Genomic DNA, 144,179 nt, shown 5'->3' with positions numbered 1-144,179 from the left:
ATACATTCATACACATAATGATTGTAGCCTTAAGGTAATTGTAGATTAGAGTAACTAACTGAACATAGTTGACTATGTTAATGTCAATCAATGCAGCCTGAGCTTACTAGCATAACCCTGTAACCCTTACATTGTACCTCATAAACACCTACAATGTGACAAATCAACTGGCCATAGCTCTTTGATTTTTACCTGGGTATAAATCACAGATAAAGAGCAGTAACCCTCCCAGACTCCTGCTCCCCCTGCCTGCTGCACCACCAACTGCTGTCAAGAGATGCAAAACCTGTTACAAAACCAGCACGATAAAAATAGTTTAGGACACATGCTTTTACTCCTAAAGATGAAAGCAAATTTGCATTATAGTGAGATAGATTTGCTTGTTTATGTTTACCTAAAGTTGAGTGATGGTTGAATATTTGATACTATAGGACACAGAATATCTGTGGTATTTTTCAGAGTTGATATTTTGATTTTAAATTCACCAGTATTGAGAAAAGTTTCACATAAATATGTAGTTTTTTAAAAAACTACAGAAGTATATTTAGGGGCATTTCAGAAATTATTGGAAACTTTGCCATTATTCTAAGACAAAGTTCATTTAATAATTCCTTTATATTATATATTTCTTCATATCATCAACCCAGTGAACAGCTGTCTCTATCATGTATCTATCTATCTATCTATCTATCTATCTATCTTGAATCAGAGTATCACTATGTAGCCCTGGAGCTTGCTATGTAGACCAGCTGGCCTCAAACTAATAGAGAGTTGCCTGCCTCTGCCTCCTGAGTGCTGGGACTAAAGGCATATGCTATGAGGTCTAGCTTCGTTTTGTTTTTGAAAGATGGTCTCACTAAAGCTCAGACTGACTTAGCCCAAGCCTCTCTCAAAATAATAGAAATCCTCCTGCCTCTGTTTCTTGGTGCTGGAATGGCAGATATGAAACCACATGCCCAGCTGAAAGAGATTTTTTTTCCTTAGATTTATTTTATTTTTTTATTTTTAATCTCTCTCTGTCTCTGTCTCTCTCTCTCTGTCTCTCTCTGTCTCTCTGTCTCTCTCTTTCGTGTGTGTGTGTGTGTGTGTGTGTGTGTGTGTGTGTGTGTGTGTGTGTTTGACATATAACTTGCCTTTGGAGACCAGAGAATTCAGATGTCCCTTGAGCTGAAGGTACAGATGATTGTGAGCTGACATAGGTACTAGCAATTAGACTCCGGTCTTCTTCAATAGCAGCACATGCTCTTAACCACTAGACCATCCCTCTAGCCCCTCAGAGAGAATTTTAAGAAATTATTTATTGATTTTATATGTTGTACTGTTTTCCCTGCATGTATGGTTTGTATGCCACATGTGTGCCTGTTGCTTGCAGAGGTTGGAAGAAGGCATACAATCTGGAAATGTAGTTACAGATGGTTGTGAATTGCCATATGGGTGCTGAGAACCAAGCTCCAAGTCCCTTACAAGAGCAAGTGTTGTTAGACACTGAGTAGTCTTCTACCGATTTTTTATTCACATTACCAATACAGACTACACTACTAAATAAGACTACTCAAGGGTGGGCTGGGGGGAGGGGTGGGCGAGAGGGGGAGAACAGGGGATTCTGTGGCTATTATGTTGAACTGAATGGTGTTGTAAAATAATAATAATAATAATAATAATAATAATAATAATAATACCAAAAAAAAAATAAGACTACTCAAAAGAAGCCGTTATTAGACCTAATGTTGCAACATTAACTAATACAGCAGAGGTTGTTGTCCTAGCCTATTCACCAAGTGAGTTGACTGGGTGGCTTATATAAGAAGAGAAGGGATGTTTGCAACAAGTATAGCAACCTCTTATGAACTTGAAATTTGTTATTCCATTAATCATTTTTTTTTTAGTAGAACCAGTCACAAAAGTCTCTCTGATAGTTTGCCAGAAATGGTCCTCTCTGATCCAGGTAGGAATGGTTACAAGATTACCTAGACTCTAGATTCTCGAATTTATTGAGCTTCCTGATAGCAAAAACAAAAACAAAAAAAACAACAACAACAAACAAAGATGATTGGAGATGGCATTCAGGTTATAGAGTGCATGATCAGATTGGACATGGTCCTAGACTCTACCTCTAGCATGAAATAAATTAGTTCTGGTGGTGCCTACCTATAATTCTACCAATTACAACAGAGGTAGTAGGATCAGACATCCAAGGAAATTATCCCATAGGTTTCTTGAGGTATCCATGAAGTGTTTATAACCACTAGTTTGGTAAAAGACGGTATAGTCTGAAGTTTGATAGTCCTCTCCCCAAGGAGTCTAGGATGACAAGGGAGAATGTAACAGCTACCTGTATGGCATTCATACTGCCCCAGTATCTCTGCTTATTCATAAGCAGTTAGCATCAGTATGAGTGTTTAGAATTAAATTCTCAAAGAACTTCTGACTAACAGAACAGGTGACCTTAATGGTTAATGTCCTTTGTTAGTGAAGACTCAGATAGATTCCTTTCTGAGTTACTCTGTCAATAACATTTTTAAGTTAAAATGAAGCAAAGCAACAACAAAAACCTTACACTAATGCTCTCTCTAATATTTAGTAATGTAGAGATTGGAGGATCATGAGTTCTATTAGATCATGGGCCTGTAAATTTAAGACCAGCTCTACAGGCTAGAGAAATGAAGCTATGTTTCCTCAGCTGCTCTGGCCCTTATCCTACAGATGTAGTAAGAATGTGTAAACAAATGTGCTTCCTTATCTCTGCTGCTCTGATGGCCACCCAAGCTGTTTTGGGGTATAGTCAGGTTCAAAGGTTTTCTCTCTTGTATACTCTCAGGCTGACATGAGTGTGCCCCCTCAACATTCATGGAAAACACCCATACACATAAAATAAAGTAGTAACTCTCAGAAAAAGAAAAAGTCATCATCCAATCAACCAACTAACCAAACAAAAAGATCTAGGTATGGCTTTCAACTGTAATCTTAGCACTTAGGTTGAAGATGAAGACTGTCATGAATTTGAGGCCATCCTAGGCAATACAGCTAGTTCCTAACTGGATTACATAGTGAGTTCTATATCAGCTATTGGAGCTATATTGCAAAATCTTGCTTCAAAAATGAGGCAGAGAGAGGGAGGGAAAAAAATCAAAATCATAGTTAGAGACATGAAATACCTATTTCACTAATATGTAGATCAATAGCAGTATAAAAAGCATCATTGAACTGATTAAATCTAATCCTGTACTTCCATTAACAATAGTAAAGTACAAATTCTTCCCAAGATCATATGAAGTTTTCACCCATAAAACTACTTTCTGAATCAAAATTATACAAGAATAGTACACATATAAAAGTGTTCCCTACCAGCATACTGAATTGGGGCTGGAAAGATGGGTCAGTGGCTAAGAGCACTGGCTGTTCTTCCAGAGGACCCATGTTCAATTTCCAGCACCAACATGGCAACTCACAAATGTCTGCACCACCAGTTTCAGGGGATTTGACACCCTCTGACGTGAAGGTAAAGCACCAATGCACATAAAATAAAAAATATTTTTTTTTAGAAAGAGCATACTGAATTAAAATAGCAATAAAATACGGAAATGGTAGATACAGAAAAGCTATTACAGGTTTGGGGCAAAGGAAGTTGAAACACACTGTCCTTCAGATGAGAGCTTATTGTGAGCATTATGGCATCTTACTACTGGCAGCACAATAGGGTCCTGAAGAAGAGAAAATACTTCAGTTCTAAAGAGCAAAGAGCATTTCTGACTTACAGGTTTTTAAAAAGAATTGGTAAATTCCATATTATGTGATCTATGTGCCACTAGTAATGGAGGAAAGGGCCAATTTTTAATACAAAACTGTCTTGGGTCTAGGCATCAGGGGGAATTGGGCTTACCTGTAGCTGCAAGGTGGAAGGACAGAACTCAACTTTTTGTGAGAGCTACAAGGTCACAGCAGATGTCAGCTCTCTGTCTGAGGAAGGAGAGACTGCAATGAAGGATGGCCTGTTTTAGGGGAAAGAAAGCTGCAGCAAGGGAACCTGTCAACTACCAAGAAATGACCAGCTAGTGTCTTCAATGACAGGGTACTAATGACGAGGTTCCAGGGAATGAGAAAGATACAGAGATAGAAGTTAGAGAAGATAAATTTGGGGTTGGGAGGTCTTGTACAAGCTATATATTTTGTCAATCAAAGCTATTAAGAAGTACAGCATCTTATACACTATTTCCAGGGGTGAAATGGGACAGAGTAGGCAGAATCTATCATACAATGGAGCAAAGTTAACAGGAGGCTAATCAAGCAATGTTGCACAAAGGGAACACAGGGTAATTCAAGAACATTAGACTGAGGATAAAGTGGCTTGGATCTGATAAATCTACCCTTTTCATGAGAAAAAGCCAAATTCTCAGACACTGAAACCTTAACTTTTTCGATACCCAAGCATCAGCCATAGACTGGTCTTTCCAAGTCCACTTCTGAGCAAGGACACAGAACTAGAATCCTTTTTTTCCTTTCACTAGCATCTCTGAGAATGCCTTGGATCAATCTGTCTCTCAAGAAAGAAATACTTGAACAACTTTGAAATAATTGGAGATTAAATCGCAAAGTTTAAGAATGTATGAGTCAAAAAATGATCCTAAGAGAAATCAAAATGTTTTTTTTAATTAAATCCAAATCTTATGAAAATTGATGGCAAACAGCATAAGTGCTCCTAGGAAAATTAAACCACAAAAACATACACTGAAAATGTAGAGAGAGAAAAAAAATACATCATTTAACCTTCTACATTAGGAACTGGAGAAAGAACCTAAATCAAGCACAGGAAAGTAACAATACCAAGTCTTGTTTTTGTTTTCATTGTTGCTTTTCAACTGGCATCTCTCAATGTAGCCCTTGCTGTTGTAAAATTTCCTAGGTAAACTAGGGTGATGCTGAACTCAGAGATCCACCTGCCTCTCTACCTTGTGAGTGCTGGGATTAAAGATGCATGTTACCATCCCTGATTTAGCATTTACCACCAAGCCTTCTGTTGAAGGCTTGCATCTGTCAAAAGAAGGTAGGCACTATAATTCTTATTCTCCTTTCCCTGTGACACCTTTCTGTTTTCATGTCCTTGACTCAACATTCTCTCCTAAGCCTCAGCAAATACTAAAAAGTGAAAATTTTTGAAAAATATTTTCTAAGGCATGATGATGTATCATGTTCTAAAGTATAGAAGTATAAAATGCTAACTTAAGTTATTCAATAACCAGATTTCTTAGAAAATTTTCAAAGTTAGCAACATATATTCCAACTTTTTGGGAAACTTTGTTACTTAGGTATATGAGTACATTGCCTGCATGTATGTCTGTGTACATTGTATTGCCCTCAGCGGCCAGACGAGGACATCAGATCCCCTGGTATTAGAAGTACACATGGTTGTGAGCTACCATGTGGATGCTTGGAATAGGACCCAGGTCCTCTGGAAGAGTACACATCCATCTTCATACCCCAGGATTTTTTTGGGAAACACATTTATAGCACTACTGTGGAACTCATAGGAAAAGAGAATCCACATCATTTCTACATGAAAATTACATACTTCGTTTCATTTTACACATTTATTTATTTGTAAGCAAAATCTCTATATATCCTTGGCTAGCCTTGGTCTCATAAAAATTGTTCCTGTCTCCTGAGTGCTGGGGTCATGTGCCACCATTCCCTTTTGTGGAATATTAGTTTAAGATGTGTTGCATTCATTTATGTTGTGGAATATTAGTTTAATGATGAAAAGATACGTTGCATTCCTTTATGTTTTATATGTTACTTCATCTGCCTAACAAACCTGATTGGTCTAATAAAGAGCTAAGCAGCCAATAGCTAGGTAGGAGAAAGGATAAATGGGGCTAGTGGATAGAGAGAATAAATAGAAGGAGAAATCTGGGGAAGGAATGAGGAGCAAGAAAAGGAGGTGAGGAGGACACCAGGGGCCAGCCACATAGCCAGCCACAGACTAAGAAGGAAAGAATGATATACAGAATACAGAAAAGCAAAAAGCCCAAAGACAAAACATAGTTAAAGAAAAACAGGATAATTTATGTTAGAAAACCTGGCTAGAAACAAGCTAAGCAAAGGCCAGGAATTCATAAGTAAGAATAACATCCATGTATTTATTTGGGATGTGGGTAGCAGGCCCTCAAAGAGTTTAAAAAACTACAATTCCCAGACCTCTGTTTTATCTATTCTTTTTATTTTGTTGAACACATTAATTCTTCAGGTGGAAGAACCTCTATGTATTATTTAAGAATAAAGACTACCATTCCAGTGGTATGATGGCTCAGCCCTGTAATCTACTAGGCTCACTGAAGCAGGAGGATTGTTGAATTATGAGCCAATTCAGCATCAGGGATGAACTAGGAGCTAGACAGATCCTAAGATACAATCAAGACAATGGATCATGGAGATTTAATGAAGATGGCATTCTTACAGCTTTTTCCTCACCCTCCTGACCCAAGACAAAGGCCTGGAATGTTATCAGCTTCCTCTTTTTTTTTTCTAAGTTGACCCACCCAAAATTAGAGAAGGGGACCTTCTCTATACCACCAGAAACAAATCTGAAGCTGTGGGCCTATCAGCTTCTATTTGTTTAAGTTAACCAATTTGGAATTAGGGGAAGGGAAATGACGAGGGATAATCACCAGAGAAGACTGCTTAGACATTGGTTTAAACCAATAGAAAGTTTATTATCCAGCTAGCAACTACAATGGTTGTTTGGCATCACAGTATAGTCCCAACCCTTTATCAAGGTGAGCTTTTAAAGATAAAAAAAAAATGTTCTAAGTTGACATACTTCAGTTAACAAGAACAGCTAGCCAGAAGTAGAACTATAGAAGCAAAAAAGCAAGGTTTGTACATTTTGAGGCCTTCCCAGAACAATGTGGACTTTGATGGATTAGGCCTTTGTTTTAGTTTTGGCAGGTGCTATTGTCTATGTGCTCAGTTTTACAGCCTGAATGGTACTTACATCATGGACTTAGTTGTGCTAAGGTCTGGGGCACACTAAGTTCTGGGGCTCTGTTACATTCTCCACTGGTCTTAGTGAATGAGTCAAATCATGGACTCATCCTGTTTTAGTTTAAGATGCAGTGGTATACTGTTAATCCAGTAAGAATGAGAATTAAAGGTACAGTCAGTACTGATTGCAGAGTAGTTAGCCAGTGACTAAGAGAACACATACCGGTTACAATTATTTCCCCAACCATGGTAAGATTTTTTTCTAAGTATTTCTGATCAATTACTATTAGAGACCTGCTCAGGTAGGGTTCAGGTCCCAAAGAAGATGTCTAGAGTCTGCATGGGGAAGGAGAAAAGTGACATGTGAATCAGGATGGCTATCAGTGCATTCATTGAAAAAAGGCTATACCTTTTATACTCAATCATTTAGCCACAGGTAAGGTTGAAAGCAGGCTCAAAGATTCAGGGATGAAAATAGCCATTAACTTCATTACAGCATTTTTCCTAAGACAAAAGCAATAAGTTTAGCAAGTATCTAAATGTTTATTGTTCTCAAAGGTTCAATAACTCCACCAGGTACTTTCTTACATCAATGGAAGGGCCACAAGTTCCTCCTGCCAGAGGTAAGATGACTACTTTAATAAGCAGGAACTTTCTTCAAGCCCCTGAGAGAATGGAGGCCCTTATCCAAATGCCTGACGTGTGGAAATGTACTTCTTCTGGGGACCAGACACTCCACTACAATTTAAGAGCAATTTTCATTCCTCAAGGGGTATGAGCAGTGCTTGTGCCATGTCTTAGTCTCACAGTGTGGACCTGTTACCCTCATACACTCTCTGAAGGGAGTTATCCATATAAATTAATCCATGAGGCAGAATAGCAAGCATCAGAATAAGGGGAAGTGCCTAGGTTAAAAGTTTGGGATAATAGACAAGTTTTAGTGCTGTCTAAGATCTTTAACATTATTTTGGACTACTCCCAGTTATGAGTTTTCTCAGTCAATGGGATGACAGTTTGGTTAGTTCTTATCCCTATGTAGTAAGGAGACATGTGTCTAGCATAACCAGCAATCCTGGCCAATTTTTGTTTGGGAATGATTAACTCTACTCCCAGAGTGCCTTCCTGTGGCACGTTTTTGTTGTTGTTTCCCAAAGGCCAGAATCTTTTCTAAGGAAATTTTTTTGGAAGCCACAGTTTTATAAACCCAATTTTTGTAGTGGAAACTCACATGTTCCTGGCAACCAGAGAGCCTAGCTGCAGGGCATGAATAGAATTGTAAACTCTGTATCCCTATCTCAAAAGATAAATTACCATATCTTTTTTTCTCCATACAACCACACATTTAAAGTATTTAACAGCAAATAAAGGTCAAGATGGAATCTGGGTTGCTGGTCTGTATATGCCTTCCTTGGGTCCCAGATCCAGGCCTGAGGGCCAAGGGTTTTGGACCATAATGCTGTATTCATACCAAACACAAGTCTCAGGAGAAGGTAGAGGGGCAGGGAGTGGAAGTGCCTGAGGCCTAATGAAATCATAATTTCAATCGTTCCATAGTACAGAGGCTGTCCATTTGGCAGCAGTATGTATGGCTTCTGGTTTTTTTTTTGACCCGGGTGTAGTGGATCCATGATGTAATGCCAGCTACTTTCACTGCCTTAAGAGTGGAGAAAATCACCTTGTAGGAGACTTTTTAGGTTAGTTTCAGCATCCCTTTGGTTATCCACTTGACCCAGATTGCATCACTATACTTGAACAAAGGGGAACTGATGACAGACTTGGAAGCCGGCTGGGTCTCTGGGTTAGTCTAATAAATAGCATGGGGAACTGGAGAGCCTGCAGTGACTTGAGAAAAGAATAGAGAGTTCTGCCAACTGCTGGTTTGTGAGCCTGGGAAGCACTGGGGGAGGACTTCTAAATATAATTTCACTGGAGGGTAAACTCTATATAGTGTGCAGGAGGCAAAGCATAAGAAAGAGGCCTATCTATCTTTTGGTAGACTCTAATGAGACTTTTGTTAAACTTTGAGGTGTTGTTTATTCTTTTAATCTTGCCAGAACTCTGGTGGGGGGGTCTATATTGCATAATGATGTTTTAATATATGTCCAAAGTTTTAGTTATTAATTGAGAGGTTTTAGTTGTGAAAGCCAGACCATTGCCGGACTCCATTGCTAGGGGCAGGCCAAATCAGGGACCAGTTCCTGGAGGAGCTTTTTAAACTGCTATGTGAACATTTTCAGTCCAAGCAAGGAACACTTCTACTCACCTGGGAAAAGATATCTTTAAAAAATAGTTAATACTTTTATCCTTTTCAGCAGCCAGGATATTGGTGACATCAGTTTTCCCAGAATTTTGGTCTCTTATTTGGATCTCTTCCTGGGTAAGGTCTCTCGGTTTTGGATTCACTTGAGCACAAACCTGGCATCTAGGTGAGACATCCCTCACTAGGCTGTTAACAAACTTTGGTCTGAGCAACTCAGAAGGTTTTGTGGACCCCAGATGAGTATCCTGGTGAAAGTTAGTTACCAACACTCCCACCAATTGTTTCTGGTAGAATGGTCTTTCCTTTTGATGTCCCTATCAACTTGTGGATTTGAGCTATCAATTTTTTCTTTACCATAGAGTCTCAGGCAAAATATCAATAGACCCCACTGGTCGTAGGGTCATTTGTTGACAGTCAGTTCAGCAGCCCAGCAGTGGAAGACAGCAATTTGTGGGGGAAGCCAAATAGCCTCTAGAAGGGCCAAGATTTTTTTAATGATTTTCCCCCAGCATTGAGAAACCCTTCTTTTTCTATAGATCATACCATGACATGTCCAGTAGTAAAAGCCGACTGATTGACAGTCTGTGCATATGTTGCCGGACTTCCCTTTTTCCCATCTGACAACCTGGGTCAGATCAATCAATTCTGCTCTCTGGGATGAGGTACCAGGCTTGGGTGCAAATTGTTTCTGTTAAAGTAACTACTGCAGCTCCCGCATACTTGGTTTTATCTTTCATCTCCTGACATTCGTGGATAAGCACCTGCATCATCAGGCAAGAGGGCAGTAAAATTGATGGAGGTGGGTCTTGCAAACAGTACACAAGTGTGAACCAAGAGTAGGGCCGGGTAGTGGGCCACAGTCATTAGACAGCCAGTATTCTGGTGTTCCTCAGAGTAGGACCTCAACTGTATTGTGGGATGCTGTGAGTGTAAAATCTTGACTGGAAGTTAATGTATTTGTTTTTTCATTAAATTATTAGTAGGTCCTGTAGCTCTTAGGTAGGTGGGCTATCCTGTGGTTACAGTGTCCAATCATCATAGGATATCTTAAGTCAGAGATGTTTTTAAAACCTCAGATGCCTAGTCTCAGTTTAGATTAGGGGCTCAGTGCCCAACTTTGGGCTGGTATATAGAGGCTTTGCTATTTCCACAAACTCTGGTATCCAGAGTCAGTAATATTCAGCTGTACCTAGGAACTCTTGAACCTGTCTCTTAGTCTTTGAAGTTGGGATCTGAAGAATGGCAGCAGTCCTACTCTGAGACAGGCTCCTTTTGACTCCCCTCAGCTGGTGGTAGCTAAGATAGATAACCTCTGATATACCAAGTTGGGCTTTCTTAGGTGACTTTTTTTTTTTTAGTTTTTTGAGACAGGTTTCTCTGTGTAGCTTTGTTCCTTTCCTGGAACTCACTCTGTAGACCAGGCTGGCCTTGAACTCACAAAGATCTGCCTGCCTCTGCCTCCTGAGTGCTGGGATTAAAGGTGTGCACCAACACCACCCGCTTAGATGACATTTTATAGCCCAAGGTCTACAACTCTGGCAGCAGTCATCCAGTGGCCCTTTTATAATCTATTTGTCCAAGAAACCTCTGACAGAAGGGCAGACAGTCTGAATTTAAATTCTGGGGCAACCTGGTTGAGATATATTACAAACTATAACCTTCAATTGGGTAAGTCCATTTGAAAGCAAAGATAGGTTAACTCGCTTCTGCCAATGGAAGGGTGAACAATGTATGCTTCAGATCCACGACAGTATACACCTGTTTCTCTGGGAGTCAGACTCATGAGAATAAGAAGTCTTAGGATTTTTCACAGGCAGAAGAAGTATATTCCAGGGTGAGTGACAGGGCACCAGTATGCATTTCTCTTCAAACCAAGCAATATCGACTACAATTTACCCCTTTGTTCCTAAGATCATTGGGTATTGTTTAATCTGGATGGAGGTAGCCAAACTGGTTAGAACAATTATAGGATCAGTCCTAACCAGTTGGTTTCTGCCCCAGAATATTTGTTATCAAAAAGACAGATAGTTCAACTATATCATTTGAAACTGAATTTTCAGCTAGGAGATATTCTTCTGATAGAGGGAAAAATACCAAGATTTTGCTGGGTATCTATAGTCTAACTGCATTTCATCAGCAGCTAATGTAACAGTGGATTTCAGTTTATGCAAAAGGTCTTGTCCCAATCATTTCTCTGTTGTTAAACACACTTTGAGCTACCTTCAGCAACTGGGACCTGCTTTATTTTGTTTTAACTTTTATAATTTTTTAAAACGTATCTGGGGCTGACTGGGTGACTGAGGAAATCTTTTTACCAGTTGTCTTTTTCTTTTTTCTTTTCTTTTATTTGATTTTACAATACCATTCAGTTCTACATATTAGCCACGGGTTCCCCTATTCTCCCCCCTCCCACACCCTCCTCTTACCTCCAGCCTACCCCCCATTCCCACCTCCTCCAGGGCAAATCCTCCCCCTATGACTGCAATCAACCTGGTAGACTCAGTCCAGGCAGGTCCAGTCCCTTCCCCCCAGACTGAGCCAAATATCCCTGCATAAGCTCCAGTTTTCAAACAGCCAAATCATGCAATGATCACAGGAATTGGTCCCACTGCCTAGTTGCCTCCCAAACTATCTCACCTATTCAGAGGGCCTGATCCTGCTGGAGGCCCCTCAGCCTTTGGTTCATAGTTCATGTGTTTCCATTCATTTGGCTATTTTTTTCAATAATTGAGTAAAACCAAAATTTATTATAAGCCACAGTCGTCCTAGGGACCTCCATACTATATATATAGCCTCTATGGTTCTATAGGTTGTGGTCTGATTGTTCTTTATTTTATATCTAGAATCCACTTATGAGTGAGTACATACCATGACTGTCTTTCTGGGTTTGGGTTAGCTCACTCAGGGTGATTTTTTCTAGTTCCATCCATTTGCCTAGAAATTTCATGCTTTCGTTGTTTTTCTCTGCTGAGTAGTACTCCATTGTGTATATGTACCACATTTTTTCCATCCATTCTTCTGTTGATGGGCATCTAGGTTGTTTCCAAATTCTGGTTATTACAAATAGTGCTGCTATGAACATAGCTGAGCATGTATCTTTATGGTATGAATCAGCATTCCTTGGGTATGTGCCCAAGAGTGGGATGGCTGGGTCTTGAGGTAGTTCGATTCCTAATTTTCTGAGAAACCGCCATACTGATTTCCACAGTGGTTGTACAAATTTACAATCCCACCAACAGTGGAGGAATGTTCCCTTTGCTCCACATCCTCTCCAACATTGACTGTCATTGGTGTTTTTGATCGTGGCCATTCTGACAGGTGTAAGGTGGTATCTCAGAGTCGTTTTGATTTGCATTTCTCTGATGATTAAGGATGTTGAGCATTTCTTTAAATGTCTTTCAGCCATTTGTAGTTCTTGTTTTGTGAAATCTCTGTTTAGCTCTTTAGCCCATTTTTTAATTGGACTGTTCGGTATTTTGATGTCTAGTTTCTTGAGTTCTATATATACTGTGGAGATCAAACCTCTGTCAGATGTGGGGTTGGTGAAGATCTTTTCCCATTCTGTTGGCTGTCTTTTTGTCTTATTGACTGTGTCTTTTGCCCTGCAAAAGCTTCTCAATTTCGAGAGGTCCCATTTACTAATTGTTGTGCTCAGGGTCTGTGCTGTTGGTGTTTTATTTAGGAAATGGTCTCCAGTGCCAATGCATTCAAGAGTGCTTCCTACTTTCTTTTCTATGAAGTTTAGTGTAACTGGATTTATGTTCAGGTCTTTGATCCACTTGGACTTGAGTTTTGTGCATGGTGACAGATATGGATCTATTTGTAATCTTTTACATATTGACATCCAGTTATGCCAGCATCATTTGTTGAAGATACTTTCTTTGTTCCATTGTATAGTTTTGGCTCCTTTGTCAAAAACCAGGTGTTCATATGTGCATGGATTAATGTCAGGGTCTTCAATTCGATTCCATTGGTCCGTATGTCAGTTTTTATACCAGTACCAAGCTGTTTGTATTACTATAGCTCTATAGCAGAGTTTGAGGTCAGGGATGGTGATGCCTCCAAAGGTTGCTTTATCATATAGGATTCTTTTAGCTACCCTGGGTCTTTTGTTTTTCCATATGAAGTTGAGTATTTTTCTTTCCAAGTCTGTGAAGAATTGTGTTGGAATTTTGAGGGGATTGCATTGAATCTGTAGATTGCTTTTGGTAATATTGCCATTTTTACTATGTTAATCCTACCTATCCATGAGAATGGGAGATCCTTCCATTTTCTGATATCTTCTTCAATTTCTTTCTTTAGAGATTTAAAGTTCTTATCAAAAAGGTCCTTCCCTTGTTTAGTTAGTGTTATCCCAAGGTATTTTATATTATTTGTGGCTATTGTAAAGGGTAATGTTTCTCTGACTTCTTTCTCAGCCCTTTTATCATTTGTGTATAGGAGGGCTACTGATTTTTTTGAGTTGATCTTGTATCCTGCCACTTTACTGAAGGAGTTTATCAGCTGTAGGAGTTCCCTGGTAGAGTTTTTGGGGTCACTTATGTATACTATCATATCATCTGCAAAAGAGTGGAAGTTTGACTTCTTCCTTGCCAATTTGTATCCCTTTGATCTCCTTTTGTTGTCTTATTGCTCTAGCTAGAACTTCTAGTACTATATTGAATAAATATGGGGAGAGTGGACAGCCTTGTCTTGTTCCTGAATTTAGTGGTATCACTTTGAGTTTCTCTCCATTTAATTTGATGTTTGCTTTTGGCTTGCTATAAATTGTTTTTATTATGTTTAGAAATGTTCCTTGTATTCCTGATCTTTCTAAGACCTTTATCATGAAGGGGTGTTGGATTTTGTCAAAGGCCATTTCAGCATCTAAGGAGATGATCATGTGGTTTTTTTCTTGCAGTTTGTTTATATGGTGTATTACATTGACTGATTTTTGTATGTTGAACCATCCTTGCATCCCTGGGATGAATCCTACTTGGTCGTGATGGATGATTGTTTTGATGTATTCTTGGATTCGGTTTGCCAATATTTTGTTGAGTATTTTTGCATCAATGTTCATGAGGGAGATTGTTCTGTAGTTCTCTTTCTTTGTTGCATCTTTGTGTGGTTTGGGTATCAGGGTAATTGTAGCCTCATAAAAAGAGTTTGGTAGTGTTCCGTCTGTTTCTATTGTGTGGAACACTTTGAAGAGGATTGGTATTAGTTCTTCTTTGAAAGTCTGGTAGAATTCTGCACTGAAACCATCTGGTCCTGGGTTTTTTTTTTTTTTTTTTTTTTTTTGGTTGGTAGACTGTTTCTATTTCTTTAGGGGTTATTGGTCTATTTAAATGGTTTATCTGGTCTTGATTTAATTTTGGTATGTGGTATTTATCCAGAAAATTGTCCATTTCTTCCTGGTTTTCCATTTTTGTGGAGTACAGGTTTTTGAAGTATGATCTGATGATTCTCTGGATTTCCTCGTTGTCTATTGTTATGTCTCCCTTTTCATTTCTGATTTTGTGAATTTGGGTGCTCTCTCTTTGCCTTTTGGTTAATTTGGCTAGGGGTTTGTCTATCTTGTTGATTTTTTCAAAGAACCAACTCTTTGTTTCATTGATTTTTTTGTATTGTTCTCTTGTTTTCTATTTTGTTGATTTCAGCCCTCAATTTGATTATTTCCTGGTGTCTATTTCTCCTGGGTGAGTTTGTTTCTTTTTGTTCTAGAGCTTTCAGTTGTGCTGTTAATTCATTGGTATGGGATTGCTCCATCTTCTTTATGTGTGCATTTAGAGCTATGAATTTTCCTCTTAGCACTGCTTTCATAGTGTCCCATAAGTTTGGGTATGTTGTACTTTCATTTTCATTGAATTCTAGGAAATCTTTAGTTTCTTTCTTTATTTCTTCCTTGACCCATTAATGTTTCAGGTGGGCATTATTCAGTTTCCATGAGTTTGTGGGTTTTTTATAATTTTTGTTGTTGTTGAGGTCTAACTTTAAGGCATGGTGGTCTGATAAGATACAGGAGGTTATTCCAATTTTTTTGTATCTGTTGAGATTTGTTTTGTGTCCAAGCATGTGGTCAATTTTTGAGAAGGTTCCATGGGGTGCTGAGAAGAAGGTATATTCTTTTGTGTTAGGATGAAATGTTCTGTAGATATCTATTAGGTCCATTTGAGTCATAACATCTGTTAGGTCCTTTATTTCTTTGTTAAGTTTCAGTCTGGTAGATCTGTCTTTTGGTGAGAGTGGTGTGTTCAAATCTCCCACTACTAATGTGTGTGGTTTGATGTGTGTTTTAAACTTTAGTAGTGTTTCTTTTATGAATGTGGGTGCTTTTGTATTTGGAGCATAAATGTTTAGAATCCACACTTCATCTTGGTGGTTTTTTCCCCCGTGATAAATATGTAATGTCCATCCTGATCTCTTTTGATTGATTTTAGTTTAAAGTCTATTTTATTAGATATTAGGATAGCTACAACAGCTTGTTTGTTAGGTCCATTTGCTTGGAAAGCCTTTTCCCAGCCCTTTACTCGGAGGTAGTGTCTGTCTTTGAAGTTAAGGTGTGTTTCTTGTATGCAGCAGATGGATGGGTCCTGTTTTCTTATCCATTCTGTTAGCCTGTGTCTTTTTATAGGTGAGTTGAGACCGTTGATATTGATGGATATTAATGACCAGTGATTGTTAATTCCTGTTATTTTTTGTGGTTGTGTTGTGTTGTCCTTCTGTGGTGTATGTTGGTGTGGGATTATCCATTGCTTGATTTTTCATGGATGTGTTTAGCTTCTTTGCGTTGGATTTTCCCTTCTAGTGCTTTCTGTAGGGCTGGGTTTGTGGATAGGTATTGATTAAATCTGGTTTTATCCTGGAATATCCGCCTATGGTGATTGAGAGTTTTGCTGGGTATAATAGTCTGGGTTGGCATTCGTGGTCTCTTAGTGTCTGCATGAGATTTGTCCGTGATCTTCTAGCTTTCATAGTCTCTATTGAGTAGTCTGGTGTTATTCTGATGGGTTTGCCTTTATATGTTACTTCGTCTTTTTCCTTTGCGGCTCTTAATATTTTTTTTCTTTATTCTGTGTGTTTAGTGTTTTGATCAGTATGTGACGAGGGGACTTTTTTTTTTTTTTTTGGATCCAGCCTATTCGGTGTTCTGTAAGCTTCTTGTATCTTCATAGGTATTTCTTTCTTTAGGTTAGGAAAGTTTTCTTCTATGATTTTGTTGAATATATTTTCTGTGCCTTTGAGTTGGTATTCTCCTTCTTCTATCCCTATTATTCTTAGGTTTGGTCTTTTCATGGTGTCCCAAATTTCCTGGATGTTTTGTTTTACGACTTTTTTGTCTTTAGTGTTTTCTTTGACTGACCAATCTATTTTCTCTATTGTGTCTTCATTGTCAGAGATTCTCTGTTCCATCTCTTGCAATTGGTTGGTTATGCTTGTTTCTGTAGTTCCTGTTCGTTTAGTCAGGATTTCTATTTCCAGCATTCCCTCAGCATGTGTTTTCTTTATTGTCTCAAATTCATTTTTCAGATTTTGGAATGTTTCTTTCATCTGTTTAATTGCTTTTTCTTGGCTTTCTTTGATTTCTTCCCATTTTTTGTTCATTTTTTTCTTCCATTTCTTTAAGGGAGTTTTTTTTTATTTCCTCTTTAATGGAGTTTTTCATTTCCTCTTTAAGGAAAGTTTTTATTTCCTCTTTGAGGGAATGTTTTATTTCTTCTTTAAGGGCCTCTATCATCTTCTTAAAGTCATTTTTAGGGTTGATTTCCTCTGTTTCTTCTGTCTTGGTATGTTCAGGCCTTGCAGGTGTAGAATCACTAAGTTCTGATGTTGCCATATAGGTCTTTATATTGTTGCCTGTATTTTTGCACTGGCATCTACTTATCTCTTCCTCTGTGGGGTGCAGGTGGTATCTGTGTCTGAGAGTACCTCTCTTGTTCTAATTTTTAGTCTTGGTTTAGTAGGAGTTCTTGGTTAAATTGGTGCTATTGGGCTATTTCTTCAGGGGCAGCTGATCTCAGTCAGTGAAGTATATACTTATGATTCTGGTGATCTGGTTTGGCAACTGGGCAGTGCCTTCTTCTGTGTTCCCAGGTCACGTTTTGTTCATTCGTCAACTCCTCAGCTGATCTTGTTTCTTCAGTCTTCAAACTGTAGTCATCTGAATCCTCAGATGGGTTTCCGCTGAGTGGGGTAGTCTCACCAATACCTCCAAGTTGTTGGGTTTCACAGGATCAGCAGCTGGGCCCTGGGTTGTCCTCAGATGGAGTGTTCAGATTTGTTCTGGTTCCGTCCCACAGAGATAGCTTCTTCCCCAGGTGTTGGGGTTAGAGGCATCCCTGTTCCAAGCTGCGTCTGCTTGTCTCCGTAGCCGGGCCTGTCTACCTCTACGGTCCGCTGCTGGGCCTGTATGTCCCTGTCAGCTGCCACCAGGCCTGAATGTCCTGTCGGCCACTGCCACCAGGCCCGTCTACCTCTGCGGGCCGCCACCAGGCCTGTATGTCTCTGCTGGCTGCTGCCGGGCCTGTATGTCCCTGTTTGCCGCCTCTGGGCCTGTCTACCTCTGCAGGCTGCCGCTGCGGACGTACCTGCGTCTGCTTGTCTCTGTCGCGGGGCCTGTCTAGCTCTGTGGGCTGCTGCTGGGCCCGTCTACCTCTGTGGGCTGCTACCACAGGCCTACCTGCATCTGCTTGTCTCTGCTGCTGGGCCTGTCTACCTCTCCGGGGCGCTGCTGGGCCTGTATGTCTCTGATGGCTGCCACAGGGCCTGAATGTCCCTGTTGGCTGCCGCTGGGCCTCTCTACCTCTGCGGGCTGCCACTGGGCCCATCTACCTCTGTGGGCCGCCGCTGCAGGCCTACCTGCGTCTGCTTGTCTCCACCGCCGGGCCTGTCTACCCAGTTGTCTTTAATCTTTCTAAAAAGTATCCAGTGAACATTGTTTAAAGTCTCCTTGGTTAGTGTTGGATGGGTGTGAAAAATCTGTTCTGTCCAGGTTTTGTTCCCTGGCAGCAATCCTCCTACCCAGCCCAGGGCAGTTCTTTACTTTTTTCAGAGAACAATGGGTTTTATGGATCATTGGTTGAAAAGATTACACAAATCATAATAGAGAAAGGAATTGAACTTTATCTTTTCCTTTGGGCTCAGCCCAGAGGAACTTTCCCCCTTCTCCTGGACTGCTTAAAGCAACCATGGTGTAGAGCAGAGGGAATGATCACTTGGGGGAAATTATTTCCCACTCCCTGTGTGTATTCCACTTGGATGGCAGGAGGCCCTGAATGAGAAGCCTGATCTCTCCCCACCTCCATACAAGAACCAACCCTGACCATGAGCAGGAGTTAAGCAACAAAACAAATAAGTGTTCCTGCTCCTGGAACAAGTCAGGTGAAAGAGTTTTGGGTTTACCTGGGTAACTCAGCAGAGCCAAAAGGATTTGGGTTCCCAAAGAGATGGAGCACAGATCTTAAGCCAGGAGGATCTCACACCAGAGAAAGCCATTGGTTAATACAGGGAAGCAGAACTGTCAGAAACATATAGAAAGACATATAAGGATACACATACACACAGAGAGCCACAGTAAAGATAACCAGGAGTGTCCACCACATATTCATATTTCTGAACAGACAGAGGGATCCAGTGACAACTCATGTCGATCCTGGCAAACCATCATCAGCAACCATGTCTGACCTCTCCTATGTGTCTACAAGAAGGTGCTTTAACCAGACTTACCTCCATAGATGACAGAACAAGCAGCTTTATTACTTGTTTTCTTTTGTAGAGGAGGTATCAGACCCATTTGGAACATTAAGCAGCAATTGTTAAAGGAGGCCTCCTTGGGGTCCTGGAACATCTCAGGTTGTGTAACCCCAGAGGCTCTGAAACCCATGGTGTCTTAGGGTCTGGCCTCTGGGATCTTGCTGGGGCTTCAAAAATTTGGGATATTCATCAGAGAAGACTGCTTGGATAGAAAGTCTTTATTATCCAGCCAGCAACTACACTGGGACCAAATTAGCACTGAACTTTTCTTGGGATGAGCTTTTAAGTACAAAAGCCATGTTCTGGGTTGACATACTTCAGTTAACAAGAACAGCTAGCCAGATGCAGAACTATAGAAGCTAAAAATCAAGGTTATTACATTTTGAGACTTTCCCATAACTATATGGACTTTGATGAATTAGACCTTTGTTTAAGCATTTGGCAGGTGATGAGTTTTACAGCCTGAATGGTACTTATATGTAGATGTAACCAACTGTCTTATTAAATAAGAAACACAGAAACAATATAAAAGAGAAAGCCGAGAAGTCAGAGCTCAGAGCTAAAATCTCACCCTTCCTCCTGCTGTCCCAGCTTCACGAAAAGAGACCTACTTCCTGTCGGTTCGTTTTTTTTAAAGTATGTTGTTCTGCCTTCTCATTGGTTGTAAACCCAAACACATGACTGCCTCATCACTGTCTGAATGTACAGCCCCCTAGGTCTTAAAGGCATATGTCTCCAATGCTGGCTGTATCCCTGAACACACAGAGATCTTATGGGATTAAAGGCGTGTGCCACCACCGCCACACTCTTGCTATGGCTCTAATAGCTCTGACTCCCAGACAACTTTATTTATTAACATACAATCAAAATAATAATTCAGTACAATTAGATTATCACCACATTTCCCCTTTTCTATTTTAATAAAAAGAAAAAGAAAGCAAAAGGTTATAACTAAAAAAAGAAAAACTATATACAAAAGTACAATAACTATATACAATATATACAAGTAATAAATACCTAAACAGGTATTTGACAAATCAGAGAAAATAATTCCATTATCTATCCTATTTTGGTAATTCCAAGATGTATCTAATGTACTTTCTATCCTAATTAATGTTCAACTATAACTAACTAATCTTCAACCATAACTAACTAATCTTCAACTCCCTCAGAGACCCAAGAAGGGAATAATATTAGCTAACAAAAATAAAAACAGGAAGTGCATGCAAGCAACTTCCAAAAAATTTTGTGAGTTGACAGAAACAGCCAGCTGCCTGGGCAGTCACCTGAGGTTTCTCCGCAGTATTGGGGCATCATCTTCAGCCTATAGGCTTAGTGTATCTGACAGACTCATTTGTGAAGTAGGATGTACACAAGGTCAACAGTTCAATCTCACATTGGGTGAGAGCAGTCCACGTACCAGAAACACCTGAATTCCACTAGTGTCCTGTCATGATTCAGGATTTTAAATTCTGGAAATTGTTGGCAGTTTTTTAATTCAGCTGTCCATTCTTCTTGGCTGTGTATATATGGCTTCATCTCAGCATCCCCTTCTTCTCCACATCCCTCTATTAAATGCCAGTCTACTTTTGAGAGGCATGAGCTTTCAGCTGCTGTTCCATTGTACAACAGAATCCATCGGCCCTCTGCCTGTTAAGCTGCCTTCGAAGAAAAGGGCACCGTACCTTTTCCGGATGCGAAGGCCACTTCAGGGATGGGGCCATATTGTCCTGGCCTCAGAAGATGCCTTTTGATAAAGCCATAACCACACTTGTTTTGGCAAGAATCAGTAGTCCCTTGTTTCATGATCTGTCTGTCCATTTTGTCCTGTTGATTCGAGGATACTTTGTTGTCCAGTGGCTAACTTTTGCCAGAATGAAAGTTGACTCCATATGCAGTTTCTTCAATGCCCATATTTTCTCTAAAGTAGATTGGTACTGCTAGGAGCCGACATGTCTCAAAAAAGAAAAATTTTCAAAGTTATTAAAACATTTTAAATGCCATATTCTGTAGATCTCTGAAGGGTTTGAAGATGACCTGTCTAAAACATCTCTGCTCAATTTTTAAAACATATCTAATATGACTACAAGTTCTATGATAATGTCTAACTACTAGCTTTCATTTCTTTATATCCTAATAGTTGATAATAATAACATTCAAGGATCAGAAATTTGCATTACATTGTTAAATGGATGGAATAAATACAATTAGAAATATACATATAGCATTTTCTAACAATATCAGTTTCAAATTTGTGTACAATATAAAACAATTCAATCCAATGTAAAGTATTTAAAACTAGTAATTGTCTTTTTCTTTTCTTTCTTTCTCTCTCTTTTTTTTTTAAACAAGAACCTTAAATCTAATCTCCTTTGCTTAGCCTTTTTCCTAACCCTTGACAATAACTTGTAACTAACCCCCCTAAATACTGAAAATTATCCCAGACCCAAAACCCATTAAAAAGACCAAAAAACCACCCGCCCCACACCACCTCTTTGGGAATGTGGGCGTCGTATTCTTAAAATTGCTTCCTGCTGGGTATGGGCGAAGTTTTCTTTATCCTGAAAGAAAAATTTTAGGTTAATTGTCAAATTCTAGGAGAGGTAACTATATCCTTCATTATCCAGTCTGTGTATAATGCCAAAGTTTAGGGTTTATCTCAAGTCCTTATTCAAGTAGTCTTTGAGACTGGATCATCTCAGCTAGTCATCTCAAATTTGCTCTGAGCATCTTATAGTTCAAAGCTAATCTATGGATGATGTTTGTCAGCTTAATGATATTATTATTGTCCACGTGGAATTGTTGTTGTTGTGGGGCCCCATCTTCTTTCTGGAGACTTCAGTTGATGTTAGGCCTGGCCATGATTTCCTGCAGAAAACTGATAAGAGACTCGAACACAAAAACATATATATGCAGCTAGCCTTTTTTCTAGAATTAGTTAGTACTCTATGTGACCATTCATATCTTAACAAAGTTTAAAATGTATATATATATATTAATCTTGTAAATTTTGATATAAAATTTATACTTTGAGAAAAGTTTAAAGAATCAGAATAGAATCAAAGAGTTGAGATTAGTAATAGAATAGACACTTAATTAATTTTGCTTTTGTCCTGTACCATAGCAGAAGATGGCTCTTATTCTGGCATGATACAGGGAGTTTGCATTTTCCTTTTAACAACATGCTTGATTTTAAAGAAGGAGAGAGCCATTCTCCAACTCCAAAGTCAGCTTTAAATTTTAATTGAACTGGGACTATTAGAAAACCAAGAGTGTTAAATCTTTAGAGAAAAGCAGAAACAAACATTTAGGAAGACATAAAATTTTTTTAGATAATATATACCCATACACCGTTTCACTCTGTTTCTTGGGATAGATGATTTGTCCCTTTTCTTCAGTTGTCTCATTTGTCCAGTGTTCTTCAGATTCCTTAACCTTCATTCTCCTAAAAGACAAAAACAAAAACCTTTCCCCAAGACTAATTTTGGGGATGTTCCTTTTTGGCAAGTTATTATCTGATGAAATGAAAAGGCATGTTTTATTGATACAAGTTAGTTTAAATTGGATGTTCATGCTGGTTGATGAACTATCACCTCCTCTAATTAAGAGGTCTCTCTTGTTCAAATCGAACCTTTATCAATTTTGATGGTACCCACAGCTTATCTTCTCCTGTAGAAACAAAAGCAAAACCACGTCCCCAATGTAATACATACCCTGGTTTCCATTCTGAGGTCAGCACATCCTTAAAGTATATAGGCTGATTTAATTCTGTAGTTTTTTCTATTATCCAATGTCTCTCTGCAGCTGTTGTTCCTTTCTCATTGGCATTCAGAAAATTCAAAGTTAGAAGAGCATTATGCAGTCTATTTCTGGGGGGTTTTGTTACCCATTTCTGTTTATTTAGCATATCCTTTAGAGTTCTGTTTGATCTTTCTATAACTGCTTGACCTGTAGGATTATGTGGTATGCCTGTAATATGCTTTATATTGTAATAAGCAAAAAACTGTTTCATTTTAACAGAGACATATGATGGAGCATTGTCAGTTTTGATTTGTGCAGGTATACCCATGATGGCCATAACTTCTAGCAAATGAGTGATTACAGAATCAGCTTTTTCAGAACTCAAAGCAGTTGCCCATTGAAATCCTGAATAAGTATCGATAGTGTGGTGTACATATTTCAATTTTCCAAATTCTGCAAAGTGAAACACGTCCATCTGCCAGATTTCATTTCTCTGAGTACCCTTTGGGTTACATCCTGCTGGTAATGGCGTCTGATGGAGAAGGAACAAGTAGGACATTTCTTTACTATTTCTTTGGCTTGTTGCCAGGTTATGGAAAAATCCTTTTTTAAACCTTTACTATTAACGTGATGTTTTTTATGAAATTCTGAGGCCTCCAGCACATTTCCTATCAATAATTTATCAATTTCATCATTGCCTTGTGCTAGAGGGCCTGGCAGACCAGTATGGGATCGAATGTGAGTTATATATAAAGGATGATTCCTTTTCCTGATTGTATCTTGTAATTGAATAAATAGTGAAGTTAATTCTGAAGCATCAGGGATAAATTCTGCAGTCTCAATATGTAACACCACTCTTTCAGCATACTGAGAGTCAGTTACTATGTTGAGAGGTTCTGAAAAATCCATTAATACCAACAGAATAGCATACAATTCTGATTTTTGAACTGAATTATACGGACTTTGAACCACTTTACTTAAATTTTCTGATTTGTAACCTGCCTTTCCTTCTTTGTTGGCATCTGTATAAAATGTACGAACTCCAGATATGGGTTTTTGCCATACAATTCGAGGCAAGATCCAATCAGCTCTCTTTATAAGATCAATTCTATTGCTTTTGGGATATTTGCTGTTAATTTCTCCCAAAAAATTACTGCAAGCTCTTTGCCAAGGTTCACTTTCTGTCCATAATTTTTCAATGTCCTCCTTAGTTAATGGTACGACAATTTCTTCTGGGTCTATGCCTGCTAATTGACGAAGTCTCATTTTTCCTTTGTAAATCAAGTCAGAGATTTTTTCCACATAAGTTTTTAATTTTTATTTGGTTTATTTGGTAAAAATATCCATTCCAATATAATATCTTCCCTCTGCATTAATATTCCAGTAGGAGAACGCCTAGAAGGTAAGATAACCAAAATGCAATCCAGCTTTGGATCAATACGATTCACGTGTCCTTCATGCACTTTCTTTTCTACCAAGGCTAATTCTTTCTCAGCTTCAGGTGATAATTCTCTTGGACTATTTAAGTCCTTGTCACCTTCTAAGGTTTTGAACAAATTAGTCAGTTCATCATTTTTTACCCCAATAATAGTTCGTAGATGAGAAATATCTCCAAATAATCTTTGAAAGTCATTAAGAGTCTGTAGTCTATCTCTCCGAATTTGCACCTTTTGGGGTCTAATTTTTTGTAGCTCTATTTTATATCCTAAATAATTAATAGAATCTCCTCTTTGTATCTTTTCAGGAGCAATTTGTAATCCCCAGCGAGGCAAAATTTTCTTTACTTCTTCAAACATTATTTCTAAAGTATCTGCATTTGAGTCAGCTAGTAAAATATCGTCCATATAATGATAAATTATAGATTTAGGAAATTTTTTACGTATCACTTCCAATGGCTGTTGTACAAAATATTGGCACAGAGTTGGGCTATTCAACATTCCCTGTATGAGGACCCTCCATTGAAATCTTTTAACCGGTTGAGAATTATTATAAGTAGGCACTGTAAAAGCAAATCTTTCTTTGTCTTTTTCTTGTAAGGGTATTGAAAAGAAACAGTCTTTTAAATCAATAACTATGAGAGGCCATCCTTTTGGTAACAGAGTAGGCAAAGGCATCCCAGATTGTAGAGAGCCCATTGGCTGAATTACTTTGTTAATTGCTCTAAGGTCTGTTACCATTCTCCATTTACCAGATTTCTTTTTAATAACAAATACAGGAGAATTCCAAGGGCTGGTTGATTCTTCAATATGCTGAGCATTTAACTGTTCTTCTACCAGCTCTTCTAAAGCCTGGAGTTTCTCTGTTGTTAAAGGCCATTGCTGGACCCATACAGGCTTGTCTGTTAACCATTTTAAAGGTAGAGCTGTTGGTGTCTTTGGAAGATCATCAGTTATTGTGCCCTGTTCTTGTATAATATGGATGGCTGGTGACCACTCATTAGAACAATATCTTCTAATATTTCTCTCAGTAACATGTGCTAGTTTATGATTTGTTTCTGAGATTGGAGGGATGTTAATCTGAGTATTCCATTGTTGCAACAAGTCTCGACCCCACAGGTTCATAGTTATGTTAGCCACATATGGTTTTAATTTTCCTCTCTGTCCTTCTGGACCTATACATTCGAGCCATCTTGCACTCTGTTTCACCTGAGATTATGTCCCAATTCCTAACAGTTGAACGTTTACCTCCTGAAGAGGCCAAGTTGGATGCCAAAATTCTGGTGCTATTATGGTAACGTCCGCACCTGTGTCTACCAGACCAGACAACAAAACACCATTTATTTTTATCGTTAATTTTGGTCTTTGTTCATTAATAGAAGTTTGCCAAAAAATTTTCTTTATGTTTTCTCCTGAATTTTCTATTCTCTCTGTTTCATCATTCTGACCAGCATGATTTATTCCAATAGGCATTTGGTTATTTAATCGCTCTCCAGAGCAGGCATTTCCTCTATGGCTGCCGGAAAGGTTTGAACTGGATTTGCACTGGGGGCCTGCCTGAGGCCCCTCTGGGAGTTTCCCGAAGACTGAGGCAAAGGATTACCCTGTCTGTCCTTTGTTAATCTACATTCATTGGTCCAGTGTTTTCCCTTACCACACCTTCTGCATACTCCAGAAGGAAGGGGCATTCTGTTGCCATTGTTCCTTGAAGAAACATTGTTTCTGGAAATGACCTGTCTACAGTCCCTTTTCAAATGTCCTTGCTTTCCACATCCAAAACATCTAACACTCCTCAAACCTTTTGAAATTACTTCTCCTACCCATGTATCATCATGCTCATCAGCTTCAACATTAATTGTTTCTCTAATCCAATCTTCCATAGGTGCAGATCTTGCCCTTAATGGCCTGATTATTCTTTTGCATGCTGCATTCGCATTCTCAAAGGCCAAAGATTCAATTATTGCCTTACCAGCTTCTGAATCCGAGACCATTCTCTTTACTGCTGAAGCCAGTCTTTGTAAAAAATCTGTAAAAGACTCTTTTGGGACTTGCTTCACCTTTGTAAATGACTCAGATTTTTTTCCTGGTTCCTCAACTTTGTCCCATGCATTCAAGGCTGCCGTTCGACATAAAATTAGGGTTTGGACATCATATAAACATTGTGCTTGTGCTGAAGCATATTGGCCTTCGCCCATAAGCTGATCCTGGCAAACTTGTATTCCTTTATCCCTCCATTGTTTTTCTATGTTTTTAGCCTCCTCCTTAAACCAAGTCAGAAATTGAAGTCTCTGGCTGGGTTCCAGAACACCTTGTGCGAGGTCCCGCCAGTCCTGTGGTACTATCCTATTATATGTTGACCAAGTGTTTAACATTTGCTTTACATATGGGGAATGCATGTCATAAGATACTATTGCCTCCTTAAACCTTTTTAAATCCAACATTTCAATTGGAGCCCAAGTATTTTGTGTAGCCATTTGATCAGGCATCTGCTGTACAGTTACAGGATAAATTAAGTGTGACTGTGTGAAAACAGGCTTTCTTTCTGCAACCTTATGATCCCGACTTGAAACAACTTCACTGTTAATTTCTTCTGTCTGAATTTTTACAGGTTTAACAAGTTCTTCTAAAGCTGTTATCCTGGCACTTAAATTGACTATCTTTTTAAATATTAAAATGTGGATTAGCATAGTGATAAGGTGCATAATTCCACCAATACTAATATTATATAGTTGTTCCATTGCCAGACTGCCTAAAATTTCGAACAAAAACCAATTTTCTTCCAATGTACACATAAAACCCATTTGTTTTTTAATGTGGAAAAAATTGTCTTTTAGATAGTTTCCTTTAAAATATCTGATATATTATGACTTACCAAATCTGTGTAGAACAGTAGAAATCCGAGGGGATTTTCAAAGCAGCCACCTAGTGTCCCAGGTGTAAATCCAGAGAGAGAGAGAGAGAGAGAGAGAGAGAGAGAGAGAGAGAGAGAGAGAGGAAAGAGAGAACGCACAAGAAAGCGTAGCCGGCTAAAGCTTAAATGCAGCCACGTGTTCCCTCTTGTGCCGAGTCAAGGCTTGGGTCTGGCTTCCTTAAGCTCCGACCACGTGCGTTGGCTTTACAGGCAGGGACCTGTTCGGCAGGGCAGGTCTGAGTTGTTTGTAGCACCGGCTTTAGGCAAGCTGCTCACAGACCTAGGCCCGGGCTAGAAGTTGCTACCCGGACTAGGAAGCCGGCAGCTCAGACTAGGAAGCTGGCAGCTCGGACTAGGACGCCGGAAGCTCGGACTAAGACGCCGGCCGCTTCCTGCCGCTTCCTCCGCCGCCTGCCACCGCCTGCCGCCCTTGCGGGAAAGCGGACCTGCCGTCAAGCCAAGCGGTTTTTAATGGATTCTTGTCACGTTGGGCGCCAGATGTAGATGTAACCAACCGTCTTATTAAATAAGAAACACAGAAACAATGTAAAAGAGAAAGCCGAGAAGTCAGAGCTCAGAGCTAAAATCTCACCCTTCCTACTGCTGTCCCAGCTTCACGAAAAGAGACCTACTTCCTGTCGGTTCGTTTTTTTAAAGTATGTTGTTCTGCCTTCTCATTGGTTGTAAACCCAAACACATGACTGCCTCATCACTGTCTGAATGTACAGCCCCCTAGGTCTTAAAGGCATATGTCTCCAATGCTGGCTGTATCCCTGAACACACAGAGATCTTATGGGATTAAAGGCGTGTGCCACCACCGCCACACTCTTGCTATGGCTCTAATAGCTCTGACTCCCAGACAACTTTATTTATTAACATACAATCAAAATAATAATTCAGTACAATTAGATTATCACCACACTTATATCATGGAGTCAGTTGTGCTAACGTCTGGGGGCCTACCAAGTTCTGAGGCTACAGAATCTATCCTAGGGCAAACACACACACACACACACACACACACACACACACACACACACACACGCACACCAAAACAAAACAAAACAAAAAAAAAACACTTAAAACCCACAATGCTCCATGGGAAAAATGTGGATAAGGGTGGGATGGACTTAAGTTTCCAGTCCTCTCTCCCCTCTGTGGGAAGTCGTTCTGTGTGCTTCTCTCTCTGTGTCTCTATCTCTCTGTCTCTGTCTCTTCTCTCTTCTTCCCTCCCTCCGTTTGTGCCTCAGTTGTCATCAAGTTTTGCTACATGTTGCTTCCCATCCTGAGATTCTTCCTGTGTTTCAATTCTTTAACTGGCAGAGAGAATGAACAGAATCAAGACCCATAGAAAATCACAAAGGTACATTCACTCCTCAATGACTACTATATCCCCAGATGTTAGGCAAGCCCATCCCCCTGATGTCCAGATGAAAAATTTATGGATTATAACTTTACCTTTATTTAGTTTTTGTGTTGTGACTCCTGGGTGGTGGGCTAGATTATATGGAATACTACTTTTCTCCTTATCCTCCAGGCAAAACAAAACAAAAAAAATCCCTATGAGCCAGAAACACTTTTCTTCTTTGACTGAAGGCTCTTTATATTCAAGGTCCCAGTCTTCTAATCTATGCTGATGCATCAATTTTTAGAGCTGAAGGCTTTCTCTCCTACCTTTAGGGCCTTAAAGGGACTTGGGTACTGTGGGATGCTCCCTTCTGGACTCACAATTAGGCACAATCACAACCAAACACCAATTTCCAAACACAAAGAGATCCTTTATTAAGCAAGTCAAAGAGGCAAGGTGACTGAATCTGAATTTGACAGAAACATCAGCAAATAGCTTTTGCAAGTGTTAATTTTAAGAGGGAAAATGAGGTCTGTGTTAGAATGAGCTAGGATGTATTGACAAGTTCTGATTGGGTATTTTAATTAGGTTCTTCAAAATAATGTATTTTGATTGCTGGACCATGATGTTTTGATAGTTGGACCTTAATGTTTGTGGGCGCCATGGGCCCTGGCCCCCGACTGGGAGTGGCTGCGGCCTTGCTTGCTGACCTCGATCAGATGTCCTCCCTATTCAGATTCCCTGCCGGTATCCACCCTTCTGAATGCTTAAGGGAAGTTCCTTGTTTGTGTATCCTGCATTTTGGGCGTTAACAACTTAGATGCAAGAATGTAGAACATTGGGTCTGGAATGTAGACCATTGGTAGCGAACTTCTGCCCTCCGGGGGTTCCTCCATTTGTGCTGTAAGCCTGTATGTATTTAAGGTTTCTTCCCTCTTTCAATAAACGGCATTCGACATCCAATCGTACGAATGACCCGCTGTCTCTTGTCTCTATTTTTTAATCCGCAGCCCTTCGCTCAGACATGGTGAACGGGTATTGGTAATGCTGGTGTTACCGCTACAATGTTCTGATAGTGGGACCTTGATGATCAGTCTCAAGAATGAGTCAGCCATAAAGAAGTGACCAAATAAAGTAATAGACCTTGGTGGTTAGCTTTAGGAAAGTAATCTAATGTTTTATCATGGGAAAGGGCAAAACCTTCCAGCACCATGTTTGCCATGCTTGGGCCTGCTAGAGCCCTTCAGGCCTTATTGTGCAACACTATTAACTTTCTTATAAAGGTTTTTTATAGGGTAATTCATTTATGGTCCTTCTTACTAAAAAAAAAAAAAAAAGTCTTAGTTTCTTTTGAGACAGGGTTTTACTACCCTTAGAAGTTGATATATAGACCAGGCTGGCCTTGAACTCACAGAGATACTATGCCTCTACTTCTCTGGTGCTGGGAGTAAAGATTTACATCACCACTCCCCTTCCTATTAACTTGTTTTTTCTAGTTCTTTTGCTTGTGAGCCTGTATAAGTCAGAGTTCTCTAGATTCACAGAACTTGTGGAATGAATCACTCTCACTCTCTCTCGCCACTCTTTCCCTCCACCCCTCCCTTCATCCCTTACTCTCCATCTCCCCTTCTCTCTACACATACATACATACACACACACACTAATATATATATATATATGGGCTGCAGTACAACTAATCCAACAATGGTTAGCTGTGAATGGAAAGTTCAAGAATCTTGTAATTGCTCTGTCCCATGAGGCTGGGTGTCTCACCTGATCTTCTGTATATACTAGGATCCCAAAGAAGTAGGCTCCAATGCCAGTGAAGGAATGGATGTGCTAGTAAGGTGAGAACAATCAGGGGAAGAAAAAACAAAACCTTATTTTTTCCATGTCCTTATATAGGCTTCCAGCAGAAAAGGTGGCACAGATTAAAGGTGTGTCTTCCCACATCAAGATCTGGATTAAAGTCACGTGCCATCCCTGCCTCAGGATTAAGATGAAAAGCCTGTGTCTTCTATCCAGATCAAAGGCATATTGTCTTCCTTCCTCAATATCTGGATCACATGCAGGTGTGCCCTCCATTTCTGCATGTAGTTCATTCCAGATATAGTCAAGTTGACAACCAACAATAGCCATCACAAGTCCATCCCTTGTCAACTTGACACACAATCATATCTTCTTATGTCATGATTAATTTCCAAATAAAAACAATAACCAGGTCATAATAGTAACTAAACATAATATAACTCTCCCACTTACAATCACAAATGAATTATATATTTAACCAGGTCATAATTACACCCATGATGTAACTCTCCCTCATATGACTATAAACACATTATAAATTTAGAATAGGTAGCAGTGTCCTTAGGAGACTTCCTATTAGTATTCTCTTAACTGATGTCATAACATATGATAAAGTAATTAAAAGAAAACATAAATTTCAATACAAATGCATTCTTAACAAAATACAACAACACTCATGTCAATTTAATCCTTCTTTCTGCAACTGGTCACATGGTCTTGGATGGTATTTATAACTACCTCCCTCTGTATTTCTTCCACCCTCTGCAAGCATTTCAGCATGTCTTGGCTTTTTTTCCAGGGGGAATGACCCATACCTTCATTCCCAGTTGGTCTGTGCCCTTAGTCATTCTGCCTGGATTGGGCTGTTTATTATAGGATACGGTAACATTAAGAGTCTCCCTAAAGGATCTGCACTCCAGGAATAATCTTTCTTACCTCCATTGTGGAGAAGAAATCCATGATATTATGGATCAATTACACTTTCTAATACTGTTATTCCTTTCTTAGCCTGTTGGTTTAAGGGCATTAGAAGCCCAAAGTGCCCTTGGGGAAATCTGAGCTTCCAGTTGAATGTAGTATTTGTTGTGGCTCCTGGCAGGACCACTCTCTCATATAGAACCAAAATTTCTAGGCCACCAGAATTTAGGGTTATATGAACAGGAAGCAAAAATTTTCCCTAGAGGGTTACTAGAAGTGACATATTTGGACGTTGGGCTTGTATCTGTAGCAGATAGGCTTCCTCTAACAGCCCTGGATACTACCAAAGAAAAACTATTACTATTGTGCCCTCTTGTATACACAATGCTAAGTACAATCATGCTTAAGAAAATATTAGTCCTATATCAGGGTGTCCATAAGGGTTACCCTATGTTTTCCCTGAAAAAAGTCATTTGCCCTATTAAGGACACAAATGGTAAGATTTATGACTGATCAGTTTCCAGTCCAGGTATTGATTGTAGAAACTATTTTATTTCACATCCCTCTTTTTCTTGGTCTGATGACCTCATTCTAACACCAATTTCTGTTGATCACTGGTTTTCCCCAGGATGGGCCATTCCCATGTTTTTGTCCAAATCTTCAAGCCACTTCATTCTTAAAAAACATTTATATAAACTGTTTGCAGCTACTAACTATACTGTTTTTAAAAGATCTTTACACACTTCTCCCATTCATTTTGGCTTACTATCCTGTGTTACTGCACCTTTTGCGATCTTTGTTGAAGGTTTTCTTCCTTCATTTTCAATGTCAAAAAATGATACTACTTACCAAATATTTTGCCTTATCTGCTCCGTTACTAAATGTATCAACCTAACCATGTCTCCAGGTTCTTTTGTGGTTGTCTGTCAACCTCTCTATATTCTCCTCTTGTTAACCTTTCTTGAACTTGGCACAATGATCTAGGCAGCTATGCTATGGAAGCTATTGCTAATTTATTTTTTCATCCTAAATGCTTCATTGTGGCCCTGATTTTTTGGATATTACTGCTTTAATTTCTATCATTGGAACTATAGCTGCCTCTATCACACCCCTCATACAACAAGTGCATATGGCTGATCATAATATATTGTCTAAATATGTTTCTGTTACTCTTTTTACTCCAGAATCTATTCATAAGGGCTTTGTTGATAGGGTTAATGCTATATAGGAAGCTGTTTTATACATAGGCACACAAATTAAAAATATTAAAGTTAGATTCTACTGTAACATGTCTCATTCCCATTCCAATTTTGTTCCCAATAAATGTGTTATAGTTCTTCCACTGGCGGTCAAGGAAACTTCATACAAAAGCAGCATTTATTTGCAGTTACAACAGAGCCAAGTAATAAATATGCTCTTTGACAGTTTGGAGTATCTGTTTTCCAGCATTCATCTGGAGCTGTTATTGGAACCATTAAAATTATTTTTTCCAGTTTTTAAAGGCCCAAGAGACATCAGTTTGTCCTGATGGATGCTATAATGTGTTCATGTAAAAGAAAAACAAGTGTTACATAAAACACGACCAAACTGTCAACCACCTCCCCTCTGACTCTAACGTTTCATTTCTATTCTCCATTGAACATGGCAAACAGTAAAAGAAGAAGAAGGAGGAGGAGGAGGAGGAGGAGGAGGAGGAGAAGAAGAAATCTCCCATTTTAATTTATTCTTTAGTTTTCACAATCCTTATCACACTGAGCAATGCCATTTCTGATCTGAACTAAGAGTGAAACTTTCACTTTCACACAAAAGTAAACACAGACGGTCTGATAGGAGCAGAGAACTTTATAACCAAATGCCTCATTTAAGCAGGCCCATTCCATGCCGCGTTCCATGAAACATGGCCTGCCTTGAAGCAGACAGGCTCTCCCTTTGAGGAGCCTATCTTTCTCTTTATTTAAACTCAGAACATGTGGCTTGTCTGTCACTAGAAAAGACGTTGCCTTCTTTGTACAGAGGCAGCCATTAAAGCTGAAGAACAGGGTGGCCCCTCTTCAACCCAACCAGACCAATCCAACTGACAAACAGACTGCATTCTAAGGTTCTTTTGTCTGTCTATTGTAGGATCCGTAGAAGCGTTTTGCCATAGAAACAATGTTATACACAGTGGTTCTATTCTTAGGGAAAGGCATAAAAGCCTGCTTTGCCTATTACATAGTTGCACAAATAATTTAACAGGATCAAAATGCACTTGTGCTAAATAACACCTTAATCAAACAGTGTGTAATAATGCTTCTGTGAGAATTCATTAACAATTCTACCCTTTTTTTTATACTTGTAACTTCTTTCTGGTAAAATCTCCCTGAGCTCCTCTTTCAAACCTCCCTTGCCACTGGGTAATAGTGCATTGCAAAGCCAAATGCAAACCACTGGTGTTAGCCACTATTACATGGAGCCAGGACATTATAGTTTGGTCTGGAATGTCCCATAAAGACCTATGTATTAATGACTTGGTCACCAGCCCGTGGCACTACTGGAAGTGTAGAATTTTCAAGAGGTAGGCACAGTGGAAGAAACTAAGTCCTACTAGAATGCCAGGTAATTTTTCTTTTTCTGTGTCTCCCAGTTGCCACGAGGCAAACAAGCCTCCTCATTACACTCCAGCCATGATGTTCTGGGCTTCCATAGGCCCACCAACAGACTCAAGCAACTGTGGACTAAAGCCACGTGTTGATTTCCTCAGGGATTTTTGTCACAGTGATGGGAAACTGACTAATCCATGGTACTCCAGGACGCACTCAAAGGATAATGAACACAGGGCTGGGTTTGAGGAGAGAAGGTGTGAGACAGGATCTAAAGAGTTAGGACAAATTACACTGCTAGTGCACACCTCAAGCATTAGTTAAGCCTATGTGTCATCTTTCCCATCTCCCATCAGCCCCGGTGGGTCTGGTGCTCCTTTGCCTTCCACCACCTTCAGTTGCTTTTACAAAGGTTGTATTCTGCCTTCTGGCTGGCCACACTGCAGACAAACAGCCTCAGATTGCTCCTTTGTTCCTAGGTTTCCTAAACAGTGCTGCAGCTGCTAACAAAAGAAACCAAGAGATAAAAGAGCTCTTCTAAAAAAAAAATTAAGGTTAGACTTACTGCAGCTTGTTATATAAATTATAAATGGATTTGTGTTACACCATTGTCTTACAATAGTACTGATTACCTTTGGGAACAAATTCAGGTGCATATTAGAGTTATGTAAAGTAGTTCTGATATAGATATGACTATTCATTCTCTCCATGATCAAATTACACCTATTTTTCATGCCCATCTTCAGATGTCCTCTACTAAAGAAGTTGCATCTCATTTTAAAAATTCATGAACCTCTTTTGTGACCACAAAAACCTTTTGGACATTTATCATTGATTTTGCTATTGCTTTTGGCTTATTTTTATTTAATTATTCTCTTTCCAGTCCTCTATAAATAATTAAGACTTGCCCTTTGCATGGTTCTCTGTGACATTAACATGCTCCAATTAAAAAAAAAAAGCAGATGGCAGGTGCCATGTGACTTCTTTGGGGAACAGGGTCTGAGAATAGAACAAACAAGCTCATCTTTTGGCAAGGCCCTGGAGACCCTAACCCATTTGAAAAAGCCTGTGGACAGTTCACTACATAATTATGAGCAAGACCCTGGGAGTGTATGTGCTACATGTTATCCTTACTTTTGCTATACAAACATCATTGCTGACTGCTTTTAGTTTCACTTTCTTAGAGTCATGGATAAAATAGCTGTTACAAAAGGAAGACTTCTCCCTGATGACTCTCCTCTGAGTGATCCAGAGGGAATGTTGTTAATACAGTGGATCTGATTCAGCCCCTAAAGCCTTTGATATTTCAAGTGTGAACATGAATTCAGACTTCTTAAGAACAAGATGTTGCTTTTCCAACATACCCTGTTACTAACCTGAGAGAGTCACAGTAGTTGATGAAGTTTAATATTACAAATTTGCTGCTCTGGGAAGAATGATTTAACCACAACAGTCTAGGAGAAATAGATGCTAACAAATAGATGATATCAGGAATTAATGTGAACAGTCTAGAGACAGAGAATGAAGTAGAATCATAGAAACCCACAGTTTTCTAGAAGCTAAGGGAGATGGACATGAGAACAAAGGATAAATAGTGCCCACCATTAAGAGTAAGTTTCTAAGTCTTGTCACTTGTAGAATAAAAGGAAAAAACCTGGTATATCTCAGAGGGGATAGAGTAGTACAGAATGTAGAATGAATTGATCCAGATTCAGCTGGTGAATTGATTGTGAGAACTCAGACCCCACCAGATGTAAATATTAACCACTTGAAACAAAACTGTCCCTCTGTATGATGCTGTAACTGCAAATGCTTCCAACCTGGCACACTGTCCTACCTGTAGGTATGCCTAGTTAGAAAACTTCCTTTGTGGCTTGTAACACTGCTTATGCTTCTACCATTAGAGCTATGGATCAAATAGGTAATGGTTACCAGTGGGAAAGTTAAGGGAACAGAAGAGAAAAGAAGCAAAGGAACAAACTGGTAAATTATTGTAACCATTTTTCAAAACTTACGGAAACAAATTTGATTGTAAAACTGTTCAAGCAAACCAATGAAATTATATGAATAAAAATGACTCAGATTATCTGAGGCCACTTGTTTGAAACAGTTGGTAATAATTTCTTTATTGTACTGACTTCATACATCCATCCCAGGTCATGGAACCCATTTGGAGCAAGGCTCCCACCTTTCCAATCCCTTGATTCCTGGACCCATAGATCCAGGCTATAGAAGAAACCATACCATATATTGGAGCTGATTCAAACAAAGCATATACTGCCTTCTGGAGAACCCTGCCTGATGCCTCCAGGTTGCTGCAACTTAATTGGCACTGTAACTGTTTTCAAAAGGACATTCTGTCTTTTATCAGGCCAGCTGATTCAGGATGGTGGAGAACATGGTAAGATTAGTGGATTCCATGATTGTGGGCCCATTGTCACACTTCTCTTTCTGTGAAATGAGTTCCTTGATCAGAAGCAATACTGTGTGGAATACCATGACAGTAGAAAAGGCATTCTGTAGGTCCAGGGTTGGTGACTTTGGCAGGAGCATTATATGCAGGAAATGCAAATCCATAACCAGAATAAGTATCTGCTCCAGGAAGGACAAATCATTGACCTTTCCATAGATGAAGTGGTCCACTGTAGTCAACCTGGTACCAGGTTGCTGGCTGGTCACACTGAGTAATGTTACCATATCTACCACTCAGTATTGGTCCCTGTTGTTGGCAAATCTGGCACTCAGCAGCAGCTATAGTCTGGTTAATGGAAGGACATGTTGTTGAGCTCATGCATAACTCCCATCTCTGCAACCATGGCCACTTTGTTCATGGCCCCATTGGGTAACACCAGGAATGGCTGAGGAAAGAGGCTGACTGTCCACAGAAATAGAACATCACCCTATATATTTGACTATTATACTCCTCCTTACCTGAAGTCACCTTTTGATGAGTATTTTTGACAAATATCTTCACATCCTTTTCCCATGTGGAGAGATCTATAGACATACTTTTCCCCCAGATATCTTTATCACCAATTTTCCAATCATGCTCTTTCCAAGGCCCTGACCATTCAGCCAATCCATTGGCTTCAGCTCATGAATCAATGAACAATTTCACATCTGGCCATTTCTGCTTCCAAATAAAATCCAATACCATGTGTACTGCCTGAAGTTCTTCCCACTGTGAAGATTTCTCTTTGACAGTATCTTTCAGGGTTGTCCCAGAAAGGGGTTGTTATGCTACAGCTGTTCACTTCTGAGTGGTGCCTGTATAATGTGCAGAACCATCAGTCAACCAGGCCCTAGATTTCTCTTCCTCAGTCAACCAATCATGCATTCTTGGCAGCAAATGGCATTGTAACAGGAGTATAAACCATAGGCATTTGGGCAACTTCTTCATGTAACTTATTTGTGCCTTCAAAGCCTGTTCAGACTTGATAGGATATATACTATTTCCATTAAGAGAGAATAGATTGCTGCTGTGCATATCTACTTTATGATCTGGTGGGTCCAATAACACCCAGCTCATGATGGGCAGTTTAGGTCACATGGGAACTTGGTGACTCATTGTCAAATGTTCAGTTTCCATGAGGGTCCAATAGCAGGCCAAGAGCTATCTTTAAAAGGGAGAATAGTTGTGTGCAGTTGATGATAGAGCCTTGCTAGCCCATCAAAGGTCTCTTCCAAGATTCACCTATAGAGGTCTTCCAAAGGCTATAATCACCATCCCTATCTGCCACTGACACCTCAAGTTCCACTAGATTTGGTGGATCATATGGTCCAAATGGTAGAGTAGCCTGGACCTGTTAAAGAGCCTTCTTCTGTTCCAGGCCCCACACAAAGCTAGCAGCTTTCTAAGTCACTTAGTATATACACCTGAGTGGGGAATGTGCTATCTCTGGAATCCAGATAGGCCCACTAAACTTTGTGCTTCTTTCTTGGTGATTGGAGGGGCCAGGTGCAATAACTTACCCTTCACCTTAGAATGTCTCTTCATGCTCCACACCATTGGTCTCCTAAGGATTTCACTGCAGTAGAAGGTTCTTGAATTTTGGTTCAATTTATTTCCCATCTTTTGATTTGCATATGTATTACCAGTGAGTTACCTCCTGTTCACTTGGTAAAATCAGCATTAGTGCCATTAATATAGTGTACCCATGTGGTATTTTGTGTAAGAGACAGATGAGCAAGATCCCTCCTAAGTAAGTTGTGACACAGGGCAGGAAAATTAGTATATCCCTGAGGCAAAACTGTGAAGGTATACTACCAGCCTCCCAACTGAGAGCAAATTGTTTCTGGTAGTCTTAATGGACAGGTACCAAAAAAAGGAGGCGTTTGATAAATCAATGGCTGCATACCAGGAGATGTGTTACTTTGGTCAAGTAAGGACACTATATCAGGTACACCAGCTGCCATTTGAGTTCTACCTGATTGAGTTTTCAATAAACTATCATTCTCCATGATCCATCTGTCTTTTACACTGGCCAGATAAGAGAGTTAAAGGGAGATAGGGTGGGAACCACCATCCCTGTATCTTTCAAGCCCTTAATTATTATGAACCCCGAGTTTGCATTTGCATTGAATAAATGAAATTAACCCTGGATCAGGAGGCTGAATTAGCAATTAGTTGATAGAAAGTAATCAATGGACATCCAGGAGAGACAGAGAGACACAGGAAGTAATAGGGAGGGATTTGGAGTGGTGCAGTGTTTTCTGGTTTAATGGCATGGAAGCACAGGTCTTTTGGAGACACCAGCAAGGAAAGAGGGTTAACTAGTTGCTACTCAGCCTCTCAGAGCTTGCAGAATTTCACCCCAGCCTTTGAATTTTGAGTGTTATTTATAAATAAATTGATAGATTTAGTTAAAGCTACTTTAGCAGCAGCAACAGAGTTGGTGACTGCAGGAACAGAATTTCCACCAGGCTGTGGCCTCAGTGCCAGGTTGCTTTTAGAGAAGAAGACTTTTGACTGCAGAGTCGGTTACTGGCTGAAATAGCAGATTAAGGTACAACCACTGTGCCAAAGATGAAACAATGATGCTCTAACACATTGCATGACCTCATTGACAAAGAAGTCACCAGCCAGCTCTACCACAGTTGTTGTCTCTGAGCACTCACAGCAGTTGGCTGCTGCTTGTCAGGGCTCCAGAAAACAGGCTCATGCTTGGATATTGTGGGAGGGGATTGAGTTTGCTGCTGACACTATGCACAGGGAGAAGTCAGGAGATTTGGTGAGATACCTGGGAAGTCTTTTAAGGGAGAATTAAATAATATTAAAAAGAAAAAATAGTTATAGTTTATATATAAGTGCTCTGAATGTATACCTGCATGCCAGGAGAAGGTATCATGTCCTATTATAGGTGATTGTGAGCTACCATGTTGATGATGGTAATTGAACTCAGAACCTCTGAAACAGTAGCCACTGCTCTTAACCACTGAAGCATCTTTCCAATTCATATTAAGAATGGGGAACATCACAATGCAGTGTGCTAGGACCCTATATAGTGCTACTATGGATGGTTTGAAAATGGAAAATTTGGGACTGAAGAGATGGCTCAGTGGTCAAGAGCACTCATTGCTCTTTATGAGGACCCATGTTCAATTCCCAGCACCCACATGGCAGCTTATAATTGTCAATAATTCCAGTTCCAGAGGACCCAACACATATGGCAAAACAGCAATTCACAAAAACAAAACAAAACAAAACAAAAAATGGAAAATTTAAATGAAGGGATAAATGACTAAGGTGCAATTGACATAATGTCAATTGTAATTACTATCAGTTTGGTAACTAATATTTTATCCTTTAAAGGGGATCTGATGACTGTGATAAATATAATTTGATTGATAAGATACAAAATTTTGAGAAATTTCCTACTGATAAGATATAACCCTTACAAAGACTTACTAATGAAAATATAAAAATTTGGCTAATAAGATAAAAGTCTTAGAAGGACTTACTATTGATAAGACATAAGCTTTAAAAAGAACTACTAATGAAAATAAGCACAGAACCTAGTATACCATTGCATTATGAAACTGAAGAGGAATGGCCTAAGGATACCAGAACACCAATCTTAATTTATCTGGTTACCATACAAGAATGACCACCTGATTATAGGGACACCAAGGCTATGCAGAAGTTAATAATTGGAATCTTGTAAAAATGCCACATTTAAAAAAAAAATTAAGGAAGCAGTTGCTTCATATGGTATGCATTTATGCTTTTGTGAAGAAGATGTTAAATTTAAATACAATTGGGAAAAGACTTATTACACAAGACTGAAAAGTTTTAGTTACAGCAATATTGGAAGCTAGTCCTCAGTTACAATAGGGAACGTGGTGGAAAGAGGAAGCTAGGGCCCAAGAACAACAAGGTAGGACTAGGGGTCATGAAATTTCCCAAGCCCAGCTTCTTGATGAGGATCACTATACTGATGTGAAAACTTGGACAAGGTTGAAGAATCAGGAAAGAAGACTGAGTCATTTACTGAAGTTATACAAGGCCCCAAAGAAGACTTCACTTATTGTTTTACAAGGAAAAACATCAGCTCTAAACACAATGATATCTGATCCAGAAGTTAGATTAATTAATTAATTAATTAATGCAAATAAGTGATTAGACCTTTAAAGGCAAGCCATAGTTGAATGGATCCAAAATATAGCTGATATTGCATCTCAATGAAACTTGGACAGGAGAGGTGATTTATGAAAATTTTAAGAAAAAGCAAAAGGTCAGATGTTTTCATGGTCGTAAACTAGGTCGTTTAAAAAGGGTTTTATGGAAGGCATTCTTATAAACAATATTTTTTCTATAAATAATCCACACAAAAAGCTCTCATTTTCTGTAATATGTAGGCGTAACAAAGGTTAGCATTGGACTAATGGATGCATATAAACAAAGGACTGCCAAGGTAACCCTTTGACATCAAGAAACACCTTATTGGGCCTCTCCCAAGCCCCAAAGTCAAATTTGGTTCAACCATTCCCTGTCAGCATTAGGGAAACCCCTCCACAGAGGTGTAATGCCTATTGTTAAAACACATACTTCTCTGGATGATAGAATAGCTTCAGTAGATAAAACAAAATTTTCCAGAGTAAACAAAAGACAAGTATTTTAGCAAACTTCTATAAATGATCAAAGACCAAAGATAAAAATACAAATAAATGGCATTGAAATTTGAAGGTTTGATAGATACAGGTGCAGATGTAACAATAATTTAACCAAAATCTTTGCATCCAGATTGGCATCTTCAAAAGGTAAATGTTTAGCTTCTAGGGGTTGGAACTCTAAGGTATAACAAAGTGAAAGATGGGTTGAGTGTATAGGACCAGAACAACAGATAGGAAAAGTAAAGCAATATTTGGCTAACACAGCAATGAATTTATGGGGACATGATTTGTTGCAGCAATGAAAAACACAGATTACAAACAAACACAGAAACAAACCATAAATTAACTTATGCTTCTGAAAAAAAATTAGGAGTTATTATCAAGGACAGTCACTGACTATTCAGGACATGCCAGCTGCTGATATTTGTTACCAACTGCCCTTACCTTTAAAATGGTTAACTGACAAACCAGAAAAATTACAGGCATTAGATCAACTGGTACAGGAGCAGCTAAATGCTCAACATATTGAACAATTGACCAATTATTGGAATTCTGTTATATTTGTTTTTAAAAATAAATCTGGAAAATGGAAAATATTAACAGATTTAAGAGCCATAAGTAAGGTGATTCGGCCAATGGTCTCTTTGCAGCCTGGAATTTCCTTGCTTTTTTAATTATCTAAGGGATGATCTATTATAGTGATTGATTTAAAAATTGTTGTTTTTTACCTTTACAAGAAAAAGATAGAGAAAAATTTTACCTGCACCATTCCTACTTACATTAGTTCTCAGACTGTTAAAGGGTACCATTGGAAAGTTCTCCCAGGAAGAAAGCTAAACAGCCTTACCTTTGAACTAATTTGTAAACAATTTCCACGATATATAATTTATATAATGGTAAATTAGAGATTGTAGAAACTGTAGCTTATTCAGGCACAGATACTTCAGAAAAAAATGTTTGATGAAGTAATTGTTGGCAAATTGGTCCTGAAAAGGCACAAAGAGGAGATTCTATTAATTTTTTAGACTATAAGACAGGTTTACCGAAAAATTAACCACAGAAAGTATAAATTAAGAGAGATCAATTATGAACTATTAGTGATTTTCAAATATTGCTGGGAGAAAATTAACTGGTTGTAACAACCCAGAATTGGATTAACAACTCAAGAACTAAGTAATTTATTTCAAACGTTACAAGGTGATAAGAAAACTATCAACTGATGCTGAGAGAGGATTGACTCTGGTAGAAAAGAATTACAGAATGCACATGTATATCACTTTGATCCAGAGCTTCACTGTATTCTGGTTATTTTACCTTCTACTTATTCTCTTACAGGAATTATTATGCAGAGAGAAGACAATATCTTAGAATAGATATTTTTACAACACATAGTTAAAAATTCACTACCAATATAGAAAAAGCTTCTGAATTGATTCTGAAAGGAAAATTGAGACTTTGTCAATTAGCAGGAATAGACCCAGCAGAAATTGTGGTACCTTGTACCAGTGCTAAAATTGACTCATTATAGGCAGAAAATAATCATTGGCAAAGATCGTGCAGTAATTTCTTGGGAAAGAACTAATTGGATACTACCTCATATAATAAAGGTAACACCAATTTCTGGAGCCTCTACATTTTATCCTGATGCAAATAAATAAGGAAAGGCTATAAGCCAGGAAAATTAAGCTAAGCCCTTATGATTCAATTGAGAAATCAGAATTTTATGCTATTCTCATGGCATTATTAGATTTTCCAGAACCTTTTACTATATATACTGACTCTTAATCTGCATTTGTACATATTGAAACTGCTAAATTTATTCCCGATAATTTAGAATTAATGTTGTTATTTATTCAATTACAAGAACTTATCAGAAATAGCAACCATACTTTGTATATAACACATACGGGTTTACCAAGCCCTCTAGCACAAAGTAATGATGAAATTCATCAGTTATTGATAAGAAGCATCAGAATTTCATACGAAGTACCATATTAACAGCAAAGGATTGAAGATAGATTTTTCTATCACTTGGTAACAAGCCAAAGAAATGATAAGGATATGTCTTATTTGTTCTTTGTACAATCAGACTCTATTACCCTCAGGAAGTAACCCAAAAGGTACTCAAAGGAATGAAATTTCACAATTGGATGTGTTTCATTTTGAAGAGTTTGGAAGATAAAAATATGTGCACCATACCATAGACACAAATTCAGAGGTTCAATGAGCAACTGTTTGGAGTTCTAAAATAGGCTGATTCTGTAATTACACATTTATTAAAAGTCATGGCCATTATATGATACCTATACAAATTAAGACTGATGTGGGAGCCCGTTCTGGGGTTCCTCGTGGCTTTACCCAGCAGGTCCGAATAGAGGATGATCAGGACCACGGGCCTGAGTGCAGGTGTCTGAGATGGCCTGCACTTGGCTGTGCTGGGGGAGGAGGTCTTTTGCTCCACCCCTTGGCGTCTCTATAAAAACCCTGGACCAGAGACAGTCCGGGCCCGTTGGAATAGGTTCCAGGCCCTCTCGAGGCTATCCTTTATTTTCTATCTGTTTATCTCCGCAAGATTCTTCGCTATAAATCCTTCTATCTAATATTTCCTGCTGCTCGCACTCAAGAAAACTCTGGGAAGCTGTGGGGGTGGTGGGTAAACGCCCCACAGACTGACAATGTCCAGCTCTAGTAAAATGACATTTTTAAATATTACAACATAAAGCACATTATAGGTATACCACACAATCCTACAGGACAAGCAGTTATAGAAGATATAATTGTACTTTGAAAGATATGCTTAATAAAATGAAAGGGGAAATATAAAGATGCCCCCAGAGACAAACTATACAATGCTTTATTGATGTAAATTATTTTAAGGCTAAAAACAGCTTTGGACTGACATTCTATAATAATAGTTTAAAAAACTACTGAATTAAATCAGTCTATGTATATTGAATATGTGTTGACCTCAGAATGGAAACCAAGATATGTGTTATGTTGGGGAAGAGGTTTTGCTTTTGTTTCCATGGGAGAATAAAAGCTATGGATACCATCAAGATTGATAAAGATTAGATTCAAACAGCAGAGACATTCAAAGAGCTTGGTCACTCAATCTATACTAAGACTAAGACTAACAAATATTCATTTGATAACACATGAAAAATAAAATAAAGTAATTATTATTATTAAAAGGTAATTTTTCTGTTGCAAAAAAATGAATTCCTCTGAAGTAAGGGTTGGAGAAAGGTTTTGTTTTTGTCTTTAGAGGAGAATAAAATTATTCAACTAAGGAATCTGAAGACCACTGAACAAATAAGATATTTGAAGAAGGATGAATTATCCAGCACATTTCCAACAGGATAAAATTTCACAAATCTTCCCAAATATTTGTTTCTGCTGCTCTATGCAAACATAAAAGGCAAGTGATCTTTTTGTGGTCCTAATTCAATTAAAAATCAGAGACGTCTTTGGAGTTGGAGTGTGGCTCTCTCCCTTTCTAAACTCAAGCATGCTTGTTAAAGGAAAATCCAAAATCTCTACCTCGTATCAGAAGAGCTGATATGGGACAGAAGAAAACCAAAATTAAGGGACTATTGCATTGTCACTAACCTCATAATCCTTTTATTGTATTTTGACTCATTAGAACTTTTCTTAACACATTTTGTACTGCATAGAAATCTCTAAGACATACAGAAGAAACCACAAAATTTTGGGTAAACTGCATAATTACAGATCATAATGCATTTTAGGTGTTGTTTTTCAATAATCATAATATTTTTATTTATAAAACCAAACAATTAAACAACTAATTAAACAATTAAATTTCCTAGTACTATTTTACTATATGGTACTGTGTAAAACATTTTCCTCTCTGAAGAGGTACCAAATAAACTTTACATAAGTATTTATATTCATTCTTTTTTCCATGGTGGCATAAATTCTTCTAGAAAATGCTCCTTTCCCCTCCCTGGAAAACACATAGGTTCATGCTGCTTCTTATCACCTGACAACTTTATGAGTGAATCTTTATGAGGTATTCTTGCACCTCTAGGGGAAGGGCTGGACAGATTTATATCTGGTTCTTGAGAGCCTTCACTATTGTCATCTGTTATCCAGTTTCTTGTGACCAATAACAGAAACTATCTATAGTTCATTTTCACTTGTGGATTGGAGATGTTTTACACTCTAAATGAATTGAAAAGTCCACAGTTTATAAGGTACAGCACTTACCCCCACTCCCAATTCATTGTTTTCCTTACCCCCACCCCCATTTCATTGTTTTGCTTAGAATGGAGCAACATGAAAGGAATTGATCTGCATAGTCAATGCTTTTCATGTAGGCATTGTATTCCTTGATGTAGGTTGTACAATATTCTCTCCCATTTTTCTATTATTTTTTCCTGTTATTGAGATAGAAGTGTGTAACTTGTCTCTCCATACTAGGAGAAGAATATGACCTTTTCTGAAAAATATTATTTCACCTTTCTTCATTCTTAATGTTTTCATTTTCAAATTTTGAAGTAAACCTCTACTCTTTCCAATAGTCCCACAGACTATTCTATAATAGCAATTCAGCAGTAGATGTAGCATTGTATAATTATCCCGGAAACTATGCTATGGCAAATATGGTGGTATGCCAAGATAAGGTCTAAGGACTGAGAGAACAGTTCCTTGAAATTTCTTTTCTTCAGGAGTATTTGTATGTCTCCATATAGCTGATGTCATTCATGCACACCATCCAAACAAGTGAACCATATCTGTTATTTTCTCTGGGTTGTACATATGAAATTTTAAACATCCTCTCCATGGAATAATTCCCTCATCCAAAGACAACTGTTGTATATTGTTTGAAACTTATGCAGGAAATTTATGGTTTGAAATTTATGGAGGAAATAACTGAGCACAGGTTGGATCTTGAAAAGTCTGCCCAAGAGACCATCCATTTTGGTATTATCATTGAAATGCCAGAATATCCATATTTGCTCAAATGTATGGTAATTCATTATCTGTGGAAATATAGCAGTACATATAAAAATATGTCTTTCAAGCTATGTTTTCTTGTTTGACCCATCAGAATTTCTTGATGTCCTTCTGTGTAACTGGGACCATGTTAGTGTTCTAGATGGTGTTTTGAATTTCATTGCAGTTTCATTATGATAGTTGGACAACTCTTTGTAAAACATCTCAAACAATTCATCACCAAAAAAAAGAGTGTCACAAAGAGATGGAAATGTTGTGACCCCAGAGTGACCTTCAAACATTTGTAAGCATGGTGGTTTGTCAATTTCAGACCAGCAATTATCAGTAAGTTTCATCGGTGTTGGAATCACTTGAAATCATTCTTTTTGCTTCCTTACAAGTTTTCACTGTCAGCAGATTCAGTAGAATCCTTTCCAGAATCATCAAAACAATCATCCACATCTTTAGTCTCACTAGGAATATCTGATACATTATTATTAAATACTTCTGGAAGTGATGCAGTTTTCCTCCTTTTTCTGAGAGATGGGATTTCTAAACTTGAAGATTAAGACAAATTTGAATGACCAAAATACAATGTAACTGTTTTATGGCTTCATGCAATTATATAGTCTTTTATAGATTAACCTGCATAATGTGATCACTTCATTTGATATGGATAAGACAATGTTTTGACATCTAAGATCCATAACAGATGATATGCAATGAAACATGAGAAAACTCATGAGGAGTCCTTAACAGATGGCACATAAAACAAGATAAAACTCATTAGTGGTACAAAATATGTTAAGATATAAATATTATCTTTAAATGTATAAGATTAATATGCATATATACTAATATATATTTTTTCTGTTGTAATATTAATTGTCATGCAGAATACTAACTAATTCTAGAAATATGCTTCATCTAGCATCCTGTACATGATTTTGTGCTTGAGTCTAAATTATGTAACTAGGAATTAAGTTTGTGTAACCACTGTGAGATCTGTTGCATATGACATTTAAAATATTTAAGATTTCTGCAGTGAACCATGACTAACAGTCCTAACAGTGACCTTTGAAGTCTCCAGAAGGGTAATGGGGCCCCAAAATGACAATTCTACTTCCATTGTGGTAATGTAATTGAGCTGACAAACACCAACCAAAGATCAACTTTGAACTATAAATTACTCGGTGCAACTTCAAGGTGGTTAGCTGAGATGTTCCAGCCTTACAGACTATCCATCCAAGACTTCAGATAAGCTCTACATTTTCCCATCACACAGAGACTAAACAAAAAGAACACAGCTACCTTTCCCAGGACTTGATCATTCTCCCAGTATTATAAGGATCCCCTAAAGATGCCATTACCCCCAAACAACAGGAAATAACTTTAAGAATATGACACCCACATTCTCAAGTAGTGGGATGGCTGATTTTTAGTTATTCACTGGGTTATGAAAGTTTGTCATCATTTGGGGAGTTTGTTTCATGGTAAGTGAGGAAACTAAGTAAGGGAGGTTGGACTCAAGGATCTCTTTCTAAAAAGAAAAAGGGGATATTAAAAGGATAGGATAATAGGGTAGATTTTTTTATTCTACTTTAAACTAAAAAGTAACTATTAATCTCAAATATTTTACATTGGTATGGATTTTATATATTGATACAAATTTAAGGCTATTTTATTAGATTATTGAATCTACTTTCAAACTTAAAAAATAACTACTACTTTCAAATAGTTTATGTTGGTATGGATTTTTGTAGGTTGATGCAAATTTAAGGATATTTTTGTTATACTGTATATATGTTTCTGTTCTTGTTGTAAGGGATTGTACCTATGCAGTTCATTTAAAAATGTAATATTTACAGGTGGCACATGCCTTTTATCCCAGCACTCAGGAGGCAAAAGCAGGCAGATCTCTGTGAGTTTGAGACCAGCTGGACTGCATTTTCATTTTGAAAAAATATAAATGTTTAAAGGTAACATATGTATCTGCATCAATACAAATGTAAACTGTGTACTGTATACAAGCCAGTAAAAGATAATGTTTTGTTTTATGTTTGGCCAGGTAAAATATATGTTACATGTCTTGTAGTTACTTTAGGTTTATTTTCTCATGTCTGTAGTTAGGATTTCAGGGAGTCTTCTTGATCAAACCTGATTTTTCTTAACCCAGAATTAATCCATAATCTCTCATTTCCTTCAGAAACAGAAACATAATCTTTCCCCTCAAGTGACATACCTTTTGACTTAAATTTTGGAGTCAAGATTTTTTAAAATATATAGGTTGGTTTAGTCTAGCAGCTTTTACAATTGAATGTCTATACAGTTATCATTTGTTCATTAAAAGTCAAAAAATCCCAAGAGATCACAATAAAATACAAAATCTAAACTGTATTTACCATCTTTAAGTGGTTATTGTATTTTTTATTACTCTATTTTTTTATTAAGGATTTACTATTATTGCATTTACCCCTTTTTTTTTTGTTTCATAAGCCGATGCACATTTTTCAAATATACTATGACACATATAGAGGCCTTTTTGTCTGAATCTGTTTTTACTGCACATTTCTATATCTTTCTGCATCTTTCAACTGCTAAACAGATGTGGGTAGGACTAAAGCCATGGCTTTGGCAACGAGCTTTGCCCCATGCCTTTCTTCCCTAAGTGCCTAGCTTCATGACAATGGTACTAGAAGGAGCCACATTTATTGCCCCAATTCTGAGGAAATTTAGATTCCATGCTGCCAAGAAGTTGAGCATTGCCATTCAGTGCTCGTGAATATTTAAGTGTTTGTTAGCAGGGCCCCTTAAAAGAGCCGTATAGTTTTTGCCACTAACATGGAGTTATGAAGCCACCTCTTAATGGAGCCATGCCTCTGCTAGCCACAAGCAAACAGAGCCCACCCAAGAAAATGCTGCTACCAAGAAGGCATTCTTGACTCCATTCTTGTGTGTCTAGAATCCTTTTTAAGCTTTGTTGGATTTTATGTGGAAAATTTGCCCCCATGTTGAGTGCCATATGTAATTGGATGGTACTTTCCCACTAATCACTTCCCAAATAACCATTCAGAAGCTTAATATTAATTATAAATGATCAGCCAGTAGGTCAGGCTTATTACTAATAGCTCTTACACTTAAATTAACCCATAATTCTTAACTATGTTTAGCCATATTTCTTGGTATTTTTTCAGTATTACATTCTCATCTTTCTTCCTCTGTGCCTGGCTGGTGACTTCTGACTCCAACCTCCTTTTCATCAATTTTACTTTCTTGCCCAGCTACCAGCCAATCAGCATTTTATTAAAATAATTCGGGTAACAAATCTTTACAATGTACAAGATTATTCTACAGAAAGTGGGTATCTTGGGGAGATGGAGAGATACAGAGCCTGCAGGAATGGAATTTCTATTAGGCTGCAGGCTGAGTGGCTGGCTGGGGCAGCACTGCTATAGAAACAAGCTAGTAATTATAGAGTTGCAATTGTTGGATAAAATAGAAATAAATTAAGGCTGTGCTGAAGATAAAAAAATACTTGATGGTAGCACCAATTTCTGTAATGACTTCTGGGATGTGATACTGTTTTTAATTCACTATTTTTTTAACCAGGGGCAACTCAAAAGGATTGCATTTAGCCTTTCCAACCATAATAGCCATCACTATTCCACAGATCAGGAAACCAATGTGAGAATTCTGAAATTTCAAAGTATATTTATCCCAATTATGGATTCTGAAACTGGGGAAATAACCACAGGATGAGTTCATGGATGTACTGGACCTACTGTGAGTTAGACAGCACCCAAAACTCCACTAATCACCTGGCCTCCATAAAACCCTACTTTAACTGGAGGGGCATAATGTTTCCCGGGACCTCCTGGAATTAGTGTCACTTCATAACCACTATTCAATAGACCCAGAAATTCTGATTGTTACCTTTTCCTGAGTGCATAGTAACCTTTGTAAAAGGTTGTAAGTACCTCTGAGAAAGAACTGGAGAAATGCTAACAGTAAAACTTTTAGGTGTCTTATCAAGGTCCTTCCTCAGAGGAACCTGGCCACCCCTTCTTCATTCAAGGGCTTCTGGGTCTGCAAACTGGCTTAAGTATGGAAATTGATTCAATGGCCAAGATTGTCTTTTGCCACAATCTAGTCTAGCTTTTCTTTCATTTGAGAATTTTCATATTTATAGAGGTCAAACAAAAATGCAATAGGCTTCTTATCTTTTTCATGCCTGGAAACACCATGATGGATTAGCCAGTACCAAGGGTCCACACAATAATGCCACTATAAAATTCACCTTGCCTGTGCCATTATGAACATCATTTTGTCTATGCTGCCCATTATGATAACTATGATCATCTTGCCTTTGGTGATTCAATGCTGCCACCTGACCCCTGCTACCTTGGGGCTCATTTAAACTCTTTGCATTTAACAGCAACATCTGCAACCCTAAGGTTTGTCATAAGGAAAAGGATGACAACAAAATTCTACAACTGTTCTGGTGTCCCTCTCACCATTTTGTGTCACTGTTAGTTTAGCAGATACTGAAGGATTAATTTCCTCAGTGAAAGGTAAAACAGGCAATATTTCAATGGGTGGGGCTAAGGATACTACTTCTTTAGGTGAGTTAAACCCTTGAGAATCTGAGGGTGCAAAATTCTCAGCTTACTCCCACACATCCCTATCCCAAGTTATAGCATCTCATTCTTTACCAGTTAATGTCCTTATTTTATCTGCCAACACCCTCAAAGGCTGAGACTTGAGTTTCCACTGTAGTTCAGCCAGCCTTATTGATGAAGGCTTTGTTTTGATTTTTCTGTAATTCACGCTTGATTTCTGGGGATGTCTTTCTGTATGCTGTGAATGTGTTGCTCTGATTGATTGATAAATAAAATGCTAATTGACCAGTATCCAGGCAGGAAGTATAGTATAGGCAGAATAAGCAGAGAGTAGAATGCTGGGAGGTAGAAGGCTGAGTCAGGAGACACTGCCAGCCACCACCACCATGAGAAGCATGATGTAAAGATACCAATAAGCCACAAGCCATGTGGCAAAGTATAGATTAATAGAAATAGGTTAATTTAAGATACAAGAACTAGATAACAAGAAGCCTGCCATGGCCATACAGTTTATAAGTAATATAAGTCTCTGTGTATGTACATGGGTCTGAGCAGCTGCAGGAGCTGTGTGGACACAGGAGAACTTCAACTATACTCTATGGCTCTAGCAGAGAAGATTCTCTTCTAGGGCACACTTAGAAATCTTTAGACTGTTTATTCACATCTGGGGCTGGTCAATTTTATTACTAAGCTCATTGTTGTCCTTCAGTGTTTTCTGATGTTGATTAACTTTATCAGGAAGCACATTCCAATCCTTTATCAGTTTATTCAGAGGTGCTAAGAGCAACCAACCAGCAACATCATTTTCCTTAAACTTGACCAAAGTTTCATATAGAGGGCCAGTAAATCAACTGCCACACACTATGGGTGAATCAAGATAATCAAAGGCATTTATCTCTTTAAGTTTGAAATATGGTATACACCATGGGCTTCCAGAACTCTCCTAGCTCCCAGGAGAGGCTTCAGTAGCTGAAGGTTCTAGTGAATTGAAAAGCTTATTCCAGATACTTACAAGATTCTTTCTTAGACTTCTGTTTCTCAAGAACTTCTCTGGTGCCAAAATCTGTACTAGTCAGGATTCACTAGAGTCATAGAACTTATAGAATGAATCTCTCTCTCTGGAATTTATTGGAATGAATTAAAGGCTATAGTCCAACTAATCCAACAATGGCTAGCTGTGAATGTAAAGTCCAAGAATCTAATAGGTGCTCAGTTTGACAAAGGTAGGTGTCTCAGCTGGTCTTCTTTATATGCTGGAATCCCAAAGAAGTATGCTCCAATGATAGTGAAAGAATGGATGTGCTGGGCAAGCATGCAAAGAACAAACTAACCCTTTCTTCTTCCATTGTCCAGCAGAAGATGTGACTTTAATTCAAGGTGTACTATCTTGCCTCAAGATCTGGATCAAAGGCATAATGTCTTCCTGCCTCAAGATCCAGATCACATGTGTGTCCTTCATTTGTATATTGTAGTTCATTGCAGATATAGTCAAGTTGACAGCAATAGCCATCACAGAGCCTTTGCCTTTAACAGCTGCATTCTCTCTCTTGTCCTGTTTTTTTTTTAACACAGGATGTTTATTAAATGTTTTATAAACCTTATTTTTGTCTTTATAACAATAACCACACAAAAGGACAAGGGCAGTGTTTTTTCCTCATTTTGCAGTTGATAAGAGGCAGGTTTTACACCAACAACCAGTTTTTCTTTCTGTCAACTACTTTTCTTATCCAGGGTTTCTAATGGCTCACTGAAGTTGAAAAAGAAATCAACTAAGCCAAAGGTGGCACAAGCTATAATTGCAGTAATTGGGAGGTGGAGGGAATAATTTCAGGATTTCAGTCACCCAAGGTTCAAGTGCATACCCCTTGGCAGCAGGGATGGGGTATGAGGCTGGGCATGGCTCAAGGGTGAGATCTAGTGCTCCAGATGGTTCATCCCTCCCTCTGGCCCAAGAAGTCCTCTTCTGCTCAGATAGTGAACCTCATGGGAAATGTGAGTCCCACTACTCTGGCAAATGCCATTAAAACACACAATACCAGTAACCATCTCCACTCTCATTTCCAATACAGCACACTTGTAAATAGTAGCTAGATCTCTAATGTTTCTGTGGAGGTGGGGTTTGGGGAGGAATCCAATGGAGATTGGCTGGGTAGGGTGTCTCCCCATCTGCCTCTTCCTCACCCACATCCTAGAGGCACAGCCATTGACTATTGCTGTTCTGCCCTCTGGATCTGACTCATTCTGCAACCTTTTCCCTCCCAGTTTCTGATGATTCTATCCTTTTCCACGCCACTGCACTCCTCTTATATTCCCCTAATCCTAATATGCACTCCTGCCCCACCTTGGCTCCTCCATGTGCAATACTCTCCTCCAGTATTCTGGTGGTGGAGGTTCCAGGGAGTGAACCCTGATCTGGAGCCCTGAAGCCTCAGTGTAGACCACACAGACAGTGGCTGGAATCAAAGGCTTAGCACCAGGTCCTGGCTGTACCTCAAGGGTCCCTTTTTGTGGCCTCTGAGTTGGTTGGAGCAACAGTGTCCTTGGCCTGGAGACACTCACCTGCTTCTCTCTCTCTCTCTCTCTCTCTCTCTCTCTCTCTCTCTCTCTTTCTCAGTTATTCTATCTCTTCCTGTCCAGTTGGGTTCCTTGTCACCTTCTCTGTCAGTTTCAGGGCTCTGGAGCTATGAATAACCCTCCCAAAGACATACTGTCTTCCTCTGTCCCCAACCAGGTGATGGGGAGGTGGGGGAACTTTTCTCTCCTGAATGGAGTTTTCAAGTGAGCTGTCTGGTTGACCTCCTTTTCTGTTCTAAACCTGAGGAGAACTCTCTAGGTCAAGTGAACATAAGAATGCTGGTCTCAGCCCTGTGATAGCCTGACTAATTAGCAGAAATAGTGTATGATAAGGCCATGACCCACCAATCTTTAATTCAGTCAATATAACAATGTCTTGAGTGTTCTGCAGTGTACAAGAAAACAACCAGTTTTTTTCTTAACAGATTTCATTTAATGAGGACAGAGAATGATGGCAAAGGAAGCTCTTTACTGGTATTAATATCACTGCAAGTTCAGACTCAGAATTAGTAAGGTAAGACTTATTGATAGTAAACTATACAGTACCTAGCATGCCACAATCAGTAAGCTGTTGATCTAAGTAGAATGGAAGAGACAGTGGAAGTAGGTTGAAAAAATAAAGAGGTTTGAAACTGAAAAAGAGGAGTATTTTATTTTTTTGTTTTCTGAGTCAGGGTCTTGATATACAGTCTGTGGGAGCCCATTTTCAGGTTTCCTGGTGGCTTTACCTTGCAGGTCTGCATAGAAAGGATGATTGGACCACAGGCCTGAGTGCAGGTGTCCAAGATGGTCTGCACTTGGCTATGCTGGCGGTATGTCTTTTGCTCCAACCCCTGGCATTTCTATAAATACCCTAGGGCAGAGACTGTCAGGGCCTGATGGAATAGGTTCCAGTCCCTCTCGAGGCTATTCTGTATTTTTCTATCTGTTTCTCTACACACTCTAAATCCTTCTATCTATTATTTCCTACCCCTCCTCCTCAAGAGCATTCTGGGGAAATGTGGGTGTGGTGGGTAGCCCGCCCCCAGAATGGTGCCATGAACAGAGACTGAAGACAAAGGATAATAATAATAATAATAATAATAATAATAATAATAATAATAATATTTTAGAGTGCTTGGTGAAAGTTGCCCTACCAGGGGAAAAGTGTCTGGTCCAGTGTTGAAGTGAAGGGAAAAAAATTAAATAGGACAGGGGGTTTTATCCTCAAGAGAAAAGAAAAATGGACAAGAAGGATGTCTTGATCCTCTATCAAGATTTCTATCTTTCGGTCTCTCTCAATTTCTATCTGTGAAAAAAAAAATAAAGGGTATAGTGTAGCAATATAGTGCATCAAAAACTAAGAAGTGTAAAGTAGTGTAGAAAAAATTTACTTAAGATAAGTTAGGCAACTAGACAGAAAAACTAATTCTTCATCTAACTTTGGGGGCTATGAATGCAAACTGGGGAAAAATGTATCTTCTTTAAACTTTACAGGCAGACAAAAAGCTCTTTTTTGAGCTTATTGGGCAGAAAAAAAAAAGATTCCCATGGAAGCTTTTTGGCCTGGGGACAGCTAAAATGCTAAGTCCAAGCAGCAGGAGAAACAAATTCTCCCTGAAGCAAAATATGGGGGTAATAAGTTTAGAAGTTTGGGGAAAAGTTGGTCTTTCTCTCTTGGGAAATACTTAATCTTTCTCTCTCTTGAAGCTAAGATGCCTTTCAGAACTTTATCTCTGAGTTTCTCTTGAAGTAAGTACAAAAATTAGAATCACCTGGAGATATTAGTATGGGAAATCATCTGTGATTCACTATAAGCAAACTCTTAGAACAGCAAAACCTAAGTTCTGCCTTTCTTTCAAGCCAGAAAAATCCTCCCTGAAATGAGGGAGGCAAGGCTTGAGTTTCCAAAAACCTCTCTTCTAAACTCTGTCTCTTCAAGCTAGTAAAAGGCAGTGGTCAGAGTCACCCAAGGAAATGCTTGGGAGAGTGCAGGCAGAAAGCTGAAGCAGGGACAGCTTCCCCAAGGTGAAGCCACAACAGAGGCTGTATGGGACCTGGGGAAGGGCTGCTGACTTGGAAGAAGGCAGTAAAGCTCAGCCTTTCAGCTGCAGCTGAGTTGAGCATCAAGGGTTTTGTTTCTGTGTGATCATCTGTAAAAACATGCTCCTAATTACCCTAACACAAAGATCCCCTGAAGTGGTGTAAACTTTCTCTGTTAAGCATTGTATCCTTACTTCTAACCAACAACTGAGAAGCAACTAGCCAATACCTCCAAGTTGCAATGCACTTTGGGGGTACTCTTGTTCCTTCAGTCATTAACAACTTTCAGCATGGAGCTGAAGCAGGAAGGTGCAGGACCATTGCAAAAAAAACAAGAAAAGCCAAAGCTGGTGGGAACAGCACAGTTGCCTACCTTCCTACACGTCCCTGGTTGATAGGTGGGGCTATACAATATCCACAGCTACAAAAACAAATCTGAGAAAGGCCCTTTCCTATCAGAGAATGGACTTTTCTAAACAAACGCTTTTGTGTTTTACCCCCACTGACTCCTGGTGAGGTGAGGGAGTATAGCCCTGAGTAACCACTGAGTAATTGCCTCTGGTGTTAAAGCTATATCTGAAGGACAAACAAAAGCAATCTACTGGGGAACTGGGCCAGGTAAAGGCCTGATTAGGGAAGTGTGCCTGTCCTAATGAGAGGTTAGGGATAACAAAAACCTCCCTTGATAAAAAAGCAGAGGTCTGAACACAAGCAGCACAGACCCTGAAAACAGAAATGGAGAAGGAACAAATTCCTTCCCAGAAGGTGCAAGACCTAGAGAAAGCTGCTAGAATTTGAAGCAGATTTGGAGAAAAAAGCCCCTATCTCCAGAGGCAGCTAGCAGAGGAACAGAGCCACAGCCTGAGATATCTGAAACTCTGCATCCGAGGAAAGGAACAAGCAAAATGAGATAACGATCTCTCAGTGAAAATCTCTCTGAAGGAGCTGTGAGAAAGCTCTGTCTTAAGTGCTTTTTTCACTGATTGGCAAAGGAAAATGCACAATGCCCTGAGGATCAGGAATGCCTGTCTCAAATGCGCACTGGTGGGGCAGGTGCGGTGCGGATCTCATCTGGGGCTAGTGTCCAATGAAAGAGAAACATCTGTTGGGGCCAGCTCAGGGAAAACAGAAATCTTTTGACTCAAGAAACCTTCATAGTTGAAAAAGGAAAACACTTGGTTCAAACCTTCTGGGTGAGAATTTTGCAAGCAAGCCCAGTAAAAGAGAACAGAAATTTCCCAATCTCCCATGGTTGGGAGCTCAAAAATGCTTCATTTAAATATCCCATTACAAAATCAAAACCATGAAAACTTTGTAAACAAGCCCAGTAAAAGAGAACAGGAAGTTGACTCCTGGACCCAAAAAGAACTATGAGAAATGGAGTTCATAATGTAGCTTATAGCAGCAGACTAATACAAAAGAAATGCATTCTGGGAATGCTTTTTTTTCTGCTAAAGATGGCAACATTGCCCAGAAAAACTTTGCAGCTTGAAAAGACATTCATAGTAAGAAATACAGATTTTAAAAGAATAAGAAGGAGGAAAATCATCTCAGAATTTATTGAATATTAGTTCCAAAGAAAAATTGTAAGAATGTGGTGTTGGTTTTAATGGAGCAGTGCAACAGCACAAAGTTATTCATTAAGTGGCACTGTTACCATGCAAGGAAAGCCATGAGGCAGGACAAAATTCACTATCAAAGCTTTATTAGGAGGAAGGAAAGACAGGACAGAATGTGATCAGGCCTGTTGGAAAGACACATGAGGAGGATGGAGAGATAGGGGAGGAGGAGAGAACAGAAGAGAGAGGAGGAGTCTGTGACCAGCTTTTTAAGGATTTCCCTGCATATATTTATATGGGTTTATGGAGCTAAACGATGCATGCACATAGAATGGGTGATCATGTTGTGTGCAACTTACATGATCACACAGCGTACAGATTACATGTGATATAAGGGATGACTCATCATTTTGCCAGTGCATGCCAGTGCATGGTCATGTGGCTGAAGGAGTGCCCAGTGGCCACAAATACCAATATAGGGAACTCAGACCTTCATGGTTTTGGGCTCCTTTGGGCAAATACCTTATTTTCCCTAATAGCTGTACAGAGTGTTTATGGTATTTGGATGACAAAAGGCTACCTATAAGAACAGTCAAGTCACTTAGAAATACATCAATCTTTCAAAACAAATAGTCTAGCAGGAGAACTTGCTGAATGATTCCTTTGCAAATCTAATAAGGGGAGAAGGAAACAGGTATTCAAAAAAGAAATTACTACTTTATAGATGGGGAAAAACTTCAGAAAATCTAGCTGTCTTACAAAATAGAGTTGCTTCATCTGAAAGTTCCTTATAAGAAATCAATGCTAAATATCACAGCTGCTAATAATAATGTCAGGAGTTAAGAAGCTAATAAAGGATATGTTTCATGAAAGAACACCTATGTCCTTGAGTCCTTTGAATGGTAGTGGTTTTGTGTGTGCAACAAATAACTTCACTAAGAAATAATGGGCTAATAAAAATTTATCAGAAACATTAGCATTGTTAAAAGAACTCATGGCAAATACAAATTTAAAAAATTAAGAGGGAAAATTGTCTCACAATTTGGTGATGAGTGGGAAAAGCAGCTAAAACAGTGCTTGTGATATTAAGGTTCCATCTTCCAGTCAGAGAATAGTAGGAGAATAAAGAGACCTCCAGACTGCTGAGGAGTTTTAAAATGAAGTTTCTGAGTAATTAAGAGCTGAACTGTCTTGCCCCAGAGATCAGACCAGTGAATACCCTAACTGTCATCACAGAACTTTTTTCCAATGACTGATAGAAGCAGATGCAGAGATTCATAGCCTGTCACTAGATAGAGCTCCAGGAGTCCAGTCAAAGAGAGAGAAGAGAGATTCTATGAGCAAGTGCATCAGGATCATGATGGGGAAACAAGCAGGGATGACCAAAATAAACTAGAGGGAACTCATGAAAGTTGGATCAATGGATGTGGAGCCTACATGGGATTGGACTAGCCCCTTTGCATGGTGAGACAGTTGTGTAGCTTAATCTGCTTGGGAGGCCCCCTGGTGGTAGGATCAGAATTCATCCCTGGTGCATGAGCAGGCTTTGTGGAGCCCACTACCTCATGCAGCCTTGAGGCAGGGGGAAGGGCTTGGACTTGCCTCTATTGAATGTGCCTCCACAGGGCAGACCTTGCCTTCTTGTGGGAGGGAGTGGGGAATGGGTTGGGAGGGGAGGCTGGGGTGGTGGAAGGAGGGAAGTGGAGGATCTTTGATTGGTGTATAAAATGAATAAAAAATTCTTAATTAAAAAAGAAGATATAGAGCTCCTGGGGAGGCCAGACATATCACATAGCTGAAGATTTATTTCCTATATTTCTGGAGTCCAGGAGTCTATATTTTTGTTATTACTACTTTGTTGCTAATTTTCTTTTGAAGATGCAAATGCTAAGTCCAGGGGAAGATAAATGATAAATCTGCTTTGAGTTTTCCATCAACTTGGTCCCTTAATTGGCACTATTAGGATTGGCAAAGTTGATTTAATTGTGGGCAGATGTGTTGTCCATTTTGAATGGGGTGGCTGACTCACAGATGGATGCTCCAAGAGCAACCACAACTTCTGTTTTTGTGGGCGCCATGGGCCCTGACCCCCGACTGTGAGTGGCTGCTGCCTTGCTTGCCTGACCAGGTGTCCTTCCTATTCAGATTCCCTGCCGGTGTCCTTCTCGGCTTAGGATCATCGGAGAGCTTACCGGAGGTTCTTTGTTCCTACATCCTGCTTGTGATGTAAACAACTTAGGTGCATCCTGTATTTGGTGTAAACAACTTAGATGCAAGAATGCAGAACTTTGGGTCTAGAATGTAGACCATTGGTAGCGAACTTCTGCCCTCAGGGGATCCTCCATTTGTGTTGTAAGCCTGTATTTAAGGTTTCCTCCCTCTTTCAATAAACGGCATTCGACATCCAAACGTACGAATGACTCGCTGTCTCTTGTCTCTATTTTTTAATCCGCAGCCCTTCGCTCAGACATGGTGAACGGTTAGTGGTAACGCAGGCGCTACTGCTACAAATGGAGGTTCCTACCGAGATCTGAGAAAGAAAGGACCAGCTGACGGACACTCTTGGAAGGCCGGCCGGCATTTTACGGTAAGAGTGGATTGGAATGGGTGCTACTAGCTCACAGTCGCTCCTCGAGGAACAATTAATTGGACTGTTGAGGCAGCAAGGCACTATCATTAAGAGCAAGACGGCTAAAGATTTTGTTCAAATCCTCCAGAATGCTAGTCCTTGGTTTCTGGTCTCCGGAGGATTTAATATACCAGATTGGGAACAGGTCAAGGTTGACTTACAGAAATATTTGCATAAAGAAGGACCTGATTCCGTATCCTTAGCTACTTTTTCTTTGTGGCGCTTGGTTAAGGATGCATTGCTTAGTGATGATATTGAAGTCCAAGAACATTTAAATGAAGCTAAAACTGTGTTGGAGGAGTCTCAGATAGAGGAGGCTCTCAGAACCCTTCAAACTTCTGATGTTTCTGATTCGGCAGAGTCGTCTTCCGATTCTGCAGAGTCATCTTTAGAGGGTGATGATGTAGAAGTCAGATCAGAAAAGGATGCTAGATGCCTAAGAGGGAAATCACAGATTTCTCGCAAGGATAGACCTCCAACCTATAATCCTGACTTTTGCAACACGGAGGTCCTTCCTTCCGCACCCATGGAGGGATTGACGGGGGGAGTTGCTTACCCGGTTATAGAGACTCAAAATGCTCAAGGGCAGAGACAAAGGGAGCACAATCCTCTAGATTTTAAAAGCATCAAACAGCTCAAGGAAGCTGTGATGTCATATGGGCCCCATGCTCCTTTTACCATCGCTATACTTGAATCTTTTTCTGCCTCAAATTGCACCCCTAGCGATTGGATGCAGCTGTGTCGCGCCGCTCTCTCTGGGGGGGATTATTTAATTTGGAGGAGTGAGTTTCAAGAACATTGTCAAACTACAGCTAATAGAAATGCTGCTGCAGGCTTCCCGGCTCGTAATCTTGAGATGCTCACGGGTTCAGGGCAGTATGCCACTTTACAAGCACAGATTTTGTATGATCCTGCAGTTTATGCACAGATTAGTGTGGCCGCTACCAGAGCGTGGAAAGGGCTACCTAATAAAGCTGCTGAATCCCAACATGGCAGAGACCTATTGGGCCTTCGTAAAAAACTCTCCCCTTCTGATGCCAATGGGGATTGAGAGCCCAATATGGCCAGCCTTGGCAAACATTATTGTAAGCCTAGGAACTGTAGCCATGTGGTTGGATTCTTCAGAAGGTAATGTATGGTAACTTTTTTCAAAAAACATTGAGAATGTATCACACCTTGGAGATCAAGGATAACTCTGAAGGTCAATGAACTTCATTTGCTAACAGTAGCATGCCAGCTAAGCTTTTCGCATTTTGCAACCCCCCTCAAGCTGGTGTAGTACCTACTTTTCAGGAATGGCTCTGTGCAACATTTATTTGCCTCCTGAAATTCATCTAGCCTTTCTGAAGATACCTCAAAATTTGTGAGCCTGAATGTAGCCATTACTGAGGCCATTAGTTCTGCTCCTTGTTTGCTGTTTTTGTTTTCTGTTTTCTTTATGTCTCTCAGTTGTTCTCTTGCAGACCTGCCAGCCTAAGTAGTGCTGGGATCAAGAAAAATGGGCCTTGGTGGTTCGTGTTCCTGGAGCCGTGTCCATGCCAGTGGACCGTGGCAGCTAGACACAGATGATGCTCACACGCTCCAGAAGAGACACTGACATCGCTGTTGCCACTGCTGCTATTGTTTCTGGGATTGCTATTTCATAATTGATTACTACAGCTAGCACAATGGAGACCCTGGCAGCAAAAGTAGCTACCACAGTTAGTTAATCTTTCTTCTTATTGGGCATGATAAATTTAATTCCACTTTTATACATTATAATTGGCTTTGTAAGTTGTAAATTATTTAAACTCAAGTTCCATTTGCTCGGGATACCACCTTACAGGACTCCTATTTGCGGTAAGGCTCGTTTAAATAGGGAATGGTTCAATTGCCTGTAGCCTTCTGGCTATGGGTGGGTTAGGACTTCTGTTGGTCTTTTCTGTGTCGCACAGATTGCAAGCCCAGTGCCACTTTGAGATCTTTGGCAGCAGTCACTCTACAGCTCACGTGGTTGAGTCTGTATGATAATGAGTATTCAGAGACGGGTAATGCTTGGGCCGCTGCCTCCAACCTAAGACAGAGCACTTGTGTGGCCTGGGCAAGTGTCTCTATGACGGGTAAGGTGGTCTGCTGGTCCCACGCAACCTAAGTCAGAAGCTCATTTAATAAAAAGGGGGGACCTGTGGGCGCCATGGGCCCTGACCCCCGACTGTGAGTGGCTGCTGCCTTGCTTGCCTGACCAGGTGTCCTTCCTATTCAGATTCCCTGCCGGTGTCCTTCTCGGCTTAGGATCATCGGAGAGCTTACCGGAGGTTCTTTGTTCCTACATCCTGCTTGTGATGTAAACAACTTAGGTGCATCCTGTATTTGGTGTAAACAACTTAGATGCAAGAATGCAGAACTTTGGGTCTAGAATGTAGACCATTGGTAGCGAACTTCTGCCCTCAGGGGATCCTCCATTTGTGTTGTAAGCCTGTATTTAAGGTTTCCTCCCTCTTTCAATAAACGGCATTCGACATCCAAACGTACGAATGACTCGCTGTCTCTTGTCTCTATTTTTTAATCCGCAGCCCTTCGCTCAGACATGGTGAACGGTTAGTGGTAATGCAGGCGCTACTGCTACATGTTTTCATATCTAAGTATACCCTTGTCAAGAGAGGCCACCTCTATCCTGGGAAAGCATTTGTGACTTTTACTTTTACCGTATTTTCTGAGATTCCTTTTCCCTGTTATTGGTGAAATTATTAAGGCCACTCCATGTAGTTAAAAGGGAGGTTAATTTTTTGGGGTAACTTACAAGTGAAGGGATAGGCTACAGGGTCTGGGAAAGGTGTAGCACAGTCCAATGGTGTTCTCTGGTGAACTCTGCTCAGTCTACCTCCAGTGTCCAGGGTCCAGGAACCAAGAGAGCCAGTCCATCCAGATCCTGGGTCTTCAAGGGTCCTCTCTTGCCTCTGCCTTGTAGGCATGACAGTTACCGAAGCCTCAATGGGGGTGATCCTTCCAGATCAAGCTAGAATGACTACCCACTACACCCTGTCGAGAATGTTAATGTATTTTTCCCAAATACTTTAAATTAAAATGATGAGTTAGATAATAAAAAAAGGAAGGAAGGAAGGAAGGAAGGAAGGAAGGAAGGAAGGAAGGAAGGAAGAAAAGAAAGAAAGAAAGAAAAAAGAAAGAAAGGAAGGAAGGAAGGAAGAAAGAAAGAAAATATTCCTTACAAGGTTTCTCTTCTCTTCTGTTTTCTCTCTTTTTGGGTTTGCTGTTTAAACTGAGATAGCTCTTAATAGAGTTTTTGTAGAAGAGCTGGAATGCATAAAGAACAAAACTCACTGCTGTGGATGTCTTTCTCTATGCTATGAATGTGTGTTGCTCTGACTGGTTGATAAATAAAATGCTGATTGTCCAGTAGCGAGGCAGGAAGTATAGGCAGAATAAGCAGAGAGGAGAATTCTCGGAATAGGAAGGCTGAGTCAGGATGCTGCCAGCTGCTCCATGAGAAGCAAGATGTAAAGATACTGGTAAGCCACGAGTCATGTGGCAAAGTATAGATTTATAGAAATGGGTTAATTTAAGATGTAAGATCTAGTTAGTGAGAAGCCTGAGCCAATAGCCATACAGTTCATAATTAATATAAGCCTCTGTGTGTTCATTTGGGTCTGAGCAGCTGTGGGACCACAAGGACACAGGAGCTGGGTGGGCACAGGAAAACTTTCAGTTACAACTCACTAAGTCCCAGTGTTATATATCAAAGCTGACTATAAACACTAAACTTCAAAAATGATTTGCATACTTCCTGTCATGTTATAGAGTCTTTCTAATAGTTTTATAGTATAAGTTTGGTGGAAATCTTTTAGGTGTTTGGTAAGTTAGATATATGCTAATAGATCTATAGAATTTCTTAAAGACATGTACTAATAAGCTTGTAATAAGTGCTCTTTCCATCTCTGGCCAACATAGGGAGAGGACCCACTGCCATGGCTGCGCATCTGCAATGGATGATCATTCAGAATTGCTCCAGTTTCCTAATCAAGAGGAATAAGCAGATGTATGGCACTGAACCCAATAATCTGAAGGCCCACAACTCCTTCCCCTACAACGGGCTGATTCACCACAAGACTGTGGGAGTGGAGCCCATGGCTGATGGCAAAGGGGTTGTGGTGGTCATGAAACACAGATCGGGTCAGTGAAAACCAGCCACTTCTTATGTGAGGACCACTATCAACAAGAATGCATGGGCCACCCTCAGCAGAATCAGGCACGTGATCTGAAAGAACAAGAACCCACGGATCTGCAAATAGTGGCCATCCACAGGGCCAGTGCCATCTTGTGAAGCTAGAAGCCTATGGTGGTGAAGAGGAAGCAGAGCCATCCCACCAAGAGCTCCTGAATAAAGAGTCCACTGACTTTTTTAAAGCTTGAAATAAGTAAAGAAATATATAAGTATATTTGCTATTCTGTCTTATTAGAAAATGTTAAATCTTTTCTAAGTATTAAGAGATTTATATAAGAAGTAAATATATAAGTATATTTGCTAAGGTAGTCCTATAGAGTTTCTTTAAGAATATTAGCTTGTAAGAAGAAGTATAAATAAGTATATGTTGATTTGTTATATGTGAGTGTGTAAAAAAGTGTAAAAGTTGAATATGAGTCTATGCTTAATGTATGCGATGAAGGAACCTGAGACATAGAAGGAAATGTCCTAGCAGACTGCAAGCTAGTAGTCTGAGTGGTTTCAAAAGCTCCAGAAACTGCTAAGAAGATAAGAATGGCAGATGTCAGGACCAGTAGAACAACCACAGACAGGCATCCACAACAGAGACCCATTGGAAAAACCAATGCAACACAGAAAATCCCAAGCTTGCAGCAAAATTGGTGCAGGTTAAAATGTTACTGTAACTAAAAATATCTCTGACTTGAGAATGAAATTTGAAGAGATGCTTGTTTGAACTAAAATTGTCACCTGCAAAAAAAGGTTTTGGTTGTAAATTTTTTTTTCATATTTGGAAGTAAAAGTCTATGACCAAAATTTATTTTTTGGAACTTTTTGAACTTATAAAAAGAGATAAAACTACAAAAAGGTTTTGGTTATGGATTTATTCATATTTGGAAGGCTAGTGCCAGAATTTATTATTTGAATCTTAGGTCTTAAGAAATTAAATGGACAATAGGGATTTTATTCAATGGGAGCATTTTGAATTTACTTATGGTGATGACCTAGGAACTGTTTTATGGAATTGTTTGTGTTAAAAATGGAACTGTTTAAATGAATTTTATTGTTTCTACCTAGGCTCAAGTTGCAGTTTTGTGTATGCATATATGCCTTATTAACTGGTGATTCATGAATTGTTCTATGTTAAAAATGGAACTGTTTTATGGAACTATTTATGTAGAAATGGAATTACTTATGGAACAGGTATGCTAACTAGGGTTGAGATTTTGTTTAAAAATGTTATAAAGAATCGTGCCCAGGAGCTCCCATCTGGACAAGAGGTGAGTGCCTGGGCTCATACCCAGAGAGGCCTGCCCCTAGGTCCCATCCCTGGACACCAACCATTCTGGGGGAAGGCCTGCCCAACTTGGCAGCAGGTTCTGGCCAATGGATAGGACCCCCACTATCACCCCCATCAGGAAGGTTCCCCTTCTCCAAGACCCCCTGCAGACCCTGCAATCTCCACGCCCTGCCTACATGCCCATTCACCCAAGACCCAAGTCACTGCCTGAGACTCAGAGACCACCCCCCAGCTACCATCCAGCCCAGAACTTCTATCTGAACTAGAGAGAGGCTTCCTGAATCTGTCAGCTCTGTCTGCACCAAGAGCACTGATAAGACCAAGACCGAATCTACAAGGAGATGGGCAGACGTCAAGGCGGAAGTACATACAGAAAAATGAAGAGCCCCTCCTCCAACAGCTAGATCTGAACTAAATGGAAGAAGCAGAAGAAAGCAACCTTTTGAATAACATCATGAAGAGGCTACAGGCTTATAAAGAAGAAGTCAAAAATGAAATTGAGGAAAAGATAAACAAAAAATGGGAAGAACACTATAAAAAATTAGAGGAAAGGACAAATAAAGCAGAAGAAAACAATAAACCCCTGAAAGAAAGTCATGAAAAAGCAATGAAACAGATGAAGGAAATGGTCCAAGACCTGAAAAGAGAAATAGAAAAAATGAAGAAGACACAAACAGAGGGAATGCTGGAAATAGAAAATCTGAATAAATGAACAGGAACTTCAGATTCAAGCATAACCAACAGAATGCAAGAGATGGAAGAGAGGTGTTGAAGATACAGTAGAAGAAACAGATTCATCAGTCAAAGAAAACACTAAAGCCAACATAGTTGTGACCCAAAATGTCCAGGAAATTTGAGACACCGTGAAAAGATAGAGGAAGGAAAAGAATACCAACTCAAAGGCACAGAAAATATATTCAACAAGATCATGGAAGAAAACTTTCACAACTTAAAGAAGGAAATGCCTATGAAGATACAAGGAGCCTATAGAACACCAAACAGACTAGACCCCCGAAAAAAGTCCCCTCGCCACATAATAATTAAACAACTAAATGTACAGAATAAAGAAAGAATATTAAGAACAGCAAAGGAAAAAGGCCAAGTGACTTATAAAGGCAAACCCATCAGAATAACACCCGATTTCTCAATGGAGACCTTGAAAGCCAGAAGGACCAGGACAGATGTAATGCAGACACTAAGAGACCTAGATTAATATACCCAGCAAAACTTTCAATCATCATAGACGGAGTGAACAGGACATTCCAAGACAAAGCCAGATTTAAACAATATTTATCCACAAACCCAGCCCTACAGAAAGCACTAGAAGTAAAATTCCAACCTAAGGAAGTCAGATACAACCTCAAAAACACAAGCAATAGATAATGCCACAGCAGTAAACCCCAAAGAAGAGAAGTACACACACACTACCACCAAAAAATAACAGGAATGAACAATCACTGGTCATTAATATCCCTTAATATCAATGGACTTCATTCACCAATAAAAAGACACAGGCTTACAGAATGGAGAAGAAAGTAGGACCCATCTTTCTGCTGCATACAAGAAACATATATCAAATTCAAAGATAGACACTACCAAAGAATAAAAGGCTGGGAAAAGACTTTCCAACCAAATGGTCTTAAGAAGTAAGCAGGTGTAGCCATTCTAATATCCAGCAAAATAGACTTCAAACTAAAATCAATCGAAAGAGATCAAGAAGGGCATTACATACTCATCACAGGAATGGTTCACCAAGATGAAGCTTCAATTCTGAACATTTATGCCCCAAACACAAGAGCACCCACATATGTAAAACAAACATAACTAAAGCTTAAACCACATATAAAAACCCAGACATTAATAGAGGGAGACTTCAACACCCCACTTTCGACACTGGACAGATCAGCCAAATGGAAACTTAACAGAGAAATAAAGAACTTAACTGATGTTATAACTCAAATGGACTTAATCGATATCTACAGAACATTCCATCCTAACAAAAAAGAATATACCTTCTCAGCTCCCCATGGACCTTTTCTAAAATGGACCACATACTTGGCCACAAAGCAAATCTCAACGGATACAAAACAATTGGAATAACCTCCTGTGTTCTATCAGACCACTATGGTTTAAAGTTAGATTTCAACAACAGCAAAAACTCACATAGAAACCCTGTCTTGAAAAACCAAAAAACAAACAAACAAACAAAACCCCCAAAACTACAGACAACCTACAATCTCATGGAAACTGAATAATGCTCAACTGAATAACCAATGGGTTAAGGAAGAAAGAAAGAAAGAAAGAAATTAAAGACTTCCTAGAGATCAATGAAAATGAAGACACCACATACCCAAACTTAAGGGACACTATAAAAGCAGTGATAAGAGGGAAATTCATAGCACTAAATGCCCACATAAAGAAGATGGAGAAATCTCACACTAGTGTCTTAACAGCACACCTGAAAGCTCTAGAACAAGAAGAAGTAAAATCTCCCAGGAAGAATAGATGCCAGGAAATTATCAAATTGAGGGCTGAAATCAATAAAATAAAAACAAGAGAACAATACAAAAATTAATAAAACACAGAGTTGGTTCTTTGAGAAAATCAACAAGATAGACAAGCCCTTATCCAAACTAACCAAAAGATGGGGAGAGAGAGAGAGAGAGAGAGAGAGAGAGAGAGAGAGAGAGAGAGAGAGACAGATAGACAGAGAATCTAAATTAACCAAACCAGAAATGAAAAGGGGGACATAACAACAGACATTGAGGAAATCCAGAAAATCATCAGGTCATACTTCAAAAACCTCTACTCGACAAAACTGGAAAATCTAAAAGAAATGGATAATTTTCTGAATAGGTACCACATACCTAAGTTAAATCAAGACCAGATAAACCATTTAAATAGTCCAATAGCCCCTAAGGAAATAGAATCAGTCATTAAAAGTCTCCCAAGCAAAAAAAGCCCAGGACCAGATGGTTTCACTGCAGAATTCTACCAGATCTTCAAAAAGAGTCAATACCAAAACTCTTTAAATTGTAGAACACAATAGAAACAGAAGGAACATTACCAAACTCCTTCTATGAGGCTACAATTACCCTGATTCCTAAAACAAACAAAGATGCAACAAAGAAAGAGAACTACAGACAGATGTCCCTCATGAACATTGATGCAAAAATATTCAATAAAATACTGGCAAACAGACTCCAAGAACACATCAAAACAATTATCCACCATGATCAATTAGGCTTCATCCCAGGGATGCAAGGGTGCTTCAACATATCAATGTAATACACCATATAAACAAACTGAAAAAAATAAACACATGATCATCTCACTAGATGCAGAAAAGGCATCTGACAAAATCCAACACCCCTTCATGATAAAGATCTTGGAGCTATCAGGAATACAGGGAACATACCTAAGCATAATAAAGGCAATTTATAGCAAGCCAACATCCAACATCAAATTAAATGGAGAGAAACTCAATGTTAAGGGGATACAAATTAGAAAGGAAGAAGTGAAGCTTTCCCTATTTGCAGATGACATGATAGTATACTTGAGTGACACCAAAGATTCAACCAAGGAACTGATACAGCTTATAAACACCTTCAGCAACATAGCAGGGTACAACATCAACTCAAAAAAATCAGTAACCCTCTTATATACAATTGACAAATAGGCTGAGAGAGAAATCAGAGATACATCACCCTTTTCAATAGCCACACATGATATAAAATACCTTGGGGTAACACTAACTAAGCAAGTGAAGGACCTATGTGACAAGAACTTTAAGTCCCTGAGAAAAGAAATTGAAAAATGTCAGAAAATGGAAAGATCTCCCATGCTCATGGATAGGCAGGATTAACATAGTAAAAATGGCAATCTTACCAAAAGCAATCTACAGATTCAATGCAATCCCCATCAAAATAACAACACAATTCTTCACAGACCTGAAAAGAATAATACTCAACTTCATATGGAAAAACAAAAAACCCAGGATAGCCAAAAGAATCCTGTACAACAAAACAACCTCTGGAGGCACCACGATCCTGGACCTCAAGCTCTACTATAGAGCTACAGTAATAAAAAACAACTTGGTACTGGCATAAAAACTGACATGTAGATCAATGGAATAGAATTGAAGACCCTGACATTAATCTGCACACATATGAATATATAATTTTTGACAAAGAAGCCAAAGTTGTACAATGGAAAAAAGAAAGCATCTTCAACAAATGGTGCTGGCATAACTGGATATCAATGTGTAGAAGGCTGCAAATAGATCCATATCTGTCACTGTGCACAAAACTTAAGTCCAAGTGGATCAAAGACGTCAGCATAAATCCAGCTACTCTGAACCTGCTAGAAGAGAAAGTAGGAAGTAGTCTTGAATGCATTGGCATAGGAGATCCCTTCCTAAATACAAGACCAGTAGCACAGACACTGAGAGAAACAATCAATCAATGGGTCCTCTTGAAATTGAGAAGCTTTTGTATAGCAAAGGATAGGGTCAACAAGACAAAATGACAGTCTACAGAATGTGAAAAGGTCTTCACCAACCCCACATCTGACAAAGGGCTGATATCCAGAATATATAAAGAACTCAAGAAATTAGATATCAAAACACCCAACAGGCCAATTAAGAAATGGGCTATAGAACTAAACAGATAATTCTCAACAGAGGAAGCTCAAATGGCTGAAAGACATTTAAGGAATTGCTCAACATCCCTAATCATCAGGGAAATGAAAATCAAAATGACTCTGAGATACCATCTTACACCTGTCAGAATGGCTAAGATCAAAAACACTGAAGACAGCTTATGCTGGAGAGGATATGGAGCTAGGGAAACTCTCCACCACTGCTGGTGGGAATGCAAGCTTATACAACCACTTTGGAAATCAATATGGCACTTTCTTAGAAAATTGGGAATCAATCTTCCCCCAAGATCCAGCTATACCACTCTTGGGCATATACCCAAGGAATGCTCAATCATACCACAAGGGCACTTGCTCAGCTATGTTCATATCAGCAATGTTTGTAATAGCCAGAACCTGGAAACAACCTAGATGCCCTTCAACTGAAGAATGGATAAAGAAAATGTGGTACATATACACAATGGAGTACTACTCAGCAGAGAAAAACAATGGCATCATAAGGTTTGCAGGCAAATGGATGGATCTAGAAAATAATCATCCTGAGTGAGGTAACCCAGACTCAGAAAGACAAACATGGTATGTACTCACTCATAGGAGGATACTAGTTGTAAAACAAAGATGGACTCATAACTCCAGGGAGACTACCTAGAAAACAGGGCCCTAAGAAAGACACAGGGATCGCCTAATGACAGAAAAATGGATGAGATCTACACAAACAACCTGGATGTGAGGGGGGTAACAAAGGGCAAGTTTCAATAGAAAGAGAGCTTAGGGGAGCAGGAGATCCCAGCTGGATAAAGAACAGAGAGGGAGAACAAGAAATAAGAGACCATGATAAATGAAGACCACATGAGAATAGGAAGAAGCAAAGTGCTAGAGAGGTCCACACAAATTCACAAAGTAACCTCCACAATAGACTACTGGCAATGGGTGAGAGAAAGCCCGAACTGACCTACTCTGGTGATAGGATGGCCAAACACCCTAATTTTCATGCTAGAAATCTTATCCAATGACAGAGGGAACCAGCTGCAGAGATCCACGGCCAGGCCCCACGTAGAGCTCCAGGAGTCCAATTGGTGAGAAAGAGGAGGGTTTGTATGAGCGAGAATTGTTGAGACCAAGATTGGAAAAAGTACAGGGACAAATAGCCAAATGAATGGAAACACATAAACTATGAACCAATAGCTGAGGAGCCCCCAACTGGATCAGGCCCTCTGGATAAGTGAGACAGTTGATTAGCTTGAAATGTTTGGGAGGCATCCAGTCAGTGGGACCAGGACCTGTCCTCAGTGCATGAGCTGACTGTTTGGAAACTGGGTCTTATGCAGGGACACTTTGCTCAGCCTGGGAGGAGGGTATTGGACCTGCCTGGACTGAATCTACCAAGTTGAACTTAATCCCTAGGGGAGTCTTTGCCCTGAAGGAGATGGGAATGAGAGGGGGCAGGAGGGGGAGGACAAGGGAATCCGTGGCTGATATATAAAATTAAATTAAATTATAAAATAAAAAAATATATAAAAATTATAAAGAAAAGTGAGAAGTAACATTCCTTAGTCTATTTAATTTAAAAAATATTTTATTTGAGTGGATTAATGCCATGTTTTGTTAGTAAAAAATACAAATGGGTATACTAAGAGATTACTTTAAAGTGTAAAAAGTTTTATTAAAATACTGCTTTTGGAGGAATTATAATTGTATAAGTTTGGGTTTTTCCTAACTAGGTTCAAGATTTTGTTTTAAAAAATTTATAAAGAAAAGGAGGCGTTATGAGTGAATTAAGGTTAAATGTATGTTTGCAGAAATTATCTTAACCTATTGATATTAATGCACCCTGGTTTTGTGAAGTTAAGGAAATATTTAAATTTGATGTGAAAACATCAGAAGTTTTTCTTATGTTCTGTTAGCATGAAATTCAAATTGTTCTAATAAGAGTATAAGTTGTAAGACTGAGAAAATTGTAACTACATATAGCACTATTTATGTTAATTCAAATGGTTCTGTTAAGAGTTTGCTTTGAGCCAGGCGGTGGTGGTGCACGCCTTTAATCCCAGCACTCGGGAGGCAGAGCCAGGCAGATCTCTGTGAGTTCGAGGCCAGGCTGGGCTACCAAGTGAGCTCCAGGAAAGGTGCAAAGCTACGCAGAGAAACCCTGTCTTGAAAAACCAAAAAAAAAAAAAAAAAAAAAAAAATAAGGGTTTGCTTTGAGATGTAAGATTGAGAGAACTGTAACTATGTATAGTGATATTTATGTTAACCTTTAATGATAATGATAAAGCTAAGGGATTCTTTAAGTTTGCAATTACATTAAGAGTTTTTGGTTTAGAAAGGGCTGGTTGCAGCTAAAGACCACTGTAGTCACCTTTGACCCAATCCAAAAAAGAAATGCCATCTTTATATCCTCTACTCCCATACTGGGAGGTGTGACAGCTATGGAGATTGCTGTAAGCTCTTAATAAGGACTTATTTTTTATATATTAAGAAAGGGGGACCTGTGGGGGCCCGTTTTTCAGGTTTCCTAATGGCTTTACCCAACTGGTCTGCATAGAAAGGGTGATTGGACCTCAGGCCTGAGTGCAGGTGTCTGAGATGGTCTGCACTTGACTGTGCTGGGGGGATGTCTTTTGCAACAGCTCTTGGCATTTCTATAAATACTCTAGTGCACAGAAAGTCAGGGCCTGATGAAATAAATTCCAGGCCCTCTGGAAGCTATCCTGTATTTTCTGTTTATCTCCACACTCTAAATCCTTCTATCTAATATCTCCTACTGCTACTCCTCAAGAGTACCCTGGGGAAATGTGGGGGTGGTAGGTAGCCTCCCCACAATAGTCCACACTGTTGTGAAGCTCCCTCACAATCTTCTGCCCCTGTCTTTAGACTGCCAGGATCTTATAAGCATGGGCCATCATGCTTGACAAGGGAGGAATATTATCAATAACAAAGTTAAATCTTCCCTTACTTTACACTGATAAGTAAAAAGTTATAACAGAGGGAGGTTATAATGTTTTTCATGATTCTCAAATATTCATTATTTTTAAATTATATGTATGTGTCTCTGTGTGGGTATGTATACACAAAGATTCAAATTTATTTATTTATTTCAGCACTCAAACTAGAGCTAGACATGATCCACGGTGGCTGTCCTCATCCCAGCTTCCTTTGTAGCTAGAATTACAGTCATGCTTTGGTAAAACCTTGCAGGTACCATTTAGAATGGCCCAGTAGTGGTCTTATTTTCTAGTATAGGCTAAATTGTTATTTTATGGTTTGATTTTCTAATGTAGGTTAAATTCAGTTATAAGAAATACATGATTATAACATTCTCATGTTCCCTCTTCAAATATTCTCCTATTGTGAATAGTATGTGATTTAGCATAATGGTAACTAATGAAAATTTTGGAACTGTTTCATGAATAGTAAACATTTCATGCATACCTGTTGGCCAAATGTCAGAACAGTAAATTGGATCAGAGACAAATGTTTAGTAACAGTGGTAGGGTCCATTTATTAGAAAAGGAACAAGGCACTTGGAAGTGAAAAAGTGGGAAAGGAAGTTCAAAAGCTCCTGACCACCTGAGTTTTCATTTGATACCCTCCTTTTTTTCCATTTTTGCACGCATTCATGTGTGTGTGCGCACGCACATGCGTGCGTGCGTGCGTGCATGTGAGAGAGAGAGAGAGAGAGAGAGAGAGAGAGAGAGAGAGAGAGAGAGAGATGGTTGCATTGTGTAGGTGTGTGAGCACCCTGCAGGCTAGAGGTTGACTTCAAGTGTTTTTCTCAGTTACTCTCCACATTTTATACCAAGACATGATCTCATTTGAACCCAGAGTTCACAGATTCAGCTAGTCTAGCTTGTCAGTGTTCTCATGGAATCCCCAGTGCTGGCATTATATGTTGGCTGTCATAGCCTTCTAGCATTTACATGGGTCTCAAGGATGCTTTGCACATGAAGTCCTTTTCCCATTGAGCCATTGCCCTAGCTCCTGATCTTTTATAAATTATTTATAACCACCCACTTTCTCTCCTATACCCTTAGTTTCTCTTGTACATACTCTGTTTGTTACATGTAACTGAGGTAGGGAAAGTCTAGCTTAGTTTTGTTTTTGTTTTTATTTGTTTGTTTGTTTTTGAGACAAAGTCTGTTGTAATTCAAACTGGCTTCAAACTCACTGTCTTGGTCACCACTGTAGGAGGAAGTTTCCTTCCTGCCTGCCTGTTACCAAATACCTGCTTTCCAAATAATTGTCTTGGAGTCCTAATATTTGTAGCAGGAATCTTAAAAGTTCTTATTAATAAAATCAAACCCGAGGCCAGTTATTGAGGTCCATGCTGGTAGATCAGAGAGACAGTACAAGCCACAGCTATCTCACCTCGCCGGATCCTCAGCTGGTCCTGTTTCCTCAGACTGGAAGCTTCTGTGTCCTCATCCCAATGGCTCTCAGCTGAACTGTGTTAGAAGCCTGAATGCTTAACCAGCCAAAATCCTCTAGTTTCTGGTCCTCACGCCTTATATATCTTTCTACTTTCTACCACCACTCCCTGGGATTAAAGGCTGGCTTTCTGGGATTAAAGGTGTGTGTCACCATGCTTGGCTATTTCCAATGTGGCCTTGAACTCACAGAGATCCAGAGGGATTTCTATCTCTGGAATGCTAGGATTAAAGGCGTGTGCTATCACTGACTAACTAGTGGCTTGTCTGTTCTCTGACCCCAGGTAAGTTTATTAAGGTACACAATATTTTGGTGAACACAATACCACCACAAATATTACTTATAAATGCTCTGCTGGTAGCTCAGATTTATTACTAACTAGCTCTTACACATAAATTAACCCAGAATTCTTATCTATATTAGCCATGTGGCTTGGTACCTTTTCTCAATACAACAGTCTCATCTTCCTTTTTCTGTGTTTGGCTGGTGACTCCTTACTCCACTGTTCCTCTTCCCAGAATTCTCCTAGTCTGGTTGCCCCACCCATACTTCCTGCCTGGCTACTGTCCATTCAGTGTTTTATTAAATCAATTCAATTGACAAATCTTTACAGTGTACAATTCCACAGCATTTCCCCTTTTTTTCTAATTATAAAGGAAGGCTTTAAACTTAATATTGTAAAACAAAAACAGTTATTAAATAAGAATTACAGTAACTATGCAATCCATTTTCATTTGACAAAATTAGAGAAAATACTTATCTTATATTGGTGAGTCTAAAGTTTTATACCTAATTTACTTTCTATTGTAACTAAGAAAAACTCTAATTATAGCTATTTAGGCTTCAGCTCCATCAAAGACCCCAGAATGATGTAATGTTACCTAGTGACAGGGACATCAGGCTGCCTGGACAGTCACCCAAAGTTCCTTTGCAATGTTGGGGATCCATCTTTGGCCTACAGACTTAGCATATCTGACAGAATTATCAGTGGAGCAGAATTTTTGAAGGACTCTCCCACCTTTATGAAAGTTCTGCAGTCATTTGCTTTTGTGTCCTGCTTGTCCGGTTTGTACAGCATACTGTCTAGAGTTGAGGCAAAGACACTTTCTTTGCCCACATGGCTAGCTTTTGCCATAGTGTAAACAAATTCCATATGGAGTTTCTTTGATGCCTATCATCCTCTTTGAAGTAATTGGTGCTGCCAGAAGCAGATGCGTCTCACTGTTGAGAAAAATCTAAGTTCTTAAAGCATTTTAAATGCCATATTCTATAGGTCTTTGAAGTGTTTAAAGATTGCCTATCTATCTGAAATATATCTCTGTATGACATTGAAAACATAACTAACATGAGTATTAGTTTGTTATTATAGATGACTATTAATCAGTATTTTTTAATTATATGTTACATTTTCAAATGAGCGGCATAAACGTAATACCCTAAACAAGAGCATAAATATACATACAACATAACAAAATTAACTTTAAATTTGTATCAATAAACTAAAATCCATACTGATGTAAAATATATAAAATTAACTGTTGTTTTTTGTATAAAAGTAGATTTAATAATCTACCCTTTTCCCCCATCATTTCTATATCATATCCTCCTTCCTTCTTTTGGAAAGAGATTGACTATGACCAGTAGCAATTTGTAACCAAACCCTCTAAACAAAGACAAATATACATGATCCATTTGGGGGGGGGGGAGAATGTGTGTAATTTTTTAGGCTACTTCCTGCTAATTATGGGAGCTGTTAATCTTATGGGAACCCTGAGAAAATTTAGAATTATAGTCAAGTCCTGACTATAGTAGTCTGTGAGGCTGGATTGTCTCAGCCAGCAGCCTTGAAGCCTTTCTGGATTCAGAACTCAGACGAACAACAGAGGAACTCTTAAATGTTGGATCATCTGGGCCATCTGTTCCCACTGGAGCTATTTCAAGGGGCCTTCTTTAATCAAATTTGATTTTTCTTAACACAGAATGAATCCACAGCCTCTCATTTCCTGTATAAATAAAAGCAGAACCTCTTTCCCAAAATAATGAATCTTCTGACTTAAGTTTGACATCAAGGCATTTTCAAAATGTATATGTTGGATTAATACAGCAACTTATAATCAAATATCCCTTAGAAGCAGTTGCTCCTTCCTTAGCTGTCAAACAATTCAAAGATAACACAATAACATACAACATCCAGACTATCTCTGTATTTTCCATCTTTATGTGGCTTTTTTTTATATATTACTTTACTCCTTCTCAAGGACTTTATTATTTTAAAACTATATATTTATTTTTTATGACTATCTGTACCTTATCTTTACTCTCCCAAGCTTATGCATATTTTTAAACACATTGTAAATTTTTTAGAGTTTTTTTTTTTTAAATCTGTCTTTACTGCATATCTCTATCTTTTTCTGACCATATGAGCATTTAATCTCCTAAGCAGGCATGACTAGGATTAAAGCTGCGGTTTTGGTGTCTGCCACTGTCCCAATCCTTGGTTCCTTGAGAAGCTAGTCTCATGGTGGAGGTGCATTTACCACCACTCCGAAAGACATGTTTAGTGCTCTAACTCTGAGAAGTCTTTTGATCCATGCTGCCACTGATTAGTGTGCCACCAACTGCTCATAAACTCCATTTAAGTGTTTGATAGCAGGGCCTCTTAAAAGAACCATGCAGTTTTTTGCCATTAATGCTGAGTCAGGAAGCCATCTTTTGAAGGAGCCATGCCTCTGTTTACTGCCAGCAAACAGAGCCTACCAGAGAAAAGATAGTTATCAAGAAGCTGTATTTGACTTCATTTTTGTGTTAAAATTTTTTTTTAAGCTTTCTCAGGTTTTATGTAGAAATTCTTGCCAAATGTTTATGTGCCACATGCAGGTGGAAGTTTCTTTCCTGCCTGTCTGTTACCAAATACCCAGCAGCTGCTTCACAATTAATTGACTCAGAGGCTTAATATTATTTATAAATGCTCAGGCTTCTTATTAATAACTAGCTCTTACACTTAAATTAACCCATAATTCTTATCTATGTTTAGCCACGTGACTTGGTACTTTTTCTCAATAAGACATTCTCATCTTGCTTCCTCTATGTCTGGCTGGCAACTCCTGACTCTGCTTTTCCTTTTCCCAGAATTCTCCTAGTCTAGTTGCCCTACGCATACTTACTACCTGGCTACTGACCAATCAGCATTTTATTAAACCAATCTGAGTGATAAGTCTTTACAGTGTACAAGAGCATTATCTGACAGCACAACATTTCCACAGCAACTTTTATCAAAGAAAGTATTTATTTTTGGGGGCTTGCTTACAGTTTTTAGAGGTTTAGTTCATCTTTATGGTGGCATGGCAGTACACAGGGAGCTATGGTGCTAGAGAAGTGTTTGAGAGTTCTACATTAGGATACACAGCGGGAAGAGAGAGGCATTGGACCTGGTTCAGGGTTTTGAAACCTCATAACTCCTCTATCAAAGCCACACCTCCTAATCCTTGTCAAGTAATTCCACTTCCTGATGACTAATCATTCAAACATATGATCCTATGGGGACCACTTTTATTCAAACCACCACGCTCAGTTATGTAGCTGAAATTGATCTTGAATTCCTAATCCTCTTAAGTGCTGGCATAACAGGGATACCCAACCACACTGTGTTCATGCTATGCTGAATATTGAACCTAAGGCTTTGTGAATGCTAGGGAAGCACCCAACTGAGCTACAGATGAATCACCAGCTCTTGGCTTTTATATGTCAGTCTTTTTTAAATTTTATTTTTAGATATTTTTATTATTTTATGAGTGTTTTGCTTGAAAATATGCCTGTGCACCTCATGTGTGTATGCCTGGTGGATAAGAAGGTGGTGAGCCTCCATGTGGATGCTGGGAATTAACCTGGGCCATTTGTAACAACTCCTCTTACATGTAAATCTTGAAATCTCTCTCTGTACATCCCTCTTCTCCTGCCACATTGTTAATGTATCATACTTGACAAAAGTAGAATTGATAGAAAAATGTTCATAGACTCTTTGGAGTGTTTTCAGAACTACATAGTTAAGGTAAAATCTCTATGAAGTGGCCCTACATCAGACTATCTGTCTTTTACTTTTTTGTTGTTTTATTTGCCACTTTTTTTTCTAGTACTGGATGGCCTGGAACTCATTGTATAGATCAGGGTAGCCTCCAAATCAGAGATACCTGCCTCTGCCTCTTGAGTGCTGGGACCAAAGACATGCCCAGCTACTCTTTTGCTTTTAAGGAATTGGAAATTGGGCATTTGGGAAGGCCTACAATCTCCACTTAGTAGGGCAGAGTGATTCCATGAGGTACAGGCAAATCTTGGGTATAGCCAATTTAGGCCATTTTAGGCAACAGTGATAGTTAATGTCTAAACAAAGCAGCAAAAACAAAAACACAAAAAGGGAGATACCTTCAAGTCTGGCCTTTCTCAATTGTGAATTCAGAATTTAATTTATTTCATTGCACAACATTATAATTACAGTTCTTAAGGATAGGATTGTGACTCTTACATTTATTTATTTATTTAGTGTGTTTGTATGGTGTGTGTGAGTGTGTGTGTGTGTGTGTGTGTGTGTGTGTGTGTGTGTTTTATAATAAGTATGTGAAGACCAGAGGACAGCTAGCAGGAATTTGTTTTTTCCTTCAAACATGTGGACCCTGGGAATCAAACTCAAGTAAAGGCTTCGAAAAAAGTGCTTTTACCTGCTGAGTTGGTGTTCACAAGGAAACAGTTTCACTGAAATAAATTGTAACATCACGGAGATTAATTACAGTTTTTTGCCTTTGGGGATAGAATTCATGCATAGAATTTTAAACTGTTTGGTTCACTGTTGATAATCACTGCTCTGATTCTAAAACATTCTGTCATGCCTTCAGACTCCTGTAGAGTTAATTTAAAAATTTTAATTTTCTGATACTTAAAATTTAATTTCTGTAGACATTTATCAAGAGCTTATTATACAATAATTGAAGTACTGGGTACTATGAGATGCTTGAACACTTTTAGGTTAGAGTATTTCCATAACTCTAGCCTCTTTCGCTTTAAAGTATTTTTTGATGTTTGTTTGATTTTGTTTTCTTTTTGTTGTTTTTTTGCTTTGGTTTTGGTTTTGTTTTTTTAAGACAGGGTTCCTCTGTGAACCTCTGTAGATGCAGGCCTGCCTCTGCATCCATTGTTTTCTTTTTTAGACAAGGTCTCCATAGTTCAGGCCATCTGGAACCCACAATCCTCCTGACTGAGTCTTTAAAGTTCTGGGTTTACGGTCACTTGCCACCAAGCCCAGCTTCATTTACCTGAAGTAATTTTATTCTGTTGGCAGCAGAAATAAAACAGCAGTGTCATTTTTTTCTCCAACTCTGGCACACAAGCTTCAGACAATTCCTTAAAAAAAATGTTTGTACATATCCACAGATGACCTTGAAATTTCTACAAGCATCAATTAATAGGCTGCAGTTATAGTTACATTGAGTCAGTAAATTTGCAAATGTGGACTCAAGATGTTCTAGATCAAGTCTAGTTTTAAATTTTTCGTAAGAGGCCAAAGGTAATGTGCAATCCTGTAATCCAGGCACTCAGTAGGCAGAGACAGGAGGGTTACGAGGTTAATGTCAGCTTGGGCTATATAGGGAACTGTTGTCTCAAAAAAACTAAAACAACAACCTTAGCTTGTTTTAAGAGTTTCTTACATAGTTTCAAAGATTCTGGTCATCTTATGGAATTTATTTGGAAAAGAATGTCAATAACTTCATTTCAGTATACTGATTTTTTTTTTTTTTTTTTTTTTTTTTTTTTTTTGGAGACAGAGGCCTGTATTCTAAGCTGACTTCAAGTTGTCATGTAGCTGAAGATAAAAGTTTGATCCACCTGCCTCTACCTCTCAAGGTTTGGGTTACAGGATATGCTATGAAGCCTGATTTTTATGTGGTGTGGCGATAAAACACAGGGCCTCACATATGCCATGTGAGCATTCTACCCACTGTGCTACCTCCCTAACCAGCTTGTTTCTTTGTCTTCATTTATTTAATATATAAAGGCAAACTAACCTTATAAGAGATTTTCTCCATAGTTGCCCTTCTTTTGAACTTTTAACTCACATGTTTCTCTGCTCAACACAGCCCAGGCAGGAGCCCAATTAAACCTTTTTAATTCCTTAAAAAATTTTTTAAAAAGATTTTTTTTTTTAGTATTTGTGAGTACCTATGTGTATATATGTTTGATTGATACCATATGTATGCAGTGCCTGTGGCCATATGAATGATGTCGCTTCTTTAAGGGCAATAAGCGCTCTTTTAATTGCTGAGCTACCTCTCCAGCTCCAAGAAACCAAATTCTTATCTCTCAGTAATTGATAGAGTACTGCTGGCGGTGTGTCTGTTTGATTTCATTTTATTTCTTGGGCAAAAGCAAGTCCTGCTTTTGGGCATCAGTTGTGAGCTGACTGGTATGTGTGCTTGGGAAGAGAACTAGAGTATTCTGGAAGAGCAGTGCACACTCTTACCAGCTTGTCCTCCAGTCCTTAATCCATTTTTTTTTTTCTGTAATTAGTTTGCCTTCAGTTTTGAGGTGGGTACGGGATTCAACCTGTGGTCTCAACCATGCTACAGAAGCATTGCATTGTAGAATCTTTCTGTGTCTGTTTCTGTTCTAAGACAGGGTCTCACTAAAATGCCAAAATTGACTGAATCCAGCCTGAAGCCTTGGTAGACCTTGAATTACAGGACTCAGGTAGACTTTCATTTCTAAATTTTGCAGTGTCTGCCACCCCTGCCCCTCTTTTTTAAGTCAATAATAGTTACTTAATTGTTTTCTTTTCTTTTCTTTTCTTTCTTTCTTTCTTTCTTTCTTTCTTTCTTTCTTCCTTCCTTCCTTCCTTCTTTGTTTCTTTCTTGTTTCCTTCCTTCCTTCCTTCTTTGTTTCTTTCTTGTTTCCTTCCTTCCTTCCTTCCTTCCTTCCTTCCTTCCTTCCTTCCTTCCTTCTCTCTCTCTCTCTCTCTCTCTCTCTCTCTCTCTCTCTCTCTCTCTCTCCTTTTTTTTTTTTAATTAATGTTTGAGAAAGCTAAATGGCTCAGCTAGTAAAAGTGCTGGTGGCTAAGCCCTATGAACTGAGTTCAGTCCCCAGGAACCATATGGTAGAAAGGTACAGCCAACTGTAGCCAATTGCCTTCTGTCCACACGCTGTGGCACACTGTTGTGCCCAGATCGTGACCCCCAGAGAGACCACCAAAGATGAGCATGCCAGAATGCAAAAGCAAGGTTTAATTCTGGATATCCAAAAGCAATACAAGCCTAGGCAGGGACTTCGTCCAATACATCCAACGCAGTGGAGGCTGGAGGAAGCGCCCACCTGTCTGCAAGCTCAGTTTTTAAAGGGAAAAGTCACAAGGTTACATCATTTAGGGGTGCTAGTATGGGTACAATTCTGATTGGCTCGCTTCTAGGGACTTCTAGAAATTACTTCTAAGGGAGTGGTTGCCCACCACCATTTCTCATTGGCTGCCCTCAGGTGGGGGCATTTCTGTGGTCAGTCACCCTGGAAACCAGGGAGAGGAAATTCCATAGTCTGGCAGGCATTACCTCGTGACTATCTTGTGACTCTGTACTTTTACACTTCTTGGTTTCTGGAATCTGAACTGACTGGTTTCAGTAACTAATGGCCTATTCCCAAAAGGAGAAATCTTAGGCCTTAATTTTAGGGTGAAAGCATTTTGGTCTTATTTCTAAGATGGCTCATTTTGGTCTCACAACACAAGTGCTTCTCTTACGTTTTTATTTTAATTAAATACACGTAGTCAAAAATTTTAATTTTTTTTTTTTTTTTTTTACGTGTAAAAATCCCCACTGTGAGGCAAGGCGATCCCTGAATTGGCCATTTTGTGTAGTGGACAGTGCACATGAACGACTCTCTGCCTATGGAATATAAGACAGAAGAGCCAGCCTTAGAGGGCAGGAGTAAGTTCTTAAAAGCAAATCTACCCACAGCTCCCTCATGTCTGTAATTTTGCATGTCTGTAATTTGGGGGTTGTGGCTGTCTGTGTCTCTATGGCTCCACTCCCTCCACAATGGAACTGCTCCTATCACTCAGATCTCGTTAGCCAATCAGAGGAGCCAGACAGGCTGTCCAATAAGGGGTGCTACTGGGCAGCGAGAGCCGGGTTCTTCGTTGCTGAACAGCGGAGCCGCTTTAGGCTTAGTGAGGTGCTTCCTGGGCTGTGATCTGAACGCCGCTGCCAGGAACTGGGAGGAGAGCACCGGCAAACTCGGAAGCTGGTCATGGTGAGCGAGGGGCCACTGTTCCCAGACCGGGTGGAGCAGCGGGCTGAGCGCCGGGAGCCCGAGTAGCGGATCCTCCTTGAGGCTGTAGCAGGAGCTGTGTCAGAGAGCTCCCTGGCTGTGGTCAGCTCTGTCCCTCAGGCTGTGTCAGCAAAGAGTGCTGAGCACCATGGCAGGAGGCTCCACCACTCTCACCGTCCTTGTCGGTGACGTCACTTTGGTGTGGGACCTCAGGAGGTGTGCATGTGTTACAGGGTCTAGCTTCTCTGAGTTATCTTTAAGAGGTTCTGCAGTTCGCATTTCATATTTAGGTTTAGGATGTACTTAGAGTTATTATTGTGGAGGTTATAAAGTCTGTCATTAATATATTTACATATAGATGTTAAGGTGGTCCACTGTTAGTTAATAAAGGAAATTCAATTTCCTTTGCTCATTTGTAAAAAACAGTTCGTATTTTTGCACATTTATTTCTGAATTTTCTCTTCATCTGTTTATTGTGAAGTAGAACGTTTATTTTGGTTTTTGAGATAGGGTCTCTATAGAGTCTTGGCTCTCCTGGAGCTTTCTTTGTAGACCAGGCTGGCCTCTGCCTGTGATTAAAGTTGTGCGTCAACCATGCCCGCCAGAAGTAGATTGTTTTTATGGTAGTTTTAAAATTAGATGATGGTAGTAAGTGAGTGTACTGTTCCAGTGTGTTGACCTTTTTCTTTTCTTTTGAGATAGACAGTCATAACTCAAGTCTAGCTAGCCTCAAACTCACTTTGTAACTGGGGTAACCTTGAGCTTCTGATCTTTCTCTTTTCACTCACCTCAAGAGCTAAAGATTAAAGTTATGTGTCAACCATGCCTGGTTTTATGTGGTGCTTTGAAAGGAACCCAAGGCTTCCAGGTGCTAGGAAAACTCTGCCAACTGTGCTACATACCAGTCCCATGTTTTCACCATTTTGATAGTTTTCCCTTTCACACATAACTTTATTTTTAAGATTTATCTTATGTGTTTGAATGTTTTGCCTACATTTCTGTCTGCATTTTACATATGTCTGGTGCACTCAGTGGCCAGAGATAGCATTAAATCCCCTTGAGCTGGAGTTAGATAGTCGTGAGCCACCATGAGTGCTAGGAACCCAGTAGTGATTCTTTGCCAGAACAAGATCTCTTAACTGCCTAGCCATATCTTTAACCCAGTGGTTCTCAACTTACGGGTCATGACCACTTCAGGGTGGTTGAATGATCCTTTCACAGAGGTCTCCTATTAGATATCCTGCATATCAGACATTTACATTACGATTCATAACAGTGGGAAAACTACAGTTATGAAGTAGTAACGAAATAATTTTATGGTTGAGGATCACCACAACATGAGGAACTATGTTAAGGGGTTGTGGCATTAGGAAGGTTGAGAACTACTGCTTTTGCCCCGCCATATTACCCATACAATCAATTTTGTTATTAATGTAAGTAGGACTTTTTTCAGATTGTGTTGAATCTATAAATCTTTTAAAAATCATTTATTTGTGTATATATGTTTGTAGATAGGCACACTACTGAGCATGTATAACATCGGAAGACAACTTGAGAGAATCAATTCTTTCTTTATACTATATGGGTCCAAGGTGTCAAACTCAGGTGTTCAGATTTGGCACTAAACACCTTTAACATGCTGAGTCATCTCTTGAGCCCTGTGTTTTCAAACTGAGATTTCTTTTTTTAATTTTAAGGATTTCTATCTACAATTGGAATGTTTCTATTAATTAAATGTTTTAATTAAGAATTTAAAGTTTGTGTTTATAGATTTTTATTAAAGGCCTTTAAAGTTACATGTATTTCTAACACCTGTTATCGTTGGGGCTGTATAAATGATGCTTTTAAATTAATGCCCAAATGTTCACTGCAGATATGCAGGGAAATAATAGATCATTTATCTAGTAATTTTACAAGTTTGCTTTTTTTGAATAATTTATTTTATTTTATTTTACAATACCATTCAGTTCTACATAACAGCCACAGATTCCCCTGTTCTCCCCCCTTCTGCCCCCCTCTCCTTCACCCCAGCCCACCTCCCATTCCCACCTCCTCCAGGGCAAAGCCTCCCCCAGGACCGAGATCGACCTGATAGACTCAGTCCAGGCAGGTCCAGTCCCCTCCTCCCAGATTGAGCCAAGCGTCCCTGCATAAGTCCCAGGTTTCACAGAGCTAACTCATGTAATGAGCCCAGGACCTGGTACGACTGCCTAGATGCCTCCCAAACAGATCAAGCCAATCAACTGTCTCACCTATTCAGAGGGCCTGATACAGGGGGCCTCTCAGCCTTTGGTTCATATTTCACGTGTTTCCATTCATTTGGCTATTTGTCACTGTGCTTTATCCAACCCTGGCTTCAACAATTCTCACTCATATAAACCCTCCTCTATCTCGCTAATTAGACTCCTCGGCGTTCCACCCGGGGCCTAGCCGTGGATGTCTGCATCCAGACTCCTCAGTCCTTGGATGGGGTTTCTGGCACAACTATTAGGGTGTTTGGCCATCCTATCACCAGAGCAGGTCAGTCCTGGCTGTCTCTCGACCATTGTCAGCACTCTTTTGTGGGGGTATCTTTGTGGATTTCTGTGGGCCTCTTTAGCACTTTGTTTCTTCCTTTTCTCATGTGGTCTTCATTTACCATGGTCTCCTATTCCCTGTTCTCCCTCTCTGTTTTGATCCAGCTGGGATCTCCCGCTCTCTTTCCCTCGACCCTCGCCTTTCATTGCTCCCACTCATGTCCAGGTTGTTCATGTAGATCTCAGCCATTTCTCCATCATTGGGCGATCCTCGTGTCTTTCTTGGGGTCCTGTTTTCCAGGTAGCCTCACTGGTGATGTGAATAGCAGTCCAGTCATCCTTGTTCCACATCTAGTATCCTCCTATGAGTGAGTACATACCATATTTGTCTTTCTGAGTGTGGGTTACCTCACTCAGGATGATTTTTTTCTAGATCCATCCATTTGCCTGCAAACCTCATGATGTCATTGTTTTTCTCTGCTGAGTAGTACTCCATTGTGTATATGTGCCATATTTTCTTTATCCATTCTTCAATTGAAGGGCATCTAGGTTGTTTCCAGGTTTTGGCTATTACAAACAATGCTGATATGAACATAGCTGAGCAAGTGCTCTTGTGGTATGACTGAGCATTTCTTGGGTATATGCCCAAGAGTGGTATAGCTGGATCTTGGGGAAGATTGATTCCAAATTTTCTAAGAAAGCGCCATATTGATTTCCAAAGTGGTTGTACAAGCTTGCATTCCCACAGCTGGTGGGAATGCAAGCTTTAAATTAATGCCCAAATGTTCGCTGCAGATATGCAGGGAAATAATAGATCATTTATCTAGTATTTTACTTTTTTTTTTTTTTTTTTTTTGAGACAGGATCTCACTCTGTGTCTCTGGCTGTCCAGGAACTTTCTGATATGCCTGCCTCTGCCTTGCAAGTGCTAGGATAATGGCTGCTATAATTTTTGGTTCCTTGCATTTTTGTTGGGTCTAGGGATTTTCTGTGGTCAAAGAATTCTATTTATTTCTGCTCACTATGACATTATACACCTTGTCCATGTTTTGCAGCATAGGTTTTGTCTTTTTAAGATTATATGTTTATGAGTATATGCCAGAATGCATGTATGTGCCACATAGGCATTAGATCCCCTGGAACTAGAGTTAGTTTCTGGCCTCCATGTGGTTGTTGAGAACTGAATCCAGATCACTTGCAAAAGCATCAAAGGATCTTAACCCATTAGCCTCTCCAACCATGTGATGTTGTGGGGTATCCACCAGAGAAGAGTTCTTGGACATAGGTTTAAGGAAATAGAAAGTCTTTATTAGCTAGCCAGTGACTACATTGGGTATTCAGGATCCCAATGTACTATTGAGCCTTTCTCAGAGTGAGCTTTTAAACATAAAAACCATATTCTGGGTTTTTCTACTTCAGTTAACAAGAACAGTTAGCCAGAAATGGAACTACAGAAGCCAAAAACAATGTTAGTACATGCAGAGACTTTCCCAGCACTATGGACTTTCATGGGTTAGATCTTTGTTTTCATTTTTACAGGTTGTGCTGTCTGTGTGCTGAGCTTTATGGCCTAAATGGTACTTCCATAATCGAGTCAATTGTGGTAAGAGCTCGGGGCCTTCTAAAATTTGAGGGTTTGTTACATTCCTTACTGGTCTCTGAGCCTGGGAAGCAGTGGGAATGGTCTTCTAAACATAATCTCATAGAGTATGAATCCCTCCCTATATAGGGTGCAGAGGGTCCAAAGCTAAACAAAGGAAGGAGGTTTATCTTTACTTTGCTGGACTCTAATGAGAGGTTTGTTAGAGTTTCTTTTAATGTCCTCCTCACAACTCTGAGGTCTAGATGTATAATGAAGTTTCCAGTCTATCCCTAAAGTTTTTACTATTAATTGAGAGGTTTTAGCTATGAAAACTAGGACTTTACTGGACCTCAATGCTAGAGGGAGGCTAAATCAGGAGACCAGTTTCTGGAGTAGCTTTTAAACTACTATTTGAGGAGTTTCAGTCCAAGTTGGGAAAGTTTCTTCACAGCTCAAAAAGGTATCTATAAAAACTAGGAAATACTTTTATTCCTCCTCCACCTCCCCTTATCCTCCATGGAGTCAGTTTTCCCAAAGTTTGCCTGGGTGTTAGTCTCTCATTCAGAAATCCTTCTGGGTAAAGGCTCTCAGTTTTAGGATTTACTTGAGCACAAACCTGGCATCTGACTGAGATACCCTGTGCTAGGCTGTCCAGTCAAGGTATAACATACCTTAGTTTGAACAATTCGCAAAATTGTGTGGACCCCAGATGAATAGCCTGATGAAGGTCAGTTACCAGAGCCTTACCAGTTGTTTCTGGGACAATGATCTTTCCCACTTATGTCCTTCATCAAATAGTGGGTTTGAGTTATCCATTTTTTCTTTACCATGGAGTCTCAGGCAGCAGTGGGTTGTGTTATCTCACCAGAATATCCATAGGCCCCACTTGTCTTAGGGCAGCTAGTTCAGCAGCCTGGCAGTAGAAGACAGCAATTTATAGGGGAAGCCATATAGCTTCTAGGAGGGTCTAGATTTTTTCTTTGCTTTTAATGTCTTTTTCTCCATTGGTGAGAAGCTTACTTTCTTTATAGATCATACTGTGGACATACAAGTTGTAAAAGCATAGCAACTGTCCATGTATAGGGTGGTGGACTGAGGGGAATCCTCCAGGTGTCAATGCAGGCAGTGATCCAAGAAGAGGTGAGAATGTAAACTTGGTTGAGATTTACTTTGTCAACTTGGTTTGGACTTCAATGAATCTAATGCCAGGAGGTTCATTGTCAGTATATTTAATTTGTACATTTGGAAAACAGTTTCCAGGCACCAATCATTCCAACTCTAGGTTTCTAGGCAACAGTCATTCCAATTCCATATATACAGTAAAGCTTAAGATATGACTACTCAGAAACTCCTTTACAAAATATATGTGACTATGAGGGTGGGCCCTTTAACTAAAAGGCCGAGAATCTAGTGTGGTCTCTGACCAAGATAGCATAGAGGTCAGGAATTAACATTCTGGGGGATTTGGATGAGGTCTACCTCTGTAGCTCCTTACACCTGTGAAACTAACTTGTTAAAATAAAATAGCTAATCCTGTTTCAAACCTCAGTGTGTGGTATTTTTACCCATTTAGAAAAGAAACTGTTTTACATTGTATAAGGCAGTTAGATTTAACCACACCGAGCCTTTCTGTTTGTTCTCCCTTATTTTAAGTCTAATCTAGTCTTCCAGGTCCTCTGAGAGAACAATAGTGGAGAGGAAAAGAAGGAAGAATCATGTGCCCAGAGAAGGTAGTACTTTTTACCTCCCACCATGTGGTCATCAGTCAGCCACAAAATCCTGAGAAGAAAAAACGAGAGACTTTCTTCTTCCAGACAGCAGAGAAAGATAAGGCTTATTTCTTCTCAGAGAGGCTTCAGCACTAATCAATTTGTGTACCTCCAAATGTTAGTGGAATTCTGGGAACCTCTAGTGGTTTCCAGATGATACAGAAGGAACATTGGGGCCCACTTTTGGGAATTTTGGACTCAGCAAAATAATTTAAGAATGGACTCAAATGGAGCACAAGGACAATTTTATTAGAGTTTAAAAGAAGAATCTGAAGTCATGCAAACCATAAAGCTTCAATTGCTGCCTAGAGGAGACAAATAGAAGTAAAAAAGACATGTGACTGAAGCTGACATGGAGATCGGACACATGGCAGACAAGCAGCCATGTGACAGGAAGGTAGCTTAAGAGAATGAAACCCCGAAATGCTGGCAGAGGGAAGCCCAGACTTTTTTTTCTTCCAAATTTCTTTATTAAGAAATTTTCTACTCACTCCATATACCAGCCACAGACCCTTCCTCCTCCTTCCTCCCATCTCTCAGCCCCTCCTCCCAATCCACCCCACATCCCCACTTCCCCCAAATCAAGGTCTCCCATGGGGAGTCAGCCGAGCCCAGCACACTGAGCCTAGGCAGGTCCAAGCCCCTTCCCACTGTACCAAGGCTGTGCAAGGTGCCACACCACAGGCATCGAATTCCCAAAAGCCTGCCCATACACCAGGGATGGATCCCAATCCCCCTGCCTGGGTGTTCCCCAAACAGTTTGAGCCAAACAACCATCTTCCGTATCCCAAGGCCCTAGTTCAGTCCCGTGGGGGCTTCACAGACACTAGTCTACAGTTCATGGGCCTCCAACAGTGTGGCCAGTCATCTCTGCACTTCTTCCCATCATGATCTCAACGTTTCCCACCTCTAGAACCCCTCCTATCTCTCATCAATTGGATTCCTGGAGCTCAGCCTGGCACCTGGCAGTGGATTTTTGCATCTGTCTCCATCAGTCACTGGACAAAGGCTCTATGATGATAGTTAGAGTATTCGCTAGACTGATCACCAGAATAATCCAGTCCAGGCACCCTCTGAACCACTGCCAGCAGTCCAAGGTGGTGTCATCTTTGTGGGTTCCTGAGAGTCTCCCCAGCATACTGCCTCTTCCTATTCCCATGATGTCCTCATCTATCATGGTATCTCCCTCCCTACCCTCCCACTCTGTCCCTGTTCCAGCCCGACCCTCCCATTTCCTTATGTTCTCATTCCCCACTCCTTGCCCTCTGCCACCCCCCTCCCCACACCCAGTCTGCTCATGTAGATCTCATCCACTTCTCCTTTGCTGGGTCATCCATGTGTCCCTCCTAGGGTCTTTTCCTGCTAGCTAGCCTCTCTGGAGCTGTCGGTTGCAGTCTGGCCATCTCTTCCCTCACATCTGCTATCCATTTATGAGTGTGTACATACTATGTTTGTCCTTCTGAGTCTGGGTTACCTCACTCAGGATGGTATTTTCTAGTTCCATCCATTTGACTGCAAATTTCTTGATATCATTGTTTTTTACTGCTGAGTAGTATTCCATTGTGTATATGTGCCACATTTTCTTTATCCATTCTTCAGTTGAGGGGCATCTAGGTTGTTTCCAGGTTCTTGCTATTATGAATAGTGCCAATGTGAACATAGTTGAGCATGTGTCCTTGTGGTAAGAGTGAGCATTCCTTGGGTATATGCCCAAGAGTGGTATAGCTGGGTCTTGAGGAAGAATGATTCCCAATTTTCTGAGAAACCGCCATACTGATTTCCAGAGTGGCTGTACAAGTTTGCATTCTGACCAACAGTGGAGGAGTGTTCCCCTTGCTCTACATCCTCTCCAAAATAAGCTGTCTTCAGTGTTTTTGATCTTAGCCATTCTGACAGGTGTAAGATGATATCTCAGAGTTGTTTTGATTTGCATTTCTCTGATGACTAAGGATATTGAGCAATTCTTTAAATATCTTTCAGCCATTTGAGATTCCTCTGTTGAGAATTCTTTGTTAAGCTCTGTAGCCCATTTTTTAATTGGGTTGTTCAGTATTTTGAAATCTAGCTTTTTGAGTTCTTTATATATTTTGGAGATCAGCCCTCTGTCAGATGTGAGGTTGGTGAAGATCTTTTCCCATTCTGTAGACTACTGTTTTGTCTTATTGACCCTGTCTACAAAAGCTTCTCAGTTTCAGGAGGTCCCATTTACTAATTGTTGCTATCAGTGTCTGTGCTACTGGTATTATATTTAGGAAGTGTTCTCCTGTGCCAATGTGTTCAGAAGCCCAGACTCTTAAGAAAAGCATGCTTAGAAGAGATAGGAAAAATTAGTTTTTCTGACTACAATTCAGAAAAGCTGGCAGATTTACCATCCTTTGTGGCTATAGTCTGGTTGCTAATACCAAAGATACAAGGAGAAAGACCACTGATGCAAATCACCATGACCAAATGAATTAAAGAAAGCTTTTTTAAATTTGTGTATATGGGCCACCTCCCCCTAAGGGGACATTCCAGAGGTCATCATTGGACATGAGGAAAACAACTTAGGGGGTTTCTAAATGCCTAGTTGGCAGGCAGAATAGGCAGGGTTACAAGAGCTGAACATAAGCATAGCAAGTTAGTCATAACAACCTCCTGAAACAAAGACATGATTGGTAGTTGGTAACACAAGATAGTCATAACAACATGTAGTCATAACAACCTTTTCAAACCAAGGTAAGATTACAAGATGATTGTAACTTTTTGAAACAATGGATGCAATTTCCTGGAACAGGCAGTACAGAGCCATTTGTAGTTAAGGCCCAGTCTTTGAGAAACAAGGGTTTAATCATAAACAGGAATGAACCTAGTTTTAAGCCTAAATTAGAGGGAGGCTGGTTCATCAGAGTCTGTAAGCTCCTGCACTAGCGGAAGGGATTCTGGGGAGGAAAAATTACAATATCTCATTAAAGAACTAGTTATTCAGCCCATTTTCCTAGGGGTGGTCCCTTAGCCAAAGTGAATGAACCAGCCCAACTGAAATGTTAGGTCTCCACCCATATTAGAAATCCTATTCTTTTGACCAGGAGTTTCTTCTACTTTTACAGTTGATTGGGATAAAACCCAAATCTTTGAACTACTATCTTACTCTACCCACAGTCTGGAGTTTGAAACATGAATTGGCCTTCAATCTGATGCTTTATTGTGGTATATACTTTTTGTTATTGTTATTGTTTTAGATAAGGTATTACTATGTAGCCCAAGCTGGCCTTAAACTTGGAGATCTGCCTTCTTCTGCTTCCTGAGTGCTGAGGTTTATCGTGTTGGCTGACACCTCCAGCTGTTTTTGTTTTAAATTGTATTTATTTATTTTTGTGTAAGGTTTTTGTCCACATGTTTGTCTATGCACCTCCTGCATGTCTGGTAAAGTTGGAGTTTCCAGAGGCATCAAATCCACTAAGTCTAGAATTAACAGATAGTTGTGACCTTCTGTGTGGTTGCTGGGAATTGAAGCCAGGTCTCCTGGAAGAGCAGCTAGTCCTCTTAGATGCTAGATGCTCTAGCCCCCTGTTTGTTGCTTTTTAAATATTTATTTAATTTTTTTATGCATATGAGTGTTTGCCTACATGTGTGTATGTGCACCATGTATGTGCCTAGTGCTCACTGAAGCCAGAAGAGGTCTTCAGGTCCCCTGAAACTGGAATTAGGGATGATTGTGAGCTACCATGTAGGTGCTGGGAACTGAACTTGGATTCTCTGGAAGGGCAGGAAATGCTCTTAACCATCAAACTATCTTTCCAATGCCTTTTTTTTTTTCTTTTTCATGGAACCTCCTACTCTGTAGCCCTGGTAGACATGGAATTCTCTTACTATGTACCCTTATCTGGTCTTGAACTTATAACAATCCTCTTGCCTCAACCTCCAGAGTGCTTTACTGGAAAGAGCCACACTACACCCAGCTAGTAGTATATTATTTTGCTAATCTTTTTTATTGTTTTGTTTTTTTTCGAGACAGGGTTTCTCTGTGTAGCCCTAGCTGTCCTGGAACTCTCTCTGTAGACCAGGCTGGCCTCGAACTCAAAGATCCACCTGCCTCTGTCTCCCAACTGGCTTATTTTGCTAATCTTTATTACAGATTTTTTTTGTGATTGTAAATTTTCTTGTGTGTGTGTGTGTGTGTGTGTGTGTGTGTGTGTGTGTGTGTTTATGTTCTAGTAATGGTTACCTCATAGTTTAAATAGGAACTTGTTTCTCAGTAAGACATTATACAGAATTTTACATTTCCAGTTCTTAAGTGTTCGGAAGAATTTATGGCTGAGATCTTGTGTATCATTTTTTTAAAATAGTTATCCATTATTGACTACCTTTTTTAATACACATAGGCCTATTAATCCAGCCATCTCTATTTGTATGCTTTTTTTGGTAGAAGGTTCCATTTCAAAGAATTTGCTCATTTCATCTACATTACTAACTTTTTGTTAAGCAATCATTCATTGTGTTTCTTTATGTTATTTTACATTGTCATGTTAATGATGGTCAGAGTGTGTATATGTTTATGTGTTTGTGTGTGTGCATGTGTGTGTGCGTGTGCGTGTGCATGTGTGTGTGTGTGTGTGTGTGTGTGTGTGTGTGTTTGTGTGTAATACATGATTGCTGGGGCCCTTGGAGTTCAGAAGAGGCCATCAGATTCCCTGGAACTAGAGTTACTTGCATTTGTGAGCTTCTACAAGGATGTTGGAAACTAAACCTGGGTATTCTGCAAGAATAGTAAGGGCTGTTAATCACTATGCCCTTCTCCAGCCCCAGTGGCTACTCTTTAATTGGTAATTCTGTGTCATTTTTCCTAGTTTGACTAGGCTAGTTAATTTTTCTTGCTGTTTTTGTTTTTCCTCTGAGACAAGGTCTCTTTATTTAGCACTGGTTGTCCTGGAATAGGCTTATTAATTTAATTTTTTTTAAGGAACCAAGTTTTGCTGTTGTTGGTTTTCTGTGTTGATTTCCTGTTTATAATTCTGATGCAGATATTTTGAGAGTGCCACTTAACTTAGGAGGATAGGATGCCAGATACTAATGGTCACCAAAACCATCCAGAGCCAGTACTTTCTGAGTTCTTGTCTTATACCAAGAAGAGTAAGGAAACATGGACAAGGAGTGAACAAAAGTAAATGCAGATTTATTCAGGAAAAAAAATGAGAAAGAACTACTAAGAGTGGTAGGGATGTATGTGTATGTATGTTTTGCTGTACTCAGTAGTCTTTTATGGGTCTTACAGTAGGAATTGGATGCAGACCTAAGTAACCTTAATCAGAATTGACCAGTGTTGAATGCATTGGGAGATGAACCAGTTAGGAATCCCATAAACTGTATTCATCTTATCTTGTTTATTTGTCCATTTAGGGAAAAGGTCACCTGTGCTAGATGACTAGCCTCATGATCTAACATTTGTTCCTCCTTTTCCTGTTTAAGGCAGTGCTTTTCAACATGTAGGTTACAACCCTTTTGACAAACTTCTGTATCCAAAAATATTTATGTTGTAGTTCATAACAGTAGCAAAATTACAGTTATGAAGTAAAAATGAAGTAATTTTATGGTTGGGGTCACCACAACATGAGGAACTATATTAAAGGGTCACAGTGTTAGGAAGGTTGAGAACCACTGGTCTAAGTGGAGCTTAACTTCAATCCCTTTTCCAGAGGGAAATCTTTAGCTACTACTAGGGGATGAGGTGATGAACAATCTGATTGCTTTGTGCTTGTGAGAGATACTTTATGTTCACTCGGAAAAGCAGTTGCAAATACCACCTGGAAGATTAGTGTAAAGGTCCATGATAGAAATTGGGAGATATTTCCATAGCATGTCCTATTTGTAACACTATCTAGAGCAGTGGTGTCTTAGTTAAGATTTTTTATTTCTGTGAGAAGACACCATGACCACGTCAACTCTTACAAAGAAAACATTTAATTGAGATAGTTGCTTACAGTTTCAGAGGTTCAGTCCATTATCATCATGATGGGGAACATGGCAGTATACAGGAAGGCAGCAGGAAGTTGACTGACTGTAGACACTGAGTGAAGCTTGAGAAGAGACCCCAAAGCCCGCCCCTACAGTGACATACTCTAGTAAGACCACATCTACTCCAACAAGGCCACATCTCCTAATAGTGCCACTCCCTTTAGGGACCATTTTCTTTAAAACCACCAAAAGTGGTTCTTAACTTCCTAATGACCTTTTAATACAGTTCTTCATATTGTGGTGATCCACAAGCATAAAATTATTTAGTTGGTACTTCATTACTATAATTTTGCTACTGTTAAGAATTGTAAAATAAATATCTGATATGCAGCCCCATCTGGGTCATTACCCACAGGTTAAGAACCACTAACCTAGAGTTAAACATTTTAACATTTTAAAAGTTACATTATTTATTGGTTTGTGTGAGTGCGTGCATGCATGGGTGTGTAGAAGTAAGAGGACAACTCAAAGAAGTTGTTCCTCTTCTTCAACCAAGGAGGTCCTGTGGATCAAACTCAGGTTGTCAAGTTTGGTTACAATAGCCATTCTGAAGCTGTGGAACTTCAAATTGGATTTTATACTTTCACTAGTAAGTATAATTTTAGTCCCATAAAAATATAAAAGTCCCATAAAAGTCCCACCAGCTTCCCCTCCTCCCCTGCAGAAAATTCATGACAGAGATAAATTAAAAAAATAATAAGCTATATAACTTCTTTCATGATCCCAGTGTCTTTTAACCTGCATTCCAATCTTCCTCATCACTTAATATTTACTCTTTCTTGTTCTTTCTACATGCTATACTGTAACCATAGATATATTTGTTTACATTACTTACATATATACATCATAGGCTAGGATCAACATATGAGGGAGAACATGTGTTTTTTTTTTCTTTTTCTAAGATTGTGTGACCTTGCCTAATAGTATACATTCTAACTCAATCCATTTCCTCAAAATTTTATTTTTCTTTAGGCTGAATAGTGTTTCATTTTATACATCTTTTTTGTTTGTGTGTTTGTTTGTGTGTTTTATGTACATTTGGGGTTTGCCTGCATGTATGTCTGTGTGAGGATGCCATGTCTCCAGGGAATGGAGTTACAGACAGTTGTGAACTACCATGTTGGTGCTGGGAATTGAACCCTGGTCCTTTAGAAGGATAGCCAGAGTGGCCAGTGCTCTTAACCACTGAGCCATCTCTCCAGCCCCCATTTTATACATCTTAACAGGTTTTCATTACCCATTCATCTACTGATGGTTGGTTATAGTTCTTTGATATAGTGAGTAGAGCAGCAATGAACATAGAAGTGCAAATATCTCTGTGTAGTGTGTGGAGCTCTATGCCCAGGAGTGACACAACTGTTCATATGGTAATTCTATTTTTAATGTTTTTTTTTTTTGAGGAATCCTCAAATTGATTTCCATAATGGGTTCATGCTCTAATTATTTGTTATAGATAGTTTTGGGAGAGTGTTTGGGGTTCCTGGTGTTTGTTGGACATAGAATGTATTAAGAATGCCCTAAGGCCTCTGGAGCCACTAAATATTATATGTGTCCCTGGAACTTGGATGTGAGGCTCTACCTTGTAGAGGAATCAAACAGCTTGATAAGAAAGATGAAAAAAGAATGAAAAGATATCCTGTAGGTGTAAAGTGGGAAATGAAGTATGTTAGCTATTCATGCCAGTGAGGAGGACTGGGGACTAAAATGTTAAGTCAGAAAAGTTAGGGAGAATTATGCAGTTCATGAATTGGCAGTGTAGTCATAATCTTTGCCAAATGTAGGGTTATCCTAGGCTTGTCATAGGCATGGTGAGCATGGGAGCTTCTACAACCTCAGGTTCCTGTCCTTCCTCAAAGAAGAGACATCCTTGTCATACTTCAGGATCAGAGTTAGTGACATTTGTTGGTTTTCAAGTTTGATCTGAACATGAGGTCTTTTTCTTTTTTTTTAAATTTCAGATGACCCATCCCACTCTGAAGGAGAGGGTCAGTTCTGCTTCCACTTACCCTCCAATTTTGGTTTGGGATATGGTCCTGTAGGACACTTATTACCAGGCATCTTTGGGTATTCATTGCTGAAATGTCTTAGCTGGTAACAAGTAGAACAGGAATGGTTCATTTATCCCAAAAGAATTCCCTTCTACCTGAGTATGGTAGCCTTAAATGGAACTTTTACATTTTTTTTTATAAAGGAGTAAAATTTTTAATGATTTATTTATTCTATTTTGTGTACATTGTTGTTTTGCTTGCATGTATGCCTATATCAGGGAGTCAGATCCCCTGGAACTGAGTTAAAGACAGTTTTGAGCTGCCATGTAGGTGCTGGAGATTGAACCCAGGTGCCCTGGAAGAGAGAACAGCCAGTGCTCTTAACCACTGGCCATCTCTTCATCCTGTAGATGGAACTCATAGATTTCCTATGATTTGTGGGAAATGTGAAATTGTTGGAGACGTGTGTGAACCCTATCATTCATCCCTTTCATCTTGTGGTTTGGATTTTCTGGATCTCAAGCCTCTCAGTTATTAATGACCTTATGGCTTGTGTTCAGTGAACTGGTGATCAAAAGGGGAGTTTCAGAGTCTTGTGTGCTGCTTACTTCCTGAGTCTTGATGAGCCTCCTTCTAGAATGGAATGAAAATTTTCTGATTTTCTGTTTTTAAATGGAATATCTTTTATTTATTTTTATTTATTCTTTCACAAATTCATAAATGTAAACAATGCATTTTGAGTATATGCACCTCCTCTCTCCCTCCAGGAATCCCAGATTCCCCCAGGAACCATCAACAAGTCACCCTTTTCTCTTTGTGCCCTTTTGTTTTCTTTTGGGGGGGGGGCTTGGGGGTCAATAACTTACTGAGTCCAATTAGTGTTGTCTGCTGGGATGCTGAGTTGATCTTGTGCAGGTACTCATAGCTACAGTGAATATATGGGTACAGTGGTCATGTCATGTTTCAAAGACATCATTAGAGAGTACTCTTCCCTACCCCTCCAGCCCCTTAGTCTTTTCATACTTCTGTGATGTTCCCTGTGCTTTGGGGAAGTTGATATAGATATCCTGTTTAGGCTTAGACACTTTGAAAAGTTATGAGTTTTTGCTTAACTGCTGACTACTACTGAGAGCAGCTTCTCTGGTCAAGGTTAGAGGCAGAATTAATTTATAGTCATAGGCATGAATAACAATAATAGCTTCCTTCCAAGGACTTGTAACCTTCTGAACCAAGAGTGTTTAACCAGGTTTATATTTGCATCTGAATTTCTGTAGGACAGGCCAAAGATCCAGTTTAAAAGCAGTTGGTTACTCTGTAACCTTTATGCCACTATTGTACCAGTGAGCCTGGCAGGAAGATATTGTAGCATGCAGGACTGGCTGGAGAAATACTGTTGATGTATTTTCTCCCACTGTGATCTGCATAGCACCTTCCAGCATGATGAAAGTTAGCACTTCCTGAGTCTTGAACCTCCCTTCAGCATGGAATCTGTCAACTTGGTAGAAATTGCTATACAATACTCTATGCCTTCCTGCAGCTCTTAGATTATATCTGCCTCCTCTTCTGAACTCAGAGGAGGTAGTATGTAAATACATACATGTAAGACAAAGTATTAGGCCACTATGTCTCAGCAAAAACTACTTAATTCTCAGGAGTACACCAGTAGTTATGAATCTGGTACATTTATGGAACTTCTTTTTAACTCCTGAGACTTAAGGCATCTCCCTCCAGGATGAAAGATTTTAATTTGGAAGAAATTGTAGTGCTGAAGGACAGATCAGACACAAGAAATGAGCCACATATGTGGATGATGCCAGAGTCCTCATTGGATACCTCATTTAGAAGAATATTTCCTGAGGAAGAGGATGCGACTTTTTCTTGCTTCCTGAGTTTCCTATGTGAAGCTCTTGAATGAGTATGTGAAGGAGAATGTATGTGGGTAAAGGAATAGAGTGACTGGAGAAAATACCACAGGTAGGGAGTGAGGTGATTTCAGAAAAAGGTAGCCATTTAGTCATGGGTTATAGCAGGCTGTCCTCCTTTTTTCTTCATCTTAAGTTCTCATCAGAGAGTTGCTTTTGTCAGTGTCTGTATAAGGAAGGTTTTCTGTAGGAAGCCAAACAAAATGCTTTAGTTTGTATGTGCCTTGATGGGAGACAATGAACTGAAATCATACTCCTAAATCCTTTAGGTCTTGTTGGAGAGACATCTCAGCAAGGTGCCATCAGTTGAATTGAGAAGGCAAGGGAGGCAAGAAGAGAGTTCTTGTGATAGTTGGAATGAGAATGGGCCCATGGGCTCATATATTTAAATGGTTAGTTACCAAGGAGTGGAACTATTTGAGAAAGGTTAGAAGGGTTAGAAAGTGTGGCCTTATTGGAGGAAGTATGTCACTGGAGGTGGGCTTTGAGGTTTCAGAAGGCCACACCAGGACTGCCTCTCCCTGACTGCTGCCTGAAGATTAGGATGTAAAGTTTTCAGCTACTGCTCTCTCTACCTGTCACCATGCATCTTGCCATGATGATAATGGACTCATCCTCTCAAACTCTAAACAAGGCCCAATTAAATGCTTTCTTTTAGAAGAGTTACTTTGGTCATGGTATCTCTCCACGGCAATGGAACAGTAACAAAGAGAGTCCCAAGATAAGCCATCATACTACTATGTAAGTGTATGGAATGATAACACAGACAAATAAAGATAATTTACCAAGACATAAAGAGACAAAGAATTCATTGAAATACTTCATGGAAGCAGCAGGTGTGTTCCCAGAGATGGGAGTATACCAATGAAAAGAAGTGGATTTTTTTGATAAGAGTCAAAAGGAAAGTAGAGGCAAGAGGATCTCTGTGAGTTCAAGACCAACCTGGGCTACATAGAGAGTTCTAGGGCTATATATAGAGATCCTATCTCTAGAAAGAGAAAAATGTCAAGGGGGAAGTGATTTGGTCTTAGCTTGTCGAGTATGTATATAGGCAGATGCGTAGTCAATGACATGATATCTTGTTGAGTAGTAAAATTTACAGCGTAAGTTGTTTTTCTTCAGACTTTCCTTTTGTATATTAAGTTACTAAACGTTAGTTTCCAATTGGTGGCCTGATAAATTCTGAGAATTTGATTTTACTTTTGGCTCTTTGTGTCTGCAATGTGTTTGAAATATCTTTCATCTTTGTTAGACAAGTCATCATACTATTGTTCAGAAGACTTTGACAATTGCTAGACACTTGTTTGAAAACGTAGATTTTGGTGACTACTAAGAATCTGAGTTAAGATTTTTATAAAGTTAAAATTTAGAAGAGCTGGCATTTTAGTGACACTGTCTTCATGTTTCTCTTCTCATTCTCCCTCCTGAGACAGGAATCTTTACAGGTAAGCTTTGAGCTCCTGGATCAAGTGATCCTACATCCCAGGTTCTCCAGTACCTGGAACTACAGCATGTAACATACCCAACTACTTTGAGTTCTTGTAAAAACATGCACCATCTGATTGTTCTATTTCCTTTGATGTTTACTGAATGGATATTAGAAAGTTGCTCTCTATTAGTGCAACTTAGGGAACATGACCAAAGAAGGGTTATAAAGAATGTAGGAGCCGGAGTGTGCGGAGGAGAGCTGTGGAATGCTATCTTCTAGGTATAACACGGATTCATGAACTCATAGCATCTATGGTTATTTATATAATACCTACATAACATCAAGCCAGTCAATAATTTTAGCATGAAATCTTTGACCAATGAGGCTCAGCTCACTAAGGAACTATTGTCAATTGATAGCTGCTAGAGGAAAGGATGAATTTTTCTTTCAGTATATGGCCACTAGTAAGTTGTTGATATACATTCAGGTAGCACTAATTGGACTTAGTGGGTAACAAAAACAAAAAGAAAAACAAAGGCTAGAGAGCTGGCCCAGAGCAATTTTGCTCTTACAGAGGACAGAGGTTTGGTTCCTAACACTCACATGGTAGCTGTCCAAAACTTCAGTTCCAGAGGATCTGATGCTCTCCTCTGATATCTGTGGTAAATACACATAGTCAAAATATCCATACACATAAAATTAGAATAAATAAATCTTTAAAAGCAAAACAAAAAAATAAAGAGAACATGAAGATAGGAGGGGCATGTGTTGGGAAGAGGGGTACAGAGGGAGTGGAAGAGGTAGTTGCGGGTAAATATGACCAATACATACTATATTTATATGTGGAATTATCATGGACTATATGAAAATTTTAAAAATTGTTCTTTTGAGATAATTACTGATTACTTCTCATTTATTGCTTTATTAAATTTAGCTGAGTGTATCCTGCTTTTGAGATTTTAATGTTTCCTTTGATATAGTCACAACACATTTGCAGTTCCCCATTTAACAAGTTTTGACAACTTGTTAGCCTAAGTGTATTGTGTAGATGGGTTCTTTCATTATTGCTGTGTATTGAACATTCAGAAAGACAACATGCTAAATGTTTCCCTAAATCATTTAGACTAAGTGACTAGTATTACCATTTCTGTTTGTAATGTCTCCTAGAATCTTAGGTGCACTTACTTATATCAGTAAAACTCCTATTTGTGCTTAGGAAGTGCTAAGAAAAAGCAACCACTTGACTGTATTCTATTTTGTACATTATATATAGTATGTAACTTTGTGTTGTGACATGGGTGTGTAGGTTCATGCAGATCCATGGAATAAAGACTCAAAGGCATCTTAAGAATGAATATAGCCTTTCATGGATGCAGGGGGTTCCAGCCTTGAAGGACTAAAGCACTATCCCTTCACCTATGGCATTTTTATTTCTTTCCATTACAGTTTAGCCAATTAATTTCTGTACTTTCAAAGCACCCTAAAAATAACTCCCAGAGACCAAATGCCAAGTGCAAATTACTTGATTTATTAGGTACCATGGTCTTCCGCATTTCCTGAACCAAGTTTTGCATAGGCCTTTGATCCTTGGAGGACTATCTGATCCTTGACTTTCAGACAAGATTCACCTAGGGCGATAAGAGAAACAAAAGGTAAGAGAAACAAAAGTTGTGGTTAAACAAAGGAAGGATTAGGGCTAGGTGCTACTTCTCTGGAACCAGGCCAGGAGCTCAACAGAAATGCACTACAATGGTAGGACTTTGTTATCACAGGTATTAAATAATCCATTCTAGAATAAGAAATTGAGGTATCCCAGTAGCACACTCCAACCCTTGGATGTAGAAATGAGAGGAATGTTCCTACTTCACCATTTCCTGCCTAAATATGTCATTTGTAGCATTAGAACTTCTCTGTCATTGAATAAACATATAGAGACTGCAGAATTACACAAACATCTTATCAGTTATCCATAGTACTGTCAGTTTCACCCATTTTCTTATGCATGCATATGGGATATTTTAGGACTCAGTGACGTTTGGGGATGTGGCTGTTAACTTCACCCAGGAAGAGTGGACTTTGCTGGATCCTTTTCAGAAGAACCTATACATTAATGTGATGCTGGAAACCTGCAGTAACCTTGTTTCTGTGGGTAAGAATTTTGACATTCCTTTACTTGGTCAATTAGACAAGTGTTCCTTCATTCTATAATTTGGAATGTGGAAAGGGAAGAATTATGTGACAGGCATGAGTACAATGTGCATTAACCCTAGAAACTTAGGGATTTTTTTTGTAGTTTCTAATAATTTATAAAAAATTTTCTGCATCTTCATTTTAGGAATCAAATCAGAATACCAGACCATTGAAGAGCAGTATAAACATCCTGGGAGAAATCTAAGGTAAATTACATGCATTAGTGGGAGAAAATATCTTTTGAGAGAATCTTAATATGTTATGAAAATTTATGAATAAAGTAAGCAAAGCAAACACAAATTTAAATTATTCGCCATTAGAATAATTTCACAAAGATATGTAATTCCATGTAAGAAAGCTGTTTAGATTTGAAAAACAATTCACTTGGAAACAGTACTGAGAAAAGTGTATGTATGACCTTTTCTGTTCTAATAATAGCTTTAAGAGTCATATTGCAGAATCATTAATCCATTTAGTTTGAGAACAATTAAATACTACAGAAGGCATGCTTTCTATGATTTAGGGAATAGTGGACCTACTAATGACTAAATAGTCATTATTGAAGTAACCACTAGTAATGTGCCTGTCAGTGTTTACACAAGTCAAATGCTACATTTGATCTATGAGAGTAAAGAAGATAATCCATTTAGAGAAACCTCCAAAATATCAAATATCAATAGAAGTCCAGAAATTTCTACTTGAGTGGAACTATGTAAATGTAATTTGTATGGGAAAATTTTCATGTATCATTAATCCTTTAATAGGAGCATCATATCTAACCTTGGATATACACATAAGTTTGAGGAATATGGAAAGAAGCAGTATAACTCCAATTCTCTCACAACTATTCACATGTACATGGGAGCCCACACTGTGAGTGGAACTTATGAATATGAGGTATATTCAAAATCCTTTGGTTTTCTGAGTTCATGTGGAATATATCAGCAAATTCACAGTGGAGAACAGCCTCATGAGTACAATCAATATGAAACAGCCTTTATTTGTCCCAGTTCATTTTGCATTCATGGAGGAACTCACATCAAAGACAAACTTTCTGGATGTAAATCATGTAATACCACTCTAAGTTCTTTCAATTACCTGCCATTTCACAGTGGAACTCCTAATGGAGAAGAGCATTCTGATTGTACACAGTGTGGTAAAGCTTTCAGATGTCAAAATTCCCTTCAAAGACATGAAATAATTTATACAGGGGAAAAAACATATGAATGTAAGCAGTGTGGTAAAGCATTCCAAGGTAACAATTCCCTTCAAAGACATGAAATAATTCATGCTGCAGAAAAACCATATGAATGTAAACAATGTGGTAAGTCATTCATTTATTTTTATTTACTTAAAATGCATGAAAGGTATCATACTGGAGAGAAACTTTATAAATGTAAGATACGTAGTAAAGCATTTCTTTGTTCCTCTTTTCTGAAAAGACACAAAAGAACCCACACAGGAGAAAAACACTATAAATGTAAGCAATGTGCTAAGCCCTTTAGAGGTCTCAGTAATCTTAGAGTACATGAAAGAACTCTTACTGGAGAAAAACCCTATGAATGTAAACAATGTGGTAAAGCTCTGAGAAGCCACAGTTCCCTTCAAAGACATAAAATAGCTCATGGTGGGGAGAAACCCTATAAATGTAAACAGTGTGGTAAGTCCTTCATTTATCCCTATTTACTTCAAACCCATGAAAGATCTCATACTGGAGAGAAACCCTACAAATGTAACATATGTAGTAAAACTTTTCGTTGTTCTTCTTTCCTGCAAAGACATGAAAGAACTCATACAGGGGAAAAATCCTACAAGTGTAAGCAATGTGGTAAAACTTTCACAGGTCATAGTTCCCTTCGATTACATGCAAGGTCTCACAGTGGGGAGAAACCATATAAATGTAATATTTGTAGTAAAGCCTTTCTATGTCCTTCTTTCCTCCAAAGACATGAAAGAACTCACACCAGGGAAAAGCTCTATGAATGCAAGGAGTGCAGCAAAACCTTCAAAGGTCAGAGTTCTCTTCAGTTACATGAACGATCCCACACTGGAGAGAAACCCTATAAATGTAAGATCTGTAGTAAAGCCTTTCTATGTTCCTCTTTCCTTCAAAGACATGAAAGGACTCACTGTGAAGCAAAACCCTATGCTTGTAAACAGTGTGGTAAAGACTTTAAAGATCAAAATTCCTTTCAAAGGCACAAAGTTTCTCATGTTGGGGAAAAACCTTATGAATGTAAACAGTGTGGTAAGTCCTTCATTTATCCATGTTTACTTCAAGTTCATGTAAGAACACACACTGGTGAGAAACCCTATGAATGTAAACAATGTGACAAAGCATTCAGAAGCCTGAGTTACCTTCATATACATGAAGGAAGTCATACTGAAGAAAAGCCCTATGAATGTAAACAGTGCGGTAAAACTCTCAGTTGTTCTAGTGCCCTACAGTTACATAAAAGAACACACACTGGAGAAAAGCCCTATGTGTGTAAACAGTGTGGAAAAGCCTTTAGGGATTTCAGTTACCTTCGAGTACATGAAAGGACTCACACTGGAGAAAAACCCTATGAATGTAAACAGTGTGGGAAAACTCTCAGTTGCTCAAGTTCCCTTCAACTACATGAAAGAACCCATACTGGAGAAAAACCTTATGAGTGTAAGCAGTGCGGTAAAGCCTTCAGAGGTCTCAGTCATCTTCGAGTACATGAAATAATTCACACTGGTAAAAAACCCCATGAATGTAAACTATGTGGTAAAGCCTTCAGATATCATAGTTTACTTCGAGTACATGAAAGAACCCACACTGGTGAAAAACCTTATGCTTGTAAACAATGTAGTAAAGCCTTCAAAAGTCTCAGTAATCTTCGAATACATGAAAAAACTCATAGTGGTTTCTATGAATGTAAACAATGTGGCAAAACCCTCAGTTCTTCCAATTCCCTTCAAGTACACGAAAGAGCACATACTGGAGAAAAATCTTATGAATGTAAACAATGTGGCAAAACCTTTAGACGTTTCAGTAATCTTCAGGCACATGAAAAAACTCATGCTAAAGGAAAACCCTATGAATGTAAACAATGTGGTAAGTCCTTCATTTATCAGTATTTACTTGAAAAACATGAGAAGTCTCATACTGCAGAAAAACCCTATAAGTGTACGATATGCAGTAAAGCCTTTATTTGCCCTTCTTTCCTTCAAAGACATGAAAGAATACATAGTGGGAAAATACCCTATGAATGTGTACAATGTGATAAAGCATTCAAAAGCCTCAGTTCCCTTCAATTACATGAAAAAGCTCATGCTAGAGAAAAGCATTATGACTGTACACAGTGTGGTAAAACCTTCAGATGTCACAGTCTCCTTCAGGCACATGAAAGAACCCATACTGGTGAAAAACCCTATGAATGTGAAGAATGTGGTAAAACCTTCAAAAGTGCTGGTTACCTTCGAATACATGAAAAAACTCATAGTGGTTTCTATGACTGTAAACAGTGTGGTAAAATTCTCAGTTGTTCAAGTTCTCTTCAATTACATGAAAGAACTCACACTGGAGAAAAACCCTACGAATGTAAACAGTGTGGTAAGGCCTTCAGAAGTCAAAGTTCCCTTCGAAGACATGAAAGAATTCATGCTGGAGAGAAACCCTATGAATGTAAACAGTGTGGTAAGTCCTTCATTTATCCATGCTACCTTCAAATGCATGAGCGGTCTCATACTGGAGAGAAACTCTATAAATGTAATATATGTAGTAAAGCCTTTCTTTATCCCTGTTTCCTTCAAATGCACGAAAGAACTCACACTGGTGAAAAACCTTACGAATGTAAGCAGTGTGATAAAGCCTTCCGAAGTCATAGTTCCCTTCAAATGCATGAAAAAATTCATACAGGAGAAAAACCCTATGAATGTAAACAGTGTGGTAAAGCTTTAATAAGTCATAGTTCTCTTCAGAGGCATAAAATCGCTCATGTTGGAGGAAAACGCTATGAATGAAAACAATGTAGTAAGTCCTTCATTTATCCATATTTACTTCAAATTCATGAAAGATCTCACACTGGAGAGAAACCCTATGAATGCAAATACTGTGGTAAAGCCTTTACATGTTACCGCTCCCTTCGAAGACATGGAAAAACGCATACCTAAGGAAAAACCCCTATGTATGCAAACAAACATGCAAGAATGTTGAGAATTTCTAGTTCTCTTCAAATATGTGGAAGTACTGGGAAAAGAGCTAATGAGTATAAAACAAATGAAGGCTTTAGGATTTGTTTGCTTGCTTGCTATGGAAAGCTTGAGAGGACTCACTGGAGAAAATTCCGCGAATTTAAGATATATCTTAAGATCTTTAGTTCCATTTGAAGACATCAAAATATCTGGTGTTAAACCACATGAATGAATGAAATATTCATTTCTCAAACATCTTCTCAAATACATAAGCTAATGTGCCATGAAGGTAGTCCTATAAAACAGGCATTGGGCTGAAACTGCTGCAGTTTGGAAAGTAAAAAAAAAGTAAAAGCTCATTTTAATTACATTAAAAATCATGTGATAACTCCAACTAGGAGAAGAATCTACAAATTTATGTGAACAGTGAAGCAAATCATGCTCAATGTGTCATAGCATGAATGAAAAGCTGTGTAATTTGTGAATGTCTAGTGTTTACCAGTGATTTGAGTTTGAAGAAGATCCCAGCAGCATCTGATTGTGAAGATCTGTACTCTTGGGTACTTTGGTTTTGAAGTAGGAGATAGTAAGTCCAAACTACTTAATGAGACCAATCTCAATAAAAATTGGAAAAGAGATAGGTAAGTAGCTCATTTGTTCAGCACTGGTCTTCTAGTTTGATTCCCACTCCCACCATCAAGAGAAGTAAGAAGGTCCCTAGGTGATGAATTTCTGCTTCTTTTGCAATAAAACATTGAGATGAAGATTTTCTAAGTGTAGACATGTACTTTTAGCAGCAGACATAATTGGTGATAAAGATTATTAGACAATGTCCTAATCATAGTGTATTCTTATAGTGTAGCCTACCATACACTTAAGCTATATGGTATGATTTCAAGACTCCTCTAGTCTATGGAATGTTACTTTATTGCATATTTTAGGCATGGTACCAGTAAATATGTGTCAAACAAATGATTTGGCATAAAAATAAATGTTCTACCAATGAAGAGCACTTATTGTGAGTCCAGTTTTTAGGACTAGATTTTGTTCTATCAGAGACTTTTAAGTGAATATAAAGTCATAGGACAAATTAATCTTCTGTAAACTTTATCAACACTATAGACTTAGTTGATAGTATATTAATGTTTTCTTAAAGAATAAATTTGCTTATAACTTTTTACACTGTATAATTTTAAAATTATACACATAATTATAAAAAATTTTCATTTTTGTAATACACTGCTTAAAATTTTATGATTATTTAAAACTATTTCTTTGTATGGTTATTCTATAATTTTTGCATTGTATTTTTTTAATTGTTTGTGAAAAAAGGTATCATTTAGAGCACTGATGCAGGAGGTTGGTGTTTGTAGCTATCACTGATTACATACTGAGAGACTGTATATATATATCTTTGGGTAACAGTACCTATTAACCTGGAATAACCAGGTCATAACAGCTTGTTACCTTGCACCTTCACATCTGTCATAGAAAGTTTTCAGGAACAGGAAAATGTGTAGAACTGATGACAGTTCTTTCTTCAGCAGTCCTTTGTGAGGGACCTGTTGAAGTTCTTGAGAAAGTCTCACTTTTCTGAAATAAATACATGGTAGTGTCCTTGAATGGTGTTTTTCACTGTTGACTTGTTATAAGCAGGTAATACACCATGAACATTTCTATGTTAATGGAAATCTTTTGGTATTGAGTTCAAGCTTTCAAAAGTATGAAGGATCTATTGAGGTGTATAATTGTTTCTGCTGATCCCTTTACTGAATTTTTCTGGGCTCTTACTTTCCTTCTATGGTTTCTTTATGATTGGAGACTTTTGAAATAGAACTAGCTGTTTTATCAGCTTGCCATAAGCCCAGTGGGACTGGGACAGTTTGTTTTGATTTGGATATGAAATTGTCCACAAAAAGTCTTGTGGTTGGACACAGATTTTTAGTCTGTGGCTCATGATTTCTTACTAGGTTGCAATAACTGAGGTTTAAAAAACAACTGGTAACATTTAAAAGTTTTGAACACAGTCATTAGAAGTTCAGACTTACATGTGCATTGATTCTCATATGTCTCTGACAACATTCATTCATGTTGCATCATGTGATTTAACTGTACCTCCACTTTGTTCTGTTCATGCAACAAGTATATTGCATGTGATGTCATGCCACAGAATGCCAAGTAACAGCTCCCCGAAGTACCTGAGCTCACACACAAGACCTGCTGAATGTTGCAATTTGAAATGCTTTTACTAAATAACCAGAGTTTTCTGCTCTTATGGAAATAGTGATTTAATTTTGGAAAACAGACTTTTCTATTTTCCTAGTGTCATTCATCAACATCTAAGTAATCTGTCTTTATATTGTATAGTATAGTGTGGCTTTAAAAATTGCTTGAGTTACTGACTTGTATTTTATTAAAAAATCATTCAGTGATTATTGGGTTGCAATAAAGAAAAATATTTTAACAACTTATGAAATGGTTCTAACTGTATTTCTGCCTTTTTCTACTGATTTACATGATGTTCTCCATATTTGACAACTATAAAGCCAAAGTATGAATTAACTCACAACAACCTTCTCTATATGCTGCATTATCAAATATTCAGCTAATATTTAATCTTTTATATAAAATAAATATGCCCATTTCATCAATATACAGATTTACTTTTATGTTAATAAATGATAAAATATTATATTCACCAAATTTTTAAGTATACTTATTTGATTTATTAGCAGTAAATGCATTATTTGAACATGCACTTTATACTTATACTATATATAATATATAATAATCCTATATACTATATATAATATATATAATCCTATATACTTAGGATTACATTATAATTTCTTACACGAAAAAAGTCACAAATAAAAAAAACAAATTAATCTGGTGGTCTCTAGCTTATGGCACTGTTTTAGGGGCTTTCCAAACCTTTGACAGGTATGGCCTAACTAAAGTTAAGTAGCTCCATGAAAATCAGGCTTTCAGAATTACAACCATGACCCAGTTCTTGGCTATCTTTCTCTGTTGTTGTACCATTAAGGTGAGGAGATACAGGCACATAGTCTGGCTACTATGGAGACATTGTCACATTGTTTTCATTCCAAGATAGTCTGTATCACTTTAAACCACATCAATAAATATTTCCATAAATCCATTAGTGTATTATTTTTGACAGGAGAGAGAGGGGGAGGAGGGAGAGGGAGAGGAAGAGAGAGAGAGAGAGAGAGAGAGAGAGAGAGAGAGAGAGAGAGAGAGAGAGAGAGAATATGAATACACCAGGAACTGATGGTGCATTGTAGAGATCTCCCACATACAATTTTCTTTCTGCATTGTTTATTTCTAGAGATTTTCATTTAGTTTAGGTTTCCTCTAGGTTTTTGGACCAGAGCAAAGGTTAGGTTTAGATTTTAGTTGCATTAGGGTTAGGAATTTAGGAGTTATAGGGTTGGGTTAAGGTAGTGTTAATAGGTAGTTAATGTGATAGTCTCCATTGTAATCTTTATGACATTTAGAATAGCTATGGAAACAAATCCCTCTGGGCATGTGTGCAAGGGATTCTTTAGACTGGGTTAACTGAAGTAGGAGTATCCACCCTAAAAGAAAAGTACCTTTTGAAAATGATGATATAGGAATCAGTGACTGACACCTGAAATGACTGTAGGAGGTATTGCCCTAACTCTCCAGTACTCCTCTTCCTTTGTTACTTGATTTTAATTAATTTTTAAAAATTAATTTTAAATGAATTGCTTATTTGGTAGGACAGTGCCCAGGCTTTCCTCATACCCACAGTGGTCTTCCTCCTTCTACATCCTGAGTGCTGGATTGCCACAATCCACAGCATGCTTTGCCACAATCCAGCTTAAATGGTGCCTTCTTACCTATTTAGTAAGACATTAGGATGGTCAGACAGAAAGTGCAATTGGGTTAGAGGAAGAGAGAGAAATGCAGCTTTATGCTGCTTTCTGTATAATACAGTTCCTTTCAGGGACCTTCACTCGAGTGAAGCTGGGATTCTTGACTGCATTGTCATAAAGAACTCTATCAATACAGAGCAAACCTGGGTTTTTATTATGTGTGTGTGTGTGTGTGTGTGTGTGTGTGTGTGTGTGTGTACATGTACATGCATGCGCCTTGGCATCCATGTGAAGCTTAGAGGACAACTTTACCTTCCACTGAGTTTGATGTAGGGTCTCTTGTTTGCCATTCCATACCTATAATTATCTAAGGATGTCTCTACCTCCTATTTTGTCATAGGTACACTGGGATTACAAACATGCACAGTTGTATTTGGCTTTACCTGTGTTCTGAGGATGTGAACTCAGGTCCTCAGTTGCAGGGCAAGCACTTTTACCCACTATAAGCCATCTTTTCAGCCCTGGAGTTTATTAAGAGATTTATTACGGTCAATCCACGTGAGTCTATTAAATGGGTAACAGAATTTATTAAGGTATAAATTGAGGAAATAAGCTCACGATTACAGAATGGAGTAGACAACAGAAGTCTGATCTGACCGGGAGCGAATTCACCTCATAGGCAGGAACAGGGAGAAGAGGCATGTGACCCTTCTCCAACTCCTTATAAGAAAGTGGTCACTACAAGGCAGGAAGCACAACCTCCTTTGGGCCATATAGCCCAAGATCATGGGTGGAGCAAATACCACCACAGAGATTTAAACATAAATTTAAGCATAGATATTAGCAAGAAATGCACTTCAGGAAAAGTATAGGCTTGTCAAGGGGGAGCCACACTTAATTGTTAAAACCTTTGTGACTTCTGAAGTTACATCTCCAACAGTTCATAAAGGACTCCTTTTCTCTCCATTTTAGTAATTGGGATCATGGGTTGTTTCCTGGGGTGCCTTGGATGGGATTAGAATGTCTAGCTGTTACAGACAGCAAGGTGTGGTCCTGAATTCTTCCATCCCGTCTTAGATCTCCATGCCACCCCATGCCTGGCAGGAATGATATTATGAAAAGACATGGATGTCTATCTCTTTGGCCGACAGACTATTGAAACAAATCAGAATTTTTCCAGGAATCTCATCCTGAGGCTGAGGATAACCAGAGGAGGAACTTGTCTATGTGAGAAACATTAAGTCTGACGTTCTACCATACTGTCAAGACAGGCACTGAGAGTAGGGAGGAGGGTGGACTATACCTCAGCCTTGGCTGGACTGCTTAGTTAAGCTTATTGCTGGCCTTCTACTTTATCCTGTTAGTAGGACCTGAAGATGGACTAGGGAACAGCCATCCCTCTTCCTAGTGTAAACCACATTGAATAAATCTTGTTCTGTTTTCTCCTCCCCTCTCCTCCCCCTCCTCCCCTCCCTCCACCTTTCTTTCCTTTCTCATACTTTATTTTTCTTTCGCAAGGTGTCTCTATTCTATAGCTCTGACTGTCCTAGAACTTGCTATATAGACCAGACAGGCTTCAAAATCTCAGAGATCCACCTGCCTCTGCCAACCAGGTGCTGGGATTTAGGTAAGGCATGTGCCACCATGCCTGGCTGCTTTTCACTATTAATTTAATTCTTGTTTTGTGGGAGGATGAGCAGCAGAGGCTGTTTCATTAGGGTAGTCAGGATACAGCCCTCATTCCTTAAACCCCACCTTTTCCTTCTCAAACTCCCCTTACTCCCCTTGTCCCTTCAGCCCTGGCTGCCCTCTGACTGTTTCCTGCTTCCTCCCTTTACCCTCTTAAGGAAATCCAACATGAAAAAAAAAAAAAACCCGGGTCCTTCCAGAGGACGTGGGAGACTAATGATAAAATCACCCCCCTCACGCTGATTACAGCCGGCACAGGAAAAAAAAATCCTCCAAAATGGCTCCAGAGGCAAACTCTCCTGGTAGAGACCACTCTCTCTGCCAGGATCCCTCTCTTCCCCCAAGCAGCGGCCTGGGCTCCCACCATGATGGGGTGGGGGAGGGAAGAGACACTGGCTGGGCTCCCATAAGGAAAAGAAACCCTCAAAAATAGCTCCAGAGGCAAACTTTCCTGCCGAGGCCACTCTCCCTGCCGGGATCCTCCCACTTCTCCCAAGCAGCTGCCTCGGCTCCCGCTGTGATGGGGTGGGGGGGGGGGGGAGAGCTCAGGCAGCAGGTAACAGAAAGCTCTACAATGAGTCCTGTAGGCAAGGGCTGTTCCAGGGACCCAAAGCACCGCTGAGAGGTCTAGGCATAGGCTGCCTGTAAGCATCACGGGGCCTGAATGAAGCATGTTTGGAGGCCCCAGCTTGCTCAGAAAGCTGTGGAGTAGAGGCTTGGCTGCATGGGAATTAGGCATTGCCCTGTGCTAGGGCTGGCAGTGAGCACGGCGGCAGGTTCTGGCTGGGCTCCCATATGGACAAGGGGCAGAGCTGGCGGAAGCTAAAACCTGATCAGGATCTGGCTCCAAGAATAAAATGTCACTCCCTATATGAGGCTATGATGTAAAAGGTCAGTAAACTGTTTGTATGATTTCTTATACCTGCAAATACTGAATTTAAAAGTTAATTCTGGTTAATTTTCATCTTAAAAATGGCTAATGATTCTGTAAACTGCTTCTGTATATATATATATATATATATATATATATATATATATATACAGGTATGTGACTTGGAAATGTAAGCAAGCTTTAACTGTATGTATGTATATAACTTGGATCCAACTATATGTATGTGTGCAAATAATTATTGATTTTAAAAATGTATAAAACACCTAAGTACTTATGTCTTTACCAAGTATTCAACAGCAAGTTTCTAAAAAATTTAAATAGATAACAACATATGTTTAATAAATAAAATGTTTGATAAATATTAAAGCTACACATCAATGCTTTTACACAGGAATATACCTTGCTCTGACAGCTAAACTTTGTAATTTAAGATTTACCCATGTAAAATAATAATAATTTTAAAAACATAAAAGGATCATAAAGAACAGCTAAGGTTTACAAATATATGGCAGGATTTAAAGTTTCAAAAAGAGTCTGGTTGCAGTGATAGACCTTAGCAGTTTAAAAAAAAATGCCGCTGTCAGATGATAATCACCAAAATGCACCAGCCATAATAAAATAAAACAGACAGGCTATGTATGTGCTGCCAAAGTTAGGGTCAAAGAAATCATCCAAGCCTCTGAATAAAGGAACCAAAAAGATTATAAATGAGTCCTAGATATTAAACTTTAAGATTGTTTGTACTCTGGAGCTTGGTTTTACTTTATGCCATGTTTTCTCCCCCTTAAAGTAAAAAAGGTACTTTATTATTATTACAAAAGACATTTGAGAGGTCTTAATCTTTTAAAAACAGTTTTTATAGTTAAAATGTTTCTCCTTACCCAAGGTACATTCAGGTTTAAAAATGTTGTCTAGCCTCCTTGTATTTGCTAAGTTTGTTAAACTTAAGTTATGTAGATAAGCTGATACATATATTGACATTTTTTGTTTTGGTTTCTTTACTGAACCTGTATTTGATGCTAAAAGAGCTTCAACTTAAAAGCATTGTTTTTAATAGTCAGTCATGAATAATCAAGTTTCTTTTTAATTGTAGTCAGGGTAAATAAGTACTGATATAATATTACAGAGATAAGTTTACTCATTTACTCAGTCCCTTGCATATGTTTTCAGGGTTGAGCTTAAAACAAGTAATTAGAAACAAAGTTTGTCTATTCAGACATCTAGACAGCCCTCATACTTCAGAGATCTGCAGAATATGGCATTTAAATGTTGATCTAAAAGTTTATTGTATCAGACAGGCTTCCAGATCCTAGCAGTGACCCAAGGTCTTGGAAGAAGATTACCTGTGAGGCACCACAACGTCTCTGCCTGGATTATGACAACACTGACTACAGGGCAAGATGCCCCAGTGCAACGCCTGCTGCCAGGACCCAGCCCAGACTGTGGACAAGCAGTAGGGCACTGAAATTAATTGCACCCTTTTGCCTGTTCGAGGTCAGTCTTCTGTGTCCCTATTCCACAGGAAAAATACTCTGCCTTATGGGCCTGATGGCAGAAGAAGATTGATGCTGTTCTGACTGGTGCCTCCAATGCTATGGAGACCTGGTTAGGGATTGATCCCTGTAATTTATAGGATTGGATGCTTCTTGGTCTGCACTCAGATATAGTTTATCCTTCTCAGATCTCTGACAATACTGATGGCTAGCTCTAACTTTGTCAGCATGGCAGCATCAGACAACCAGATCCTTCTGCAAGGCCATAGCTAGCTTGTTAGCTCACTTTTAAAAAAATGTTCTAAAATATAAAAGTTTAAATAAGTCATAAAGGTTCAGATATGAGTCTAAAATAAAATATGTTTCAGATTACTTTCCTGTTCTATGGTTCAAAGCTTAACATTTAGGAGTCCTGATGAGCTGGTAGAGCAATGACTACTTACTGTTCAGTCACAAGCTCAACATTTTAGGTTTATTTTAGATGTCATCTAAATATGTCTAAATGTAAACCTATGTTGGACCCCAAAGTTTAGGGTCTCAAGTGGGCACCCCAAGAACCCAGACTCCAGTCCAGTTGATGCAACAGCACGTGGGATTTATTGAAGCTTCTGTACAGAAGGGCAAACTCTGCTCCTAAGAGCAAGAGCCATATGGGGGTTTTTAAAGGAAAGAACTGCAGCCATATGGGGGTTTTTAAAGGAAAAACCCACAAAAGCCATAAGATTATAATTCCCCTACAATTTCGTTTCACAACATCATGGTCTGGTTACAGAGTGATCACAGAGGGGGTACAGCTGCGTCAACAGGTACATTTTTTTCTGAAACCTCAAGGGGGGTATCAGGGCAGGAGTGGAGTTTATACAAAGGTCACAGTGGTCCTTCCTGGAACACCTGCAACTATCCCAGTCACAGTTGAGCACATCTCTTTTTACATTGTTACATTGTGGCAGGGGTGGTTGAACAATGGCTGAGTCAGCTTGCTCTTGGAACTAGATTTTTAGTTTCTCATTTCCTGGGGCTTGGAGGGTGTAAGCCTGAAGGGTTAGGGTCTTTCATTCCCGCTATAAACAATATTGTTTTCCTTTATTATTGAGTCTGTTATAAATAACCACATCAAAGGATTAGGGCAGAGTTCTGTCCTTATTTTAAAGATGGGGAAAGCCAGGTTCACAGAGATAAATGGTTTAATACTATAGTTATGTATAACTGCTCTTCTTATCCCTCCATTCTAGTGACTCATTAAAGGTGAAAATGAAGCCACCTTTATTTTCACCCCCACTTAAGCCAGGCAGGGTGACAGGTCTGTAATCACTTGGAAGGTTGAAGCAGGTTTATGAAGATTTAAGGTCAACCAAGATGCACAACAGAGTAGGAAGGGTAGCATGCACTCACGCAGGACTTAGATTGGCACTGGCCAAGCTTCCGCGTTTGTCCGCCCACCTCCCTGGGCCCCCTAGCAGCTGACCGAGCCTTTAGTCCAAAGCTGGAGACTTGAAACCCGCTTGGGACTCAGATGGGGAACCAGTGATAAAACTCAGGCTCCGGAAGGTCCTCCCACTCTCGAGTTTTCATTGCTCTCCTGGGCTCCGCCCCTCGCCTGTCTCTTGCCAGTGTCTGCTGTGGTGTTCCGGATCGGGCAGCGTAGGCGTTGATGAGTGAAGGAGGCTGCGTGCACCCTCGGTGAGGAGCAGGGAGGCCAGGGCACTGGCCCTGGGAGGGGCTGACTGACGAAGGCGACAGCTTAGCTCCAGGTCGTGGGGGTGGGGAAGCGAGCTCGGTTTGCGAGTACGCTTTGTGTGATCCCCTTGTGTGGCCACAGGACGGATGGAGGCGACAGCGTCTTTGGCGCAGGGACACTATGATCCGGATACTCCCCTGCAGCTCCGTTTGCTGTCCCTGCACTCTGTCTCCTCCTGTCCTTGGAAACCCTGCTGTCTCTTCCTGTCCCTGAGGATCCCTTCTGAAAGATTTCTAGGCCGGAATTAAAAAGAACTCCCAAAGACCCTTAGAAGAAAGACGCTGTCTCCATCCGTACCCAGTTTCAGCAGTCTCTTGTCTCAGTGTTCCTGGCCTGAACCTTAGGAAATCTGTCTGTCGTAGGTCCAGTAAAGAACAGGATTGTGTCTTCAGCCTTCTCTGTGGCAGAGCGTGGAGAAACTGCCCTTTGTGCAATTACTTCCTGTGTAAGGCCCGGCATAAAGATAAAGGGAAGTGGGAGCCACAGCCTCGCAAACTTGTACTTCCCAGTGAGAATAGCTTTGACTTCAGTGTTAGAAGGTTTGGGGTGAACTTAGAAAAGTTAGTGCCGTATTTGGTATGGGGCTTGTTCTCAGGATAACAGGTTTTGTGCATTTGTGTAGAGTATGTGTGCTCTGCAGTGGGGAATTCTTTCTGAAGTATGACTCATTTTTCTACTCAAACTTTTTACTCTGTGGCTGGCTGGCAAAGGGTTGGGAAGAGGATGGGGAAAACTTTTCCAGGCTTTCACGACTACTGGGAAAATCACTTTTTATGTATTTTTTTAAATGAGTTTCCATTAGGCTCCTTCATGCCTCTGAATTTTAAGATTGTTGTCAAGGCCTTGGAGAGTAGATATTTGGTACTCTGCAGTGTTACTTTATGGGTTTTCTAAGTGTGGAACAAAGCTCAGTCTCTAGATAGTGAAATAGTTCATTAGTGGATTCCAAGAAGGTGATTTACCCCGATGGCGGAGTAGTGGAAACTTCTCCAGAATGTTCTGTAATGTTTTGTCTAGCTTTTAATTTAAAAAAAAAAATATTTTTATTCTTTGAGGAGCTCATACATTATTTTTTGATCATATTCAACCCCCTCACCTATCTCTTCCCAGATCCACATCCCACCTAATATCGTTGTAATTAGTGCTGCCAACAGACTCTTGTTTGTTTTGAGAGAAGATGAGACTTGAGAGATTCATTTGCCTTTGCCTTCCTGGTGCTAGGATTAAAGGCATGCAGAACCACTTAGGACTCCATTGTTGTTTGTTCTAAACTTTATTTGAAGATTTTCAGTTGAGCTATAAATAACATCTGGTTTTTCAGATAGTTGAATACAAACTCTATGTGTGTCTTTTTACTGAGTATAGATGTGTGCTACTGTAACCAACATTACTCATTTCAAACAGAAGTCTGTACCCATTTGTATCATGAAAGCAAGACTTCATCACATTATTATTGTATATCAATAGATCCTATTGTGTATATGTTCTTCTCTCTACTAATACTGTATAGTGCAGCAAATGCCTCTACAGTAAGCCATCATTACATCCTGGGAATAAACACTTCATTTGTAATTGTCTTTATATGCTGCTCATTCCATTTGCTAGTATTTTGTTGAGGATACATGGAATTCTTCAGCGACAATTCCCTGTAGTTTCCTTTTCCTGTAATGACATTGTTTGGCTTTGAGTCAAAGTGATAGTGGTCTCAGGGAATGAATAAAAGGTGCTTCCCTTTCAGTTGTTTGGAAGAGCTTGTAGAGGGTCTCTTATGTCTTCTTTAAATATGTGGTAAATTTTACCAGTGAATCCATATAGTTAATCATTGGAGGGTTTTGATGGTAGATTCTATCTTTCATTGGGTGTGTTTTCTAATTTTTCTTGATTGAGTTATGGTAGAAATCTGTGCATCACATCTAGGTTATTGTTTTTGGGTGTGTGTGTGGGGCTGGAGAACGGACCAAAATGATTGGATTATATAGGGAAGCTTGGCCAAGCATGAAGAAGTTTAGGGTAGGGGGCAGGGTATGGAAGCCAGGAGGACCCTGTAACACGTGGGAGAACTGCGTGGCCAGGTTCAATTTGATATGTGAAGTAGGCAATCAATCATTTTCCCCATGGTTTGAGACATATAGGTAACAATAGGTAAGCATTTATCGATTATGTTTAGATTTGAAAAATCAACTTTAGGCTTGATTAACTCAGAGGTTCAGTGTCCTAACTGTTCTTCCATATGCCAGAGTGTGTTCCTTGGTGCTCACATCTGGCAGCTCACAACAGCTTGTAACTCTAGCTCTAGGGTATATGATACACTACACACACAAAATATAAAAGTCTTAAAAAAATCAGCTGTTGATATTGGTGCCTTTTTGTTTTGTTTTTTTATGAGGGGGTTGAGTTTTTGTTTCTGAATTACCCATTTCATAGATTGCTAGTTTAATTTCTATTTTTTTTCTAAACTCATTTTTTTCCATTAATAATTATTTTTCTCTTGGAAATGTCATTTATTGACAGTTGAATGTAACCCAGCATAGCCTTGAACTGATCCTCCTAGTGCTACATCTTACTAGGATGAAGGCTGCTTACGTGTCACTATTTTTCTGGCTAAAAATGTGTAGCCTGAGAGAGAAGGTATGAGCAATCCCAGGGGTGCCTTACAGAAATTGCTCATCAGTGGAGAACTTCCCAGTCCTTTCCTAATTTAAACTTGGGTACACTGGGTACTGCTGTGAGGCATCACTCTTTGGGCTTTGTGTAACGGGTTATATGCTAACACTAGCTATCCTGTGACCAGGAGGAAGGGCAAGGAGTGCCTGCCTACTGAGTGCAAAAAGTCAGCTCTGGGAGCTAGAAGCAAGGTCCATTTAAATGCAAACTTTGTCCAGCTGCCTAAGTTTTTGAGCTCGGCTTCCTCCCTAAAGGAGCTCCTCCTGTCACTCAGGCCGCGCTAGCCAATCAGAGTATTTAAACAGACAGTCCAATCGAGGTCTCCGGCAGGCGGTGAGGGCGGGTTCTTTCCGGCAGCTAGGCTGTAGGTTTTCCATGGCGGTGGGAGGTGTGAGTAGGCTTCGCCGCGCCGGTACCGGGAGCTGTGGGCAGAGCGTGGGCGAGCTTGGGAGCCGCACCATGGTGAGCGAGGCGCCACTGTCCCCAGACGGGGAAGAGCGGCGGCTGAACCGCGGGAGCTGGTGTGGCAGGGCCGCCTCGGGGTTGGGGCGGGGCAACGTCGTGTGAAGCCACCTAGGCCCTGGACCCGCTACTCTGCCCCTCGGCCGCGGCCACGTCTGCGCAAAGCCCTGAGTAGCAGGAGGCTCCGCCCTGTGACAGAACGCTCTGCGTAGGTGATGTCACAGCTGTTCCGAACGCTCACAGATCTTACGTCCCTTTTAATGGGACTAGTTGCGAGCTAAGTCAAGGTGGCCTAGTTTCTCTGAGTTATGGACGTTCTGATGTTTGCATTTCCTATTTAGGTTTCGGTTCTGCTTTGAATTAGTTTTGTGGAAGCTGTAAAGTCTGTCCAATTTTTTGTTGATAATGTTTACTTTACTGCTTTGTTAAATCAGTTACTCTTTTTGTGAGTTTGCTTCTGGCTTTTTATTTTGCCTATTTCTTATTTGTGAAATACTGTACTAATTTGATTATTGTAGTTTTATTGGAAATCTTAGTCACATAGTGTACTGTTTATGCTTCAGTATTGTGTTAACATTTTTCTTTTTCTTTTTGAGACAGGATCTCGTGTTTCCTAGGCTGGTCCCAAACTTTATCTTAGCTGAGGATGACCTTGAACTTCTGATCTTGCTACCTAAACCCACCTCCACAGTGCTGGGATTAAGGGTGTGTGCCTATATGCCTTACGTTGTTTTATGTGCTTCTGGGAAAGGAACCTATGGCTTCATAGTAGTCAAACACATAGTAGTCAAACACACTACCAGCTGTACTATAGCCTCAGTCCTTTGTGTTGACCATTCTGAGTATCTCTTGCCATATGTTTAGATAACTTTGTTATTTTCAACATAAATTCTGAGGATTTGTATTGAGGTGTATTGAATCTGTAGATCATAAATTTTGAAGCTTTCTTTCCAGGGTCATGGAAATCCCTACAATTATTAAGTACTTTATTTTTTCATTAAAAAAATGTGTAATTTTTGTCTATAGACTTAGTTACATTAATATGCAAATATGTCTCACTTAGCTTTGGTGCTATATACGCTGTGTGGTGGTTTAATATCACTCTTAACAATCTCAATAGTGCTCTCACTTTTCTGGCAGTGGTTTTTTGTTTGTTTGTGTGGTTTTCATTTGCAATTACTAGTATGATGACATGATTTTTGCTATTTAACTTGTCAATTTGGTGGACTACATTTTTAAATTTTTCGTTTTTTTGAGTTGATGGGGGTTAAAACATTTATTTGCATAATGCTAGGCATGTGTTTTACGATAGAGCTTTGTTTACAGTCTGAATTTTAAGATTTGAATTGACTTTCTGTGTCTGCAGCATGGTTTTGTTATATACTTTGTTTCCAGATAGGCTTTTACTCTGCAGACCAGGTTGGCTTCAAACTCTTGGTAATTCTCTTATTTCAGCTTGCCCAATGCTGGGATTACAGGAATATACAACCACATTGGCTCTGATTCTTTTTAATAATTTAAAAAATATACTTGAAAATTCAGGTTGCTAATGTTTGTCAAGAGTCTTTGCATTGGTCAGTCTTTAGGTTTATGTGTTTTTGTTTTTTCTCCTATGTTTTAGTGTTACAGTAATGTTGAACTCCAAGTTTGAACTAGGATGTGTTTGCCTTTTCAGAGGAAGTTTTACAGAATGAGTGCCTTATCTTAATTGTTTGGAAAAATTGATGATTGAAATAAGTTGAGTCTTGTCTATCCTTGTTTTGGGAGTTAGTGATATCATTTCTTTAGCACCTATAGGCCTACTCATACTGGCCATCTCTCTTTGTTTGCCTTTTGATTGTTTATTTCAGAGAATTTGTTCATTTCTTCTAGGTTACTAAATATGTGGTCTGGAGTTGGTCCTAGGATGCCTTTATGGTTCTTTTAATCTTCATGCGAATGATGGCCCTATTTAATTCTCTCATCCAGGTACTGACCAGGCCTGATCCTGCTTAGTTTCCAAGATCAGGTGAGATCAGGTTTGTTCAGGGTGGTATGACTGTAGATGGCCCTCTATAATTGTATTCATTACTCTTTTTTAAAATGTGGCTATAAGGTTATCAGTTCTATGAATATTTTTGAAGAGCTAGGTTTTGGAGTGATTGGTTGCCCCTGATTTCCTATTCACATTTTTTTTTTATTCTCAAATTGTTATTTTCCTGTGCTTGATTTATTTCTTCTTTCTATAGCTTCCTATTATGGAAGACTAAATGATTTATTTTTCATCTGTTTTCATTTGTAGTGTATGTTTTTATTGATTTAATTCCTCCCAAACATGGCTTGTGCTTTGTGGCATAAATTTTCATAGGTTATACATCAAATTCTATTGAAATATTTATATCTGCTTTCCATATGGTACTTAAAACTTGGATTTAATATCCATGTTTTCCAGTGAGCTGCCTTTAGTTTAGAAATTCTCAGTGCCTAACCATAAAGGTGCCAAAATTAAGGGGCACTTGCTCTCTCTCTTTCTGTATAGGGTGAAAATGTCAGGGTGACTACCCTAGGATTTGTATTAACTTTTCTTTTTTTATGATTTTGTTATTTATTTTTATTTTATGTGCATTTGTGTTTTGCCTGCATGTATGTCTGTGTAAGGGTGTTGGATTCCCTGGAGCTGGAGTTACAGACAGTTGTGAGCTACCATGTGGGTGTTGGGCATTGAACCTTGGTCCTCTAGAAGAGCAGCCAGTGCTCTTAACAGCTGAGCCATCTCTCTGGTCCCAGGATTTGTAATAAGTTTGTAGTGATACCTCAAAATATATCCTGTGTCTGTGTTGGAAGGAACTTTATTGGCTCAATCAGGAAGATACAGTAGGGTTTATCACTTAGTGTCGTGAGCTCCTTTACATTACCGTAATGTCCAGGACAAGCTTTGATATATGGTAGGAGAAACTTACCTTGGAGACAGCTACTCTTATCAGCATCTAAAAAATCTGATCTAAAACAGTTCATAGAATAGCAGTACTTGAGACACAGAGGCAGGGAGATCTCTGTGAGTTTGATGCCAGCCTGGTCTACAAAGCAAGTACCAAGGGCAGCCAAGGCTACACAGAGAAACCCTGTTTAAAAACAAAACAAAACAAAACAAAAAAAAAACAACCAAACCAAAAAAAAAAAATGTAAACTATAGTTCACCTAGTTAGCTAAAATAGAAACATTTGTCATTTTTCAAGGGAAAAAGAGAGGATCAATAAATCAGCGAAGTAGGAAATGTTTAGACAAAAACTATCAATTGGTTTTCCATCTGTTCTGGCTATCCACTTTGAAGTGTTTTGAAATATGAGGAAATCTAACTAATGGTAATTTGTCATGATTTCTTCAATAAGGAACATTGATAGTCCTTTGTGTGTGTGTGTGTGTGTGTGTGTGTGTGTGTGTGTGTGTGTGTGTGTGTCTGTCTGTCTGTGTGTCTGTCTGTGTCTGTGTGTTGTATTGTTTTCTGTGGCGGGAGTTGTGGCAGGGTCTCTGTATGGACCAGGCTGGCTTCAACTTAGATTTACCTGCCTCTGTCTCCCAAGTGCTGGGATTAAAGGTGTATACCCCTGTGCGTAGATGTTTTTTTCTTACAATGCTAACCTAATGGGCAGTCTGTTTTAATTGGAATTTAATTCATCTAAGAGAACAAATGACAGAACTTGACAAAGTTTTGGGCACCATCAGGATTGGTACTAAATTCTTAGTTTCCATTCTGATACTGTGGTAAAATACTCTGTAAAAGCAACTTTAGAGAAAAGATTTATTCTGCTAACAATTCCAGGTTATAGTCCGTTGAGGGGAATGCAGAGCAGAAAATTGAAGCAGTCACATCCACACTAGAGAGCAGAGGGAGAATGAGTATATGCATACTCAGCCCCTTTTCTACATTTATGTAGTCTAGAGTCTTCTGCCTAGGAGATGGTACCACCACAGATGGGTCTTCCTGCCTCAGTTAATATAATCAAGACAGTTCTACACAGTTGTCCTCAAACGACAACCTGATCAAGGTAGTCCCCTCATTGAGGCTTTCATATGAGGTGATTAGATTGTGTCAGATTGACTCTTAGAACTAATCATCCCAATGACTAAACATTTACTTTCCCAAACCAGAAACCTGATGTAATAATAAAATAATACCAAATGAAAGTGTTAGTCACAAATAAGAGTTATAATAACAAAGGCTAATCTTTCCTAAAATCAGAATTAACCATGCTACATAAGGTTATTGCTTTGGAATTGAATGAAACTGGCCAGAAAGAAAATTAAAATTAATGAATTGTTTCAAATACTCCAAAACATTAAAAATTTTGTAGAGTACAAACAATTTTAACAATTAGGAACCAGACTCAATCTACTTAAAGAGTATGACTTTGAGTCAGAATAGTCTGTTTTGGACTGGTGAGATGGCTCAGTGGGTAAAATCATGTGCTTTATAAGCCTGATGACCTGAGTACTAATTCCTGGGCCCCACATCAAAACCAGATGTAGTGGTACATGTACATAATCCTAGTCCACATATGGTGAGAGGGTAGGTCGAGACAGAAGAATCCCCTAGAAGCTGGCCTGGAATATGTAGTGAAGTAACAAAAATAGGACATCCTGCCTCAAGTTGGAAATACATGCATGCTATGGTAATGGTGGATATTTCTCAGACAGTAGCATCTCGTATGGTCTGGAAGGTCCCCATAGTACCAGAAAGTTAAGCAAGGTCCTCCCTATTCATAACTTCAATCAGACCCCATAAGCAGGAATTAGGAAAGCCAGCTTTAAGTCTCTTGGGCCTTGCTACCCATAACCCATATAATAACCCATAAGCAGGAATTAGGAAAATCAGCTCCAAATCTCCCAAAAGAGTCATCACTCTTTAAGACTTAGTGATGTCAGGTATGTGCTTTCAGCCTTTTATTTGTATCTGTAACAAAAGTCATAATAGTTAAAGTGGCACCACAGCATGCCTTTTCCAAAGACAAGTAAGGAGTATGACCGTAGCAACCAGAAAGATGGGAAGAATAGAAGGTATAGGAGCTCTGAGATAATGGGATAAAGGAGTAATATGGGCATCATAACTGAAATTAGGTGAGTCCTTGGTTGTGATATAGTTTAAAGCTTCCTGGAGGAATAGATTTAGGATAAATTCTCTAAAATGACATGAAGGAAGGAAGGGCTTATGCAATTGGAGAATCCAGAAAGGTGAAAGGAAAGACACTGGGGGCTGCAGGTGTGTGAGGAAACCTTGGGTTTCATTGGAAGAAGAGATAGAAATCTCCAAGCGGCTCACAGGAGTAGCTTTTTGAGCTTCTGTGGGTAGAAAAGCTTTAATTGTAGACAGATAACACATAGTCATAGGTTCTTAATTTTTTTGAGGTTGGAAATCCATAGTTAGGGTGTCTGGGAAGGCGCCTTGTGCCTACTGATTATATTATCATTTGCATGGGGATTTGTAACTTAGAAGGGGGAAATCTTAACGTCCATATGAGATTAGTCTCTGATGAGTTACAGCAGTGTTCTGATGTGAGGTAAGAGGTCTCTTAGAGAATAATAAATTATCTGTTTACTGAAGGAGGCTATTCCTTTATGAACATTTCAAGGAAGAAAGGTTTTCTGTTATAGCAAAGAGGTAGGGGCTGCCCATACATCCTGAGGCAAGATACTCCAGGTGAGTTGTTGAATATCTGTGTCAAGTGGTCCAGCTATTGAAAGGCAAATAAGAACTGAGTCTCAGTGGATTGGAATATAGAAAGAAAGCATCCTTAAAGTCTAAACTATAAAGCCAGGTGGTGTTGGAATATATTTTTCCTTACAATGTAAGGGACCTATGAAGTGGTTGGAATCACAGTTTAGTTTATGTCTCTTAGGTCTGGGGATGTTCTTTAGGATCCGTCTGACACTTACTGCCAATATAAGAGTGGTATATGGTAAGTAATATGGGCATAACCCCATAATGGTCAGGAATTTGTCTACAAGAAGCTCTAAACCCTTTGAGGTTTTATGTTTTAATTTTAGTTTTAGGTTTGAATTAGGCCTTTGAGGAAAGTTGTTAGCGTCTTTAAAGACTTGTGACAGAAGTGACTGTTAGCTTCTGGAACTAGAGATGCCTCACACTTAAAGGGGAACTTATTATGAAATGTAGGAATGTATAGTAGAGATAAGGATATTTGGGGCTGTGGACATTCCTGGACATTTATAGGGCAGGGGATTGGTATTATGAATATTTTAGGGTCCCAGGACCCTTCAGATGTTATAAATGGGACTGGAGGTCGGATGCAATGCCCCTACCTAGGAAGGGAATCAGACATCTGGGTAGAACCAAAAAGCGAATGAAAAGTTGTTTATCATACACATTAAGAGAGGATTAAAGTATGTTGGTTAGAGTTTGCCATTAATGCTAGAGAGGAAGATTGAGGACATAAATGTTTAATGTTGTTGAACCAGGTATGTGTTCACACGGGTCTGGTCTATGGAAGAAGACATACTTTAAGGATGTCTTTAGCCTTTCCAGCTGCAGGGAGAATCAGCCTCTCGCAGGACTGAGACAACTTTCTTTAGCCAAGGTCATTTTTATTCTCCAAATTTACACTTCTAGCAAGTTGATTTCCATAGTCCCAAAACATGCTGATGAAGCCAGAGGTAGAAGGCCAAATGCAAATACTCCATTAAGGAATATCATGGTTTAAGGAATATCATGGTGTGTGAATTTTTTCCAACCAAGTTTTGCATATACTTTGTACCCTTGGGAAGCTCTCAGGCAAAATTCACATAGAGGGCAACAAGAGAAACCAAAGATAACTGCTAAACAAAAGGTGAATTAGGGTTAGGTACTAACTCTTTGGAGCCAGACCCAGGTGTAGTTTAGTGGGAATTCTTCCATCAGTTAAATCAGAAAGATAATGGGGGGAGGGGGCAGTGTAGCTCTTATGTTGGTAGTCTAGTCATAGCCCTTGCCATATATCTTCGATAATCTGAAGCTCATGCATAGAGTCCCAAGGAAAACTTGGGAGCCTGTATAACCCCAGGGTCATTTCTTCAAAGGAGAAATTTCCTTATTGTCCAGGACCAAAGTAAGGATATCATCAGTTTTCAGTTTCATGTTTCATCAGTTTGACCCTAGTATGAAATTTTTAGATACAGGATGACCCACTCATGAGAGGGGGGCAGTTATGATTCTAATGGCCCTCCAATTTGCAATTAGACATAGTCTCACAGGAGGTTTATTATAGCTGGGTTATTTTAAGCTGTCACAGCTGAAATACTGTGATTGACTACAAGAATAATCAGTGTGGCTCATTTGTTCCAAAACTAAGTTAGTTCCCTTAAACTGAGAAGGGTGCCTTTAAATGGAATACTTGGACTTTCTGAAATGGTTAGGGAATGGGAAGTTGCCACAGAAATCCATTTAATCTCCTGGTTTGACTTTTCTGGCCTTTGATTCCTCTTAATTACTAAATAAAGCTTTGAAGGCTGTATCTGTCTAGAAAATAGGAAAGGAGTTCAGTGTCCCTGTTCTGAATTTTGAAACATATCTAATATCTGAAGAAGTTTTATGAAATGTACAGGTAGGTTGCCTTTGGCTCTCTTGTCTCTTAAGACTCCAGGTTAGTGTATTGGTGCATGATTTCAACCAACCTGTATTAAAATGAAAAAAAAAAAAACAGGCTTCTTGGACAGTTCCTTTGTTATGTTCCATAACATAGTTATGTTAATTGTTAATGGAGGTGATAGCAGCCTTTTCTTTCTAAGACACAGGGAATCATGTGTTCCTGAGGGTCCTTTTCCCCATTGTCTCCCAAGTAGGAATTCTGATACAATTATTTGGGTTTCCTGTCAAGGACTGTAAAGGAACATGTTTTCTCTGTTATCAGGGTTAAGACTATGGCTCTCATCAACTCAGCTGTCTGTTAAAATGTAGGTATGAAACCTCTTGTACGCATATAGCAAGTGGTTAGAATGATATAAATAGGGACTGGAGAGATGGTTCATCAGTTAGGAGCACTGGCTGCTCTTCCAGAGGACTCAGGTTTTATTGCTAGCACTCACGTGGAGCCTCATAACCATCTATAACTCCATTCCAAGGGGATCTAGTTCCCAGTCATGTTCTCCATGGGCACCAGGCATGCATATGGTGCACATACCTGAGTGTAGGCAAACATACATATAAAAATAATTAAAAAAATAAAATGTTGTAGATATAATGTCTAGATTAGGTTAAAAAACTACAATTAGCCTTAGGAATTTTGGGCAAATTGATCATAGTTGTTAGATTTGGGGCATATCAGATGGGGAAAGAGACATATGCCTAGATGGTGCTGAGGTCCCCACTACCCACCTCACGAGCAATATATAGATTTGGTTTTGGAGACAGGGTCTCACCATTTAATTTTGGCCTGGAACTTGCTATATTGACTCAAATTCAGAGATGGGTCTACCACTGCCTCTTTAATACAGGGATTAAAGGTATGTACCACCACACCCAGCACAAAGAATATTTTCTGAGGGTTAGAGTGTAGCTTTTATTTGCTTCCTGTGTTCTCTATGTCAAACTCTTAGGTGAATATGTGGGAGGAGAGTGTATCTGGGTTAGGGGGAAGAGTTGTGGGAGACTTACAGATGGAGAGAGAGGCAGTTGTCAGAATAAGAGAAATAAAGTCTCTTAAAATTGTAGACTACAGTTAGTTGTCTTCCCTCCTCCCCCATCAACTTAAAATACCAACAAAAAATTCCTTTGGCCTGTTCCTATCAGTTGTGAATGGGAAGCATTTCTTTTTGCAAGGGCCCAAAAGGACTTCCTTAGCTTGTCCTGTCATGGGAGATAGTAGTCTGGGCTGAAGCTTAAAGGCTTTTGGACCTTGTTTGAGAGTCTCCACTAGAAGCACCAGAGGTAACAAAGGAGTCCCTTTGTAAGCCATCAAAATGCTGGGTGAAAGAGCATAGGAAGCCAATAACAATCAATCAAAAGGATTACCTAAGACATGCATAGACAAAGAGTTTATTGAAATACAAAAGGAAGCAATAAGCCCACAGAGGGAGTTGTATAGCTGAGAGGGTGAAGGAGTTCTTTTCCTAAGGGTTAAGGGAAAGTGACTTGATTTTATATTATGTGGTTCATATCTGGGGGGATATGTGAATATCTTATCTTGTAGAGTAGTAAATTTTGCAGTTTGTTTTTTTCTTTAAGCTGTACATTTTTTATAATGTGCCACTAAATCTCCAAAGTATGGAAATCTGCTTTTGTTTTTGGCCCTTTGTGTCTACAGAGTAGTTTGAAAGTCTTTGGCATATGCAAGGCAAGCCATCACTTTACTGTTTAGAAGGCTGACAATTGCTAAACACTTGGATTAGGAGAAAGCTGGAAAATTAATTATTGGTGACTGCTAATAAGTGAGTTTTTAAATTTCCTTTGATTTTGTAAAGGTATAATCCAAAAGACGTGACATTTTGGTAACACGTCTCTTTCCTCTCTCTTTCACCCTTTACTATCTCCTTCCCTCCTGAAATGGGAGCCTTGATACTAATCTCCCAAGTAGCTGGGACTGTAAGCACATGTCAACATATCTGACTACATTGTATTCTTTGTAAAAACACATGCCATCTAATTGTCTCATGTTAATTTTTTTGTTAGAAGCGTCAATCATTCTAGCTGTGGTAAATTCTGCATAGTATAAATTACCTTTGAGGCTTCTAAATGTTTTCTCTTGGTGTAATCACACAGGATGGGCTCAGTTTCTCCACTTAACAAATGACAATATATATGAACTGTTGTCTACCAGAAAAACTCAGTAGCCTTATTGCCCAGATCATTGGGGGCAGGGGCTGATTCTCTTGTTAACTCTGTGTGTATAGAACATTCAGAAAGCTAGTGTTCAGAAAAATTTCTGTGTTTATGTAAGTCATTTAGGATAAGAGAACTGTTGTTATCATTTATGTTAGTGGAATGTCTCCCATAATCTTAGTTTCCACAATACTAGTAAAGCCCACACTTTGTGTGTAGAACTATATAAGTACAAGCAATATCTTGACTGCTAACGTTAGCTCTCTTCTGAACAGCATTTGGCAAAACTCTTGTTATTTCCAATACCATAGATCCACTCTAGAAAGAAAAAATGGGATGGCCTAGCAGCACATTCAACTCCCAGGCACAGTAATAAGGAGTGTTCCTACCTTGTGGTTTCTTTTTCTTTAATCTTCCCCCTCCCCAAGAGTCAGAGTCTCATAGTATAGTCCTGGATGATCTAGAACTCTCTGTTGCTGTCTCCTTTCTTAATATCTCAGGGCTAGCACTAGAATTTCAGTTTGATTGAATAAATTCCTGAATACCACAAAATTATATGGACATCTTATCACTTGAGTTTAAATCTCTAGATCTATTAGTCTCATTTGTTCGTTTCTGTATATATTTGGGATGTTTTAGGATGTTTTGGCCTTTGAGGATGTGGCAGTGAAGTTCAGCCAGGAAGAATGGATTTTGCTGGATCCTTCTCAGAAGAAGCTATACAGAGATGTGATGCTGGAAACCTGCAGTTACCTTACTTTTATAGGTAAAAATGGTACCATTTATTTTGTCAATGAACAAGTGTTCCTTGGTTCTATGATTTGGAATTTAAAAAGGGAAGAAATCAGTGAATAAACAGGTATGGGTCCAGTGTACATCAAATCCAGAAACTCATTTTTCTGTAATTTCTAATAATTTTTTATTTTTCTGGGTCTACATTTTAGGCATCAAATGGGAAAACCAGAATATTGAAGAGCAGTGCAAACATTCTTGGAGATATCTAAGGTAATTGGCATATACAAGTGGAAGAAAGTTTTCCTTGAAAAACTCTTAATGTGTTATGAAAATTTACAAACAAAACCAAAACCAAAAGTAGCTGGAGGGAGGGCTCATTGTTTAAGAGCACTGAAGGATCCAGGTTCTAGTCCCCACACCTACTTGATGACTCACCATCTGTTACTCCACTTCCAGGGCATCCAATATGGTATACAGACGTACATATAGGCGAAACATCCATGCACATAAAATAAATAATAGTGAAATTTTAAATTTAAAAAAGCCAGATCTTTAAAATTTACTTATCATTGGAAACATTTCACCAGAAAATACATACTTTAGTGTTATATAGTTGAAAAAACAGTTCACTTGGAAACAGCACAACATACATACACATATATAAAGATTTATTTATATATTCCATTTATGTGGTTATTTTGTCTGCACATACATCTTCATACCAAAAGAAGGTATTAGATGCCATGGGAATACAGGTATAGGCAGTTTAAGTTACCACCTGGGTGTGCTGGAAATTGAACTGAGGACATCTGGAAGAGCAGCCAATTCTCTTAACTGATGAGCCATCTCTCCAGCCTATGGGGGCTGTTTTCATAGTAGCTCTTTAGGAGCATGTTGTAGAATCATCAGTCCATTTTGTTTGAAACTATTGAGATGGCAAAAACATACACTGATTTTTATTAATAATGTAAGTCTAAGACTAGAGAGTCATTGGTGAAGCAGCCATTGCTAACATTTTTATACTTTACTTTTTTTTTTTTTTTTTTTTACAGAAATTATATGGTAGATGCAGTCTGTGAGGATAAAGAAGGAGGTCAGTTTCGAGAAACCTTTACCTGGATACCAAATCTTCATAGTAGCACAAACATTTCTACTGGAATAAAACCATTTGAATGTGGTGTCTGTGGAATAGCCTTCATTTGTCATTCAGCCTTTAATGAGCACATCATGTCTCACTTGGGGGACAAACCATCTGAACACAAATATGGTAAGAAGCATTATAAATCTAAACAATGTAGGGAAACCTTGAACTCAAAGATAGTCAATGATACACAGGTACCTTATAAAAGTGAAATGTTTTAAAAATTTTTTTTTGTTTTCCAGGTTCATTTGGAATACAGCAGCAAAGTCACAGTTGTGAAAAATCCTGTAAGCAATGTGGAATGGCCTTCGTTTGCACCTGTTCATTTTCTGTAGATGGAAGAACCAACACTGAAGACAAATGTTATGAATGTACACAATGTGGTAAAGCTCTGAGTTCTTCTAGTTCCCTTCAAACTCATAAAAGAGTTCATAATGGAGAAAAACCCTATGAATGTGAACAATGTGGAAAATCCTTTAGACATCAAAGTTCATTTCGATTACACAAATTAACTCATATTGGAGGGAATCCCTATGAATGTAAACAATGTGGGAAAGCTTTCAGATGTCACAATTATCTTCGATTACATGAAATTTTTCATATTGAAGAAAACCCCTATGAATGTAAACAATGTGGGAAAACCCTCTGTTCTCCCAGTTCTCTTCGATTTCATGAAAGGATTCATAATGCAGAAAAACTTTATGTATGTAAACAGTGTGGTAAAGCTTTCAAATGTCAAAGTTACCTTCGAATGCATGAAAGAACCCACAATGCTGAAAAATGTTATGACTGTAAACAGTGCGGTAAAGCTTTCAGAAGTCACTGTTCCCTTCAAAGACATAAAATAGCTCATCCTAGGAAAAAAACTTATGCATGTAAACAGTGTGGTAAGTCCTTTACTTACCCATATTTACTTCAGACACATGAAAGATTTCACACTGGAGAGCAACCATATAAGTGTAAGCTGTGCAGTAAAGCCTTCCTTTGTTCCCCTCTTCTTCAGAGACATAAAAGAACTCATACTTGGGGAAAACCCTATACATGTAAACAGTGTGGTAAATCCTTCGGAAGTCACAGTTCCCTTCGATTGCATGCAAGGGCTCATACTGTAGAGAAACCTTATAAATGTAAGGTATGTAGTAAAGCGTTTTTATGTCCTCCTTTCCTTCAAAGACATGAACGAGCTCACATTGAGCAAAAGCCTTTTGAATGTAAGCAATGTAGTAAAATCTTCAGGGATTGGAGTACCTTCCAAGTACATGAAAGATCTCATATTGTAGAAAAGCCCTATAAATGTAAGCTATGTAGTAAAGCCTTTTTTTATCTCTCTTCCCTGGAAAGACATGAAAAGATTCATAATGGAGAAAAACAATATGCATGTAAATATGCATGTAAACAATGTGGTCAGTCCTTCATTTTTCCTTGTTTACTTGAGAGGCATTTAAGAACTCACACTGATGGAAAACCCTATGAATGTAAGCAGTGTGGCAAAGCATTTAGAAGTCTCACTTATGTTCACATACATAAAAGAACTCACACTGAAGAAAAACTGTATACATATAAACAGTGTGATAAAAGTCTCAGTTGTCCCAGTGCTCTCCAGTTACATGAACTAACTCATACTAGAGAAAAACCCTATGCATGTCTGCAATTTGATAAAACCGTCAGAAAACTCAGTTATTTTCAAGTACCTGAAAAGATCCATACTGAAGAAAAAGCTTATGAATATAAGCAATGTGGTAAAATTCTCGATTGTTCAAGTTCCCTTCAGCTACATGAAAGAATCCACACTGGGGAGAAATCACATGAATGTAAACAATGTGGTAAAACCTTCAAAATTCTCAGTAGTCTTCGAGTGCATGAAATATCTCACAGTAATGAGAAACCTTATGAATGCAAGCAACGTGGTAAAGTTTTCAGTCTTAATAATATACATGAAGGAAAGAAAGCTGAAGGAAATCCATCTGAATGTAAGCAGTGTGGCAAGTCCTTTGTTTCTCGATATTTACTTCAAATGCATGAAAAGTCTCATTCTGCAGAGAAACGCTATGAATGTAAGGTATGTGGTAAAACCTTCATTTATCCCTCATTTCTTCAAAGACATGAAAGAACACATACTGGAGAAAAACCTTATGGATGTAAACAATGTGGTAAGGCCTTCAGAGTACAGAGCTCCCTTCGATTACACGAAAGAACTCATTCTGAGGAAAAACCTTATGAATGTCAACACTGTGGTAAAGCCTTCTGGCGTCTCCCTTCTCTTCAAGTACATGAAAGAATCCATACTGGGGAAAAGCCCTTTGAGTGTAAACAATGTGGCAAAACTTTCAGATGTCACAGCTCCCTTCAGAGACATGAAAGAACTCATAGTCATGAAAAACCATATGAATGTAAACAGTGTGGTAAGGCCTTTAGATGTCACCGGTCCCTTCAAAGACATGGAAAAACTCATGCTGGAGAAAAAGCCCCATGAATCTGAATAGTACAAAAACTTGTAGACTTTCTAATTTCCTTCTAATGTTTGAAAATACTCCTGAGAAAAAAAATCTGGTAGTATAAAATGAGGTGAAAGCTTAGTTTTTGTTTTTAAACCATAGACTTATGGAGAAAGAGCTATCAGTAATATATGTTAAGATGTTCAGTTCCAAGCTGGGCATGGTAGTGCATGCCGTTAATCCTAGTACTGGGGAGGCAGAGGTGGGCAGATATTGGAGTTCCATGCTGGCCAGGGATACACAGAAAAACCTTGTCTTAGAAAACAAAACAAAGATGTTCAATTCCATTTGAAAACTTGGACACCTTTGGTGGAACACCTTAAGAATGTAATGTGAGGATACCTAATTTTTCATATGTCCTCTTTGGTAATGCAAACAGGTAGCTTTTATAAGAATGGATGTTGGGTTGAAACTAGTTTGAAAATTAAAGCTTGTAAAATTTTAACAGTAAAAGTCATGAAGACTATTAGAAGTAAATTTTAAGTATTTTGAAATCCTGATGAAAATTAATGTAAAGTTCAGATTTTTTTTTTTTTTTTTTTTTTTTTTTTTTTTTTTTTTTTTTTGGTTTTTCGAGACAGGGTTTCTCTGTGTAGCTTTGCGCCTTTCCTGGAACTCACTTGGTAGCCCAGGTTGGCCTCGAACTCACAGAGATCCGCCTGGCTCTGCCTCCCGAGTGCTGGGATTAAAGGCGTGCGCCACCACTGCCCGGCTCTAAAGTTCAGATTTTTATAACATGAATGTAATGTTATATAGGTAATGAATATATTGTGTTTATAAGGAATTTGCATTTAATAGTGGTCCTAGAAAGGCTTGGTGGTACAAGCCTGTAGTGCTAGCTACTTAGGTGGCTGATGGAGGAGAATTGCAAGTTCAGGACTTGCCCTGTTTTGCAATCAAAAGCTGAAGAGTACTGGAAATGTTCGTTAGGTAGAATACTTACTTGCTGGGCACACATGAAACTATAAGTTCAGTCCCCAGTACTCTCATCAAAAGAATAAGAATGTCCCAAAAAAATGAGTTGCCATTTTTTTTAGAGGCATATATTGAGGTAAAAATTCTTAATAGTCTTCCAACAATAGAGGTACTTTGTGATATATAGTTTAAGCAATTTCATAACTGAAGATCATTGTGTGTTGTTGCTTTTCCTGATGCTGTGATAAAATATTCCAACTAAACAAGCTAGGAAGAGTTCCTGTTGGTTCAGAGGTTCAGTTGTGTTGAGTTGTGTCTCAGTCTGACAATGGCACAGAAGTCTCAGCAGGAGGAGTTTTTTGGAGCCTGTCTCACTGTATGTGCAGTCAAGCAAGGAGTGAAGAGTACTCATGACTTCCTAGCTTTCTCCCTTTTATTGGCTAGAACCTGAACCCAGGCAATAGTGTCACCTCCTTCAGGGTGGGTCCTCCTGTCTCAAATCCCTTACAAGCAAGCTCAGAAGCTCATCTCCCAGGTGATTCTAGATCTTAAGGTGATAATATCAACTATCACAAATATAGTATAATCTCCTACACGCATACTATATAATACAGTATATATTATACTGATTGTTTTAGGGAGGGGTAACAGTAATTATTTAGGAAACTGAAAATATTTGGTGTAAATATATGAAAGAGTAATGGTATAAGTGCTACACTTACAAAGGCTCCATATTGTGATTGGAGTCTTAAGGACTAGATGTTGCTCTGGGTGTCAGTGAGTTGTCCTTTAGTGAATGTTAAGGACATTACTTTTAGCTAATATTACTACTATTAACTTTATAAACACTGTAGACTTAAGATTTTATCATTTATAAACTCCTGTCCTCAGTGAATTAGCTCATAACTTTTTCACTTTGCAAATTTAAATTTTTTTTTTTATACTTTTCTAGTCACATCAGTTTGCAAGTAAGAAATTGGTATAGCTTTGGATTACATTTTGTTAAAAAGCTTGATTTTTTAAAAAAAAATTATTTTCTAATTTATCAAAACATATTTTATAAAGATTGTTTAGTGAATTTGGGTTTTAGATTATCCAATAGTTTATGAAAAGGTCCTAAATGTACTTTTGCCATTTTGTACTAATTTATGTGAAGGGCATTTAGCAATTATGATTCAACTCTAGAAAATACTGATTCTCTATATTTTGTATTCTCAGGTATTCAGCTAAGATTTATTTATCTACCCCCTCCCCCATTTTGGAGACAAGGTCTCACTGTGTAACCCTGACTGGTTGGAACTCAGTATGTAGACAAGACTGGCCTCGAATTTAGAGATTCACCTGCCTCTGCCTCCTGAGTGTTGGGATTAAAGGCTAGTGCCACATTCAGGTAAGATTTAATAATTGATTTATAATAAGCATCTCACCTCAATTAGTATGAAAATTTGCTTTCATCTTTAATAAATGGTAAAGTTTTTACTAAAGAATGGTTTTTAAATAGATTTCTTTTTAAAAATATTTCAAGTTACAATTATTTTTTGTCTGTATATATAAAGAGAAGCAATATAGCCAGAATTGATTCACATACTGTGAAGAGCTGGCAGATAAAATTTTGCTTCTGCCATGCTAACACCTGCATATTCTGTTTTGTTCTGTTTGTAGATCACAGCATAGAGAGGGTTAGAGTTAAGATTAAAGATTAGGGTTAGGTTTAGAGGAGTAGAAATTAGGTTTCATATAAGGATTAAAGTTTTTATTGTTATGGATTAGGATGTCATAGTGATGGGGCTAGAGATTGGTACTAGGGTTAGGGGTTTAAATCTTAGGTTAGGTTTTTGCATTATGGATTAATGTTTGGAATATGGTTAAGATTAATTTTAAATGTGAATGAACATGGGGTACAGTGTTGTATATCATTAGGGTTTGGGTTGGGATCAGAGTTAGGTTGTGTTTAGGGTAGTGATAGTGTTGGTTGTTGGTTAAAGTAGCATTGAGGATAATGATTAGTATTAAGATTTTGGATGTTAGGAGTTATAGTGAACATTAACATAGGTTGTCAATAGAGACAGCATTAGGGTAAGAGATTAAGATGAGGTTTAGGATTAAATTTAAAGATTAGTGTGAAGCAGCAACACATTCTGCCTTCCAAACAGACTTTCTCTGGTGGTTTAAATAAAAATGGCACTGTTAGGAGGTTGACTTGTTGGAGAAGTGTGTCACTAGGGACTGGGCTTTGAGGTCTCAAATGCTCAAGCCAGGTTGATTGTGACATTTCACTTCCTGCTGCTTGCTGATCTGGATGTAGAACTCTCAGCTCCTTCAGTACCAAGTTTGCCTGCGTGCTGCCATACTTCCCACCATGACGATAATGGTGTAAACCCCAAAAGCTGTAAGCCAGCCTCAATTAAATGTTTTCCTTTATAAGAGTTGCCTTGGTTATGATGTCTGTTCATAGCAATAAAACCCTAATACACCTGCCTTATGTTTAGAAACTTTGAAATGAAAAGAAGTGTGTTAGAGAGCATGGAAAATTCAGAAAAATTCAGAAAAAAAAATTTCTTTTTAGTACTCAAGACATTTCTAATGTGTCATATTGCCTCAAAACTTAGTGTCACAGAAATATACTTTCCTTAGGACTTTGTAGGTCAATAGCCACTGTGGGAAGAGGCCTGTATTAGGTCTGGACTAAGAGAGTGTTTCAGAGGCCTAAGATTGTTTGCTTTGTCTGCCTAATGAGAGAAGTTAAGTGTGAGGTAAATCTCACTTAGCAACCCATTCTGTCTTCCAAGTACACATTCCATAGTGATTAAAAAACACTAAGCTGTGCCCCTAACAGTGATGATCCTCTGTCCTAATACAGTACCCCACTATTCTACATAGTGATCCATTGTCCCATCACATACCTTCTCTGTCTTACCACAGTGCTCCTCTATTCCATTCTAGTGTTCCCCATCATAATGCTTATCTGTTTTTGAAATTTTCTGTCTGTCATGATATTCTTTTGATCCATCAAGATGTAACAGTTACATCATCGTTCTCCACTCTGCTGTCTCAATTCTCCATTGTGCTATCACAGTACTTTATAGTTCAATCATAGTGCTCTTCTATCCATCAGTGTCCAGTTTTTCTATTATATACCAATGTACTAGTCAAAATGCTCAATTGTTCTATCACAGTGTTCCACTTTTCCCACCACAGCACTTTATAGCACTGTTACAGTACTCCAGTTTTTTCAACACAATGTTCCTCTGCTTCATCACCAGGTTCCACTGTCATGTCTCAAGTGCCCACTGTCCCTTCAACAAGGTTCATCTGTCCCATCATAATGCTGTAGTACTCCCAAACAGTAGTACCTCATTGCCCTGTAACAGTGCTATATTGTGGTAATATAATGCTCATCCTTTTTTTGTTGTTGTTGTTTGTTTGCCACTATACTCTGTGCTATCACAATGTACCACTGTGATATCACACTATTCATTATTTCATCACAATATCCATTGTTCTATAACAGTATGTTATTGTTTCACAATTAGTGCTCTTTCATCCTGTTTTCATGCTTCATTTATCATACTTTGTGTTTGCTTTTGAAATGTGTCTCAATATGTAGTCCTGGATAGTCTGGAACTTGATATGTAGACCAGGCTAGCCTCAGACTCTCATACCTCCTTATTGCTAGGCTTGACGATGTGTGCCACCATGTCTGGCCAAGTGGCTCATGTCTGTCCTCTCCTGTCCCATTGTAATGCTTCACTGTCCTGTCAACATGTTCTTTGTCACAGTGTTGTACTGGCCAATTAACCAACCACAGTATTTTTTTTTTCTTTTACCATACATTTAGAAGTATTGTCACAGTGTTCCTCTCTCTGGTCCTAATACTTTCTGTCATATCAGAGTGCTGCAGTGTCATTACAGTGTTGCATTGTTCTGTCAATATTTTGCTGTTCAATCATAGTGCTTTTCTTTTCTATTGCTGTGTTCAGTAAATGTCCACCTACCCACCTCAGTTTCAGTTCTCATCATAATCCTTTATTCTATTGCATTTCTCAGCTGTCCAATCACAGTATTTCTCTATCCTGTCATGGTCCATTTTTCTCTCACAATGTACCTCTGTACTCATCACAACGTTTCATTGTCTCATCACAATATTACATTGATTTAAGTCAGTCTCTACCACTGTACTCAATCACAATACTCATGTTCTGTCACAATGTTTCTTCATATTTTCTTTTGTTCTATCACAACACTTTTGTGTTCTCTCAAATTCTTTACTGTCTCTATCACAGTGTACCACTGTTCCATTGTATTCCATTACAATGCTCACCTGCCCTGTCATAATGTCCCCCATCCCATCATAATGTTCTTATGTTCCATCAAATTGTCCCAGTATCAATCCTGTCCCAATCCTGTTCTAATAACAGTGCTCCACTGTCTGATCACAATTCTCTGTACCTGTCACAATTCTTCACTTTATCCATCACAGTGTTCTACTGTGCTGTCACAATATTCCACTGTCCAGTCCAATGCTCATTCGTATCATAATGGAACACTCTGAGAAGCCTCACCACTGAAGCTCAAGAAAATAGACAACAATCTCCTTTCCTACAAGAAGCAGGGCCTATAAATTTATTAAGCCTGGGAAGATCTCTACAGGAAAGCAGGCAAAATCAAGCCTTAGAGAGCAATACAAACTGCATGGGATGTACTGCTCTACATACATGGGACCAGCAGGATCTGAGGTGGTCAAAATAGAGTTCTGAGAGAAAGGTCTTACAAATCCCTCTTCCCCCACATGCCAGAATATAGGCTAAAAAGCCCAATGGCTCTCATTTACCCCTCTCATTTACCCACAGTACCATGTACACCTTACTAGAACCAGAAGTATCTAAGAACTGCTTTTCAACTGTGCAGCTGAAATTGTGTCAGCAATTTCATTCCATAAATATTTTTAAAATTCTATTATTCGATCTCTATTCTTGCGTATATGTCTCAGTGCTTTTGTTTACACAGTGTTTTGTTTGGTTCTAGGATTGTTCTGTGTATCTTCACACAGGGACTCCCTACTCTACTTTATCTACATCTTATCCCTTCATATGTGCATGTCATTTCCTCCTTCATACTTAACCCTTCCTCTTTTGTACTTAAAAGAAAAAAAATCTTGTGTTTGCCTGCATGTTTGTACCATGAACATGGTGCCTGTAGAGGCCTGAAGAGCACATCATATTCTCTAGAAGTGGAATTCCCAAAGAGTTGTTAGTGGTTATGTGGGTGCTGGGAACCAAACCTAAGTCCTCTGCAAAAGCAACAAATATGTTTAACCACCAAGTCACCTCTCCAGCCCCCTTTTTTCCTTTATAAACATCTATGGTTATACCTCTGACCTTCATGGACATCTGCACTCATGTGGTGCTCACAAGCTCACATAGGCATACACACATAAAAATCTTTATAACCTTTCAATCATTTATAGACTATATCCACTGGACTTGTAATAATATCCCAAGTTTTCCTTCCCAGCTACTTTTCCCACTTCCTCACCAACCCTGTTTACCTCTCATACCAGATCTTAGTTACTAAAATCGGATGTGGAATGGCCTAGCCCACTGTGCATGATACCATCCCTAGGCAGGTGAACCTGGGCTGTATAAGAAGCTAGCTGAAAATGAGCAAGTGTGAAGCAGAGAACAAGCCAGCAATCAGTATTCCTCCATGGTTTCTGTTTGATTTCCCAACGTTACTTCCCTCAATGATGGATTGTGACCTAGGAGTACAAGGTGAAATAAACTCTTCTTCCCAAGTTGCTTTTTGTCAGAGTGTTTTATTACAGCAAGAGAGCGAAAGTAGAACATACCAGTTTTTTGAAAAGATAAGCAAGGTTGGCAACCCCATAGACAAATCTGGGAAAAGGACAGAGAACCCAAATTGATAAAATTAGAGATGAACAGAGAGTCATCAGATATACACCAATGAAATAGAGATGGTCATTAGTTTATACCTTAAAGATGTATTCTATGAAACTGGAAAATCTAAAGAAAACTGCTGAAATTCTAGACGCATATGGCCTAACAAAATTAAACTAAGATGAGATGAATGCAGACATGGTTCATTATAAGTCTGTTATTTAATGTATAAATAGATTCAAGGATGGAAATCATGGTCATCTCAATAGATGCAGAAAAGGCTTTCTGAGAAGATAAAATGTCTCCTCCATAAGATAAGCCTATGGCCAACATTAGAAAACTAAAGCATTTCCACAAAAATCCGGAACAAGACAAGGGTGTCCAGTTTTTCCACTCAAATCAATTCTTGATTCTTAGAGATGTAGGACAAGAGATGTATAGGATGCAAGTGAAAAAAGACAAAACATAATTTGCAGGTGATATATATATATAAACCCTAAACCATCTACCAGGAAATTTAAAATTGACAAACACTTTCATCAAATTGATAGAATATAAAATTAAGAGCCTTACTATGTGTATACCAGTAGCAAATATACTGAGAAAGCTATCAAGGAAACAGTCCCATGTACTCTAATCTTTAAACAACAAAAACCTTGGAATAAACCTAAAGTTGCAAAAGAGCTTTACAATGAAAACTTTAAACCAAAGTGATCAAAGAAGGTACAAGAAGATGAAAAGACCTCCTGTGTTCATGGATCAGAAGAATTACTATTGTAAAAATAGCTATCCTTCCAAAACAATACATATTCAAGGCAATCCCAATAAAATGCCAAATGCTATTCTTCACAGAAATGGAAAAATATTCTTAAAATTAATATGGAAACATAAAAGGCCCTGAATAAACTAATACTGAACAATAAAAATACCGAAGAATTAAGAAGATCACTGCTGCTCTTGTAGAGGTCAGGGCACCCACATGGTGGCTTATAACCATCTGTATCTCCAGTACCAGGAAAGGTGACACCCTTTTCTGGCCTCTGGGCTAGGATTAATGACAGGAGGAGTAGAGCTTAATTGATGGTTAGAGCTATGGTTTATTGTTAATGTTAGAATTAGGGTTAAGACTAAGTTTGGTGATATGATTAGGTTAGGATTTATGTGACTACTTGTGATGGCTATTCTGGGTTGTTAACTTGACTGTATCTGGAAGGAACTACAATCCAGAAATGGAAGGCACACCTGTGAGAGATACTCTGTTTGGTTTAAAGTGGGTGATTCCACTTTTAGTCCAAACCTTTAAGGTAGGAGGACACATCTCTGATCCAGATATTGAGGTGGAAAAACAACATGCCTTTGATCAGAATATTGATGCAGGAAGACATAGGCTTTTGATTTGGATGTTGAGGTGGGAAGATACACACTTTAATCCAGATCTTGAAGCAGGATGATACACCTTTAATCTGGGTCACCCCCTCTGCTGGAAGCCTAATTAAGGACATAGAAGAAGGAAGGTTTTGCTGTTTTCCTGCTTACCCTTGTCTTTCTAACACATCCATTCCATCACTTGCCTTGGAGCCTACTTCTTTGGGATCCCAGCATATACAGAAGACCAGCTGAGATACTCAGCCTTGTGTGACTGAGTAGCTACCAAATTCTTGGACTTTCTGTACATAGCTAGTCATTATTGCATTAACTGAATTGCCTCTAGGACATTCCAAGAAATTCCAATAAAATTCCATACATATATATCATACACACACACACACACACACACACACACACACACACACACACACATATAGATTCATTCCATAAGTTCTGTGACTCTAGAGAACCCTAACTAATAGTTTTAATAGATTTATTAATAGATTTATTAATAGGTTGGTTGGATATAGTTTCATTGTAAGGATCATGGTTAGGATCAGGTTGTTGGTTAGGGGTAGGGTTAAGTTTAGCTTTTGGTTTAGTGATTGTACTAGGATTAGAGTTAGGACTAGATTAATGTTAGTGTAAGAGTTTGGCATAGGTTTATGGTTAAAATTAGAATTAGGACATAGCTTAGGCTTAGGAGCAGGCTAATGTTAAGGTTAACATGGGCATTAATATTAGATATTGAGTGGAGTTGTAATGACATTGAGATCTAGGTGAATGTTAGGGTTAGTTTAGGGTGAGGGGTTAAGTTTATGTTAGGAATAAGATTACAGTTTAACCTTGGGTTTGTTGTTAAAGTTAGGAATACTTTTAAGGTTATGATTAGAATTAGGTTAGGGCTAGGCTAGTGTTAGAATTATAGATTTATAATTAGGTATAGGGTTAGGTTAGTGTCAGGTAAAGAATAGGGTGAGGGTTTATGCAATGTTAGTGTTACTGTTAGGGTTAGGCTGAAAGTTAAGGTTAGGAGTAGTTTTAGGGATAGTGTTAACAGGATAAGGGTCACAGATAAGACTAGGCCATTGTTATGGTTATGCTTAGGATAGTGTTAGTGCTAGACTATAGGTTAAGTTTAGGTTGACAAGGTTCTGTTAGGAATGGAATGAGGTTTTGTTTTAAGGCTAGGGTTAAGATTAGGGTTTTGTTATGGTTGGCTCTCTCCAAGGATTTTTCTGCTTGCTTTCTTATACAATCCAGAACCACCTGCTCAGGGATTGTACTTCCTGTAATGTTCTGGCTTTCTAACTACAACCATGAATCAATAAAATTCTCCACAGACATGTCCACATACCAATCTAATGGAGGCAATTTCTTAGTTGAGTTTCAATCTTTCCAGATATGTCTCAACTTGTTTCAAGTCGACAAAACCTATCTAGCCCAGATAGTGTTAGATTTGGGTCATGTTTATAGTTAGGGTTACTATTCTATAGCTGTGATAAACCTCATTTCCAAGGAAAATTTAGAAGAAAGCATTTAATTTGGGGGCTACAGTTTCAGAGGATTAGAGTCCATGATGGCAGAGCAAAGACATGGTCCAGGAACAGTTGAGAGCTTACATCTTGATCCTCAAGTAGGTAGAGATAGACACTCAGAATGGCTAGAGTCTCTTGAAATCTCAAAGCTCACCCCCAGTGACACACCCCCTTCAACAAGGACATACCACTAATTCTTCTTAAATTATTCTACCAACTGGGGACCAATTATTCAAACATATGATCCTATTGGGGCCATTCTCATTTAAAATACCACATTAATATTCTCTGTCATGTTAGTTTGAGGTTAGGGTTATGATTTGATGTTGGCTAGAGTTAGGTTTAGGGTTAGATTTATGGTTATAAGTTATGGTTTGGGCTTAGAGTGAGTGCTATTGTTAGCCTTAGGGATACCCTATAGTTACAATTACAGTTTGGATTAAGGTTAAATTAGGAAGAGGAATGAGATTAGTGTAATGTTTAGGATGAGGTTTGGGTTAGTTTTAGTGCTGGGGCTAGATATATAATAAGGTAAGTGTTAGTTGTGGGTTATGTTTAAGTTAAGGATTAGGGTTGAGGTTAAGGCTAAAGTTAACATTGTGATGTTGGTCTTTGGGGTAAATTTATGTTCTATATTATAATTAAATTTCAGCTTAAAGTCAGGTTAGGTGTAGGACTGGAGCTAGAAGAGGATTAGTGTCAGGGATAATAAAGGATTACAGTTAGGTCTGAGATAGTATTAGGGTTTGTTAATACAGTTACGATTGTGTTTAGATAATAGAGCTAGGGATAGGATTAAGGCTAGGTAGGCTAAGATTACAGTTATTGCAATGGCTAAAGTTTGTGCTTTGGGTAGTTGTACAACAATGTGGTCTTGTGATATCATGAAGCACCATTGTATCTAGTATACTGCATTGTAACACTGAAGTACTCAGTTGTGCAATCACAATGCTGTATTGTGTCATCACAATGCTGTATTGTTCCAGCACAACTGTGTAATTCGACACAATGCTCATCATCATCACAATACTCTATTAGCTTACAAGGCATCAGCATCTGATCAAAACAGTGTGTATTCACAGTGCTCCATTGTGTTATCACAGTGCTTCAATGTGCCATCACAGTACTCTATTGTGATATGAGAATGTGCCATTGTATTACCACATCCTGAATTATGATAACTGACCTCTATTGGACATTCAAATGCTCAATTTTGGCATCATGATTCTGTGTTGTTACAATACAATAAAATAATGTGTCAATGCAGTGCTCCACTGTGCTATCAAAATGCTGAACTAAACACAATTCTGAAGTTTGGTATTATAATATGGTCATAAGACATCAAATAGCTCTACTGTGCCATCACTATGCAGGATAATATCACAATGCTAAATTACTATATCACAATATTGTATTGTGCCATTACAAAAATTTATTTTGTCATCACAGTACTGCATGAAGTCACACAGTTGTCCATTTTATCACTACAATGCTGAATTGTGATATCACAATGCTTCATTCTTGTCATCACTATACTATATTCTATTATCAAATTATCTACTCTGCCATCAAAATGCTCAATTGTGACATTAACATGCTCCATGCACCATTACATTGCCAAATTGTGACATACTCCATTGTGATGAAAAAAATGCTGCATTTTGCCATTACAATAGTATAATTTTCCAGCAAAGCTCTCCATCACAATGATCAACAATCCCTTAACAATGCCACACTGTGATATCACAATTCAGTATTTTGCTCTTGTCATCAGGAAAATCAGTTTGCCATCACATTGCTGCACTGTGATAGCACAGTACAATATTGTGGCATCATAAGCCTGAATTATAAAAAAAAACAAACAAAAAAAACCCCCAAAAAAACAGTGCT

General features: G+C 38.9%; 2 protein-coding genes and 1 pseudogene across 19 annotated transcripts; all 3 read left to right on the top strand.

Annotated features, from left to right (window-relative positions):
- The first annotated feature begins 59,016 nt into the window (after positions 1-59,016).
- Positions 59,017-64,457, top strand: LOC121828617 (large ribosomal subunit protein eL28 pseudogene; annotated as a pseudogene).
- Positions 64,458-81,936: 17,479 nt separating this feature from the next.
- On the top strand, positions 81,937-108,094 carry LOC102918626 (uncharacterized). The gene is made up of 4 exons (XM_042275196.2): positions 81,937-82,052; positions 101,290-101,416; positions 101,603-101,663; positions 103,404-108,094. Exons 1-4 carry the CDS (start codon positions 82,050-82,052, stop codon positions 105,445-105,447), a joined length of 2,235 nt encoding a protein of 744 aa, XP_042131130.1. The 5' UTR covers positions 81,937-82,049; the 3' UTR covers positions 105,448-108,094.
- A 7,031-nt stretch (positions 108,095-115,125) lies between these two features.
- LOC102916677 (uncharacterized) lies at positions 115,126-139,283 on the top strand. 18 transcript variants are annotated; one of them, XM_076577360.1, is made up of 9 exons: positions 115,251-118,416; positions 119,013-119,121; positions 120,385-120,424; positions 124,290-124,349; positions 127,686-127,809; positions 128,840-128,966; positions 129,145-129,205; positions 129,988-130,202; positions 130,319-139,283. In XM_076577360.1, exons 6-9 carry the CDS (start codon positions 128,933-128,935, stop codon positions 132,547-132,549), a joined length of 2,541 nt encoding a protein of 846 aa, XP_076433475.1. In that variant the 5' UTR covers positions 115,251-118,416; positions 119,013-119,121; positions 120,385-120,424; positions 124,290-124,349; positions 127,686-127,809; positions 128,840-128,932; the 3' UTR covers positions 132,550-139,283. The 18 variants fall into 18 exon arrangements, with proteins under 18 accessions (XP_006992566.1, XP_076433475.1, XP_076433470.1 ...); XM_076577355.1 differs by having other exon boundaries at positions 120,289-120,424; XM_076577327.1 differs by lacking the exon at positions 127,686-127,809.
- The last annotated feature ends 4,896 nt before the right edge of the window (positions 139,284-144,179 follow it).

Source organism: Peromyscus maniculatus, chromosome 1 (genome assembly GCF_049852395.1).
Source record: "Peromyscus maniculatus bairdii isolate BWxNUB_F1_BW_parent chromosome 1, HU_Pman_BW_mat_3.1, whole genome shotgun sequence".
Taxonomy (NCBI): Eukaryota; Metazoa; Chordata; class Mammalia; order Rodentia; family Cricetidae; genus Peromyscus; species Peromyscus maniculatus.
The sequence above is the reverse complement of the archived record's forward strand: the minus strand, read 5'-3'. Positions and strand labels throughout refer to the sequence as shown.

Coding starts and splice junctions, on each gene's coding strand:
- LOC102918626 (XM_042275196.2), top strand. Junction 101,417..101,602: donor CAGTAACCTTGTTTCTGTGG/GTAAGAATTTTG, acceptor TCTTCATTTTAG/GAATCAAATCAGAATACCAG. Junction 101,664..103,403: donor CATCCTGGGAGAAATCTAAG/GTAAATTACATG, acceptor TTTCCTCCAAAG/ACATGAAAGAACTCACACCA.
- LOC102916677 (XM_076577310.1), top strand. CDS start 118,330: ATGGCGGTGGGAGGTGTGAGTAGGCTTCGCCGCGCCGGTACCGGGAGC. Junction 118,417..119,016: donor AGCTTGGGAGCCGCACCATG/GTGAGCGAGGCG, acceptor TTTTTGAGACAG/GATCTCGTGTTTCCTAGGCT. Junction 128,967..129,144: donor CAGTTACCTTACTTTTATAG/GTAAAAATGGTA, acceptor TCTACATTTTAG/GCATCAAATGGGAAAACCAG.